Source organism: Platichthys flesus, chromosome 11 (assembly GCF_949316205.1).
Source record: "Platichthys flesus chromosome 11, fPlaFle2.1, whole genome shotgun sequence".
In the NCBI taxonomy this organism is placed as follows: Eukaryota; Metazoa; Chordata; class Actinopteri; order Pleuronectiformes; family Pleuronectidae; genus Platichthys; species Platichthys flesus.
In genome coordinates, this window is record NC_084955.1 from 24,079,817 (window position 1) to 24,223,995 (window position 144,179).

The 144,179-nt window shown below is 44.3% G+C and overlaps 4 protein-coding genes across 5 annotated transcripts; all 4 read right to left on the reverse strand.

The window, feature by feature from the left end:
* Positions 1-7,852: 7,852 nt before the first annotated feature.
* etv1 (ETS variant transcription factor 1) lies at positions 7,853-27,956 on the reverse strand. 2 transcript variants are annotated; one of them, XM_062398325.1, is made up of 13 exons: positions 27,852-27,956; positions 27,472-27,573; positions 26,864-26,954; positions 26,474-26,521; positions 22,300-22,353; positions 16,774-16,903; positions 15,618-15,806; positions 14,520-14,767; positions 11,864-11,935; positions 11,714-11,782; positions 11,457-11,626; positions 10,080-10,181; positions 7,853-8,847 (listed from the first exon to the last, which is right to left on the reverse strand). In XM_062398325.1, exons 2-13 carry the CDS (start codon positions 27,514-27,516, stop codon positions 8,626-8,628), a joined length of 1,440 nt encoding a protein of 479 aa, XP_062254309.1. In that variant the 5' UTR covers positions 27,517-27,573; positions 27,852-27,956; the 3' UTR covers positions 7,853-8,625. The 2 variants fall into 2 exon arrangements, with proteins under 2 accessions (XP_062254309.1, XP_062254310.1); XM_062398326.1 differs by lacking the exons at positions 26,474-26,521; positions 26,864-26,954; positions 27,472-27,573; positions 27,852-27,956 and adding an exon at positions 25,721-26,157.
* Positions 27,957-30,481: 2,525 nt separating this feature from the next.
* On the reverse strand, positions 30,482-84,713 carry dgkb (diacylglycerol kinase, beta). The gene is made up of 25 exons (XM_062400162.1): positions 84,447-84,713; positions 80,282-80,407; positions 75,476-75,552; positions 74,796-74,816; positions 74,230-74,377; positions 72,330-72,467; positions 69,937-69,986; positions 68,766-68,840; positions 68,107-68,226; positions 67,512-67,629; positions 66,873-66,961; positions 65,946-66,062; positions 65,654-65,752; positions 64,551-64,652; positions 62,879-62,952; positions 62,206-62,280; positions 59,632-59,717; positions 58,902-58,991; positions 57,979-58,139; positions 49,965-50,029; positions 39,749-39,839; positions 38,579-38,774; positions 33,857-33,977; positions 33,668-33,728; positions 30,482-32,192 (listed from the first exon to the last, which is right to left on the reverse strand). Exons 2-25 carry the CDS (start codon positions 80,349-80,351, stop codon positions 32,085-32,087), a joined length of 2,352 nt encoding a protein of 783 aa, XP_062256146.1. The 5' UTR covers positions 80,352-80,407; positions 84,447-84,713; the 3' UTR covers positions 30,482-32,084.
* Positions 84,714-93,642: 8,929 nt separating this feature from the next.
* agmo (alkylglycerol monooxygenase) lies at positions 93,643-131,623 on the reverse strand. The gene is made up of 13 exons (XM_062399586.1): positions 131,195-131,623; positions 127,036-127,166; positions 126,365-126,516; positions 116,429-116,532; positions 115,604-115,699; positions 113,441-113,507; positions 113,054-113,119; positions 111,821-111,900; positions 111,317-111,451; positions 109,494-109,610; positions 106,675-106,757; positions 105,456-105,561; positions 93,643-94,110 (listed from the first exon to the last, which is right to left on the reverse strand). The coding sequence occupies exons 1-13, from the start codon at positions 131,303-131,305 to the stop codon at positions 94,030-94,032; spliced, it is 1,329 nt and encodes a 442-aa protein (XP_062255570.1). The 5' UTR covers positions 131,306-131,623; the 3' UTR covers positions 93,643-94,029.
* A 988-nt stretch (positions 131,624-132,611) lies between these two features.
* Positions 132,612-142,190, reverse strand: meox2a (mesenchyme homeobox 2a). The gene is made up of 3 exons (XM_062398322.1): positions 141,256-142,190; positions 137,083-137,255; positions 132,612-134,428 (listed from the first exon to the last, which is right to left on the reverse strand). The coding sequence occupies exons 1-3, from the start codon at positions 141,827-141,829 to the stop codon at positions 134,210-134,212; spliced, it is 966 nt and encodes a 321-aa protein (XP_062254306.1). The 5' UTR covers positions 141,830-142,190; the 3' UTR covers positions 132,612-134,209.
* Positions 142,191-144,179: the final 1,989 nt, after the last annotated feature.

A 144,179-nucleotide genomic window follows, 5' to 3' on the forward strand; every position in this document is an offset into this window, starting at 1 on the left:
CTAACCTTCCTCATTTAGCCACGTAGAACTTCCACTGTCTCTCTGCACAATGTGAAATGTGAAATTAAAATACAGGATTTGTCCACATTAACCTGTCGGAGTTCTGGATGAGACGAAAATTAAAAAATTGTTTTATTTGCTTTGTACTGTTGTTTGTGTTCAAAGCAAAAACGATGCAACAAAACAACAAAAATAAATTTTTCTTTTACCACTGAAGCTTCTTGAAGGAGGTTTCTACAGCAGTGAATAGGAAATACTTAATGTCCCGGTGCATCATGGGATAAAAACATCTCGGGTCATTCTTTAAAATACAAGTGAGTAAACAAAAGGGTGACAATCCTCTGAACCAGCTCCCCCCCCCCCCCTCTCCAGGTCTCATCTCAAATTAAATGAACCTTTATGTCGAGCATTACAACTTGATCTCCTCCCCGTGCTCTTGGCCCCGGTCGCTCCTGTGACACCCGCGGCGGCAGAGAGGCTGAGCGGGCGGCGCCGCGAGGTGCGATGGGTGCCGGCTCTGGCACCGCCAGGCTCGGGCGGCCGTGCAACAGTATCTGCAGGCTGCCATTCCTTCTGTTCGCATCTGAAGAAACCAAACTGCACTGTTGCTCACACTCCCCGATCCCGTTGTTGTCATTGGCCGGCAGCCACCGATCGTGAGCCAACCGAGTTAACAGACACTTCCGCTCGGCACACAAGGAACCATCTGTTTTAAAAAGCCAGAAAGAAATAAATAAAGGGCCCCTCTCTCTCTCTTGCTCTTCCTCTCTCTCTCTCTCTCTCTCTCTCTTTGCCTCCTTTCTCCACACTTTCTCCTTCTTCCACGGTTTTGCAGAATGCAGACCTCGGCTGTTATCCCTCTTCGCCATCTACAAACTACAGATACTGTGAAAAACACTTCTCTGACTATTCTCAATCTCTCTCGCCCATTTCAAATGACCCAGAATGAGACATTCACCAGTTTCCTATTTGAGAAAAAACTGTTTTTATTCCACCTGCTCTGCTGCTAACTGTACGACTCCTCCTGAGGTCACATCAGCTGCAGTTCCCCCCCCCCCCCAACACAGAACTCATGAGTAATTCATTGGACATTAGCGAGGGTCAGCTTCACGTTGACGCCTGATGTTTGTAGCATCTTCAGAATGGCGGTTGCGCGCCCGTCTTGGCGGCTCCGAGCTCCTCAGACGTGCCAGCTTGTAACTAAATAAATATTGGCTGAGGGGCATTTGAAAAAACATATTGTCCTGGCTCGGCGCTCGGTCCCCCTGCCCTCTGTTGCCAAAACAAGACGACGGGGGTCCAGAGCAGAATCTCTTCTCACATGAGCGCCCCGGTAATGGTCAACCCGGCTCGGCTCGGCTCGGCCTGCAGCCTGTGTGTCTGCGCCTGCAGCCCCTCCAGCCGACTGTATTTCCTCATCTCTAGAAAGGTGGTGGTGGGGGGGGGGTACTGGAATGGTGCCATTTGCACTATCACACTACGCCTTTGTTTGTCGTGCGGCTCACGAGGAGAAGTGTGTGCTTGTCCCAGGTTCTTGTGCTAACCAGAGATATCTTTGTGGCTTCTATTTGTGTCGCGTGTTTTTGTCGAGACAGATTCTGAAACACGAGCGTCCGCCGCAGCGGGGTTTGTTTTTCTGACGTTTTTAAAGAGTCTGCGAAACTGTTTACAATTGTTTGCTTGTCTGTGTTTACCGTACATGTGATCTAATTTGAGACCAGGACATGATGCATGGAGCGGTTCAGAGTTACCTCATGCAATAACTCACAGGGAAACAGTCGTTAACCCTTTGGAGTCGTTGTTTGAATGCTTTTGATTTTGCTTTATATTTCACTTTTAATAAAATATACCTTGCTAATGTTTGGTACCTTTTTTCTCAGCACAAAATTGTCTATATGTCATGATAATTGATTTTCCACCTTGAAATATTATGTCAAAGTAAAGGACTTGAAAACAAAACACAGACACACTACGGAGGGTTGAACTATTTTATATTCATGATATTTATTAATTAAATCTGTTAAATGACAAATTCTTACTTTGTTTTCATTGTTAAATAAAGATTCCTCCTCTTCATCTTCTCTCCCTTTCCCCCAGTTCCCCCTCGTTCCCCCTAGCTCAACTCGGAAAAACTTAAAATAAAAAATATTAATATAACATCACCGCCTGCATTCGCTCTAATCGGCGAAAGCCCCATGAATTCCTCTCTCCGACAAATTAAGGTGTATCGTCACAAGTGCATTATTTAGTAGATTTGACGTGGCTGCCACGTATTCGCAGAGAAAAGAATTAATACGCCCGTGGAAACGAAAGCAAGAAGAAGAATCCAGAAAATAATTAACTATCGGGGGCCTATTTCCAGTCGTCCTCTTAAGCCTATTTAAAGTGCATTAGGTATTATGAATTTGAGGTGGTTCTAAATTTACCCCTGTGATATCTATCTTCATCTGACTACATTAGTAAACTCTGCAGACGCTATTTAAATCACATTGCATGACTTCCACTTCCAGCTTATTTCACACACACGCAGATATTTCTCTTCCCACCCAGATTAATCTGAGCGGATCGTTTACAGATCAGACCGACACACCTGAAAGATAAACCTGACACCAGTGTTTGCTAAACGGGTGAAAGGCGCCCGTAGTGACTTCAGGAAATTAATTATGTATACGCTAACGAGAACTCATTCGGGAATTAAGGAGGATAAGTAGCAGTCCATTTTGTGCCTGTTAGGGGCCCTCTCGGAGCTACGGTGGCTACATTAGGGAGAGCTAATGGGCCCGGGGAGGGGGTGAGGGTGGAGAGGCGGAGGGTGGGGGTTGGGCCCCAAGGTCTCCGGGCCCCGGTGACAGATGGTTAGCCCGCCTCGCTGGGTGGCTGAGGTCTGTCGTGAGGCTGATCCGCGGAGCTGACAGAGTCGCGGGGATCAAACGACATTGTGGAAGGTGAAGAGACGGGTGGCGTGCCAGGGCCGGAGCCAGGGAGACGGGGTCAGGGCACCACCTATCCTCAAGTTTGGGAGGAATTAGGGAGAACACGGATATTTGTTTTAAAGCCAAACTCACCCAGAGCTGTTTTATGAGGATGTTCCGGGTCTGGAAGCAGAAAGAAAATATTAAAAATCAAGTTTGGGCTCCAAATCTTTCCTAGAATAAGAAACTGAGGTAAACGGGAGGTAACATAAAAGCTGCGACTTCTGTTGAATCAATATATTCTGAGGTTTTGATTCATGAAACACCTGAGAGGGAGTTCTGATGCAGCTTCTTCACCCACAACTCATTCACTGTACATTGGAGTTATTCATAGATTATCTAAATAATGTGTAAGAAGACTTTTCACACGCAGACGATAAAGAATCCCAAGAAATTCAAATAAAAGTATTTTACATTGCGTCCTTAAACAAATTTAGAAACAAACATACGACAAACTGTCTTACACATAATCACTTGACGATATAAACAAAGCAATAATTATCACGAAACAGTGATTTAAGTTTTCTCCTGAGTGAAGTTTGAGGTTTTAATCTCGTCTTTATGAGCATTTTACAAATCTGAGGTTGATCATTCCAGTGCTGAACCTCCTCACTGTGACATTTACACAATGAATAAGCCTTATATTGATTTGTACACTGCTTTTGTTATATAACTATTGATACAAATTAACCAGTATAATGTGTTGTTTCCCATTTATTGTGTATCTAAAGCAAACTGTAGTCAGCAGGTAGTTTGCACCATGAGGATCCAGAACCTTTCATCAATGTAGTTTCATTATTTTATCGTCTCCTGTTTTATTGTCTCTTCGGACGTGAACGTGTTTTCACGAGTGTCTGTGAAACTGAACACTTGATAAATCCCCGTTCAAAACCAGCTCGGCATCAGTTCCCCGCCACCGCCGCCGCCGCCCCCGCTTCCCCCCCGCGGGCACAGGACACCGGGCCCGTTTGCCGATTAGCCCGTCTTACGTTGCCGGTGATCGGATTAGACGATCCCCACAGTCTAGTCTGAGACTACTCCCGACCCGCAGCTCCGGAGAAAGTCTCAATATCCAATTTCACAGCTTTCTAAACCTGGATCACGGAGGCTATTTATTACTGTCACAGGCTTTTGTGTTGGAGGCGGGGGGTGGGTCGGGAGTGTGTGTGTGTGGGGGGGGGGGGCTTTTTGTGTTTCATCTGCTCCGGAGCAGGATCAACAAGATAGTGAGAAGTGTAATGAGTGGGGAACCGGTGGCGTCGCCTGAAACCTGCTGGGGAAAAAAAGGAGAACCGTTAAATTGGACCACGACGACTCCGGGTTCAGCAAAAAGCTTCTCAGCGGAGACCTTTGATCCCGAGCAGCAGGGCATGCTGGGTAACGGGTATGACCGCGCTCTGTCCTACAGCACACCGCGGCACGCTCGGTAATTGACGAAGAAAGAAATGGAAAAACAACAAAGAGAAATGTGGACGTGAGAGGAAGGGGGTGGGGGGTGGGGGGGTAGTTTGGGGAACTTGTGAAGAAAATTGGGATGTTTTTGGAAGTTTTCTGATTTGGGCTCTGAGGTAAAAGTGATTTTTGTCAGATAGTGCCGGTTGGATGACCAGGATAGCGCCTCCTGGATAATAAAAGCATTTACGAGGCCGTCTTCAACCGGACCAGCCGCTGTAATAGGTGCCTCCATTATAGAGGCTTTATAATTTCCCTGCTTTTTCCTGCCGGAGCCTCTGTTGTTCCTCTGAATTACCCCTGAATGATTTATGCTCACTGCGCTGGCCCCTGTTAGACCCTGGCAACACAGATAGAAACACACTTAGGGCTTTTCGGTGTGTAAACACACTGTATTAAAAGCCAACTTGTTTCAAACAGCCAAACACATCTGCGGCGATTGGGGGGGGGCCCGCTCGGTGTCATCTCGCTCGTCAAACAGCGGCGTGTGGCAGCCAATCGGGGGCCTCCACGGGGCCACACGAGCCATTTAACCTGAGCAAACACGGCGTGTCACCGAGCCCGAGGACGACTTAAGAGCCTGGGCAAACACCGGCGAGGGCCATCGGGGCACGGGCCGCGGCGGCCGCGCTGAGGACAAGTCACTCTGGTAATGGGTTTGTGATGACTCAAGATCGAGCGGCCATCTGTTTGCTGCAGTGGGGGGGGAGGAACCGCGACTCACAGCTCAGATACTCGGAATATTAGTGCAGCGGAGGAGGGGAGGATTTGGCCGGTGGCACAGGATGTAAAGCATATGTCCATAAATGGTGAATATGCTGGTGGCTGAGGCCCTGACTCCCTGAGCCGGGGCCAGATAACAGGATTTGCATGGTGATTTTCAGCCCCAGTGACACGCCGCCTTGAGGAAAGGTGTAAGACGAGTAATCCTACCAGTGACCTGAAGACTCACCAGTGGCAGGCGTGGTCGTGAGGCGCTGCGGAGCTGTGGCCCCGTCGGCAGCTCACCACGGCCCTGAGAAGAAAAAAGAAAGACTCCCCACATATTTAAAGCACGGACGCATTTGCATGAGATTTCAATGACGGGAGTTTGAATGAAACCACAGTCACTTGTGTCCGGTCTGTAACCGTGAAGTTCATTTGAACTGCAAAAATCAAACCACAGCCACCAACTGGTTCCCATAGCAGAGGACTTTAGAAATATAGTGAAGCAGCTGCAACCACCGGCCCTTCACCCCCCCCCCCCAACCTAGACCATAGATCAGAAACCAGTGTTTAGATTCTTTATTTGACTAAAATCACAAATATGAGTTTAGAGTATAAAGGTCAAAGTGGCTCTGATGAAGCTAATTTAATCCATTTTACACTATTGTAGAAATGCATCATAATTTTTATGATAATTATCAAATGTTCAATTTGCAAATTCACTGCATCTGTAAACCAAAAGGTAAAAAGTACAATAACCTGAAATCTGGTGGACTTTAAATTTAAAGTAGCAACAAATTAATATTCTCTGTTTAAGTACAAGTCAGAATTGTACTTGAGTGCAGTACTTCATGTACTTAGTTACTTTTCTCCACTGCTTGAACGTCTTTAAAATGTTGGAATCATTTGTAGACTTGTTGTTATTCAATTTATTGTGATTTTATAATGATTTCAAAGTCTGTTTTTACACAGAATACACGTCTAGTATGTCTCTAGCCTAAAAGTACTCCCGTGTAAATTAAATTGTATTAACTGTAAATTAAATTCAGCCTGTAAAACATCCATATTTGAACTTGAAACGTCCAAAGCATCGAGGAGACGTGAACCAAATGTCACTGAGATAAGAGATGTGGTTTTAAAAATCCTCCTTCAGCTCATAAAGACGGATTTAATTACACTTAAACCAGGTTTTAAGTGCTTCACGGGCAGACTCATAGATAATGTGCAGTTCTTTGTGTCAGACGGGTTATTACTGCAGATTATTGCCATTTTAAAGAGAACCCCCCCCCCCCAGATGAGAAGTGCCATTCATCATATTAAAAGCCTTGCTGCTCTTGGTTTGTGTACATGTCGGATTAGATGCTGTTGAATATCCTCGGAGGAAACAATCAGGTGTTTAAAGTCAGCGGCTGCAGGAGATCGATACAGAAATGGCAGCGTGGGGACCGTAATGGGGTCGGATCACAACCTGCGCTGACAAATTAAGGCAAGTCGTGTTTTTTCATTACTTACACATCCGGCTTTCATTTTTTTTCCTATCACTGGAAGCAATTAAACACTGCTTCCTTAAATTAGTCATTGATTTTTAGCGATAGTGACACTTTGCAGAAGGAAATAATAACTTTAAGGGAGTGTTACCGTGTTGGTGTGTGTGTTTTTTTTTTTTTTTCATTACTGCCAGTGCTGTGAGAGAAGCAGAAACAAAAAGGACAGAGACAATTCACCTCCACGAACGAGGGGTGTCTTAAATTAGCCATTGATTTTTCCTCAGGTGTCACTTTGGTTAAATGCTTTGTGGTTGGGAGTATTCTCTCGAACCTGGAAATTGACAAGAGCCTTTAATCTATTAGGCGTGAGACACACACACACACACACTGACACACGCACACACACATTCGCTTCGGAGTTCACTTTCATATTGTACATTTATGACCCAGAGCTCAGAGACAAGTGATGAATGGTTCGTTTGAATTTGGAAATCAGCGCTTAATTGCATTTTTCTGTCGTATGCAAGCGATAGATAAAACAAATAAATACAAAATCTTTGTTACGTGAAACATCGTAAACAATCGTTTGTTTTTCAGGGATATTTTATTACAGAATTTCTGCTATTGCCAATCCCGCCCTCGAGAACAAAACTCATACAGACCAGACATTTTTTAATTTTTAAATGTTCAAATAAAAAAAAATTAAAATTAAAAATTCAGAAATGAAAGAATAGCAAGCCGATATCTGCCGCACTTCTTTTTCTTTTCATTTTTTTTTTATATCTTGAGACTAGAAAATACACAAACAATTTGAAGCAGCAAGAAAATGTGGATTTACCTGATTATACAATGGAACACTAATTTTGTTATAACATGAATGTTTGTCATCACATTATAAAACTCTAGATATTTCTTATACATTTTTATTTTTTTAAACCCCCAAAGAAAACCACCTTATCAATGGCGATGCAACATTTCAAACCAAAGTCTACACTTCATGTTCACCTGGAACCAAAAAGAGAAAAAGAAACCAGGGACATGTCGGATTGTGTGTTTGATTCTTCAGCCTTTTATCAGCTGCAAACCTCATGAGTGTGTAGCTTTGTACTGTACATACGCTTCCTTAAAAAAAAAACAACCAGCTGAATGACAAACGAGTGGCTCTCTGAGAAACAAGGGAAACTGCAGTTTACAGTTAATGAGTTATCTTACAGCGGCCTGCGGCTTTATTGATGATCCTAAACACCGGCTGCGATGCCCCCCCCCCCGTCTCGTCTCCGGGGGGGTTTGTGTCCTCACAGCAGGAACCCCTACATGAGATCTACAGTCTGATTGGACGAAGGGGGCCAGAGGTCGCTGTTCAAAATGGCGGCATCGCAGTTCCCACTGGGGGGTAGCTGAACGTCTCTTTCCTTTCTCTGTCAAGTCTGAAGTTGTGTCACTTCACCACAAAAGTATCGTTACACAAAACGTCGCCAGGATGACGGAGGAAAGGTCGAAGGAAAACGCTCGTCCTGCAGTTTGCTGCTCGAGTGAGGAGGAGGACGCTTCGTCTGGGGTCGTTGGGTCGCGTCCCAACACGCAGCCACATGCTCCCAACAAAGTAAATATCAGAATAATAAAAAAACAGAAGAAACAAACAGAACGATTCCCACGTTAATGTACAAACATAAACCACCACACAGCTCATAGCTAGCATCGCTCCTCCTGTCCATAAAGTGCACTCTCCATCCTGCTGTGGACGTCAGAAAGACAAGAGCAAAAAGAACCAGGGGACGGGTGTGTTTATGAGAGAGAGAGAGAGAGAGAGAGAGAGAGAGAGAGAGAGCTCCGATGCATGTGTGTGTTCAGTCTTATTCCTGCACCGACTGTGAATTAGAGGACACGACAGTCTCTGGAGTGACGGAGGATGGAAGAAGAGATGGAGAATGGAGGTGTGTGTTTGAAGGCATGAGTGTGTGAGGAGGAGGAGGAGGAGGAGGAGGAGGTGGAGAGAGGGGGGGTTGGCGTTAATAAACGTAGCCCTCGCTGTAGGGGTGTGGTTGGCAGTAGGGCGCCTCCTGCACGTAGGCCATGTTCTCGTCAAAGTGCGACAGCGGCACGGTGTCCTCCTCGTTGATCTGCCGCTCCATGTCCGTCTTCAGCACCGGACGCTGGTTGTCGGGGAACGCCATCGAGAACAAGGCCTCGGGGTCGCACACGAACTTGTAGACGTATCTCTCACCGGCCACCTGGACAAGGGAGGAAGAGGAGGAGAGAGTTGAGATTATGAATATGAGATTTAAATACCAGCTATGAAAAATATCATCCTTTCATCCAATTTTTAATGACAAATACATCAAAAATTTACATCAAAAATTTGATAATTGTGAATATTTTTGAGAAAATACTCAAGAAAACTTTTCCTCTTAAATGTCAATTGGTTAAAAATGGTGTAACATCCATTTTTACCAAATACCAAGTGTTTAAAACTATCATCATGTTTTAAGAAGTTAAATAAATATGCATGAAAAATTACCATAAATATAATTTATCCGTTAGGTCTAATATCTTTGTTTAATTCATGAAAACAAACAAATTTATCCTCAAATATCTTCCACCTCTTATATATAATATCCAAATCATGTCAGTGTCAATCTATAGAAACCACATTAAATCAATTGGAATTTGAATATATCCTGACTCCTGATGACTGTTTGCAACATGTTTCAAGTTTTCATAAAACATTTACCAGATGCAGATTTCCCTCAGAAGTTTGTCTGTTGTGTTAAACCTGCTAAACGCTGCAGCTCTTTTGTGTCTTTACTAACTTGTTTGAAAGCTGATGCACAAATTAAGTTTGACTGATTGAACACAAAGACCTGGAGGAGCTGCAGCAGCTTCACATCTGGATCAAAGATGTGGATGGTGATGACACACGATGAAACTTCATTCATCTGGTTTGATGCTCAGCGGAGGAGCAACAATATCTCCCACTGTTAAGTGTGTTGATGTTTACACAACTCAATCTATTTGGGGTTCAGTATCTTGGACACTTTGGCATCCGGACTTGAGGAGCCAGGGATCAAACTACCAACCTTCTGGTTAGTGGACAACCCGCTCTACCTTTCGATCTTAGCATGTAAACTGTAAAATATTTTATCCAACTGCACAGGATGGTTTGAGTCCTCTGTTGTTCAGCAGGTCCACCATCTTTAATAAGCTCCACCTCCTTCTATAAGTTACAGAGGAGGAGGAGGAGCTTAAAGACACAAAGTTAAAGAAAGGGGGAAGGACATCTGTTCTCATGTTATTTATATGAAAGGAGGCAGGTTAATAAAATATTTTCTTCTCCCTTCTGATTTTACATCCTTGAAATGTGTTTAGATATTATTGTAAATGTTTTTGTGATATTTTATAAATCTTATGAATCAAATCATAAATATGTATTGTGTTTATTGTTCTAAATCCTCGGTCCTGTTACCTTCTGCATGATCCCCTTCTCGTAGTAGTAGCGCAACGATCGGCTGAGCTTGTCGTAATTCATCGCCGGTCGATTCTTCTGAATCCCCCACCGACGTGCCACCTTCATAACAAACACACAAACACGCACACACAAACAGAAACAATGTCAGTAAACACAAACAACAGAGCAGGACGCCAGACGACAACCCTGCAGCACAGACGCTCGAGCCGACTTCCTGACAGGAGCTGAAATGTGGAGCAAACTTATTTATCCACATTCTCCTAATAAGCGTAATTACAGAGCGTCCGGCCGGAGCAGACCTGAGCAGGGACGTGTTCATTAGGAGCTCGTCACACACCCAGCGGAGGAGGCAGCAGATGTTACAGCACCTGTCTACCAGACCACCACCCACCACCACCCAAAACCACCCAACACCACCCACCACCACCCACCACCACCCAACACCACCCACCACCACCCGGCCTCGCAGTCCAAACCCACAGCCCCACGGCGCTCACTTCAGCTTCTCCTCTTTGCTTTCCCCTGAATCTCTCGTTCTGATGTTTTTTGATGATCTCAACCTGGGGGGGGGGGGGGGGTTGGTCACCTGATGGCATGAATGGGCCCCCCTGTTTGCCGCAGCTGGCACCCCCCCTCTCCAGACACCGTTGGTCTGAGTGGACGGCTGCAAGGTTACCCCTCCATCTCCTCCACTCTACACCCCCCCTCTCCCTCCATCTCCTCCACTCTACACCCCCCTCTCCCTCCATCTCCTCCACTCTACAGCCCCACCACCCCCGCCTGTGACCCTGCATCCTCCTCCATCCTCCTCCAACCGAGAGCAACAGTGACTGAGCCCCACTGTGTGCGATGGGGGTGCACACAGACCCGGCCTCTGTTTCCATTTCCAAAGGCCCAACCGTCGACATGGGGATATTATATTTAGGAATATGTCCTGTGAGATATTCAGCAGGAAGGGGGGGGGGGGGGGGGGGTTTGGTGTATGTGGTCGGTTTGATCAATAAAGATAAATGATGAATAGAAATAAACTGTTATGGCGAATCCGGGCCGGGTTCGACCACAGAGAGCCGAGCACGTTATTCAATCCTCTTCAAATGCTAATTTATGTTTGTTTCGAGCTTTTAGTGCAAAGTAAAGTGAATCCTCAATTCAGGCCCCAAACCAGAGATGGAACTGAGAGATTATTTTTTATCAATCATCATTTTACAATCACATCAACAACTCAAACCCTGAAGATTTGCACGTTTACGAGGATTTTAACTCGCACATTCCAGCTCCTGAAGCAAAGCTCTCACAGTTTGCTTTGTAATTGTCTCATTCTCTGAACTCTGAGTAACAGAAACTGTGTGAAATATATCAGGGAACAAAGGTCACCTCCTCCGGCTCGATGAGCTTGAACTCCATGCCGCGGCCGGTCCAGGCGATGAAGTGCGAGTTGGACGGGTCGTCCAGCAGAGCGACCAGGAACTGCCAGAGCTGCAGCGAGCCTCTGCGCTGGTAGGACGGGCCCTCGCGGTACAGGCCGGCCTCCTGCTTGATGTCGCCTTCAGGACACAGTGAGGATCATCAGTGCTCTGAGTACTTTTCATTGAAGTGTTTACAAGTATTTGACGCTGGTAATAAAAACTCACCTTCGGCCTTTTCTGGCACGACGCAGGTGTCATCGTAGAAATGCCTCGCCACCTTCTCAAACATGCACCCTGGAAGACAAGATGCAGGTAAAGTGAGATTCACGATCCACGCAGCAGCATCACAACGTTCACCGGTGTCATCCTCTGTACCTTCAGTCCTGGTGGTGTGAGCCAGATAGCCGTCTTGCCGTAAGTACACAGAATGGCAGCTCGGCACTTCAGCTGAAAGCCAGAAGGGGAGAGTGGGTGTTAAAGGGCCCGGAGGCAGCATTAAGAACTCTATCTCACTGATCTGAGAGCAGTGGAAGCCTGTTCGCTCAATGCACCACTGGCTCTGATTAAAAAAAGATGCCCTCAAGCGCCAGCACGGCAATGGCTCCCAGCCACGGGCGAACTCACTATATCAAACCATTAATAGATCCTGGGAGCGTCTTCACCCGCAGCAAGATTTACTACCGAACAAAACACCGGCGCTCGCGTGAAAACACAACCTGACAAAAGATGTAAGATAATTTTCATATCGCGGCGGCTCAATACTGTGCTTTTACTTTCTTTTTATTTAAGATAAAAACCACAGCCACCTGCAGGTGTTGGTTTCTTTTGACTTTCTCGTGGATATTGTGCCGAACTTGTGTTTCCTCACTCGAGCTGCTCCCGGAGGATCGGGGCTGCTCACTGGGTTGAGATGGGGCGGGACTTTTTTTTAAATGAAATATATAATAACAGCAGAAGGTTGTTTGTTTGAGTTGCCAGGCGACCGCCAATCAAATCCGATTAAAACCCACCCACACAGTCCTGATGATCAGCCGAGGGTCTGAACATCTTCAGAAATAAAAGGAAGATGGTTTTTCCTTTAGTTTATCAAATTATTGATGCTGCATTTTGAATATTGATGGTTCATTCACTCTTCTTTGCTCAATCTCCAAGTTTAGAGACATTTATATTGTTTATTGTTTTGTTTTTTTAAATGAATATTTGCAATTTAAACCAGAAAACACAATATTTCACTGCATAAATCACTTCACTTTCATGTCTCATCACAGTATTCTCAATAATCCTCTAAAGAAACCACTCTATAGCGTTGATGCCTGTGTCACTGGTTGATTTAACGTCCAGATTGAATTGTCCATTCACTGTATCTTTCAGATCCTCCCACGTACAGACATCACTGTCATGGCTTGTCATCAACAACAAAAAAGGAAAAGACCGAACAGGTTACAAAGTGAATGTTCAATAAACAGACCGAGGCCCTTCATTTAGGCCCATAAACATTTCTCTGAACTTCATCAAAGTAATGGGCTTGTAGAGGAAATTGCTGCTAATGAAATTACCAGCTCCCCTCCCATCCTTCCCAACAGGCCCGGTCAACATGCTCCACTGTGACGGATAATAAATCCACTGGGAGGCTGCGTCCTGGATCCACAGGACAGGACGGAGAGATTCTGACTCCTCTCTTTACCTACACTCATGTTACTGTTAACTATTTTTACTGTTAATAAAAATAATAAAAACAAGTTAGAACGATTTAAGACCATTTTGGTTTATATTTTAAATCTTCCCTGTTGGTTTTCAGTTCCACTTCGGTCTTATTTCTAGTTTCATTACAGCGTGTTAATATCTATGTAATTAAACTACAACACGTGAAGAAGTTACAAACTACGCATTCTCCCAAAACATCTGTCTCTGAAAACTGATTTTAAAACTTATCAGAAGAAGTGTTAAATGAATATTAAGATAACTAAAACCCATTTAAAAGTATTTAACGTAATATTTAAAAGGTGTTCAAGATTTGTTAAGGTGTAAAATTCAGATTATTTTCAAGAACCCAAAGAAACGCAGATTATTCAGTGTCGATAAACTAATAATTCACTTTTGTTCCTTTGTTTCTCTCATTATCAGACACAAAAAGAGTGTTGAAATGAATCTGAGCTCATTGTCAGGAAGATATATGATAACAACTTTGATCACTAATTAATTGTTAAGCCATTTATCAAGCAAACACACAAACTATTCACTACTTCTTAAAAGCTTGGAAAATGTTATCATATTGTCTCTACTTTTTAGATGTAATAATAAAGTATTTCAGTTTGTTCCTGATCTTGACTCCATCTGTCACAATCTGGGTTAAACCCTGTTTGTCAAAAGGAGGAAGTGTTTTTAATCAACGAGGCAGTTTTCTTCTGAAATGACCCAGTGGTGTTAGTTAGCATTTAGAAGCCCAACGTCTTTGTGAAACTCGACAAACACACAACTGGCAAAGTAAACCTGCCTCTGGAAAATGATGAAATCCCCCCCCCCCCCTCTTTTCTCCCTGACTGGTCTCACGCTCTCTCCCGGCTCGGCTCTGAGCGCCTGGTGAATGAACCCGGCCGTCCAGCCTGTGTTCATTCATGTCCTGCTGCAGCCTCGGGCTCCTCAGAGGCCTCGGGCGGAGGATCAGGTCCCTTGACTCTGACTAAAAGGAGCGAACAAGTGTGGGAGGGGTGGATGTTGGACTGTTAACAGGCCCAGCCCCCCTCCACCCCCACCCCCACCCCCACCCCCACCCCCCTCCTCTTTTTCTATTAGAGCGCCACAGGAAATGGCGACCGGTGCAGACACCCTGCAAAAACCAGATCCCCTGCTCTAATAATGGGCAAACTCAATAATCGCAGACCCCCTCCTCCCTTGTCTTCTCCCATTCCTGAGATGATAACGCTCCGGCAGAAGAAGAAGAAAGCTGCTTTCACTACGTCTCACAAACACACACACACACACACACACACACACAGACACACACACACACACACACACACAAACCTCTCACCTGAGTCGTAGGTGAAGTCCCGGGGCTCCTGCTTGATCATCATGGTGGTGGGGTACGTGTGGGGCAGCGGCGCGCCCACCATGGCCGGGTGTTCGAAGAGCGGGTCGGGGTACTCCTGCTTGAAGCCCTGAGGAGGGAAGGGGATGTTGGGCTCCGACATCTGCCGGTGGTAGATGGGCCGGCTGTCCCGGGCCATCGTGGGCGGGGAGGGGAACGAGTGGCACGGCTCCGAGAGCTGCCGTCGGAATCTGAGGAGCACGAACGCACCGGAGGAGACAAAGACAGAGACTTAATCATGTTTGGTTTGGATCTTGTTGTTTAAAATTAATTTTCAAACGAGCAGTTTAAGAGAGAATTTAAATCTTTGATCACAAGTTTTCTTAAAGACGGAGCTAATCAACTTAAAGGCCCAGTTACTCACTTTTTATTAAAGAAGTCAACGAGAGGCGACTGAAAGCCAAGTGGTTTGACATTAATAATAGAAATTTAATTTGACATGAACTGATTTTGTTGATAAACCTTTAGTCAATGAAACATGTGTCAGTTACTTTAATTCCATCATTTTCAAACGTCTTGTTTTGATCAACAGTTCAAAGTCTCCAGAAAAACAGCTGGAAATGACATTTTAATAAAAATCTAATAATCAATTAAATTAGTTAAAAGCTCCAAAAGCTTCTAAACTGTCTAAAACCAAAATTAATAATTTTCCATTGATGAAATTTCATTATCATACATTTATAATATACTGTACACTGTAAATATGTTGTTTACATTGTATATATGACTATTTTTTATAGCGTCTTATGTTTATATTGTATTTTTTATTATATTTGACTGAGTATTTCACACTTATCATTTTGTGACTTGCAGAGTTCTCACAGATCAAGAATGAACCTCGATGTTAAAATAAAGAAAAATCTAACTATTATAACTTAAATACATTTTAATGCGGACTGGTTTTAATCGTAGCTTCAGTAATTCTCAGTGAAATTACAGTTTAAACAACATCACTTTATTTGAATGGGTCACAAGCAGACACAGTAAATGTGTATCTGCTGCCGTGGGAGTCGAACCCGCAGCTCAAGGCCTCGGACCCACCTGTGGTCCATGGAGTAGGTGTTGTCAGCGAGCGGCTGGGAGGACGGGATGTGAGCGTAGGTCCTGTCTGGTTTGGGCGTCGGGGGGGCCGTGGGGGAGGCATGGTGGAGGGGGGACACAGGGGTGCTACAGGGGGGCGTCACGGGGCTGGAGGGCTTCATTCCTGCAGGCTGCTTCTGCTCATAGGCACTGGGGTAGAGAGACAACGGTCAATGAAGCTTCCAGGACAGGGGCAGGGTTTGGGGTTTGATTCCCTTCAGCTTTGATTTAAAGATTTAACCGTATAAGAAAACATGGATCTCATTTTCAGATTCGGTTTTAGGTGAGTTTCTCTTTGTGACAGATAAGACAAACTATATATATATATATAAAAATAGATTAAAATGGACTTGCTTCTTATTTATTTAAGTATATTTAGTCAAGAGGCCTTTATTTGATAGTTATAGTGGAAAGAGCCAATAAATGCTTTCAAACAAGGCAAATAAAAACTGATTTACAAGGTTATACATTTAAGGGAATAGTTGTTTTTACACCAATATTTTGCATTGTTTCCTTATTTTAATTAACACAACAATCTTTACAGTTTGGAGATTTCCACCTGAAGCAGAATGTCTCTGTGTGTTTCTGTTGCTCTGAGCCTCCAATCAGCAGGTGAGCAAATGAACCTCACATGTGATTCACCACCAAAGATAAAACACACAACGCCTCCCTGCACACGAGGCCATTACACTAACACGCAGGTGGAACGACTGCGATGTGTTACAAATCAAATCAGAGTGTAACCAAGCAACACAAGAGAAGTCACCCAGCACGACTGTACTTATGACAATGTGCGTCGGGTTCCAGAATGAGACACGTTCATGTTCATCTAATTTTAAATGTTCATCAGGTTCGTAAATGAAAAGATAAAAACAATAAATACAAAACAATTTGACAAAAATGATTTTACGAGTGAAAATGAATAGAAAACAGGTTCATCATTGAAGATGCAGAATAAGTGTGAAGTATAAATATGTGGAGGTGTTCTCCAGATGAGGAGATGACTTCTCGACTGTTTCTACATCTGTAACTTGTTTATAAATTAATAAACGTGGAAGCAAAGATCTTGTCTTTGTGCAGGAGGTGTCGCTCGGAGGTGTTTCTGAGAGCCGCTCACCTGACGTTGTACGGGCACTTCTCTCCATACTGGAGTTTGAAGGGCCGCTCTTGGGAACAGTTGGAGCTCAGCTCGGAACACGGGCTGTGCAGCTCTCTCTTAATCTTCAGCTGCAGTCCGTGGAACGCCACTGCAACAGGAGAAGAGAAGACTGTTCCAGACGCCGTATGACAATAAATCAAATAGAGATGGTATAAGTGTGGCTTTTGAGAACAGATGCAAATGTCAGGGTTCTGCATTTTCACGAGAGGATATTCTTTAGAGAATGGAAATTGAAAGACAGGTTAAATTCAGATTAACTAGGTTTAGCAGCAATTTATATAGATTTCTGTCCCTGTTTAGACACATTTCTACAGATTAATTTTCATCGCTGAGGTTTTCAACTGGTAACGTTTTCAGATAATAATAGATAGAAGATTTTTCTTTAGATTTCTTGGATATTTTATTTATAGAGAAGCATTTTCACCCGTTATAAAATAAATAAAATGTGGAAATTATTGTTACTGCCTTAAAAAGTGATGACATTAATCAATCATGTTAAAAAAACCTACAGCAGATTTTACACGTAGCTACATTGAATGATGTCTGCTCTTCTTCTGTGTCCCTGGATTTATAAACAACCAGATTACAGCACAGAGACAAGTGAGTCCATCATTGATCAGGATGAACATGTTGAAGTTAAAAGTCTCTTTCCGAGCATCCGTCCTCAGATCATCAGTTACACAAACAGCTCACTTCAAATCTCATTTGCGCGTCCTTTTCTCCTGACGGGGACTCGCTTAGTGAAATATGACAAAACATAAACCTGGGTGTGCGGCGAGCTCCTATAAAAGCTTTATCTGCTTTCAGCTGGCTGTCAATAGCTTCCAGACGACAGCCACCGGGCCCATTGATCTGGAGGAGGAGGAGGGGGGGGGGGGGGGGGGGGTGCTCCCTACCTATGGCTCCCGATGAGCCCGATGCATCTGAGCGGCTGTTAAGTGCCTGATCAGTCCTGATTAACATCCCATCATCCCGAGTCATGATCAGCACTAATCCAATTGGCTGCGCTTCTGACGGAAAAACAAAACAACCAGTCAGTCAGAATGAAGTCGGGCTCGGGGGTTGCCTTGCCAATCGGGGGGTCACCGCACACAAGCCAGCAGCGCGGGGGAGGGGGGGGGAGGGGGGGGGGGGGTCATCCCGCAGAGCTCTGTCGAACACTAGAGAGGGCCAGCCGCGGTCGGGGGGGTATTTCAAACTGATGTTTCAGGCTGAGGGAGTTCCAAACTGAAATGGAATGGATATCCATCAACTCCTGGACCAGCAAACATTCAGACATCCGATGAACCAAAACACCAAATCTGTGGTTTGGAGTATTTTTCTTTGGAACCCGGCCACAGGCAGGAAGGTCTCTGGGGCTGCGAGGGGCCGAGAGAGAGAGAGAGAGAGAGCGAGAGAGAGGATGTTCTGGTGGAGTTTCTTCTCATGGCTGACTGACAGCTGTCGTACAAGCAGGGGTCGATCTGCCAACACCCCACCCGACGCACAGCCGGGCCCCCGGGGGACGGGCCACACGGCCCCGGCAGGACAGAGCTCAGGGGTTGTTCGCAGCCCGCGCTGGGGGCCTGACCTTTCCCGGGTCATCGATCGCAGGTCAAAGAGACACTTCCTGAGGGGAGACCTTTTGACGACGCTGACATGGAAAAGTCTCACGGAGTCAAAACAATACTTGCGTTTTCCCTTGTTCACGTCACAATAACTGTCACTTTAATTACCCGCGACAATAAACATACAGGGAATATGTTTCCTTTGAGCTGAGCCGACTCCCTGGACGTCTGCCTCACAGCTCGATGCTGCGTTTAACCCTGAATCAACAGATACTGGGTTTTTATTTCTCTGAGCGTCACAGCAGCTATTAACAACAGCTTCACATGTGCTGCAGCTCGGGGCCTTAAATTAGAAATGGAAATGTCACAATAGATTTGGTCAGTGGGGTGCCGAGGTACACAAATCAATAGCGAGGGCATCGCCTCCGACTAAAACAGAGACTTCCTTTTTAGTCCAGAATGTCAGGCCCATCACTGCTTGATTGCTCTCATTATCTACATATTGATTAACTCCGATGGAGGGATGTTTAAAAGAAGAAGCAGTTAGAACAATTACTGGCTCTATTCTGAATGCAAAATGTGTTATTTTCTTTTTTTTCCTCCTGTGCCATTAACTCAAATAATCTGTAATTTTCTCCGGTCTTTGTTTGTTCAGACTCAACGGAAATCTTTGCCTCAAATGGAATAAACAAAGTGTTCGGCTCTTTCCTTTTTTCAAAGATCTGTTATACCTGTAAGGAAATATAATTTGTCCTCTAGATTATTATTTCACATTTTTCCTTATCTGACATTTTTCTTTCCTATCAAAGAACTGTTGGCGCCGGACTTTGTGTAAACACAGCCACAAATTGTGTGTTTTGGCAGAAGCCGTGGCCGACGTTTGGCAGATCCTTCTCCGGCCCATTCATGAGAAAGTACAGGTCTTTTGGCAGCAGCGTAAAAAACCCTCCGTTCCATTTTCACCTACTGTAGGTGCTCGCCACCGCTGCTAAATGATGGAGGCTCCGATCTGCCGCTGACGTGTGGCCTCATTTTACACCTCCTCTACTCCTGCGTGCCCCGCTAAGTTATGCTAATGCTAAGCATCTGTGTTGGAGTTGGAGACAAAGAGAAATTCTCCTTCAGCCCGAGGACACTTCTGCTCCGAGGCCACGCAGCTTCTCGAGAGACGTTAACTCCGAGACAATGTGAAGAAACACCGACGGGAGAAAGACGAATCTACGGTTAACGATACAGATTCCTTTCATTCTGTTTCTGTCCAGTTTCCATTTTCTGACACAAAATGCTGTGAGATACTGTGGTTCTACGTTAGCTGCTCATTTCATTTAAGCAAATTTGCAACTACCGATGTAAAATTCAAGTTATAGCAGAAAATTGGAGCTAACATTTTAACGCGTATCTTGTTTTCTTGGTATGTGAATTTAAAACACATATTTTTTAATAGTTAATTGTATTTGAATATAATCTTTTCCTAAACATACCACTGAATGGTTCTTTTATTAATGCTAATAAGCTTTTAGCTGATGCTAACTGTTCTACTAGTAAAGAAATTGTCCAGTATTTTTAACTTGCACTATAGATACCTACACACACAATGCTAATGAAAATATTGCAACATTTTTTAGCTAATGTTAAATTCAACTACCGAAGACATTTTCAAGCGCTTCCAACTCGCTAGCACAGAATGCTAAATGAATAGCTACCCAAATTATGCTAAAGGATCACTTAGGCTACTTTAGCCTAATGCTAACTATGCTACTGTCAAAGATGTTTTCCATCATTTATAATGTCAGTACAATCCAACAACACAATCCAACAACAGCATATTAACTCAAAGACGTAGCGTGAATCTTTAACGTCAGAAGTATAAACATTAATTTTAGTTTTTATAAGGTTGTTGTACAGTTGCCAGAACAGCCTGAGGAGTAAATGACACATTTCTCTAAGAATATATTTTTACCTGTGTATTTGGGATCGACTCAAAATAAAACTACAATGCTGCAGTTGTCTGTTTTTAAACAAACACAATTTAACGTGCACTATTTCAGTCACTGCAAAAATACAAACCAAGTGCAATAGTGAGTATTTGCGGCAGCAGGACGGGGGGGGGGGCAGTTTAGTGTTATTTAAGGACCTTGTCAAAGTGACTAATTTTAGTGTTTGTAATTGTTTTCGTGGATTCGGCTGTTTGTCTTTAATTCGCTGACATCAGGGGAATTGTAGGATATTTCCAGCTCGACAATCGCTAGTTGTCTGCTCCTCTCTATCCGTCTCCTCTCAGTGTCTTCTCTACACAACTTCTGTCCCTGTCTCTGTCCGTCTCTCCATCTCGCCGTCCACCGTTCACCATCCACCCCTCCATCTCTCGGCTCGGTGAAACCCATATGGGAGAGCTGCCGGCTGGGACGCCTGCTCGCGCGCCCAACCACGGTGCCCTCACCCTCCCGCCATCTGTCGGTGCCCCTCCAGTCGGCTGCAGGTTTGCCAACAGGACAATTCAGATGGTCAGCGGTCTCCTGCCACCGCGGCCACCCACCCTGGCTCTACCTCTGAAGGACAACGGGAAAGTCTCTGTGACCTCTGGTTCTCTACTGCACTAACGCATCGCTCCTCCATCTTGGATTTTTTTAAGGATAACTGGTAATTCACCACCTGATTTGTGAATCCAGCTGCTGGGTTCACTGGTGGATCACGAGCTAAAAAAAGCGAATCAAAGACAAATGAGTTTCTCCAAATAGGATCTAGTTTAATTTGGACAACCTGATTCAGGATCTGTAATCTGGCTCACGCCGGGTTTACAGGGTGTGTGATCTACTTCGGTGCCAGATCCAACCCCGCTCACCCAATTACCGTCTGTGACCTTTAGAAGTTTACAGTCCACGCTGACACTAAGGTGACCTTGTCGTTTTGTTCCAGAGAAGAATCCGTCCTCAACTCTCGTTTCCAGGTTAAAGGGCGAGGGGGGGGGGGGGGGGGGCACAGAGGGAAGACGCAGGCTGTGGACACACAGATCTGTGTCTTTTCTCACAGTTTCATGGGCGTTTTGGCTCATCAGGAAGACATGTGCTTGCTCCGGGTCCCACTGAGCTCCACTCAATCCATTTCTGTCCCCGTCTTGGCACCACGTCCTCCAGAAGTGCACGGTGCCAAGTCACCAGCCACCGTGTGCAGCCACCGTGCACGACCAGGTGAAGTGCAGCTAACTGCCTCATCACTGCAAGAGCAGATTCAGTCAAAGCTCGAGGAGTGAATCTATTCTTTTAGTTGTAAAAAAAATTGAGAATATGAGAAATAGCTTATTTTCCTATCTTTAAAATCCCCAGTGAAGGTTGGGCCGTGCACGAGGAGGCCAACAAACCTGCAGCTGAAAAGGATAAATGTGGTAATAGCTAATATTACGCCTCCTGATTTAGAAAATCTAACCACACTGGAGGGTTTTGCACAAACAGCACTTTGAGGAGAGGTCGTGCAGAAGCGTGTTTTTTTTATAGATTTTATTTAAAAAGAATTCAAAACAGCCATCGATTGACAGCAGTTTCTCCAACCTGGAATTAAAAATATCACTTCAACCCCCCTGAACAACATCAACCACAATATTTTGATGTTTTCTCTATGCAAATAAGTCACAGTGCGATAATCTCTCCGTGGTGTGAAGAGGTGCACGGGCGACAGAAGGGAGGGAGAGACAAACACAACAAGAGAGAGAGATAACCCCCGGCCCATGCACCTGTCGGCACAACCTGCAAGACTGCTGCAGCTCTCCAGAGAGCACTTGTGTAAGCAAAAGGTGAGGGCACGGAAAAACACACAGCGCCACGTGCACTCCCCCCCCCCCCCCCCCCCCCCCAACACAAACACACTAGTCGAGATAAGTGAAAGAAAAAAGAAAACACACACACACACAACAGAGAGGAAAACAACATGGTCTCTTACTCACAGTTTTCAGTCTGGAAGTCTGGAACGAACTGCTCGTCATTGTCGGGAACTTGAGCTGCAAACAGGAGCAGAGAAGAAGAAAGAGTGTGATTGTTTGTGATGTTGATGGACAACGCAGCATTGATCACAGCTCCCCCCCCCAACAGCCTCATCTGACAAACAGGCTCCTGGGACGCGAGCTCGGCCTATCCCAGCACCGCCTGCTGCCGCGGCCGCGGGGGAATGGAGTTCAGAGGAAACCAGGCCCAGGAACCGTTTGGTTTCTCTTTGGTGCTCGCGCTTTTATTTTTATTTCAATGTGCAACAAAATGTTAAATCCATTAAAAGTCTAAATTTTTCTGTATTTTAATATCTACTATTAGGTGGTATTTAAAAAAAAAGGGTGAAAAAATATCAGGATTATTTAATAAAAAATTGAAATCTCACAACAGGGTCCATTTAGTTGTAATTCTGGAGCTTTTTAAACATTTAAACATTTCACACTAAATTAACTCCATGTTGAAAATGTAACTTAATTAAATAAAATCTAAATATTGTTTTTATCCATTCTTTTGCCTTTTTTGTCTTTTTTTTTACTTGTCTTTTTATAGTTAAATTAATTTACCAAGTAAAGAAGATTTTGACATTTATTTTAATACAATTTGACCTTTGAGAATAAAACTGGCTCATGAGCAAACAGCGCTACACACATCAAACAACCTTGAAATGCTTTGAGCAATATGTTTTCAATGATTAACTAATTAACGAGGAATTAGGAAAGCCGGGCAGCGAGGGGACATGAAGTGTTTTTTTGCTTTAGGTCTCTGACTTCCTCCTAATTCCACTTCCTGCGGTCGCCTCGTCGAGCGAGAGCGCCGCGGCCCGGCTCTCGCTCCTCGCCAGCAGCCAAGCACCCATTGTTACCGGTGTCTAATTGGCTTCCTCCCTACTGTTGAATCCACCTGTACCTACCGAGTCGGGTCTGTTCCAAACTGCCCAACGCTTCACCTGAGCTGCAAACGCCCCTGCACTCGGGCTAATGCTAAAATAATGAAGCCCGCCCCGCTCCGGCTCCAATTAGGACACGTCTGCGTTCATGTGGCATGTATTTTACACTCAGCGACATTTCCCTTCGTGTCCCTCAAGTTTGACACTTCGCCGGCGAAAGGCAAAAGGAGATTTAAATGTGTCATTAGCACGTCTATTTATACGCACAATGAGGTGGATCCTCATTATCACAGGAGCAGCAACATGTCTCCACATGTCTGCAGATCTTCAGAGAGAAAAAAGAGAAATTACAGATTTTCCATCTCTGCCGCTCGTGATGTGACCGGGGATGTTTTGTTTTTTTTATCTCGGCAGAAGGTGTGAATTGAGGAGAGTAAACAATCAACAGATCAAGAGGAGACAATTGCTCCATGTTCTCAGGCGGGTGAAGAGAGCAGCGAGCAAGTCTCTCTAGAATCGGCTCTAATTAAACCTATTCAAACACTATTGTGGGCAATTCTTTCACATGCAATTTGGATTTTAGCCTGGTTGATTTACTGGTGAAGGATCTGAGACTGGTTTACTGCTTCTCCCTTTTTAAAGGGTAACGACATGAGACTTTAAAGAAAAAGTAAAAAAGATATAAAGGACAGTCTTTTATACTCAAAGCCTCTAAAAACCTCGTCCCTCTGAGTCTAATCACATCCTCCCCCCCCCTCTCCCGTTAGTGGTGAAAACCCTCAGCAGCCAGATCTGTGTCCAAACTGAGGGACAGGACGGATGCGTCAGCGGCCTCGCTCGGTGAATGAGACACAGCTGATCCCTGCAACTAACTCCTGGGGAGAAACCGGCCGAGCTGGAAGTCTGCCGCCATTCACAAAACAAAACAGATCCAGAGAGGGGGAGAAAAGAGGAGTGAGGATGAAAAGAGAGGAGTTGTAAAGGCTGTGAACACGAGGCCCGAGTCTGTCCGAGGCGTTCTCCTTAAAAACCTGCAGCAACGGGTTTTAACCTGATTTCACATTAAACTAAAACAGAAGCATTTTTAAAAGTGAGAATTTGGAGATTGAAACGATTTCCCTGGGATTGAATCAGACACTTAGATGAGTGGAGGAGCCTGAGTGGAGGAGGCGGGTCACTGTGGTGGAGGGGGTGGGGGGGGGGGGGGTGGGGGGGGGTCGAGCAGACGCCTGTCAGCTGCCGAGCTCCTCAAACCTCTTTACATTCGGTAATTCAGTCCGTCTCTCATAATTCCTCCTCTTGTTCCAATTACCTGAACTAATAAATCTTACAAATGGGAAGGTATTCCTTTTCATCTTAATGGACAGGAAGTCATTCATTAGATCCACAATCTGCGAGCGTTCATCATCACATTGATCCACGACAGGCAGAACTGTAATCCTTAACAGTAATACCTCTTATCGCCCGCCTGCCGCCTCTCCCCTCACTTTGGATACTGAAATATTAAAATCCTGTCTTATTCGTTTTTACACGCCCTGCGGTGGGCGCCACCTCACGGTCCGACCACTGCTCCGAGTCGTCATCGCCGCAGCTTCAATATCTGATTCCAGATCGGGTACTTTTCTTTTTTTTTTTAAAAGCTTTGGTTTTCAAACGTGTTAAAGAATAGATGGAGCCCGTAAATGATGGAGAGTCGTTTCCACCTGTGTGAAGAGTGAGAGCTGCGATTTCACTCGACTGTAGTACAACTCAATTCTTTTTACTTTAAAGTATCTGCACTTGATTCAGTTATATTTATGACAGGAGAGAAGAAAGAAGAATTACAGCTTTTCAACCTGAGCTCTGATATGTTCAAATATAAATTCTCTTTATTGCATTTGATGCTTTAATTAAAACATAAAAATAAAATTGCCCAAAAATCTGAAAAACATTTTAATTGACTTAAATAAATAAAACATATATTTAGTAAAAACTTATTTAAAAAACGTTGATATTTGTATTTTATTCAGATTGTTCTTGTAGTTTCTGTATTTAACTTTCACAACATCAATTTAACGCTTTCAAATCAAGAACATTTTTAAATTCTTTCCTTTTTACTTGAATATAAAACTTAACGCAAAGGTTTTGTTCTAAATATTTAGTTTTTCTTTTCATTTTTAACACAGCAGTATTACTATTGTACTAATGTGTCTTAGAAACGTAATTTTACTCAAATGATTAAGCAAATTTGTAGAGAAAATACTAAAACTTTGTTTGACGTCAGATTTAAATTCAAATCTCATCTTCTACATCATCATGAGCTTTACACGTTTGTCTTTTCATAGTAACGTCAAAATTATTTTCAGATTTTCACTGCAAATCTTCCAAACTCTAAAATGCTAAACTCAAACTTCCAGCTCCCAGGTCAGTTCTGAGTCAGATTCGAACACTAAAGTGAAGCCAACAGTGAAACATTCACACAAAACAACAACAGACGAGCAATATTCACCACGAACCAAAACTTCGGTGCTGCAGACACGGCGGGAACAGGACACTCGTACTTAAATCCTGAAGCATCACGTCTCACTCGGACCACAAGGAGCAAGTCTTTCCATGAGATGAAAAAGATTTGTGAATAAAAAAAATTAAGAAAAGGACGACTATATAAAAAAAAGAATCTCTCTCTAAGAGACCAGGGCTGGTGAGTTGGAAGTCTGCGATAAAAAAAGAGATAAATCCATTCTCTCTTTTCTTTTCTTTTTTTAGGGGGGCGCCAAGAAATGAAATTGAAGAAGACAAGGTGATGGTACAGCTGGAGAAGATAGAGAGGTGTGCTGAGAGGAAGCAGAGGGAGAGAGAGAGAGAGCAGGAGAGAGAGAGAGGGAGGGAGGGAGAGAGAGGCTGGAGTACAGCAGAGCTCTGGTGGAGGTGGAGGTGGCGGCTGCTGGCGTGCGGCGCGTTAGCTCCTGCCAAAAGCAGAAGAGACAGTGAGCGTCGGAGAGCCTTCTCCTGGTAATCTGTGATGACACTCTCTGGGTAGAGCCTCCTCTGTCTCCCTCAAGACCCCTCGCTCACAGTCTCTAATGTATGCATGACACACAAGGTGCCTCTTCCACACAGGCTTTTAATTGGACTGCGACGCGAGGCATGTAACTCCAGGCAGCTTCTTTCTTTCTTTTCTCTTTTTTTTTCCACCCCTCACAACCTCTCCGTTTTTTTTACCCATCTCCCCTCGTTCTCTTTTTACTTGGGAGGTTTAAAACACTCACCTTCTGCCAGCCAGGTCTCCTGCAGCTGACTGAGGTCCTGGAAGAGCTCTGCAGGAGGAGGAGAGGGCGGGAGAGAGAGAGAGAGAGAGGCAGCGAGTCAGGAGAAGGAGAAGGAGTCAAACCCCAGGAGAAGCATCAGAAACCACTGAGTCCACTGTGGCGCTGCTGATTTGCCATCAGTGCCACTGGAGCATTGTGGGCAAGTGTGCAGCTAATAACAAGTCAATTTGTGTCTCTGACCTCCGACAGAGGCTCGAGAGAATCATCACAGGCCGCCGTGTTGTAATTGAGATTGTGTAGTTAGCAGTGCAGGTGGACACAGACCAATTGAATTTTGCTAAATGTTTAGGAGCCGTGAAATTAACTTCTCCCTCTCTGCCCTGCGCCTACCTTCAGTGTCCTGAGCCAGGTCGGACTTAATGAATTTTCTCTTTCTGTCATTCGCTGGCCTCTCGCTGCTCCTCGTCTTCTCCTGCAGCCGCTGGAAAGAAGAAAGAGAGAGAGAGAGAGAGAGAGAGACACACACAAATCAATTGTTTTCTGTTCCTCACTGGAGCAGAGAGTGTGTTTTCTTGGCTGCACGTTCAGCGTTTAAATGAGAGAACGACTGGAGGAGCCTCAGTGAGCCACTCATTGATGCCGCACACACACACACACACACACACACACACACACACACACACTTCTAAAGTCTGGCACATGCACAGGGACCTGTGCTGCACTCATCAGACATAGCCTAATTAACAAGTGGTAACATGGTGCACAACCAGTACTACTGTGTAAAGTAGTGGGGCCCTTGTTTAGCTGCTTATCTCTGATGGTCTGATGGAACTGAAACGGTCCCTGAGGGGGAATGAGTCCTGGCAGCAGGAGGAAGACGAGAGATGAAGAGTCACAGGAGGAAATAGAGTTTAGATGAGGAGGGAGAGGATCTTGTCTTAGATTCAGAGAGAGAGACGATGAAGAGCAGCTTGGTTTTGAACTTTCTTTAGACTCACAGTGGAGTTACAGTGAGGCACTTGCTGGTCGTGAAATCCATCCATGTTGCTCCAGTGTGGCTCCAACCGACGATCAATCCGCTGCGTCTCAGGCGTAACACTCTGGAAGAAGGGAGAGAGAGAGAGAGGTAGAGAGATGGAGAAAGAGAGAGAGAGAGGAGTTGGATGAGAGGAAACATTCGAACAAAGATCAGAAAGCCTCCACGAGCAGAATTACCGACAGTCAGTTGCAAAGTTACGTGGAACCGTCTGAAAATCCGTGCGTAAAGCTGGAGCTCGTCGAGCCCAAAACAAAAAAAGCGCACGGAAATGTGTCCGTGTTATTTTTTTGCGCAAAGAGAAAAGAGTTCAGAGGAGGAATGAAAACCTGGAGCTCTTACCGGGCGACCGCGCGCCGCTTTCCCCCGAACAGGCACCGTGAGGCGGCTGCAGGATCTCCACGGTCCCGGTGCTGCCTGCGCTTCTCCCCCGGCTCAGTGAGTCGCCTCCGAGCGGCTTGGCACCTTCTCCCGGGGCCTCCCCTCGGAAACAAGCCGCGCTCCGCTTCCTATTGGTCCTCAGTGTCTTTCACTGGATCACTTCGCTGGCAGTCGATCGCGCACGGCTGCGGGCGGCGAGCGGCGAGCGCGGGAGAAGGTCGGAGGCAACGTGCGCGTAATGTGGTTCTTTCTTTTAAATGGTTTTGAATTTGCACCGAGCTTCAGTTTGTTTTATCAAGTTTTTCAGAAGTTGGTCTCACACTCATATGCAAAGTGCACTGAGCCTACACCCCTCACACACACACACACACACACACACACACACACACACACACACCACATGCCTCTATGTACACACACATTCACTCCTCCTCTCCTGGTGGAGCGTGTGTCCATGGTGACGGTGTTTTGGAAGCTCTGTCCTCTCCGGTGAGGGACACGTTTGTTGAGTCCTGCGCAAACACACCGACCTGGAAGTAGAGCTCAGGTCAACTGAGGTCAAACCCGAGGAGAGCGACCAAAGGGCCGTGAACACTGCGTCTGAACCCAGGGGTGAGAAGGTGAGAGGGTGATGGGGTCCGAGCCCGAAGCTGCTTCAGTTCGTGTCAGGCTGTTCAGCTGCAGATTCCTGCTTCGAAATAATAAACACATGACAACAAAAAATACACAATCAGAAAAATGAATCGATGGATTTGGTTCACTGGGAAAATTTACCTGAAGTCCAATCCAAATTCTGATTTGCTTTTGTTATCACTTAAACCAATGAACATAGTTTAACAATCAGCTCTTAAATTGAATCTGTTAATGTGAACTTTTTGTGAGGCACTTTTTAGCCAATACAGATGCTTTTTTGATTAATACGCTTGTTTTAAAATAATCCATCACAAATTTGCTCTTTCGTTATCATGTAAATATTGAAAGAGACAAGTCAAGGTGTGAGTCAAAGGCTCCAAACACACAAACACTACACTGTTTGTTTGCAGGGATTTGGTTTCTCTCGACACGTAGAAGCACACAAACACACTGAGGACAGAACAACTTCACAGCTCGGGAGGTGGGACCTTCCAAAGAGTGAACACACAAACAGTCAAGTCTCAGAGGCATAATTACATTCTCTACTAATCATTAAATGCAAAATTAGTATCTGCTCCTGATCCATCTTGTAAATTTTAAGCAATGTGCAACACATCTAACGATTCGATTTAGAGCAAATGTTCTCTAAATTGATTTAAAGTAACTTCATACTTTTGGTGATATTCAGTTTAGTAGTTTTTGTTAAATGCTTCTCAATAACAAACAATAAATAAATGCAGATCAGAACCATATGGTAAAGAAACGTTTCCTCTCCTGCTTGGAAGGCGTTAGACCTTAGTGGCCAAGTTCAAATTGTATCTCAACATTACAGCAATCAAAGTTTCCTGCTCGCTCACAGAAGATCGAACCCGAACCCCAGACAGAGAAACTTGTACCAGTGCATTAAACACCTGACTGAGAGACGGACGGATCGGAAGTCAGTGGTGGTCACACTGATGCCATCTTGGATCCAGGCAGGGGTCCATTACCAGGCCGGTGAAGTGGATGTGAAGTGAAGTACCGTGTCACTCCTGCTGAATCGCCCCCCCCTGCCCCCCCTCAAGGACGGAGAAACGCAGGTCAAGTGCAGGCGTCCACCCATCGGACACCGAGACACGGAGTAAGTGTCTCCTCCGGGTTCCAGGAGAGGGACATTCTCTGGTTTTACCGAAAATGATCTGAAGATTCTCCAGTTTTATCTGGTCCAACAGTACATGTTTTAACCACAAACGTTCTGTACACACACACACACACACACACACACAATGTAAAGATTGACGACACTACTGCCCCCACAAAAGTGAGGCCAAAACATCTTGATCGCCCCCTGGTGGCCGGCTGCAGCATAGGTCATACACCCCACCTCCTCCACGTTAGTAGATGGGACAAACTAAACAGACATTTTTCTTAAAAGGTTTGTCTGTATATTTTATATTATTTTCATTTTCCAGTAAATTTGATTTTAATTACTTATGTATTATACAAGCGGGCCAAGATGTCATGATTGACAGCGGAGACTGACTCGTGATTGGTCGGGGGCTGGTTTTGTTAGAGTCTCGATAACGTGGCTCCTTCTCCAGACACAGACTCTGGCTCCAAAACGTGTCTTCGGCAAGATGGCCGCATTGGTAGCCAGTAAATGTTGGCTTCACTTCTGGTTAATGAGAGGAATTGGAGACGTTTCATCCATCTTTACATCCAGATACTTTATATTTAGAAGACACGATTAGCATCAATACCGACACCACATATATGGGCTGGTTGAAAAATGTATTGTGAAGTTTATAGCTTGAAACTTAAATATGTTTTTGCCACAAATTTGTCACAAACTGTATTATTCTATTTACAACCAGGAAAAAACTTTGCACAATAGCTGCAGCATCGTTTAATAGATACTCAAAGATATCAATATACAAACAAAACCAGAACACAATGTCAAACAACAAAATCTTTTTTTTTATTATTACCATGATCACATTTCCCAGTCGACACTGGCAGGCATAATTTTTCTTTTAGGCAGAACAACATGGTGTGAGTTCCAGAGTGAAGCGTTAAGCAGAAAAATAAATAAAACTGTGTACAAAAATACAACCTCACTGTACAAACGCGGCATCGTACAAAGCAAACGAGACGAGCGGTCGGTCTCCACAGGTGTTTGGCACTTTTAAAAACTGAAAACAGTCGACTCTTAAAACATGCAGGTGTGTAAGTGTGTGTCTGAGTGTGAGTGTGAGGAATCAGCAATAATCTGAAAGTGGCGTGCGACTGAGTGAGATAAATATTACTGCAGAAATGTACTGAAAAACATCCAGTGTACTACAAAATACTTTACAGCTGGCATGTGCACTCATGAGCGGCTGTAAAATACCTCTTGAAAACTCTAATCACTGGATGGGATCGATTTTCAGTCGAGCTTTAATCTTATAAATATGTCAGTGGTGATTTTGCATTGAGACTTTAATCGGTAGATGTAGGTTTGTATGTGCAGTCGACTATAAACACCCAACAGACATCAGAACAAATCAATGACCAGAGGAGGTCCAACGGCTTCTTGGCAACGTCCAACTATACAGTCAAAGAACCAACTGAGTAAAGCACTGGACTCTTTTCTTTTTTTTATACGTTTTTCTATTTTAAAAGTACCTGAATATCGGCTCAGAAAACACAAACAATCTCAGAACACCGCGGCCTTCTCTTGGATAAAGTATGATATGACGATCAATTTCCACAAGTGTCAAAACAGATCTCGGTCCCTCATGCAGGAGAAAGTGTGACCACGACTGGTAAAACTGTCCGGAAATCTCCGGTGCGACATTTAAAAAAAAAACAACAAAGAGTGTCATGCATTTTTTATGAGCGATCAATAATCATTTCCTAATCGTCCCACTCACGGAGCAGCAACACGGCAGATCCACACATGACAGAGATGACTTGCAGGCGCCGGTAAAAAGAAACACAGCAAAACAAAATAAGAGATTCTGAAAACGCCGAAGAAACGCAGAGCAAAAGAAAAACTTCACTTCTCACTAAACACTCCAGATATGTCAGATCCAACGAGGGCAGGACGACTCGCTCACTGTCCATCATGCAGCGGGGGGAATGCTAATGCACCAACGGAAAAAAAAACAGTTTCAAAAACATCAATAGCAGCCAAAATATGAATAAATAAGATTTCATCATGAAACAAAAACACATTCAGCTGTGGACTGATCCCACTTGGCACAGATCACAACAGAAAACAAATAAAAAACAGGCTTTTAGAAAAAACTGGTAGAAGTGGACCCACAGAAATAGCCTCGGTATTTTCGGAGCTAAACTACACAACACACGGTAGATCGAAGCGTCCTAAAGACGCCTGGTCCCCCGGATGGAACGAGGACGTCTCTCTGAGGTCTCCATGCTGCAGGCAACACACACTGAACCGACAGTCTGCTACTGTACGCCGGGAAATCAAACAGGCATCAACGACCCTCCTGACCAACGGGCCGAGTGGAGGTCCACTTTGTGACCGCTGCTCCGCGTGGAGCTCGGGACGACTCAGAGGTCTCGGACCGCGGCGCGTCAGTCTTTGCTCTCGGCGTGCGTCCTCCTGATGACGGAGGAGAAGAAGCTCCGGCCCTGTGGCGCCCCGATCAGCATGGGGGCCTGGTTCTTGTGGACGATCTCAATCTGATGTGAGGAGGGATCAGAGTGGAGAGTTTAGTTCGGTGCTGACGGACACACGGTGAAGAATAAGGTCACACCCACAGAAAGTACATGAAGAAACCAGAAGACAAGAAATGTCCACAACCCAGTTGATGCTCCCATGAACTTTGATTCTAGAAGCATCACCTGGTTCACGGACAAGTCTTTACTTCTTGCTTTGTAAGGAAACAGATGATTTCCTGAATCTGAGCCGCCATCGACCGACTGCTTCACTCCAACAGATCGGGGGGGTGGAGCTCTCATCTCCTCCCAGCTGAGGCTTTGTCGCACTTCTTGTCGAGTTGCATTCACTGCTGCAGTGCTCATTGTAAACATGTGTGTTTGGACTGTGGTGATGCCAGTTGTTGAGCTACAGGATTTGAAGACCGGCTGCAGACCTGCTGAGGCCTCGGTCTCAACTGTAGAACCATCGTGATGATCGCAAGTCGCATCGCTTAAATTCTGATGCTCGTCTATTTGAAGTGTTACGGTACAGGACCCCCTAAAAGTTAATAACACTTCAGTGCCGCAATACCACAAATAGACAAGCATTAAATTCAAGTGATGACTGGTTTTCACAAACAGAAGCTCACTGGACTCATACATCCATGATTTGACTGCACCATGTTGTGGTTGTGGTGGTTGTTTTTCCCATGTGGCTTGTGTAGTTGTGTCTTCTGTTATTGTTCTTGTGTGAGACCTTAAAAAATGATCCTCACCAACAAACACGTGAGGTAATTACCTACTAGACTTTAACCTTCCAGCTGTTGCAGGTTCTGTTTCAGATCTGTTCATCAAAGAGACAGTTACGTGTCATATGTTTCTTCAAAAATGCAAATGAGTTGATGGTGTTAAATATGCATGTCGAGGAACCCAGACTGATTTGCATAGTTGTTGTTAATAATTAGTAAGATGACATCCCATTTAATCTCTAGTGTTTTTTATAAGCATTTCCCAGGTCAACTGATTCAGCTGCGTGGTACAGTATGAACCTCTCGCTGTGGAACTCACTGCAGCTCAGAGACGTGTTGTCAGATCCTAACTTTGCTCGGTGCAGATACAAGAGCACTTGGGCGGCCACTTGTTTTGTCATGCTCTCGGTTTCTTTAGCTTCCGTATGTAAATGTGTGCAGCACTTCATCTGCAGCGGTGTTGTAATTAAAGCTACACACGTCGGCAATCAACACAATCCGAGGAGTTTCATTTGGAAAACTTGGAGAGAGAGCAAACACTTGTGGAGGTTCACGAGTGAGACGTTGACGCTAAGCAAATTAGAAGAAGAGACGCATGCTTCATTAAGTGTTTGTGAATTATCTGTGGAGGAACAGAACTGTCTTATTTTGAAATCAGTCCTTTCAGACCCAAATGAACACTGAATCCTTCTGTTATGTTTCTCCACCAGCGAGGAGGTTATGTTTCCACCCCTGTGCACGTGTCTGGAAGTAGATTTGACAGCTTACTGTGCAGGGAGTCTGCATCCAGGGCTCCCCATCGATCTGCATCGGGAGAGATTTACTGGTTCTGCAAGTGACGAGAGGAAACATCATGTCAGTGGAAACGTATTAAACCACAATCTGTGTAAGAATGTAGCATATGTTGAACAGGAAGTGATGTCATGTGATGTGAAGTCATTTGTTCTATGCACCGACCTGATGGTCACGGAGGAGCACTGGGCCAGACGCCGTCCTGCGCTCTTCAGGCCCGTGTAGATCTGACCCATCTCCATGGCTCCTTCCAGCCCCACCACTTCCAGCAACTGGTCAGACAGGTCTGAAAAACACACATGCACATATTGCAAGCTCTGAAATGTATGCACGTTAAAGACATTAATATCTTCAAAGTAGGGTTTTACACAGATGTTGTAATGATTCAGAACGAAAAGAGGAAATCTGCTGTGTTACGGCTGCAAAGGAGATAATGAACCCAGATATATAACATCAACACAAGGAAATATTAAAAGAAAATGATATGTTCAAAGTAAACAGAATATGTACAGGGTAACAGGCTTTCACTCACAGTTTATTGACAGAAACAGAAAACGATTACAGGACAGTTGAATTTGTTAAAACCCCGGTGAGATATATTGCAATGTGGTTTACTGGGAGAAGACCTGATGATAAATATCAAATTAAAGCAACATGTATGTTCATGTATGTTAGAAAGAAAGGACGGGCAAGGAAAGAAGAAAGGGAAGGAGGATATAACACGACTTCAGAGACATTTAACATTTGCTGTTTAATAAAAGGGAGAAATGGCATCAAGAAAAAACAAGCTACAAACAGAACAGTTATTAATTAGATTGCACCGGCAAAGCAATCTTGTGATCATATAATTATTAATTTCTCTTGTTTTGCAGTTATGAGCATTGATTTCTCCCCTGCTGGAAGCCCCGTGTCACGCAGGGCCCATCTGCCTCCGACTCTCCATCGACTCGTCCCTCCACAGATTAAGAAGCTGTGGAGGAGGGGGGGGTGGGGGGGGGGGGGTGAACTCGCTCTAATTGAAACTCAGACCCAGTTGCAGGCGGCGGGTTGCGTGCGGGCGAGTTAGCTCTCTGTCCCCGGTGCTGCTCAGTCGCTGTCAGGTCTCCTGAGCGAGTGTCGTAGCTCATGTTGCTGTTGTCGTGTTGTTGTTGTCGTGATGTGTTGTTGTCACTGCCAAGCTGCGGTGTCCAGCTGTCTCCATGGTGATGGACACGCGTCCGTCCCTATCCCAGTGCTGGACTGTGAGTGCGCTGCTTTCCAGGGTCGGAGTGGAGCGGCGTGTGTACACACACAGCAGACCTCTTGACACTGGGCTTTAAAGCTGCCCCCCCCCCCCCTCCTCGGGACTTCTCACGTTAACGCAAACAGCTCACACAGACCCACACTGACACAGATGATGGACGGCGTCACTACGGCGTTAGAGCTGCCTCGTTGCCCCGGGGACACAAAGACACAATATTCCCAGTGCTCGGTGTGGGAACCAGCAGAGAGCTTCATGCTGGAGGAGCCACGAGGTCCAGAGGACGAGCTACAGCCTGTGAGATAAATCCAAACACAACTAGTTCTGGGTTTAATTATTAACTTTCAGATGAATCTTCACTGACAATATTTGACTATATCTCACCGTCTCAGATAACATCTACGTACTGGTTCCATGAAATCTGTCCTGTCTGCCGGAGCGTTCCTCTTATCAGCTTCACACTCTGCGTGTGTGTTGTTAACGGCTCAGGGAACAGCAGCATTGGATTAAGTGCGATTTAGACACACAACATAGGTTCACATGTAATAAACAGACGAGCGGCACTCAGCAGTTTTTCTACGTCCTCGGATAAACTAGAGCAGCGACCCGGCAGCCTGCAGCCAATCACATCTCATGATCCGATTATTTATATTTCACAACATTGCAATTTGTCTTCTAAATAAGAGCACAACATTTGATCTTTAGAAGCAGAATTACAGAGCTTTATTTTGAAATAAAGTTTTCTGTTTATAAAAATATCTTTGGTGAAAACCAGGGTCAGACATATAAAGAAATATATTTCATATCTGGAGCTCATGAATTAAAAACAAATAATGTTAAAATGATCTAGTATTTCCTAAAGTGCAGACACATGATTTCAAAACAAGTCAGATTTCAATAATTTCCATTTTTATCACCAGCAATTTGTATTATTCATATAAGTGGAGCAAATGAAACATCTGAAACAATAAAATTTAAAAAAAAAACAGACTCATCCAAATATAGAATCCCCGTGTTTACTGGGAGACATAAACTGGGAGAGAGACCGAGTCACCTGACTGTTTACACCAGGAGGGGGTTGAATTATTAACACACAAGATAAGCAGCTGGCGGCCAAACACACAAACACCCGACGCTTAACAATCACAATCATCTGCCTCGCCCGAGCGATGACAGCCATAAACACACACACACACACACAAGAGGCCGTGACGTGTCGTCCATATGGGACTCTAACCCACGAGGCCCTGTGGCTCTCCCGTCAGAGGGCGGGACGAGACCCGTCGAGGCCGGACGCATGTGGAGCGACGGGGCGAGAGCGGAGGAGTGAAAGGAGAGAGAGAGAGAGAGAGAGAGAGAGAGAGAGAGAGAGAGAGAGAGAGAGAGAGAGAGCAGATCAGCTGAAAGTTAACCTGAAGAGGGATGGCGGGAAGATGAGGGCAGGTGTGTGTGTGTGTGTCTGTGTGTGTGGAGGCCTGATCGTCCAATGGCAGCTTCACGAGGGCTTGTCAGGGGGCATCAGTCCCGAGAATCAACCCCCTCCACCCCCCCCCCCCCCCCCCTCCCACCCTGAAACCTCAGTCCCATTCTAAATAATTCACTCCTCAGCCAGTCCCTTCCACCTGAGGGGCTTGTCTCCTGGCGTCACCAGCGGGACGATTTAACAGCTCCCGAAAGGTCAGGGCTTTTTCTTTTTTTTCCTTCCTTCATGTCCCAGCCACCCACTCACCTACACACACAGACACACACACTCCACACACAGACACACACAATTCCTGCCAACAGTTTGATCCATGCAACGTGCTGCACGGTTCCCCCTCTGGACTAATGCACTCCCGTGTTTACCTCTAAATACGCCGTTCTTCTGCTCTGACAAGTTGGGCCGCTCACCTTGGGGGCACCTTCAACAAAGAACGTCCACACACACACACACAGACACACACACACATGCACTCAGTCACACGTCAATAAACGCACACAGATGGGTACCTACATACAAGGAGACACAGTGGCACACAAAGACACTTCCCACTAACACTAAGTGCCTTCCCAGGTTCGGACTGTCGCCTATTTTTTTTTTTAAACCGTAAACACCAAACTGATTGATTTTTGTTCAGGCATTAATGGAGCTTTGAATTGATCAGTGTCCCGCAGTGCGTCCTCATCTGTCCCACAATGCACCTGGCTGATGGACACATTATCCCATTAGAGAAGTTAGAAGCATCTAAATGTGCAGCTGTGTTTGTCAGGACCAGGATTCCTCAGTTTTAAAAGAGTTAATGCAACAAACTGGATAATATCAGGAAGCAGAAAAAGGAAAACCCTCGTGGACGGCTTCCCAGAGACGTGTTTTTCCAACCAGTCATGTTCTGACCAGTGAAGTCTCACCGGGGATCGACCGGCACGTCCGAGCATCACTGACTCGTCATGTTTGAATCCCGACACAGATCGTAACATCCACTTCAGCCCCGATCACAAACACAGCCTCGCAGCAGGAAACCTCCAAACAGACGGAACCGTGGAAATAAAGAAGATGAAACACCGAGACATCTAAATAACATAGAAGCAGTCCATTTGGGAGAAGAGGAACATTTATTAAAACACATTTATTTTATACTTGATCTCCTGATTTAGCTTTTAAATGTCAGGTTTATAGTTGTCATCCCGTGTTGTGTATATTGTGTGTCGTTTATGCTGATATCGGATGATCTTTGACATTTGGACCGACTCAACATATTGAGGCCCATATGCTTAACCCGAGTTCGACATATGGACATGCTGACATGTGCTAATTAGCACTAAACACAGAGCAGCTGAGGCTGATGGGTATTTTAATCATTTGGTCGTAAACCAAACAATGGGAGGAATCAAAGACTTTGACCTGCTGCTGGAGTCAGAGGCAAAATCAACGAAGTCTCTAACGTTCCGTCTTTTCATGCACGTGAGATTTTTCCACTGGTTAAAGGAACATTTTGAGTTGATGGTGGAGGAAGATTTGAAGTCAGGAGATCATCACAATGATCAGGATTTTATCTTCTGGGTGTAAATCCACAGTTTTCCTGATCCCTCCTTCACGAGGCTCCCACCATTTCACCTGCTCCGCTCATTCATGGGCTTCCTTTTGAAGCAAATGGATTCAGGGGTTTGCCCGACACCCCCCTGAAGTCCGCTCCTATTAGCTTAGCCCGTCCACTGGCGCCCACACACACACAAACACACACACACCAGTAACACACAGGTGATGGCTCCAAACACTGACGTGCCTCTTCTTTGCAAACAAAAAGCGGCTTCGCGATGAGTCACCTTGTCGTCGGTGAAATATTCATGTGCTCGAGAAAAGTTTCGCCCCAAAGTTTAGTCTGTGATGTGTCTCATCGGAGCAAGGACACACACGGGAGAGAGACGCTCACTGTCAGACCTGTTTAATCCACAATATTAATGTCCAACTGCACAAACCACGACCAAACACATCCAGGGCCTGGAAAGTGCTGCTGTCTCACCATGGGTCAGGATTTTAGACTTTTGGAAAAGAGGCTACAACCGTTCAAACAGCTCTCAGTGCAGAAATTGACTCTTTATAGCTAAATACTTCATATTAACGGGGGGGGGGGGGTCCTCTCTACAGCCTTTGATAATTTCAATGTTACCTTGAACTGCAAACATGAGCTCTTTGGGGTCGACCAGCGGCGTCCTCTTGTCCTGGCCCTTCTTCCCGCCCCTTCGGTGTCCCCGTCTCTTCTTGCTCTCGCCCCAAAGGTTGGACCCGCCGTGCATGCTGGGAATGTTGAGAATGGCGATGCCTTCCAGGGAGATGCTGGCGAGGTCCAGGGTTACACCGTCACACTGTGAGGAAGGAGAAGGACACAAAAGGTCAAAGACAGAGTTTGGTGGAGAAGACGCAGAGTTCAATAGGTCAGGTAATTTAACTTTTAAATTGTGTAATCTGAGCTGGTTTGAACCCGTCTCTCTGAAGCCTGGATCTAAACCATCTGATCTGGAGTCTGTAGCTGTTGTCACACAGGACTCAGGTGTGCACGTTGCCCTTTCACACCTACAGCACACGCCCACAGATCTCACCTTCTGAAAACACTCTTGTGTATGCTGGTGGAGTGGAGTCTGCTGAAGGTGCGGTCCGACTGTTTCGGACATTGCCGTTACAGCTCATCCTGGGTCGTGTTTAAGAGTGTGAAGACTTCCTCTGTGCAGGCCTGATCAGGTAATTTAACACCCATTCATGTTATCTCAGCTGAAAAGAGTCCAGCAGAACAACCCAGCCTTATAATACAAGGATAATATTTAAACTAGTGGCTTTTAAACCCACCTGGATCTGTCCTCACCTCGGCTCCGGCTCCAACACTAATTAATAAAGAGCTGTACACTGTGTGGACGGCTCTGAGAAGGGGGAAGATGAATTGTATAGACACCATCTTCATTATCACTCAATATCACACGCAGCGGGGTCATGTAGGGCTAATTACCTGTGTGTTGAACTGAGGTTCAGTGAGAAGCGGGTGGGGAGACGCACAGATAGCCTTCACCCATCAACACTTTGTCTGGGTGAATTGGAAACTAGTATACATTTTTGACTATTTATGGAACAATGGTTGACCAGAATAATTTCCAGAGGCACCATTATTCCTCTAAGGGCTTTTCACGTTCACTCGAAACCTTGTGATAAAACAATGAATGCTTCTCTGTGTCGGATTCCCGTGATAATAATAATAATAATAATAAAACCATACAAACACAAGCAGGGACTTGTTCTTTGTTCTGTTCCCGTGTCCACAAACAGAAAACACACAAACGGTTTGATTTACCTCCACCTCCAGAAAGTCGTGGAGCTTCTTACACGTGGCCGAGAAGGTCTCCGAAGTGCCGAACTCAAAGTACCACAGTTTGTTCTTTGTTCTGAAAAAGACAAGACAGCAGGAACTGCAATGGGACCAAGAAGAGAGCAACACGGGCGTTTCTTTGTTCCTCCCCCCCCACATCAAAATCTCAAAGTCTCCTCTTAGTGCTGAGTGAGAGGGAAAATGAAAGAAGCAGCAGCAGACTCTTCTGTACAAGGTGTATTTGTGTTTGAGAAGGAAAAACACAGGAAATACACCTCTAACGTCTAATGTCATTAATCTCCACAGAATATAATGTGCTTCATTAATCACATATTGAAGCCAGATGATGAATCTAGCGCCGGTGAAGGAGGGAACTGAGGGTGGTCACCGGGTACCGATGCCCGACATTAGGGCCCTGCGAGGGGGGTAAGAGGGTCATCTAGCTGCCCCTGCAATTAACAGAGGACTGGGGTGCTGCTCCCCGGGCTTCCTCCAGCACACGGTCCCATTACAGAGGCCGGTGATGGACGACCTTGCAGGGGCGAGTCGCCATCTGTCCGAGTCCTGCTCACGTCCTCTCACGGCTGAGAGAATCAAACACACATTGCTTTTTTCTTAGTCTGATTTTGTTTTTATTTTTATTAGTAAGTGCAGCAGTTTGTGTCTGAGGTCGTGCTAATCATGCAAAATCATCAAGGAATTTACAAGCCATTTTACCGATTTAGCAGTTTTCTCACTACATTTCCAGATTTCTCCTTCAGCAAGTTTTTTATTTTCTCCAAAAAGCACAGAGCTGCAAATCGTTTGTACAAACCACGGCTACATATATAAAAGACAGTCACTAGTATGGTTCCTCAAGTGGGACGCTGGTTTTCCCATCCACAACCACAACTCTTCAACTCACTCAAGCCACTTTTCCACTGGAGGATCTCTCCTTAAAAACATCCCTGCTCAGGGGATAGAACTAAACTTCAGGAACCTTTGTGGTCTACAGCACTGAACCTGCCTGATTGGTTGAGTAGTCTAGTGTTTAATTGCAGCGTCAATCTCCAACATAGTTTTTGCATATGTCAGATTTCTCACGATAAGGATTCATTAATGAATTTCAGGGAAATCTGTGAAAAAACACCTGATCCTGCAACGTTAAAGAGAAAAACTAAATTCCTGCATCAGCTCCTGGATCAGTTCCTTCACATCCTACATCCCATCATTCATAGCTTTTGTATAATCTGCTAATAAACAACCCAAATAACCAACAACCAAACAAAGGGGACAGGAGTGAACAAAACAATCTTCTTATGCTGACTGTTCTCTCCTTTAAATCTATCACTCATATCTGTTTCTCATAAGAGAGAAGAGAGTGCAGGTTAATTCTATACAGAGGCACAGGTCCCAGATGGATTTCTATCTTTCCAACAAGCAACAGACGATTTATCTCAAAGCTTCAAGGGCTAGAGAAAAAACAAACTGAGAACAGCAACAACAGTGCTGACATGCAGAAGTGAAAAGGGTAAAAAATGTCCCTCTGTTAGCTGGAATCAAAGCACTACAAGGAGGACGTATTAGTATAAGCAGAGTAACAATCACTGAATTATTGATTTCCTCATTAGGACTTTTGTCAGGACCATTTAGCCACTTTATAAATGAGCTTTCATTAGGGTACTTGCAAGGTAGCTCAACTCACAGTTGATTTATAATGTGCAACCTGGTCAATAGCAGAGGGAGGTGGGAAGAGGCAGGAGGGCGACAGGGCCGTGCAGCCGATGAGGCTTCTTCTTCTTCACAACAACACGTCCTCTGGTCTCCGCAGTGGGGACAAACCCAGGAGGACGAGCACGAGCACGGGAGGTCAGGGGCATTTTGCAAACAGGCAAATGAAGGCGGCTACTTTGAAAAGCGCATTCAAAACCTGTGGTTGGGGATTGATGGGGAGAGCTAAGCCGCATATTATGAAAAGGATTTGGATCCTCGCACTCTTTGTTGTTTTAGGTGCATACAAAATAAATGGAAAGACATGAGTACACGTGGAAAAGGGTTGAGTTGGTCCATGGGGGAAATTAACTGAAGCAAAGCTCCGCAGGAATTAAACTATTAAAATACAAGAAGTTTGTGCTTCAGACTCGAGAAACCTCTGATTCTCTTAAAAGTTTACAACCTCTTCTAGGAGATCTCCGGTTTTACAGTACAGCAAAGGAAACTGCACTTGGGTCAACCGGAGCCAAAAGCAGGAAAAGTGAAGCACCTTAAAAGAACCGATCGAGATGAAGAGACAACATCTGACCGTCCTGTCGATTCCCACCACTTAACCTAACAAGCGCTCCATGGCAACAAATCACCTCCTGTCCCTGTTCATTAGGTAATTAGGAGCATCTCATTGGCTGGATCAGATTCTCGTGTGTTATCTGCCGACTGATGCTGAACTCTGGGCTCATCCCACAGGCCGACTGTGAGCAGGGTCTTCAGCAGCGGCCCGCCCGTCCCAGGATTGATAGGGAGTCCATTTGAGTAACATGATACTTTTAAGGTGGATCAGGAGGAACCTTACTTTATGGTAAGTGCAATAAAAGTGAACATAAAGTGTCAATTTCCCTAAAATGTTGGCCGATGTCAAGCTCTGAAGTTTCATTCATCAAATCTGCTGTAAGCGATTTTGAGTTTTCATGAATAAAGCTGCTTCTCTTTGTAAAGTTCCCCAAGTGGCCACACGGCCTCGGTTGTGATTGTAGCTGCAGTGTATCGATGCAAAGTGCACTGCAATAATAACTATAGCGGTGTGCTGTGCATGTGAGATCGGCTGGAGAAGTGGCAGCTGCCGGGTTGAAAAGAACAACACTGGCTCGGGTTTCGTGAGCCACTGAGGAGTCATTTACCGGATTTGCACAAACAAATGATGATACGACACCGAGAGAAGAGCGCGGATACAAAGTGTGTGGCTGACAGGAAAAAAAAACACACAACAAGGTTAATAAAACCATCACAAACCAAAAGACCTCGACTTCGACAATATAAAAAAACAATGTGAAGCGGAGGAGGGAGTGCCTGAAACCTGTATTCTCTCAAATGACCACCAGAGGGCGACTACACCGGTTTTAACTACATTTCTCTACCTAATCTTACGTAAAGATGGAGGACAAGACAACTGCCCAGAAGTGAAGCTAAAGTGTCTTGATCGCCCCCTGCTGGCTAGCTGCGGTACAGGTCATAAATCCCGCCTCCTCCAGGTTAATGGTTGGGAGACGGACCAAAGTAAAAGACAGAGAAGATATGACATACAATTGAGGTGAAAGGTTATCATTGCAAGATGAGACTGACTCCCTATTGTTGAAGCATGTGTATCGGTGGGACCTCGATACTGTGGCTCCACCCCATGATGGAGCAAATGTGTCGGGGAGGGGGGGGGGGGGGGCTTGCTACCTCCAGCTCTAACCCCTGATCACTGCTGCACAGACTCTGGCTCCGACTGTACTAGATAATGTCTTTATCTGGGATATTTTATCTTCAGTTCTATTTTTCTTTACCCTCTCATTCTCTAGTTTCAGGTTTTAGATGTTTAGAGTCAAATATACCATAAAGCACTGGAGGAGTGGAGCATGGACGCCGTGGGATTGAAACACCATCCAATGGCTGCAGGTCCAGTCAGGCTCCACGTTTACTACTGCCGTCGGACAAAATACCGAAACCACAGCTTGAAAACAGCAGCTCACAAACCACTGGGTGATGTCACAGTTACCAGTAGGCTGAACATCAGGAAGACAGATGTGTCTCAAACAATGAGACACTGAACCATGTTCATCGAGCCTGCGCTGTCCGCTCAGTGTATTAAAAGGACGTCGGGGACGATAAGCTCCAGTGTAGCGTCACCGTCCTGAGGCAACAGCACCTTCAGCTGCTCTGGACAAACTGAGCGCCCGGCACAACGCCATTGATTTTTTTTTTCCTCCCCACTGACACTTAATCTAACCCACGATGATCTACGACCTTATTTTCACACTAATTCCTTCTTGATCAGAGGTGATAAATATCACATTGACATAACCAGCTCTGTGCATTGCATCAACGCACTGTTTTGTTTAACATGACACCGCCTGGAGCGCGCCGACTCCGCCTGGCACTTTGAGAAATGAGCCCGGTCGCGTCGTCTTGCCTTCAGAGACGCAGCGAGCAGGTTTGAAAAATGTATTTCAGTTTTTTCCTGTAGTGTTTTTTTTGTAGCTACCGATGCGGGAAATAAAACCTCCAACATCTTTAGGATGAAATCAAACGACTGAAGATCTGGTGCGGTTTCTGCCTGTTCTACACGAGAACAGAACTTCAGCCAAATATCACATGAAAACCTGAAACTATCTGAAGTAAATAACAAAACCAGAGCATCACAGAGTTGAAATGATAATTATTTCTGACACTGTACCATATATCGATTACAACTTTCCCTTTAGGGATTTGTTTGACACCTGACATGAAGATATCAAAGCAACGGTGCTAATTAACGATATTTATATTGTTTACGTGAGCTGAGGTGTTTAAGCGACGTGTTTATCTGAGGTCTGACACCTCCAGCAGCTCATCAGCGACAAGTTTCTTTAGCTTCGACAGTGAGACTCAGTTGATGGTGGCTCTTCACAGCCTTCTCAAGAGTTCTCAGTCGCTAGCGCTCTTTAGCGGGTCCCACACGTCATCTGTTACAAAAACATTGTTAAATCTTATTGTGAAGGCGCCCCCCAGTGGTCACAGTTCGTATGACAGAAGCAAAGGTGCAAGTCGGAGATGAGGTGGATGTAGAGGACGACAAGAGTCACATTCAAAGGAGTTGGTTCTGCCGATAGTTAAAGTTAAAGGTGACAATTTGACAAAGTTAAAGGTCGTAAATACACAAGATTTCAAATATCAAAATTGCAGTAAACTAATTGGAAATGACAACTTTCTTTGCTTTTCTTTTCGGAGGACACAAAGTTTACTTCTTCTGGTTGTGTGACTTATTTTCTTATATTCATGGATTTGCTGCATGGATAAAAAATGTGGATGTGCTGTAATTGATTCAGACTTAAACTGTAGGCATCACCTTGTTGAGAACACGAAGGCTGATGAAGCATCGATGCAATGGTTTAACTCATAATCTTAAATCATGTGTTTATCATTGTCAGTACTGATTTGAACCCAAACCAAGATCTTTATCTTTACCTAAGCAGTTAGACTTTGTCCCTATAAGCAGACATTCGGCTGTTCCACAACCTTAACAGTGTGTGTAAAGACAAACAACATTTTGTGCTTTTTGCCAACACAATTCTGCTCATTTTTCTAAACGTATTCATATTTCTTTCATAAGAAAGGTTTTGGAAAATGCTCCGTTAGCTTTTGCTCAGGCCAAATATCAGAGAGTCATGATCTCTATAAAAATGATGTAGTTGAATTTAAAAATGTTTATATTATATCATTCACATCGTTTTCTATTTTCGCTGAGTCCTACTACTGAACGTGCGGAGTCCTGTGTGTAGATGAGATTGTGTGTGTGTGTGTGTGTGTGTGTGTGTGTTCCCACTGTGCAGGGGACAGGGCCACAGGTGAGATCCCTCTAAATTACACACAAGTGATCATTAATTATAGATGACACTTTGGTCACATAAACGATTTCATCTTTAAATGAGGTCTGAGGGCGGCCGCTGCTGAGGTCCACCATGTGTGTGTGTTTGTGTGTGTGTGTAAATGAGTGCGAGTGCATGTGTAATTTAGAGCCACATCTCCTGTGGCCCCGTTGCCAGCTCGGCAGGGAAACACACACACACACACACTCACACACACACACACACACGTACATGCGAGCGCACACATTAGCCCGGCTGTGGTGATGGGTGCGTGTGTGTTGGTGAATCCGGCGGCCCCATCGCAGCTCTTTGATGAACACACTCATTATGCTAAAGAGTTGCTCCATGCCTGGGCTTCCCTGTGCCTTCAGGAAAGGTTAACTCGGGCTGGTTACACAGCACAGCGAGAGGCTGTGGGCGCACAGGGGCAGAGCGGCTCTGAAGGAGCACGCTGACAGTGTTAGATGTCTCAAGACCCAAAATAGATCTGGGTATGCAGAGCAAATATCATGGGAACATCAAGGTGCCACCACTGATGCGGCAGAATGAAAACATCGCACACGAGGCCACGGCAGCTTCTAATGTCCTAACACAGACGTCTCCCCACAGATGTCATCTAATGTGCATAGAAACTCTGAATTCAGTTTATCTGGTGAGGAATCATCTTTTATTTCTCTGTAACAATTGTAAAAATATATATATAACTTGATTTCAAAGATTTCCCCTTCCTCTAATCACGTAATAACACATTTTAATTGTGATTCATCGACCAATTACCAGACAAGAATGACACCGTTAATTAACCACCAGACCCGAATCATGGACGTTTCCAATGTGCCGAAGGGGGCAGGGCTTCCTCCACGAGTGGTGTCACTGCTCCGTGACATTAATTAACTCTGTGCTCACTCGCCGGCTCTCAGGGTCGACTGAGCCGCGACTGTACAAGCTGCTGAACCAGTCACTGATGTTCTGCAGGCACAGTTCACAACGGAAATGTAAATATTTCAACAAATTCCTTGTTTGAAACATTTTTTATTTCAATTTGGAACTTTGGAGATTGTCCAACATGTTTGTTTACAACAGCGTTAGGAGTTGTTTGTATTTTGCCTCTGCACCAGTGACATCTAGTGGCCGGAGGCATAATGTTTTCAGGTTTTCCGTCTGTTCCATTCTTGTGAACACGATATCTCAAGAACTCCGGAAGGGAATTTTCTCGAAGCTTGGTACAAATGTTCAGTCTGACACACAGGTGAACCGATTACATTTTGGTGGTTGAAGGTCAAAGGTCAAGGACGATGTGAGGTCACTGTGCAAATAAACTAAATGTGTTTTGAAGATTCAATAACAAATTTGGGTGTTTAACAAGGATCAGAAAACGTCCCTCTCCAGTTTCATTTTCATAATATGATCTGGGTGGAACAGAAACTACACATCAAGGATCCTGAGAAATTAAACCAAGATATAAACTAGCAATAGGAATATTTCTGATAACTCATCTGATCTGGAACATATATCCAGCCTGGTGTCTGAAGTCTTTGTGAGAGGGAGTTTGTTTTCATCCTGGATGATTCTACACCTCACCATTTATGTTCAGTGCCAACACTCACTGCCAATGCAGGAAGTAATGTGTCCTATATCTAGTGAGGTGGAAAGCAAGGTTGTGGAGAGTGGGTGTGCGACACACAGACACACACAAACACAAACTGAAAACTGGTTATCGGGATCACAGAGAAGTCGTGTGTGGCTCATGATTTAACAATCCGAAGGTCAAAGAAACAGAAATAAAGTAATATAAATATAAACGCAATACAACAAAAAGAAACTTCTTAATTTTCCCATCCCTCCGTCTTTCTATTCCTCTCCTTCCTCCCCCCCCCAGGTCAGAGATTAGTGTGTAATTACATGAGAGCTCAGCAAAAACACATAGTGTATTTTAACAAGGCGACCGAGGAGGAGTGGCGACGGGGGAGGAGGTGGCGCAGCCCTCGTCACGGGCCGACTGATTGTCTGCTTTTAATCCTCGACCTCATTATCACCTCCAGGTCCGGCAGTGGCAGTAAATGAATCTATCTGCCGAGTGTCAAATCTTCACACCTTCAGCCTGGTAATCACCCCAAGGTGCAAATACAGAAGACGGATAGAAAGACGGGGGACGGGAGACAGGGAGCGTGGCCGCTGCATTTCATCAGCAAAATCCTCTGCTCCCATAATTAACAAGAGCTACATGATGTTGTTTGGTTGGTAATTAAAGCTGATTAAATATTCAGTTTCTTTTAAGGTCAAACTTTGATAAAATGTAAAGATTAGGTTCATGGGAGACGTACGGAGCCGTTACTGCTGCCAGATTCAAATCTAATCGTTCAATATTTGACATTTGTACCTTTCTGATTGTGTCTTTAATGATAATTTGCAGATTTATTCTATTTAATGCATAATGTCTGAATGTATGATACTATATTTCATTATTTACCGACACTGCATTTCCTATTTCTAACGTTTTTTTTTATATCTATTGGGAATCAAATGAGATCAAATAAAACTCTATTGATCCCAAACTGAGGAAATTAATTTATTACAGCAGCAGATATTCAAAATAAGGTAAACAAGAGAATAAACAATAAAGCAAAAGAGTAAGAGATAAGAATGAAATAAAACTCAAGATGATATGAACATAATACACAATCATAATCGATTGTACTTGCAGCAGCACAGAATGATTGTTAGTTGTAAACTAGATTTGTGCGTTAGTATTGAAATACACATCGGTATAAATGTATATTCAATAGTAAGGCATGAAAATATATCCATGTGTATAAATTCACATAATATACTAAATAACAGTATATTATACATGTATAACCATCTCAAGCTGAAGTACATAATAATATACACTTTTTAATTTTCACAATAAGAGGTTTACATTTCGAATAAAACTATTGTATAACTAAGGCCAAGGATGTAGTCAGCTGTATATCTAAAGATGTTGAGAAGTAAAATACAGAATTATGATTCATAATGACTGAGTCTAAGAATCAGTACATTACTTATCCATTAATTGAAGTATCGAAAACCAAAATACACAGTAATTCCAGTGCTTTGCTGTAGTAAATGAGTTTTATGCAGTTTTTTAACAAATCCAAAATGTCCAGTTGCTCTTTATTCTCCTCATTCATTCCAGTGACAAAGACCTTTCGACCTGTTACTGTTGAAATATAAAATATCCCCCTGAGACGAGCGGCACTTTGCTTCCAGTGTCACCAGAGTTCCTGAGAGAGAAGCTTCCGGCTGCAGGAAAATGACTCGGTGATAAGTTGCGATAGAGACGACTTCCAATGGACACGAGCCCCTCGGACAAATCCAACAAAATCTGTGCTACCTTGAAAAACTATAATCATGCATTATTGAATTGGCAAGGAGAGTGTGTAATAGAGAGATCCTAAACCCATTCCCCCTCCTGAATTATTAACAGGATTCAAATAACAGACAGAATAATTTTCTTAAAATATCTCAATCATTTTTCACAGAGGCTTAAAAACGGGGGTAAAACAACAGAGTGTGTGTCCGGAGTGACCGGATCTGAGCCGAGAAGGAAAAGTGTTCATCAGGGAAACTGCGGCCATGTTGTAATTACTCAACACTCTATTTATTTGTTGAATGTGTATACATATGTATAAATATATGGCTGAGGTTTAAATTTGTTATTTAGTGATCGCAATTGACCTCAAAGACCAACTGGTGTTTGAACTCCAAACCGTGGCTCCAAACCACGACCACTACTCCTCTGGCCCCTGATAATAACAAAAGCACAAAATGGCGGCCCCCATGTGAGTTTCTCTGGCTTCATTTTGGCACAACAGGCGGCGGTGGAGTATATAAACAGTAAATGGAGGGATTGAGAAACACATTTTTTCTGTCTTGTGCTCTTTGGCGTTTCTCCACCGTCGTGACACTTCCATTGTAACCATCATATCACACGTTCGTCCCCATCTCATCACTTCAGACCGTCTCTCTGGTGCACACGCGTGTTCAAGCCGTGAGCAGCAGGAGGATAGTTGGCTAAACGCTGCACTGAGTCCGGGGATAAAATATGATAATGAGTACGAATGGGATCATGAGGACAACGTGTGTGTCATCACTCTGACTGATCCACGATGTCAAACTAGCCAAGCAAATTCAATTAGGCTCGCAATTACTCCCCGGCGCTAGTGGAGACATATCGGAGACGTTAAATATTGATGGAAACATAGATGCCACATTTGCTCTTCTCCAAAGGTGAACACATCTCCTCGAGGTAATCACCGATGCTAAATGTGACGCTCGTCAATTGGTCCTGCTGAGCTGCAGCTAGTGTCCACAGCAGCGTGTCCTGAGGACGCTGAGGTCCAGCACATGCAGGCAAGGTTTGTTCAGACTGATTTCATTTCTTTAAATCTTTATTTATAATTATTCTACAATTATTCCCCCCCAAAAAATGTAAATTACGGCAAACAAATTTTGGATCAAGTTCCTAGATTTTGGAAGGTTTTTTTGGCATAAATTTAAATATCTCAATATCTGCAAATACTTGGTTTATATATTATCATCTGTATATTAATGAAAAAGAAGCCGACACACAAACATACCTGCTGTTGAACTTCTCGGGATGTTTCTCCCTCATGACGTGGAAGCGATGTGCAATGGAGGCATCCTGAAAGACAAAACCTGATGTTTATCAAAAGGGACAATAACAACAATGCAAATATTCAAACAAAAAGTTTCTCACATATGAGGTCATCGTGACCTTTGACCCCTCAAATCTGAGCAGTTCATTTCCAAGAGGCCTGAAAGCAAGTTTCTTAAAGTCACCGTCACCTTGACCTCACAATTCTAAATCAATCAATCTACGAGTCTAAGGGAACATTTTGATCAAGTTTTAACGGATTTTGTCGAGGTGTTTTTAAGACACTGTGTTCATAAAGCAAAAGATTCTCCTGGAGGTTTTCCTGAGATGTTGTGTTCACAATGAACAACTGAGCGACCCTGATGTTTGATCACCAAAATCTAATCACGTCAAGGAAAAGTTCAACCGGGTGTTTGAATAAGATTTTAAGAAATTCCTACAAGGCGTTCTTAAGATATCACGTTCATAACTATAGGATGGACAACCGAAAATAAAGCCTCCATAACCAGTATGACCATTTTTATGATGTGCTATTCAGTTTCAAAAATATGTTATTACACAACTATAGTGTTTCACATCCAGGTGGAGCTCTTTCTAATCGACTCCCCTGACTTCAGCAGCCCCCCCCCCCAGTGTGTCCCCCTGAGAGTCTTTCTGTGAGATGGAGGGATCCGTGTGCAGGAGGTGGCAGCAGGTTGATCCCGGGCTGGAGAGGTATCGACAGAAGAGCCTGATGAACAGCACGCCGCCTCCACACGGGCTAATTAATTAAACACACTGCGAGTAATCACAGCTCCCGACTTACCTACAGGATGCTGCAGACGCCAAGGCAACCAAGTTGTTTTCTCCCTCCCTCTCTTTCCCTATATGTCACTCGACCTCTCTCACCCTGCCTCTCTCTGTGCAGGACCCGGGGGTAGAGCGTGCAGCCACGTCTGAGTCGTGGTGTTAAGACGATACAGCTCATGTTAGGTACGTTAGCGTGGTGTGACTGACGGAGACGCCGCACCAGTGTATCAACACCATCTCAGGCTGGTAAGACTGTGATGGAGTACTCGAGCGTGAACTCGTAGCATCAGGTGTATTTATAGGGATGTACAGACGCCGCACGGCTCCACTTAAACACAACCAGGACTTGGACAGTGTTGTGTGATGAGGGTAATTAGATCAAGAATTCAAGTTCAGGGAAAAACTGCTGAAATGGTTACAGCCAACAAAACCAGTTTTAATCTTAACAAAAGGTCCTTGAATAGTGTTTTAGGTCATAGAAGAACATTCTTAAATAGTTCCTGGATGAGTTTAGAAAATAAACCTTATCCTGAATCTAAATAAATCATTCAATAAAAGATTGAATTATATTAAAATACAATTGTCAAAGAACATAAGTCACTAAAATAAAATCAGCTCAGTAGTTATTGTGCAATCCTGAAGAGAAACGGACAAAAAGCTATGAAGTAAGATTATGAATACCAGGAGTAAACGTCCGTGATCGTATATCATCAGTTTATATCTTGATTCAGATCACATGACACCAGGTGGAGCGTTAATCATCAAGTACTAACGATGCATCCGTACGATTGGTTTTAAAGTATTTACATATAAATCTAATTCTCTGCAAAACAATGGGAGTTTTTGTTGTAAAAAATAATAACTTTAAGAACACAGCATGTGTGGATCTACATAAACTGTACATCAGCTTTGTCATAAAGAAGCACCGGATTTTTGTCAACAGATTTTCTCAAGGGGCAAAAGTGAAAAGATTTCCTTTAATTTCCACTTCTAAGTCGTTTCCAACAGGAAAACGTCGACAGGCTCTTTGTGAAAAAAGACAAACCTCTAAACAAACACATGAAAGTTGTGCAGCTCAAGAAAGAGTTGGGGAAAGTTGGTCCAAACTTTTCTTTTTGGTGGTGGGGGGGGGGGGGGGGCGCCTTGTTCCTCTCCTCCCTCCACTGAAGCAATCTGTTTTGACCCGCTCCGTTTTGAGTGGCACCGTTGAAACAGCACCTACAGGGAGGACCCCCTGCTAGCTCTCTGTTCAGAAATTTAGCAGAAGCCAAAAAGAGGAAAATCAATGGAGCTCCTCTTGATGTCTCTTCAAGACGCTGTAAGCAGAAGACCAAAAGAATCCTCCACGATCCCCGCAGACTCGCCTCACGCCTCCACTACGAGCCGGAGAGGTGAGATGATGGATGCATCTGAGAGGCGGCATCTTGATTTTTCTAACAAACAGGACAATAGCTGCAAACAAGAGAGCAGGAGCGAGGGAAGGTTGTCTCCCCTTTGGTTTGGGCTCTATTATCTGAGATCTGTACAAGTGCAGCTGCAGCTTTGCAACAGTGAACAGTGATTTCAAGCAACTCAGAGTGGATCCAGCAGCGTGTTGTTCTGCAGTGATGCTGCGCTGCAACACTTCAAGCTGCACAGACGCCCGAACGCTGCCTTCAGGTGGAAAACTACATTAAAAACATGTGATATGTAAAACTGATGAATCTCTGTTGAGATATAAAACACAAAGCTTCACTTATTATGTTCGTTTATAATCACAAAATGCTTGAAATCATTAATTTGAGGAAGTGCTTTATGAGATATGATGCTTTAAAAAACTAAATGCATATAATCAGGACCTCCATGTTGGAAATCTGATTTGCACAGTTTAATAAAACAATAACGAGGCAAGTGGATTTTTAAGAGATTACTGAAAGTTTTATCAGAATCAGAATCAGAAAGTATTTATTGCCAAGTAGGTTTACACCTACAAGGAATTTGCTCTGGTAGAAACATAAAAACATAAAAACACAATAAATACAACACACATAAGAAAAGCAATAAAAAGAAACAATATATATTTACTCACTGTTTAATTCTTATTTACTCCCTTTTCTAATGTTTATACAAAGTAGCATGTATTTAGACATAACCATATCTAAATAAAATGTATATAATAGATAAAAGATATAAAAAGTGAAGTAAAAAGTGAAATGCTAGATGCAAGACAGTGAACAGTGTCAGATTGCAAAATGCAATGTAATGCAGTATAATATGATATAATGTGTTCATTTAACACATCCTTGATGTGTGGGGGCGGAATAAAAGTCAGAGTCAGGTGGGGGTCCCGGGCCTTGTTGATGAGGCATACGTGTGTTAAGAAGTATTCTGTAAAAACATTAACACTCTGTTGTTGTTTTTGTTTTAATTACTGAATTTCCTTTAAAATCCTCAAGTATTTGGTTCCTCTCTCGGATCAAATGAACAAACTTTGCCACTCAAGCTTGTTTACAGCGTTTGAACTGAAAATCCTCCAGTGAGGAGATGTTTCCTCGTTTCAGCTCGAGAGGTTGCTGCTCAAGTCGAGCTCAAGAGTTCAGATTTCAACATCTGCAAATACATTTTAATGAGAATTCTGGAAAATGTGAAATCTGCTGTTTCTTAACACATGATAGACAAAATAACAGAGCCTGGTCTGGATCTTTCAACTGCATCACATGATCTTCTTCATCGGCAGATTGAGTTTGTCCAGATGTCAGAGTTACAGATGTTTGAATCCCAATCTTTCCTGAAAAGTGGATGTACATGTTTGTTTTGGAGAGAAACTCCATAGAGTGGGAGCCCAAGCCTGAGAACAGCTGCTTAAAGGACCTCATGGTCATTTTCAGTTTTAAAGTGAGATAATATTATAACCTTTAAAACCTCTGGAGGCTGGTTGTGTAATATTAAAAACAAAACCAGGAAACCTGAACGTTACAGCACGAGTCTTCCAGCCTTGACCTCCTCGCGGCAGTGGGACGTCTTCATCTCTCTCTCTCTCTCTCTCTCTCCCCCTAGCTGGCCTCAAATAATTACCAATGTAAAAATCTGGCACCCAAATTAATACAGGACATGTGTAATGTCCTCTCATAGCTCAAAGTTTAGTCCAATTATGAGTGGGCCCCAGCGGTTTGATGTGCCTTTCACCACAGGGGAGAGTAATGGCTTTGACAGGAGGGCCAGGGTCGTTAGGGCGACTGACTGCATTATGGTAGTGGAGCGTGCTCAGTGATTAGTTCTGTCTCTCACCCTGGGCCCTGATTGAGATCATTACACTTCACGTCACTTCCACATCCTCCCAAAGGGATGGCACCATTAATTCTCCGTCCGAAACGGGGATGGACAGATGCTGAGGTTAGAATCGCCCCTTTTTTGGGTGGGGGGGTGTGTGGGGGGGAGAATCACTTGATCTGTGGGATTTGAATCAATTAGAAATTTTAGGTTTTACTGTAAATATTTCAGTTTGTCAGCGAGGATTTGAGTCTGGTATCTGAGGAGTGAGACACAGATTGAAACTTGACTTCAGATTCGACTCTGCTGATCTTTCGCTTTCTCGACGGCGTCATTACAGAAACAATCTGCTGCACATCTGCATAATCTCTGAGGTAATTATTAGCTTGACTTGTCGCATAATCTTTATTGTAATTTTTTTACACAGAATTCGATGCCAACAAAATATTATATCGCACTTAAATCCATAGAGAGCTCAAAGTCTCCGTAATCCCCAACAAACAACTTCATTTGTCATCATCACGCCGGCTGGGCACTAATCCCACAGCAAACAGGGGATGTAACGACTTTATCAGCCCAACGGGACAAAGAGGTTTTATCTTTATATAAAAACACAAGTTTGGTTCAGCAACAAGGAATCAACTGGTCTCTTTAAAGCAGAGGTCTTCAACGTTTTTCAGGTCAAGGACCCCCCATCTGATGGAGCGATGGAGCAGGGACCCCCTACTATATATATTGCATAAAAATGTTGTTTTATATTAAACTGGGCATGTATAAACATAGCTACCCTGTTATTGTGCATTCAATACTAAGCTATTCAAATATTACACAGGTTCATATATTCATGTTTTTATTTTAAACATGCATGGTATAGGAGCTGAAGTGTGTGCATTGCTGACTGAACGATAACGTCTTCTGCCTCCATTTATCCATTCGCTACAATATGTTGGATTCATGTTAATGTCTACTTAAAGACATTTATATTAGAGGTGAAAAAATTGGTAGAAATAATTTGTCTAATCAACCAAAAATGTTGCGACCCCCCTGCAGTACCTCCGCTGACCCCCTAGGGGTCGCGGACCCCCTGTTGAAGATCTCTGCTTTAAAGGAAGGGTCGTAACCCGAGGGTCTGAGGTTCAAACACTGCATATCTGTTTTTCTTTTATATATTCATTAATGTTATTTTTCCTCGAGGCCCAAGAATTGTTCTGTGTATTTGCTTCCTCAATATAAAGCCTGTTAGTTTTAAATATACCAGTGCAGTGTCTGTTGTAAACCTCCCAGTTGGGAATTGGCCGTTTTCTTTGGCCTGTGCTGTTTGAAACTTTGAAAGTTCAGTGACTGGTCACAACATTATTGAACGGGTTATAAGTCCCAATCCACACTGCACTTCCTTGAGCTCGGAACAATCCACGTGTAATGTATGAAGTTGTTCAGAAGAACGGTTCTTAAGATATGACACATACAGACAGTTTCCACCAACCACATAAACTCCACAGCACTCCTAGTGGTCAAACAGCCTCTTTGGGATACCTGGATTTATAATAGTTCTACCATTTTTCCACAATGTGTATATGAATTTTAAGTTTTTCTATATTTTTTATAGTTATAAGTATTGTATGTTAACTTATTATTACAGATAATATTATAATACTAATACAGATTATATTTCCTCTTGCTGCTGTAACATGTCCTCGTTGGGGGACTAAGATGATCTGATCCTATCTGATCTGATCTGATCTGGATCCGATCACAACAACTGCCCTTATTCCTCTAGATCAGGGGTGTCCAAACTACGGCCCGCAGGACATCTGTGGCCCGCCATCCATTTAAAATTGGGCCGCCTAAAAAAAAAATTTGAATTAAAAAAAAGACAAAATTTAAATTAAAAAAACCCTTATCCCTTTTTTTGGGGGAACCAACAATTTATTAGCGCTTAAATGGCACTAAATTATAACACTTTGTAGTTTTGCTCTATTTTTGAAGAAATTGTACTGTCTTGATTCTTGTTATTCTGGGTTTGTACCCTTGAATGCACTTATTGGATAAAAGCTTCAGCTAAATGAAATGTAATGTGATGGACTATGGCCCACTTGCACCTGTCCCTCAGAACGCCAGTGGCGGCATGAGAGGGCCAGACCCCTCGTATTTTTTTCGATATATAAATGTGGCTCGGGATAAAAAGTTTGGACACCCCTACTCTAGATCCTCATTCAACATGTTGTTTGAATTAAACCATGAAGTAACTGGTACCTTGTGATAACTTTGACATGAACACAGTCCTCTCCATCTCCACAGACCATTGTTCTCCTCTATCACAATGTTAACAAGCGATGTCCTCTAATATCCTCCGACCTTGTGATTAGGGGCCGGGGGGGCTGGACGTGTTATTCAACTAACATTTGTGAGGCCATGCATCACTTACGTCCTCGCCACAGTCCGTACGACTCTCACAACAACCGAGTGGCTCCCTCCTCTGCCACCTGCAAATGTCAATTACCATATTTCCCCCCTGACATTTATCAGTAATGGCCAACATGAGCCATGTAAAATCAGTGTCATTACGCGGGAGATGGACAGGACCACGCACAACAAGTCTTGTTTATTGATCAGACGCTTGAGGCTTGAGCACATCTCAATAAAGGCCTAACCAGAATGTGATCACAACAAATAAATGGAGTCATTACCTCAAACTGCAGCTGCTACACACTGTTTTATTCTGGTTTTTTTTAATTCCACCTTAAACATCAGGTGCAGGAATTATTTACAGAGAGAATTTGATTTTCAGAATCATTCTTCTGTTCTGCTTTGATTGTCTGTCACTGAATCAACTTCTCTCTGGTGTGAAGAGTTTGAAAAGGCTTCATGTGCGTTTCATCCTTGCTCCTGGGAAACTACAGTGTAGTGTGGTTCCCATTATGTTGAGAGCAGTGTGGTTATCATAGTTCTTATTATAATGTTGATATATCTGATACCAGCCTGTTTTATACGGCTCAGAGGTTTTAAATAAATCTGGAATTAGATTCAATCCAGTTAGAAATGACAAAAGAATTTGTATGAAATAATAGAATTTAAAGAAATGCTATTCAGATATATTTTAGCTGTACCTTTTTGTTCCCTGATGTTACAACAATATATAAGATTAGGACCTAAAGTCAATAATAATCTTTGTGCTTTTAATACTCACTTTATATTGACATTTACTAGGAAAAAAAATGGTGTATTTTATCTGGTGAATTATTGTGAATTTAAAACGCAATATCAGAAGTACAAATCTTTTACTGTACTCAAACAAATGACAATTATTGTACGGTCTGTACTTACAAATAATGTAATCCCAACTACTTAAAACCAGTCTACGCTAGTACTTTTTTTTTAATAAATAATTAAATAGAATGATATACTGTTTTTAGGCCAATCGATGTTTAAATGTTGTTCTGTGATTTTAAAACAACGATTGGCCTAAAAACAGTATATAGTGGAACATTCTTGCAATAACTGCAACAAAGTTAAGATATTTTAAATATAACTGGAGTTTTTCAGTTTTGTCCTTCGAATTCATAAAAATAAAAAACAGAAGCAGAAAGTGAAACGTTTTTCTTCTACTTTGGAATTTGTCCCATTCAAAGTGAGAATCAGCAGAAAGTTTGAAGACGTGTTTTTGTTTCACAACAAGACAAAATGCTGTCAAAGGCTTGTGTGCAGGCAAAACGACATCAAATCAAACATGTGCATGCAATTTGTGAGTATTGTACTCACAAATTTATAAACCGTAATTAATGTTGACTCGTCTCTTTCCTGCAAGTTTGCATTTGTTAAAAGCCTCGACTGGAGAGAGTGGTGTTAAGAACCAAACTCTGTCTACGTTCATCCACCCACTGCTCATTCCCTCCCTGTCTGCTCCGTGCACACAGACCTGATCCACACGTGGGACTCACCACTCCGATGGAGAAGTAGTTGTTGATAATGCTGTAAGGCACCAGGTCCCCTCGCTCCTCTTTGTCCGTGGGCGTGACGTCGATCTTCCAGCGGTCCAGCCTCATCTCCGTGCTGTTCTCGATGTCCCGCAGGATCTTCAGGAGGCTCTCGCCCTCGTATCCTCGAGGAGAAGAGACACCACAAGCAGGTTGGACGTTTAGATGAAGACACAATGTGCAGCCTGAAATGATTTTTTTAATTGGTATTGGTACTTTGTTGAGATAAGACATAATTTTTTACTTTAAATGACCATTTCCTTTGGATTATCAACTCCTTTAAATCTAAAATGTGCTTTAGATGTGGTTCTCATAATGAATGAGTCCTAGTGTCTGATTTAAAAATAGGTTTTAGTTTCCATGATGGTTTGATTCTCCTATAGATGAGGAAGAGAATACAATTTACAATTTCTGACCTGAAAATCATTCTAGTTAGATAATAAATACAAATATGGGCCCTTCCATCTCCTGAGGTTGTGCAGCAAATGATTTATTTTTGATATCTTTAAATCTTAAACATTAGTGGTTTAGTTCAGTGCACTGCGAAAAATTGTAATTGACTTATTCAATAAGCAATTTTAGTAATGATGTACTGATGTGTTTTTAAGAAAAACGAGATGTAATATCAAAATTTTAAGATTTGCTGCTTTTCTATTTTCCAAAAATCTTTTTCTTTGGGTTTGACGATTAACGTAGAAACTCCTCACTAGATAAAACAAGTGATATGCAGCTCTATCTAGAGCAAGCTTCCTTCAAAGTGTTTCAATTACTGGTCTACAGAGCAGATCAGAGGTACAGACCTATATATATATATATACCCGTAAAAGCGATGAGGTTAATTGAGGACAATGTGTTTTCACAGTAAAGCGTCTATTTTCTGTCGGTACCTCCTCCCCAGCGCAGACATCTTGCCAGGTCGTTGCCGGTGCCAAGAGGAAGTATACACACGGGGGGGTTCCTGTCCAGGTTGGCCTTATCTGGAGCAGAGGGACAAATATCACAAAGCCAGAAAGAACAAAGTCGCTGCAAAGACTCGCGCAGGAAGCATCAAATCCATTTTGCGGCTCCACTTAGAAACACGACAAGTCAATATGAGCGTCCAGTCGCACAGTCTATTTCAAGAGACACATTTTGCCTGATGGTTATTACCTCTCTTGTTCTGATTGATAAAAAATTGAGGCAATTTATGAGAACCCAAACAAGTAACACGTCTTCAAGACCAGAGAGGATGCTGGGTGATACTTATTTTTTTCTCCTTCCCTCAAATGACGGCTAATATGTTGTTTTCCAACGCACGTAATCGTCCCATTTTACCTCCCCTGCACACGCAGGCTCCGACGTAATGAAAGTGTTTATACACAAACCATAAAGTACGCTTTACCATTTCAGGCTGAACAACAAGAGTGCAGACGGCTTTGAGATATAATCAAAAACAAACAAGTTTTTACCAAAACAAAAAGGAAATGGAGTGTTTAACTTGGAGCATGTTGTACATTATCAGAATCTGGAGGGGCCAGTAGGATACATGTACTGGGGCACAGTGGGAGGTTTGGGGAGTTTGATATTCTTAGTAAAATAACCAAAAACAGCATAAGTATTGGGATATAGGTTCTGTACCGATGAAGTCCAGGATCCAGCCGACGGTGCCGTCCCCCCCGCAGGCCAACACCCGGAAATCAGGAACGTCTCTGAAGAAGTTCAACCTGGAACAAAACACACAGAGGATGAGTTTTACTCTACTTTCTACTTTTTGAGTAGTATTTTGACTTCTCTGTTGCTCTGGTGAACATGTTTAATGTTGAACTGTTTGACGTTAAATAAAAACAAGTTTGTTTCTACAGCACAAAGAAGGACAACACATCAAATAACTGATATAACATATTTAAAAAACATAACATATGTTTAAAGGACTAAAAACAATAATCAACATGTCTGTAAATGTGTAATTTTCTACTGCATTGATGCTTTTGAATCATTACGATGATAAAATAATAAAGTTATTGTGTTTAAAAGAAAAAAATAAAGATTCAAGACACAATCTCACAAGAGGCCAAACAGAACTGGACGGTTAAGATGAACTTAGACTAAGTTAAAGAGCTAAAATAAGTAAACTAACTCCTTTAAACTCACTGTTGTCACATTATTACTTCAATACTCGATATATCAATACTTCATTTATAGTTAAGTATGTTATCATCATTATCTGGAGCCTCCACAGCCTTTTCATGTCTAATCCCTTTAGGTACGTTTACTTTTCTTCTCATTCCGAGGCAGTTTAAAAAACAGTCACTCCGGTGAATCACGTTTAATTAAAACATCTCACCATACTTGTGTTTCACAGATCACGAGCAAGTTTCAAACCCCCGTGAAACATCCACAACTCGCTCTGATCCCACAAAGTAACACATGTGGCATCGACAATCACTCACCCAGGGGCCGCGCTGCCTGTTGGAGGGTTAATCGGATCACCACGGGCAATGTTCAGTCCAACTTCTTCCGTTCCTTCACAATAACAAAGCGCTAACCGAATGAGCCGGCCTCCGAGCCTCGTATGGCCCGGCTAAATGATTCGCTCAATTACTCTGCGACTGGGACCGCAAACCACGTTAGCCTCAAAACAGACAACCGCTGACATGAAAGGCAACTTTGGGGATATTTAAATACCAAGAAACAAACACTTCATTTGCAGTAATTGCGTTAGCGAGGCAGCTAATTGACAGCAGTGCGTGCGGCGGCCCTCATCCGACGGTGACCGCTCACCTCGCTCTCCACTAAATATTAACAAGGTTACAGCGGGGTGAGGTCACAGGGAGGAGCTCCGGGTTCCAGCAGGTGATGTTTCCGGCCACGTGCACGGAGGCCGAAACAGAACAGAGGTCAGAAGGTCATTCCCCCAAAAACTTGTAGCTCGTGGAGGATTTTCTGTTTCCTTCCTTCTTTTCTTCCTCCTTTGTAAAGTCTTGTTTTTGCAGAGCATGGATACAAATTTTAAATCTAAAACTAAAACTCACTGCACTTGGAACGTTTCGAGGTTTATTGAGAAAACGTTTTTGGGAAATTAAACATTTACGTTTGTGATAAAAACAGCAAATGCATATTAGTATTTATCAGCCTTCTAAGAATTATACTTAACAATGCTTTAAACAGCATTAAAACGACTCCTCACTCTCCACTAGATATGAACAAGGTTGCAGTGGGGTGAGGTCACAGGCAGGAGCTCCGGGTCCAGCAGGTGATGTTTCAGGCCACGTGCACAGAGGCCGAAACAGAACAGAGGTCACAAGGTCATTTCCCCCAAAAAAACTTGGAGCTCATGGAGGTTTTTTCTGTTTCTTGTGTGTGCTGCTGTGTTTTTATTGTTTATAAAGGCAGAACGATTCTGCTTCTCAGGTCTAATCAAAGCCAAACAACGAGGCAGCACGCGGGCGAGGCATTCCTGTGCATTGGCAAAGTGAAGGAGCCTTATGCATGTAGATGATCCATTCATCTTCTTAATCACAGATGTGAACCATAGGAAACCAGACGCCGGCTGTAGGTGCGGCCGGCAGAGAGCTGCTCGTCTGTATGCGTGGTCACATGTGGTATAGCAGGAGGTTCACCCCTCATCCTTCACGTACGGACTCATGCATAAGGAGAACTCAGCTCATTTGTGTGTGTGTGGAGGTCGAGGGAACGGAGAGGAGGCTCTAATACCGAGGGCCTCCTCTCCTGCATGAGATGCTGCTTATTATACCGAGCAGCAGAAAACAGCCGCGTGTTTGTAAACACATCATTAGTCAGTAAGGTTTGTTAAATATAAGGAAGACTCAAGACCGTCTGTCTTCTTTACTTCTTTTGTTCCCTTGTTCCTTCCTCCTTTCCTTCCTACCCTTTATCTTTCCTTCCTTTATCCTTTGTTTGTTTTTGAGGTGCATGGATAAAAAATGTAAACCTAAAACAACATTTTTTGAGTATTTATCAATCTTCTTAGAATTATACTTAAACATGTTCTTAACAGCATTAAGAAGACTGAAGGTTTTACCCTAAAGCTTCCATATCGTCTATTATTTAAAAAAATATATTATTTCTTCTATGGAAACGTGTTTTGGGATTTTTTACTTTAATATTTCACTTGAATTCAAAGCTTTTCCTTCAGCAGTTTGTTAAAAAGGGTGAATATGTAAACTTGTTTCTGTACAGTGAGCTACGTACCCCGGCATGGGTCCGTTCTTGGCCAGGTTGTAAACTTGTCTCGGGTTCAGAAGATACTGGAACTTTCTGTAAATCCTTCAGGAGAGAAGATGCACAGAGATCAACATGAGAAAACATCAGAGAAATACACAACAACAACAAAAGCATGTGACTGCAAAACGTGGATTCAGTGTGAGGAGTGTCAGCGACAGGCGGCGTCCAATCAGAGCGTCACGCCGCGGTGGACTGGGCAGCGGGGAGGGACATCGGCAAAGTCCCCTCGAGGAGAAACCATTAGAAAGACTAATTCATTTTAATTTCAATTTCATTATATCAACTGGCTGAAGTCATATTTTGATCTCATAATTTAAACGAATGAGGGCCGGCGTAATAAGAAGTGAATGAATATGTTTCAGTAATAACCCAATTAGCCCTGGGTTAAAGAAGGGGGACCAGCCAGGGCCGTGACAGTGAGGGGTGTGTGTCTCTGTGTGTGTCTGTGGGTGTGTGAGTGTGTGAAGGTGGAGGCGGCCAGCGTTAGGTAAATGTTATTGTGTTTTTATTTGACTGAGAGAGCCTGAAGCGCTCGGCAGCCAGAGGCCACGCGGCTGCCGGGGCCGCTTGGCGGTGGCGGTGGAGGATCCGGGCTGGAGAGGCCTCTCGCTGCGTGTCGAGACAGATCGTGTGCGCTCACCTCTCTCCCTGCTTCCCCCCGCTCTTCGGATTCACAAACACCAGCAGAGGATGAGTTCCCTCTATTGTTGTGATCTGAATGGGAGATGTCAAAACAAACCGTCGGTGTTGGGAGACCCGCAGGATGCTTCACAGGAATTCACTTTCAAGCCGTGTCCCCTCAGACGGCGTTATCGAGCAACACGCGTTTCGTGAAACCCTGGGTTTCCTGGTACCTGCTCGTGGAGGTGAGGGGGGGGGCTGCACCTTTCAGAACCAGTTTAATCTGTTAATCCTGAGATCTAATCACAGGAAATGAATTCTTAACAACAACATCACTGTTCCTCTTCTGCTGTGGGTTTATTTCAGTGATTTGGTCGTTATGCTTGATTTCCACTGGTCAGAAAACCCAATAACAGCCTCTAACGTCTGGTTTGTGTCTGCAGCAGGAAACATCACCATCACACTTCACTCTCAGGTCGAGTGATTCTGCAGGAGACAGGTTTCTGATCAGGTCAAAGAGCTTATTTAAGCAAAACCTGCGACTGTACGTTGTCGTGCGTTTGTGACGTAGAAGTTGATAAACTGAGGGAAACACGGAAACTTCTCTGCAACGGGAAACAAGTTAATCGACTTTGGTTTGTGCGATTAAAGAAATCCACAAAAAAAGTCGGCAGTGCATCAATCTACAGCCGCTTTCAGATTAGTGTATTTAATATCAATAAAAGAAATACAGAATAAATGTATCGCACCAAAATAAATGATGCGTCAATCATCACGAAATTGAGCAGATATTAAAGTTGATGAAGAATATTGATGTTGCTGTAGAAGATGTGAACGATTGCTCAGCAGATGCACTTTCAGTAAACCTCGTCGACCTCACTCCTCTCAACTGAAAAACTCATGACTCATGATTTGGTCGTCGGTCTCATTCGTCAGCGCTTCCTAATTGAGTGGGGGGGGGGGGGGGGGTTGTCTTGCGTTGTCCCTGTTTGTCTCGTGTTGTCCCTGTTTCTCCGGTGAAGCCCGGTGGACAGACCGAGGCCCGGCCCCACACAGCACCACGTCCTTCCTGCAGTTAGTCTGCAACAACTCGCCCCCTGACACAGATGAAGCGCTTAACTCCCCCCTGTCTGCTATCCCAGCAGGCCGAGGGTGAATTAACGAGCTCCCTGTCCAGTCTGGAGTGATCCATTACTTCCTGTAATTATAAATAATAATCTTGATTATTACGCTGGTTAGCCGGCGAGAGGCAGAGATGGATGTGCCTGGGATATGATTCATCATATTTCTCTCTGAGCCGCGTGCAGACGAGCAGTCGCCACAGAGGACGGCAGGTTTCCATCGCTGACAGATACTAGAGAGGATCAGGCCGGAATCGAACCTACGAATGAGCGGCCGCAGATCCGCTCGGACCACACGACGCCAGGCACAGGCTCAAAACGTGACATTCAACCATGAGAAAATGTTTGATTCACAAATTAAACAATAAAACAATATCAAATCTGTGCTGGCAAATACGAGATGGAGGAAATCTCCCTGCGTCTGAAAACCACGAGTTAAAAGATCCACAGTTCAGACTTAAAATCAAATTCAGTGTTTTCTCGTTTCCATTCATTTAAAAAAGCTGTAAACAATAGACTGATTAAACAGTTACTACATATTTTACTTCAGTTTACTGTGTTTTCTCCTACCTGCAGCCCTTGTCCGTCCACTGTGACCGAGTTCGCTCTCTGCATCTTCCCCCGACTCGACTGACTGCACCTGGAGTCTTTCCTCAGCGTGGTCTGTCGCTCCTGGGGTCAAAGGTCAAGCTGTGATGTTGACGTTACATTTCAAAGCACTGATAAATTCATAAATCATTTGTACTTTTAGAAAAGATACGAGTTCTGATCTTTAAAAACAATTTTTCCTTTTCATTCACTTGGATAAATACCTTTGTTGTTATTGTATTGCAAAGCAAGTTTCTTTGTGGATTTCTGCTGTAAACAGGCGAAGATTTAAGAAACATTGGTTTCCCTACAATCCATGAATCTAGAAAGTGACTTATTGGAGCTTGTTCTAATTATAGGGACGGTTCTGAGAAAGCTATTTCAGTTCTGAATATTTAGATTTGCAGAGTTACTCCTTTTGAAGACCTGCTTTTTATTAACCATAGAGAAATGTATGTTATTTAATGGACAAATAAATCAAACGAATAAATAGGTTTAAATAACCAGTGTGTAGGATTTAGATCTATCACCAAAATCAAATACATAATTCATCTTTATTTTTCCCTCTAATGATACAAATTTATAGATAACCAAACGATTCTATGAATAATCATATTTTTGTATTAACTCTTTAAATTCTTGAGTCTTTTCTCAGACAAACCAAATCAGTCCTGTTTTCTCTAACATTACCTGAAGGAGGGTGAAGCTAAGTATATTCAATTCGCTGCAATATGCAACTTCACCACTAGGTTTGACTAAATCCTTCACACTGAACCTTTAAAAGATTAAACACGTCAATAATTCATATTTTAACGAGCAGTTTATTCCGTCTTTTTTCCTGAACTTGTGTAGTTTTGGAAATAATCTCTAGGGATGAGAACAATAACTGATTTCAGAGATGAATGTGCAGCTCGACGCCTGGATCCTCACTCTCTCTCTCTTTCTCTCTCTCTCTCTCTCTCCCACTTGTGAATTTCCCCCGAGCCGATCGATGAAGCCTCATCACGTCCTCTCAGATTGACGCGGTGTCAAACCGGGTCGGCCACGTGACGGCGGCCCTGACCTGGAGAGGAGCGAGCTCTTACCAGAACCACGGGGCAGATGGAGCTGGGGGGCAGGATGTGATCCTTCAGGGGGCCGCAGTCACACTCAGGCTTCACGTGGGAGGCACACTTGTTATGGAGCTGCAGGGAAAACTTGTGTTATTAACCAGAAAAGGTTTTATGTACATGTTCAGGAGTTTGTGTGCGTTTCATGTGTCAACTTTCAGCCACAGACACGTGTTTCCTGGGTGTAAATTGGTGAGATGACTTCCAGAAAAACAAGATAAACAACAATAAGAAGTGGGAGTATAATGAGGAGGTGGCTGCCTCTCACCGAGATTTGACACCACACACAGTGGAGCCCAGTCAGGCCCTGGTAACACTTAATGGTTTTGTGACACTTGTCGCACTTGGTGGGGCAGTTCCCCTCCACCCAGAAATGATGCATCACCTGCAGAGAGACACAGAGACAACACACGGGAGAGAAGTGAGAAGAGGAACGTGCTGAAGACAAAAACAAGAAGAACACACAACCAGAGAGCGAGAGAGAGAGAGGGGGAGAGGGAAGGGAGAGAGAGAGAGGGAGAGAGAGAGAGACAGAGAGACAACACACAGGAGAGAAGAGAAACGTGCTGCAGGAAAAAACAAGAAGGAGACACAATACAAAGAGAGCAAGAGAGAGAGAGGGAGAGCGAGAGAGCGAGAGAGCAAGAGAGGTGAGCTGCAGGAAAAAACAAGAAGTACACAAAATGCACAGAGAGAGAGGGAGAGAGTGAGCGAGAAAGAGTGGGATAGATGGAGAGAGACAGAGAGAGTGAGAGTGAGAGATAACACACATGAGAGAAGTGAGAAGAGAAACGTGCTGCAGGAAAAAAAGAGAGAGGTACACACAATGCACAGAGAGAGAGAGGGATATATGGAGAGAGAGAGAGAGCGAGAGACAACACACAACAGACAGAGACAAAGAGTGTGAGAAAGAAATATGAGATAGATAGAGAGAGATAAACAGAAATATGGGTACACAGATATAGAGAATGAGAGACACATTTAGAGATAGAGTTATAGACATAGAAAGATGGACACTTTGATCCCAAAGGAAATGCAGGCGAAGGACAGAAGGACAGAAGAGAGAGAGAGAAGCGTTGCTCTCTGTATCTGTGTCTTCAGCTCGCTCTCAGTCACTGTTTTAATTCCATTAGAGGAAGAGAAACTCTCGAGCTGATCCACGCGTGCCACCTGCCAAACACTCCAATCAACACACCTCCGTGTTCTTCTTGGACTTGACGTAGGTCTTGATGCAGGAGGGCGGAGCTCGAGCCACGCAGCGCTCGTGAACCGTGTACTTGCAGACTGGGAAAAGAACAAGAGAAGAGTTTTTAACACTCACAGAGGAAAGAGAGAAACAGACTTTTCACAGAGTTATAAGTGACAACGGTTTGTGTGTCTGTAGGTGAAGAGGCTGAATCTGTCGAACCCTTCAAAGTAAAGCTACTTTCAGACACGAAACTGAACTCCGGAGAATCTCCTGACTTTCTCCAGAGGGGCCGTGGACACAGATGTCTGAGTGAGAGCCTCCAGACTTTCTGTGGAGTTTCTCCTGAAAGCCTGAAGTCCACAGAAAGTCCGACACAGCAGGAGATCCTCTGCAGGATTCAGTGAGCGAGTGGGTGTGTGTAGGTGACGCTTCTAACTCGAATTGAGCAAATATCTCAGGGTGAAGATGTTGTGTCACAAATGTAATAAGTCACGTCCTGCTGAGATTTCTGTGAACAAGTCTGAGCGGAGAGTCTGACAAAGACAGACTCCAGAGAACCCAACCCGGTTAACCCTAGCCCGACACGGTTCTGGGGACATCCTCCAGAGTTGGGGTTGTGAAAACCAGCAGAGGTGAATCACTCACAGGAGCAGCAGAGTCCCTGCTTCCCCAGGCCGACCAGCATGTTGAGACACAGGTTGCAGTACGCTGGTTTGTTGAAATGCTTCAGTCTCCACACGTGTTGACCGTCGTCTTTCACGTTCTGCAGCGAGAGGAACAGATGATCCGTTAATTAACTGAATCTTTATCAATTATCTGACTCTCTTCATCTTCTCATGGTCTCTGAGGATCATCCGCTTTTCTTTTCACCAATTTATTTGTCATTTAGCTTGTTGATCATCTCCTGACGAGGATTTTAAATTAAGAATTAGTGTTTTCTATCATATTGTACTTTTTAAACAAAGGTGCAGCACAGACAGAGATCAGGTCTTAGCAGAGACACTCATTCATAAAATATGAGCTCTGGTGGGGATTTCTGTTGGAGGTGGTCAAATGCTGCTCTCTAGTGGGTAAACAATGAACTGCAGACAGAACTGGTGATGGTTTGCGGGAGTAGACCAGCAGGGATCAAAATGATCCAGTATAAATGAGAAAAATAACTCTCAAAGCAATTAGAGATGTTTGAGTGACCAACCAGGTCTTTATCTTGCAGGATGTGAGAGAAGATGTGTGGACTCACCGTCTCCAGGCCCAGCAGCACCAGCAGAGGGATGGTGGTCATCCCGCCCTGGATCCACTCCTCCAGGGACACGGTGCCGTCGTGGTCGTAGTCGATCTCCTGCATCATCTCCTGGAGGATCTGGAGACAGACACTATCATGATGAACGAAGTCACCACAAGGCAAATCACAGGATTACATTCTTTGTGTAGAAGTTTTATCTACATGGGAAATTGTGTTTTATTAGAATTTTTATTAATTTCCCTTATTTTTTCAGGAATTAATATTTGGATCTGGATTAAAACACGATCAGTCATATTTAAAGTGTTGAGATTACAAGTTTGTACAATTCGCTGATTTACATTATGATCCAGATCAGGTGGAAGGAGATGTTTGGCCCGTGCAGAGGTATGAACTCACTTTAAGAACCCATGACCGACCAAAATAAAAATAAAAAACAAAAACAGACACATTATAGAGACACACACCAGAGCTCTGAGCAGTCAAAATAGAGGAGATACATAAATACATAAAGCAAACAGCCAAGACAAAAACAAATACGATTAAACTGCACAGGGATGGTCTTTGTCTGAAAAAATAAAAATAAATAAAGCTTTAAATAAGATTGAATAGCGAGCTGGAGTTTTTGTGTGTTAATTCCCGGGCTGTGTTTTTCTTACTGGTTTCAGCTCGGTCACGTCCCACTCCAGGTACTCTGCCACGTGCATCATCTGGGAGATAATGTGCTCCAGCTCCTGCGGCGAGACCACAGACGCTCATTAGAGCCACACAAACACTGTGTTTACCTTTCCGTATATTGCAGCCTTACAAACCCGTGTCACTAAACGTCTGCGGCCTGAATAGCCTGATCCGCAGTGTGTAATAACAGGGGGGGGGGGGACGTCACACAGACGAGCTGCACGCAGGAAAACAAAGGGCAGCGTGGGAAGAGCTGCGGAGCTGAGCGGCTAATTACAATGGTTGGGTTTCTTGGGGGGGGCAGAGGGGGTGACATTATTATCTGGAGGCAAGTGAGTCCATGTGATGCTGAGGATCAGTCACAGTAGATCAAGAGGTCACACGTTTTTAAATGTAACCACGTACTTCAGTGTTTTCACCAAAGTCCTACAAATATGTCACTGAATTAAAAAACACGTTATATTAATAATGTTTATTTGTACAGAACTTTTCTAAACAAGGTGATCTTCATTCCTCTTTCAGGAAGTAATGGTTGGACTTGACTAATACCTGGATACATTACAGACCCTCCACCCACCACACCCCGATATTCCACTCGTTCTCTCCTTTACACTTTCTATACATCTACATATCTACACATGTGAACACTGATGCTCTCATTCATAAATATAATCACACTACACCTCCATTACTTTCATCCATTCGATATAGAGATGGAATGATAAAGAGATATAAAGAGAGAGAGATAGAGAGACAAGATAGAAAGACAGAGAAATAAAGGGATGGGTAGGGATAGAGAGATGGAAAGAGATGGACGGACAGAGAGAGGAATGATTGAGAGAGAGAACAGAGGTAATTAAGTTGAGAAAGAGCGAGACAGACAGATAGAGAGATGGAGTGATGGAGAAAGATAGAGAAACAGACAGCGAAAGAAAGATATATCTGTTTATAAAATCATTTACTAATGAGGAATAATCAGAATGATAGATCCTTTCCATAATTGTTATTTAATCTTCCCAATATGTCGTGCTTTACTTGGTGTTGAATGTTCTTATTTCAATTTGAGCGTTTTGTCCAAAAACATTTGTGAACAGGATCAGTTCAAATCTAAATCTAATTCAAAAGAGAGATTTGAAGAGGAGCGATATTTACCGAGCTGTCTAAGGACCCGTTTCCATCGGTGTCGTAGAGACGGAACATGACTGAGGAAGAAACAAAAGAAACAATCAGGTCACAGCATCAACACCCTGGACCCCCTCCTCTTCCTCACCCTCACAGGGGAAGTTACTGGAGAAGCCTCATCACCCGGTGCTCCTTCTCACCTTGTTCACCCAATACTAGAAAAAACCTGCGACCCCTACAACTTCATGTGTTTCACCATGGAAACCAGTCACACCCAATATCCCAGCTGTGACTGGACGGTCCTGAACGTCATGGCGAGCCCCCCCCCCCCCCCACACACACACACCCTGTAAAGTCTAAACGCAGCCGAGTTGTAATAACAACAACACAACCTGTGTGCTGATCATTTTCTTCAGTGACTGTTAGAATTGGCTGCTGACATGACGAGTGGACGTCACATGGCGGCTGGTCAGGGCCACTCACCAGGAGATAATTGGCAGTTTCCTGTGAGAAGGAGACTTTTTGAGGCACAGGGGGAGGAGTTGGGGGGGGGGGGGGTGTACGTGGTGTAACAAGAAGGCAACTGTGTTGACGCAAAGACGCACCAGGCGGCAACAGAGTGCAAAACATGGTCCTGATGATTGTTGTTGACTTCTGTGTCAAGTCGTAATGAGAAAAACACTAGAAATATATTTATAAATGCTCCTCCAGCAGTGATTTGGGATAATACAGTTTTATTAATTCAAACGAGATGTGTTATGTGTTGAGTTCCTGCATTTGACTCATTTTTTACTCACAAAATGCTGTTATGTAATTAAAATGTATTAAATAACGACAGATGAATGTATTGAAAACAGATTTTACCAAATGTCTGAGAGTCATTCAGTCTCCGCTGGATTTTGAGTTGTTTTAAAGAAGCTTCCAAGTCAAACTCTATTTATTATTTACATTTAATAACTTGATATTTAAACAATAGATTTGTTGTTTTTCTGTGACCTTCTGGTTTTAATCTCTATAGAAAATTTAAGTCACTATATGTTGACTTATTCTGTTTTAGCTGTTTTTTTTATTCTGTAACGTTTTTACCTTAATTACTGACTGTAGTTGTTTTTAATCTCATTTACCTTTATGTCATCTCACTTAATATTTAATGTGTCTTCATAACGTCTTTGTGTTTTCAGTGTGTTGAGCTCTCTCGGCCTCCGTACTATTTTCTTCATCTCATAACACTGTTGAGTAAAGTGGAGTATAAATAAAGTTGGTGCATTTCTCAACCAAACCAGTAGAGGGACCCCTCCACTACAGAGTGAGGACCACCGAGAAGGAGGGAGGGAGAGGGGGATGAAAGAGAGGGAGGGAGGGAGTTAATGTTTGAAGAGACTTTATCCACAGTTAAATCCGTGATGTGCTCACACACATGCCAGCTGAATAATTTAGTCTTTCCTGATCTTAATGCACGCCTGCTCAATAATTCAGCAGCTGGATGAGAATTACAGCAACACAGGAAAAAAAAGGAATCACACTGATGTCCAATTACGCAGCGTAACCCTGTGAATAAATGATGTGATGAACACAATTAGGAGACGTGGGAGTTTGTGTCAATAAACTGCAAAGATGCAAACGTCTCTTCCTAGAATCAGAGCTGCAGAGGGAAGAAACTGAGTAACCTGGATTTCAAATGTAAATAAATAAAGAGGACGAGCTCCAGAGCAGAAAATATGAAAACATGAGGGATAGAAACCTTGGTTGTGAGCTACTTATTTGAATTATGGGAAAACAAGAAAGAAAAGGTTTGATTAAATGTTCTTGTCATCATGTTGTGTTAACCTCACAGAAAGGGTTTTGTAGTTGAACACAAACAATCCGACAAAAGTGTGAAATAACAAATAAAGTAAATTTGATTTAGTGACTTTCTCTGATACTGTCCTTCGTTCTTTTTGAATTGAGGATTCACATTTTTGGGGAAATTGTTTCATGGACTTCAGGACAAAACTAAACTACTCTCTGGTCCATCAGACGACTTTCTGATTGGCTGACGTCCGTTTGGTTTAAACTTCAGAATAAGACTCAGGATTTCCATCCACCTGTTTTTATATCTGCTGCTCTCGGGAACCTGATGCTGCGTTTTTCCACAGAGCAGCAGAGGAAGAATTTGTGGCATTAGCTCCGTCCTCACTCGCCCTTTGCCTTTTTCTCCGGGCTTCACTCCTTCCACCCGCTGAGGTTTGACTCGACCAGTCACATTACATCTGCTCCCTTTAACTCAGTCGTCTGGCTTTTGCACTTCACCTTTTTTATTTGTGTTTTCTCTGAAATCCAGGAATCGAGCGGTGGCACCGTGGTCACACCGCTGCGCCTCTGTTGCTTGCTGTTCAATAACAGGATAATAAAAACCCAGTTGTGCGACACCGGGAGACACTCACACTCCAGCTTGTCCTCGGGACGTCCTCCCTCCAGCAACGACAGGTAACACACAATGTCCTTGAGCTGCACCGCCTCCAGAGGCTGCGGCAGAGCGGCCATCTTCAGGGGGGTGGAGCTCCCTTTGATCAGCCTCAACCCTGCGGGGGGGGGACAAAAGGTCAAAGCATCCTACGCATCGCGGCTAATGTTAGCCCAACAACCTGCTGCGCTAGGAAGCCTGGCATTACTCAACCGATCAATCGTGTCCAGTTCCACCAAAGGTCCGGTTGTGTTTGGCTTTGTATTTGGATGCAGGGAGGTTTTCTCACTGAGGATTTGTTTGAATTCTACACGAGAACGTCTCCATCTTATCTCACTGAGTTCAACAGTTAACGATGAGGAGCGATACATGATGTTGAGTCATTAACACCACTGGTTCTTCATGTCAAAGTAGAGTGTCCATACAGGATTCTCTGTGGTGCTGCAGACTCTACTTTTCTTTCTCTGTTCCATGAAATATTTAGTTTGCTAACCTTTAACCTTTGCTGCCGAGCTTTGGGTACTGACCATAGTAAAACATATGGACACAAGCTTCCTCTATGAGTTTCCCTGGCAGGCGGAGACGACGGGTTTGGAGAACCACTCCTTGGCTGTGAAGCGTCAGCCAGCCGAAGAGGCTCAGGGAGCTGATCGAGAGGCTTCTCCAGAGCTTCCCTGTGGAGGTGAACACGAGTGCGTGAGCCCGAAAGGGAGGAGACGCTTGGCTGACCCAGAACAGAAGCTGGAGGGATTATATATCCAACCTGGCTGAGACGCACCTCCAGGTCCCTGAAGAGGGGGGAGACGTGGCTAAGGAGAAGTCCTTCATTCTTGTATAAGCAGTGGAGAGTGGATGGATGGTGGATGACGTGACAGCTCCAAAACACGAAGCCAAAAAGTGTCAATTACATACAGAGAGAAAGAGCCAAAGGTGAAACTGTTCTCAGTGGATATGCTGCTTGTAAGAGGGAAGAGATTTGACAAACGAAGGAAACGTGTCGACAAGAGCAAAGGTGCTGCAACAACTTCCAAGACACAACTCAGCCTGAATCAGAAGGACAAGGAGGCCGTAGCCCATCAGGTCTGAGCCACTGTGAATGGAGCATGTGTGTTTTTAAATCACAGGTGACGGGTCGCGGCTCCAGATTTCACTTGGTCCGATTCACTGGTTTGCATAAAAGAACCAGTGCAGGACTCTGCCCTCGCCTCACCCTCCCACTCTAAGCATTAATGAGGCCTCTATGGTGGCCTGCAGCTCACAATGAAACAAAAGAATTGTTAGAGGTTGAATATAATGGAATTGCAAATAGAAAATATTCCTTTTCTGCAAATAGAGCCTCGTAAATCATGCAGACTTTAACCTTTAACTTAACTTTGAAGACTCTTTGTTTGAATTAACATTACAAACCGATGTGTGGGAGGTTGGTTGGACTTTGCAGTTTCATTAAACTCTACACAAGCAGTCAGTGAACAGCTGTATTTCAGACAGGATTCCTCCTGATTGTCCTGTTCCATGCATTGGTTAGTCATCACCACATAAGAATGAGACATTTAGTGTAACATCTTGTAAACAAACAAGACTCTTGCCAAGACCGCTGGCAGCGTCCACACTACGATTTACATTGTTCTCCCTCCGGCTGGACTTGGCAGCCGCTCTATTAGTCTGAAGGCTCAAAACAGAAAGAGGCTATTTTACATCTCAATGAGGTGAAGCTCAGTTTTCTTTGTTATTTTAAAACTCTGTTAAAATGCTGCGAGGACAGAGAATAACTGACACACTGTCTCTGGAACAGATTCAAATATGAATAACAGACACGGGGACAGTGTCGTGTTTACACTCCGAGCGTTCGTTGGGAGTAAATATTTCATTTGTACACATACCAGGGACTTTGGGTTTGTCAGAACATGAGGGAGTGGGTTTGGTTCCCTTGTTGCTAAACGACATGAAGAGGTGTTGACAGAAGTCTTCGGGCAGCTCGCTCTCCAGGAACGTCTGCATGAAGACCTTAAAACCCTCAAAGTCGATCTCCTGCAAAACGGGAAGAGGAGACGCTGGGTGTCATGTTGAGCTGCAGAGATGATTCACAGAGGGTTTCAGAAGCAAAGCTGCAGCCGGAGAAAGTGGTGAGATCCGTCTAAAAGGAGTTCACGTGTTTCTGGAGCTCATTCCTTTGCTAACAATGCATGTAATGTGTTTTTATGTTTCTGACAACTTCATCCGTCCTGTTGATTGCCTGCCTACCTGCTTTCCTGACTGGATCTATAAGTCGTGTGCAGACGACACACATTAGAGGACCTGCATGTTGCATTTCGCTGTATTGTGCTGTGGAAACTGACTTATTACCTGTGTAAGTGATTGTTCAGCTTGACACTTGAGTTACTCAGTGAGGAACTTCATGAACATTTAGCAAAATCACACACAGAGAGGAGGAGGAGACTTCAGTTACCTGACAGAGGATTTCCTGCTTCTGGAGCATTGAAGAGGGAAAGAAACTCAACAAGTTCACGGATGCATTGTGCAAATATTGCATTAAAAAAGAGTCACAATAAAATGCCACTAAATGATGGATGTTTTAACTATGACGCAGCGATTATGAATGTATAAACTGGATTAAAAGTCGTGTATTAGATTAGACTGAGGCTGCAGTTTATCTCCGCACCCAAGAACACAGAGATTCCCTCGAGGTATTCACGCTCTATATTATTTACATTCATTTAGATACGCAGAAAATAAAATAAAATCGATGAGTGAAAAATGGTTTTATTCTCCACACCTCATTATTCTCACACAAAATAGTAAATTCCAGCCTTGAAATGCTTTTATTATGGTGACATCCCTGGATAAGCCATTCAGCTGCAGGGACGTAAACCCAATTATTTTATCTGCTAGCCGGCAGCTTACAGCTCAGACTGGGTGTCACAATTTTTCCAGAAAATGAGAATATGCAGAGAAACCAATCGTCTAAAAAAATTAAGACTTCTGAATCATTGTGTTTAATAATCTGTGAGAAAAGCAACAAGTGCATGTGAAGAAACAGCCTCTGTTGTTTGTGTGTATGACGACGATACGCACATCTGGATTGAATAGAGCCTAAAGCATCTGTTGTATAATGTAAACGGAACATACCTCCTCTGGATTGTATTTAGCCAACACACCATCTCCATGGAACTCCTGCAGAACATCCTTCAGCTTCTTGGTCGAGTCTGAACGATTACACGCAGGATAAGTTAGTTCGTTTGTGTTCTTCTGTTAATCTTCAAACACACAAACACACACTTGATTCCCCGACTAGCGAGGATCTTAAAACTTTCACTTACACTGTACTCAGCAAGCAAAGGCGTGTGTGTGTGTGTGTGGGCAACAAATGAAGCTTGTTACTGCAAATGACTTTCTACTTTAAAATGTGCAGCATCTCTAGGTCATGTCAGTACACAAAGTGTGAGTGAGATCTACACTATCCTGCACACAAACCTGTAAACTCTTTGTGTTCTTACTGGTGTCAGATGTTATTGGAGCTTCTAAAAGTGGTGTAACTCAAATGAATGCAGCTACAACCACATCTTTTAGCCGAACAATAAATGTACAAAGGTAAATTCAAGGCAACAACATGTATAAAAGAAGCAAGAGGATGATTGGTGGTCAGAAAATGAGCCAGGGTTCAGTTAGGAAGGGGAAAGAGTTACGACATGACAGCTATGACATGAAAAGCCAAAAGTGAAGCCAGAACATCATGATCACCCCCTAGTGGCGGGAAAATGTCGTCACCAGAGAAAGATGTCAGCGTCTGTATTTGTAAAATCTTGGATTGTAGAATTTGAAAAAGCGTTATCCACGTTTAGTGTATCGTTTTGTATTATTGTGACTTTTTGGAAGTAGAAACCAAATCCATGTTTTAGAATACATATTGTTTGTGATCAGGTGAAATGAATGAGATCTGGTTGGTTGGCATATAATCACTGTGAGATTGTGTCATATTACATTTTGTTCAAATCGTCTAGAGTTTGAATTCTGATGATTAGAATCCCTTAAATCTGTCATAATCTTTGTTTTCTCCGAGAGTTTAAATTTACACATTTACCGGATTTGTTTAAGCTCAGGCTGATGTGTCCCCACTTGTGTGAAGCTCAGAGCGACTCGGCTACAGACGGAAATAACTTGAGCAGAGTCGCTGTGATAATTACCGCGTGCTGCCGAGCGTTTATGAGCCCTACTGCTAAATCAATTCCCCGCGCCACAGACACCAGCTTCTAATGTTACTGAAGTTAATAAGAAGGAGCATCTTGTCACAGGCGCCGGACGGCCTGGTTCATCTCCACGATCAAGCCGATCCCTGCTCACAGCTACTTTACACTAAAGGTGTTTGTTTAAGTTCTCGTATCAGTTTCTTCTTCTTTAACGAGGCCCACGGAGCAGCCGGAAGCCGGGTAGCGTTGATCATGAGATCGAGACCCTCAGGTAACGATCAGGAGACCACACAGCGTGTCACTGATGGATAAGCAGCAGGTGAGTTCAGCAGGTAACGCTTATTTCTCTCATCAATAACTGAAGCTGGGTTTATAATGAACGTTACAGTAAAAGTCCTCACACATGAAGAGAAAAGCTAATTTAATAATTCATAAGCTTTTTTATTTCATTAGAATTCAAGCTTATAAAGATCCAGCCTCTTTTAGAACAGATCATTTTCTGTTTTGAGATCCCAGCAAATCCTGGTTTTACTGGTGGATCGATGCCGGCCGGCTACACGATGAATCACGACCATAAAACATTTTATTCCGAGCAAATAAATGTTGGGAAATGGAAGAAAAAGGCAAAGAAAAATTATTTAGAGAGAGGGAAGGAACTACACTTCCCATAAACCATTTCAAATGATCGCTTCTTGAATTAAATCTTGTTTTACAGATTTTCAGCCATGTGGGTTATTTTTCCCATATTTTAAAAACTCATCCGTCCATCCCATCATAGCAGATGTGAATTTCATGATTGTGGTCAACATTTCCATGGAAACAACAAGCTCGACCAATCAGGGACATCACTATAACCGCAAAGGATTGTGGGTAGTGTAGTCCTTCTGTTTTTTTCCTAAAATGCAGTGGATATCATGGACTTGTTGCTTTTGTTTAACATTTTTTTACAATCTCAAAGGTTAAAATATTATGGCAGATAAAAGTAATGGGGTTTGTGCCTCTGGAGCAACACTGTTAATCTGTGAGTTACAGTAATACTTTGTTTACATTCTGTAGATGCTGTGGAATAAATGAGAGAGAAACCTCCGTCTATTAATAAGATGCTTTTCAGTTTCTCTTTCTCGCTCTAATGGATTCGTCTCTTCTCTTTTCTCGGGGGTGAATTTCACCATCAGTGTCGAGATCTTAACGAGCGCGTGTCATCATTATTGACCATCTTTTATTAGCACGCCATCTCCACACACGGCCATTACCGCGCACACTGATTAGGTGTCCGCTGATTGCCTGTCACATTCACCAGCGCTAAATTACAATTCATCTTCTCCATCAGGCTGATGATTTCACCGGGTTTTTTTCGGGATCATAAACACGCTGAAGATGTTTTTCAACCTTGAGGGATCAGAAATCTCCTAAGTGTCTCTCTGCTGCACTTTGCACACGAGCAAATACATCACATAAAGAGAAACTCTAATTGTTGTGAGTCAGAGCTTAAGGTGCGAGACTGGGCGCACAGCTATTAAATGTTATGAAAGTGTGCATGGCTCACTTTAATGAGAGAGACAGCAGGAGGGGGTGGGGGGAGCAGGGAGAGAGGAGGAGGTGAGGTGATGTGATGTCTATTGTTGCTGCTCAGACAACAGGATATTTTATGACCTGTAGCAGGGCAGCGCACAAAGAGTCGCCCGGAGCTCGTTGAAACATGATTATCCAAATCTGTCTCGCATGCACACAATGCCTGCACGCACAAACACGCACAGACACACACACTCTGAGACACTTTAGTTCTCTCTTGATGCTTTGTGTTCCTCCTCGTTCTGCTCTTTGCTTATTATTCCCACACAATTTTTTCATAACTAATCTACATTGTGAAGCCTCGTGTCACTGAAACGTTCATTCAACCAACTCCTGAGCCGCCCATAAAACAAATATTTGATAAACATGAAAACAACGGCCAGAAGCTGATTGGCTGTTGTGTGCAGCAGAGAGAGAGAGAGAGAGAGAGAGAGAGAGAGAGAGAGAGAGAGAGAGAGAGAGAGAGAGAGAGCTCCCTTACACCGGGAACGGAGCAATTAAAGGGAGAAATGTCTTTATCAATTAAAAGAGATCCTGCGTGAAGAGCATTCATTATTAAGAATCTCTCAAGAGCAGATACAACACACAATGTTTGACACGGCTTGAGGACGTTGTGTTAAAAATAGCCGAGATGCTGCTGAACCACTCACTTCAGGCTGCAGTCACACAGCGAGCTGTCACAGAAGCACTCAGCATCGAAACACCTTGGACGTCTAAAGACTTTCTTTGTAGTTTGTCCTCCCACAAACGATTTACTGTGACCGATGTTGTGTTGTTGCACTTTTCAAAGCCGCCCGACACCTCGGCGTGCGTGGGGGGGGCGCACAACATCCTGCGGTGCGCCTGCCAGGTGGCGTCATACTTTCCATCCCTGGTACCATTTCAAATGATGAAGTGTGTCAACATCTCGGAGCGTAACATAAACTCCAGGCATCCAGAGCACAGTCTGCTGAGCCGGGCAGCCATTGGTCGGGGCGGAGGATGAATCATTCAGAGCTCTAACGGCACCGCGCGGATTAAATGCCCGAGCAGCTCGAGCATCAGCGGGAGGAACACGGGGCCGACGATTAAAACATCAAAAATTCATCATTAGATGTTGGAGATTAACGGCAGTGAACTGGATTGTAGCAGTGTTTACACGTCTGTGAAGGAGGAACACTGACGCTTTAGAGGCTTAAATCTTTTCTCATGATAAAATGAGAATGTACCTCATGTCATAACAATGACGACTTTCTTGAACGGGAAGAAACGGCCCAGATGCAAAACAGACACGAAGAAAGAGGTGAGAGGCAGATTGTACGTCGTACCAGGATTCACTTGAAGAGGATCAGTTCTTTAGAGACACTGGTTCAAGACATTAGCTTAGCACAAACAGCTAAACCTCACCAAGAGGTAAGAATACACCTTCAAAACAAGATGGCTACTCAAATCCAAACATTTAAAAAGGTGGTAACTTCAGGTTCTCATCAAAAGAAACCATGTAAAAAAGTTAAATATTGAATCCTCTCATATTCCCTTTACAAAATGATCTTTGCTGGTTAAAAGTTAAAAGTTATAAATGACTTCCCTCCTCATCCGACACACAAAGATGGTGACCAAAACATTTCCAGCAAATTATCAGACTAAATGTGCCGGAGACATTTCTAACTTGGGATTCTTCAGATTCCTGATGTCAAGTGTTTTTCCCCCCGTGGAAAAATGTGAGCTCATCTGCAAATGACCCCGACTGACGCGTGACTTCTATTTGTACCTGGAAAACTAAAATGTGTGATGCAGTCTGTTGAATCAGGAGTGCGTGCAGCTGATGACCCAGGAGTGGTTTGGGGAACAACTGGCTGCTATTGGCCGAGTTTCTTAATCAGCTGTAGTTTAATTTAGCTTCACCTGTCGGACGTGTATTTATCAGGTCTGATGAGAACAGTGAGTGTGAATCAAATCCATAAATGGGCTGTAAAGACCAAAACCTGTTAAAAAGACACTTCAGGTTTTTCACTGCAGGACAAAATGTTCCTCTCCCAGTCTCACACATCCCTGAACTGAACCACAAGCTTTTATTTGAAAGTGCAAAAGTGACTTTTCACACAGAGACAGCAATGACAACAAAATGATTACATCATCTCCTCGACATCACACACAGACACACAGACACACACACATACAGAGTAGCTCTACTCACACTGAGTGTATTCTTGTAGCAAGGCAAACTCAGCCGGGGTCAGGGTGACCCACTTGTCCTGGCAGCTCATGGTGTTCAGGCCTCGTCTCCTCGTGTGCCGAGCATCGGGCGCAGCGGGGCGTCGCACTGGGGAACAGCAGCACAGGTCAGATCACCTGTCCCATTAACACACGTCAGATCACCCGTCCCATTAACACACATCAGATCACCTGTCCCATTAACACACATCAGATCACCTGTCCCATTAACACACGTCAGATCACCTGTCCCATTAACACACGTCAGATCACCTGTCCCATTAACACACGTCTGATCACCTGTCCCATTAACACAAGTCAGATCACCTGTCCCATTAACACACGTCAGATCACCTGTACCATTAACACACGTCTGATCACCTGTCCCATTAACACAAGTCAGATCACCTGTCCCATTAACACACATCAGATCACCTGTCCCATTAACACACGTCAAATCACCTGTCCCATTAACACACGTCTGATCACCTGTCCCATTAACACAAGTCAGATCACCTGTCCCATTAACACACGTCAGATCACCTGTACCATTAACACACGTCAGATCACCTGTCCCATTAACACACGTCAGATCAGCCGTCCCAGTAACACACGTCAGATCACCTGTCCCATTAACACACGTCAGATCACCCGTCCCATTAACACACGTCAGATCACCTGTACCATTAACACACGTCAGATCACCTGTCCCATTAACACACGTCAGATCAGCCGTCCCAGTAACACACGTCAGATCACCTGTCCCATTAACACACGTCAGATCACCCGTCCCATTAACACACGTCAGATCACCTGTCCCATTAACACACGTCAGATCACCTGTCCCATTAACACACGTCAGATCACCTGTCCCATTAACACACGTCAGATCACCTGTACCATTAACACACGTCAGATCACCTGTACCATTAACACAAGTCAGATCACCCGTCCCATTAACACATATCAGATCACCTGTCCCAGTAACACACGTCAGATCACCTGTCCCATTAACACACGTCAGATCACCTGTACCATTAACACAAGTCAGATCACCCGTCCCATTAACACACATTAGATCACCTGTCCCAGTAACACACGTCAGATCACCTGTCCCAGTAACATACATCAGATCACCTGTCCCATTAACACACATCAGATCACCCGTCCCATTAACACACATTAGATCACCTGTCCCAGTAACACACGTCAGATCACCTGTCCCATTAACACACATCAGATCACCCGTCCCATTAACACACATTAGATCACCTGTCCCAGTAACACACGTCAGATCACCCGTCCCATTAACACACGTCAGATCACCTGTCCCATTAACACACATCAGATCACCTGTCCCATTAACACACATCAGATCACCTGTCCCAGTAACACACGTCAGATCACCTGTCCCATTAACACACGTCAGATCACCTGTCCCATTAACACACGTCAGATCACCTGTCTCATTAACATACATCAGATCACCCGTCCCATTAACACACATCAGATCACCCGTCCCATTAACACACATCAGATCACCTGTCCCATTAACACACATCAGATCACCTGTCCCATTAACACACGTCTGATCACCTGTCCCATTAACACACATCAGATCACCTGTCCCAGTAACACACATCAGATCACCTGTCCCATTAACACACGTCAGATCACCTGTCCCATTAACACACGTCAGATCAACTGTCCCATTAACACACATCAGATCACCTGTCCCATTAACACACATCAGATCACCTGTCCCATTAACACACGTCAGATCACCTGTCCCATTAACACACATCAGATCACCTGTCCCAGTAACACACGTCAGATCACCTGTCCCATTAACACACGTCAGATCACCTGTCCCATTAACACACGTCAGATCACCTGTCCCATTAACACAAGTCAGAACCTGTCCCATTAACACACGTCAGATCACCTGTCCCATTAACACACATCAGATCACCTGTCCCATTAACACACATCAGATCACCTGTCCCATTAACACACGTCAGATCACCTGTCCCATTAACACAAGTCAGATCACCTGTACCATTAACACAAGTCAGATCACCCGTCCCATTAACACACATCAGATCACCTGTCCCATTAACACACATCAGATCACCTGTCCCATTAACACACGTCAGATCACCTGTCCCATTACCACAGGTCAGATCACCTGTCCCATTAACACACATCAGATCACCCGTCCCATTAACACACATCAGATCACCTGTCCCATTAACACACATCAGATCACCTGTCCCATTAACACACATCAGATCACCTGTCCCAGTAACACACGTCAGATCACCTGTCCCATTAACACACGTCAGATCACCCGTCCCATTAACACACGTCAGATCACCTGTCCCAGTGACACACATCAGATCACCTGTCCCATTAACAGCTCCTCACTTAACGATGGGGTATTTAGAAGGAATCAATTTAGATATTGATATATCAAAGAATAGTATTGGTGCAGCTGTGCATCATGCTGATACTCATCTTATTTCTTTAGGTCTAGATTTTGACCCAACTTTCTAAATTGGTACTTAAAAAAACATTTTTAACTGAAAAGCTTACAGATTGATTCAAGAAACCTCATTAAGATCAATTAGCAACATCTGGACTGCAGAATGCACAAGGATGTTTCTGACCAATAAGAAATATCACAGAAAACTGCAGCGACACAAAAAAAACTTCTAACACCAACTGTTCACTCATTAAATGATTTTGTGCTGATTTGGGCATAAAACACTTCAGGAGCTGGAGCTGGTTGTGGAAACGACCTTGCATCAGCTCGGCTGGCTGCTATGATGATGATGACAACATGATGGAGATCAGGCTGAAATGGGATTTCACAGGCTGGTGCTCAGATTCTGGAACCGAGTCCAGAATCCAGCGTTTCATTGGCGGTAAACGAGTGTTTCTGCCTTTCACACGATGTGTGAGTGTTACGTCAGATACAGTGAGTCCAGGTTTCCAGCTGCTTCAAGGGAGAACGATGCTCAACACAGAGCAACAACCACAGGAATCAAAAAACTTGCAAAGAGTCGATTGAGTTTGAGGTTTAGCAGGTTTGTGCTCTGAGGCTGAGATCCTCCATCATGTCAGCGTGTGGATCACTTCCCTCATGAATATTCACCGCGTCACTGAAGCAAAGTGTCGACCTGATATTTGTGCGTGAACCAGCTGATTTATCAGTTTGACACACATCAGTCCCGGTTCGCTGTATCGATCAGAACAACATCACGGCTCCGCTGTCGAGTCGGACATGACCTCGCTTCCCCTCCGGTTTGTGTAATGAGCGTGCATGTTAGTGTGGGTGTCACTCAGGCATCTGTGTGGGTCTGCGGATGTGCATTTGTACAATTGTGTGTGTGTGTGTATCATTCCTCCAGCTCCTTATGATGAGCTCAACAAGTTGACGTGTTCATTCATGTGAAGGATGTGTGCGTTTCTGTGTGCATGTGTGTAGCAAACAAACACCACCATGCTTTTAATTAGGCATCAATGTTGTGAGGACTGTTATGCAAGTGTGTGTGTACGGTGTGTGCATGTGCAGAAAATGTTTACCATCCACAACGCTGCAGGAAAAGGCTGTGACATAAACATAAACTGTATAAATTATGAGCAGAGAATTGTTATGACTCTGTAGATACACATAAAAAGCAGGAGTCAGAACAGTGACAATCCACCGGAGTTGTGCGTTAACACACTGGGTGCGTGGGAATCTGCCTCCCTCGCACAAACTTTGATCTGCCCCTGGAGCTCAGGCGAGAAAATGATCTGCAGCGTCTTCATTTCATGTTTCTGCACCTGACGGCACAAAAAGGAGCTGATGGAGAATCTTCTCATTCATCTCCTCGCTCTCCTGTGAGTCTTTATTTCCAGCAGCTTCATACACTGTAGTAGCGGAGCGTGCAGTGTGCACACCTCACAACACACAGGGCTGCCACCCTCTGAATCCAGCTCCATCACATCAGCTCCTCTGTGCTGCAGTGCTGCAGTGAGGAGGCTCCATGTGCAGCGATGCTCAAAGATCTGAGCTGATGACAGGAGATGTAGAGCAGCCGTGGCCACACTGCGACAGAGCAGCACAGAGGCGAGAGAGGAGAGATCAACACGCTGCTCACCTGCTGCAGAGAGGAGGAGGAGGAGGAGGAGGAGGAGAGGGAGGTGTCCTCCAGTCCAGCCAGATGTTTTCAGATGAAGCTCCTCATCGCCTCCTCTGGCTCTTCTCTCTCTCCGCTGCGAGGCTGAAGTGGGTGAGTGTAATAAGACGAGGAGGAGAGGAGGGAGGAGATAGAGCAGCAGCAGCAGCTCCTCTCTGGTGCATGCGAGCGGGAGGATGACGGGGGGTGGTGTTTGTTTTTCTCCGGCGGTGTCTGGTCTGTGGTCAGAGCAGCATCACTTTGGATGTGAGGGAGAGAGAGAGAGGAGGAGAGAGGAGGGAGAGAGAGAGAGAGAGGAGGGAGAGAGAGAGAGGAGGAGAGAGGAGGGAGAGAGAGAGAGAGAGAGGAGAGAGGAGGGAGAGAGAGAGAGAGAGAGGAGAGAGAGAGAGAGCACAGTTACCCAACGCTGCGCTGCCTGTAATGATCAGTTTCCATACTCCCGCTCCCTCGTGCCACATCCCTCCGTCGCTCCCCCCCTCCATCCCTCTGCTCCCCCCCCCCGCCCCCTCCTTCACTGAAACACCCTGAGGTCCAATGCTCTCCTGTTATTTTTCTCCCTCCCTCTCCCTCTCTCTTCTTTCTACTCCCCACCTCTGTGCTTCTTTCAGTCCATCTCTCCGCTCCGGTCACCGTGGCTCACATCACTCATCCGGCCACATTACAGCTTCCAGCACGACGGGCGGTAAATGCAGCAACTGGTGGGATCTCTCCTCCAGAGGACTGAGGAGAAAGGAGAGAGAAAGAGAGGTGGTGGTGGTTGGGGGGGGGTGAAGCATACAAAGAGATGAAAAGATGAGAAATGAGGACAAACAGAGGGAGAGAGAGAGAGAGAGAGAGAGGATGAAGATGAGGCAGGAGGAGGAGGGTGGATTCTTTGACCAATTTGTTTCCTAAAAAGGAGATTTGAAAGCTCTCATCCAGGAATTCATTTCAGAATAAAAAAAAAAACATTTCAAGCAGAAACAAAATGTGGAGATAAAATAAAGAAATGCAAAAGCTTGTATTTGCTATTTAGAGCAAATAAAATCCAAAGAAATTCTGAAAGAAATGTGGATTTTATTCTGCAGTCATAAATTCTGATTGGACACAGTCCCACAGCGTTAAAAAACCATTAAAACCATAAAGAAGACAAAATAATAAATTAGATCTAAGATGTGAAAGAGTATTATCTTGTTACATCTTCAATATAAACACGTAAGAGAAGCATATGTAACTTGTTTTGCTCTGGATAACAAACATCATAATAATAATGGAATAATAACCACTACGACCCCGACCTCCACACCTTCGTTGTCTTTACACACATAAAAGAATGAAAGACATGAATCATCAATAGTCCGACATCCGTACAAAAGGTTGATAGAAAAAAAAGACAATCAACAAAAGGTTACGTCACATCTCTGAGGGTTAAATAAACTGTTTTTCAGATAATTTTATTCATAAGTGAAGATTCTGCAGCTTCGTGTTTATGCATCATAAATATTTAGAGGCGTTTAGTCGACTCACTCGTCCAGAGAGATGCACGACGAGGGCGCACGTCGGAATGAACTCCGTGTCTTCACTGGAGGGGATCGATAGCAATGAGCCCCGGGGGTCGGAGCCTCGTCAATAACACACACAATGTAAGAAAGTCTTCAAGTCGGCACAGAAAGGACACACACAATGCTAGAACAAAGAAAATTGGGGGGGGACTCATAATATTGTGTTTTTTTAAAAAGGTGCAAACTCTCTCTCAGCACGGCTCACATTAACAAGAGGTCTGTCAATGAACACTAAACAAATCAATAGAATCAATAAATATTCACATTGTTTGTGTTTACGGCTTCTATAACTCTAAATGGATGCACATGCATGTTTATACGACATTACAACAGACGTATAATGGAATTGACCCCGAACAGAAAAAGGTCAGTCAACCTTATAATAAAAGGAAGTAAATCTTAGAGGATTTACCAGATATTTATATAAGATAAATATATAGGATTCAAAATTCAAATCCTGGATCTGCCCCTGATATCTACAGCAAAATGTATTGGTTCCTTCCTCGAGTCCTATACCACGTCTACCTCCGTGATGGAGGTGATGAGATAACAAATGCAGTGGAGCAAGTACTGAGCCTGGTGGCACTCCAAACATTACAGAAGTATTTTTTAAGTATTTGTATCATTTGGTTTTGGGATTATTCTTACATCCAATTTAATTTTTCACTGCGTTGGCTACTTTTATGATCCGCTCTGTTTGGATAGGAGGTTCAGTGACCTTTTAATTAATGTGAAGAGGCATCATTTGAAGAATATGAAAAAAAAAAAACACCAATATTCTCAAAGCATTCTCCTTTTCTCAACTACCTGACTCTTCTCTGAGGGAGGGATCACATTCCAGTTCCCCCTCGTACGTCTAGTTAGGTTGTAAAGCGTCTTGAGGCAAAGGTGAGAAATTTGGGCAAAGCACCAACTCTAAAAGCAGCTATTTTCTAAAAGACTAGAAGATCACGGGCCAGACATTTACCCTCCAGCTCCTCCAGGGCAACCGCTGTGGTACAAATCTCCACCTTTACGGAGACGGCAAACCTTTCGGCAGGAGGCACAGAGGTTACTCCACAGAAGCTTCTGCCCCCGTCGTTCGGAGGAGAAAAGACTTGAGCTGCTTCCTGGAACAAACCTCAAAAAGTGAAACATTTCATTCATCAGCTCACCGACGACCTTTAAGTCCCTCGCTCATGTAGCCTCCCACCTGCAGGAGCCCCCGACCCAGCGGCGTCAGCATGGATCGACTTTCCTCAAAGATCGCGGAACAATGACCCAAATATGGGCGGTGTGTGGGTGGATGTGTGTGTGTGTGTGTGTGTGTGTTTGTGTGTGGCTGAGCAGTGTGCCAATAACATTTGTGTTTCAGCGCTGCCTCCAGGCCGTCTGTGTAGGTCATGTGGGTGTTTACGTTTGTGTCAGAGGCAGAAGCTGCTGAAGTATCGACACGTCCTTCACATGTGACGCTCAGTGGGACACAGGACATCTGCTCCTCAGGGACGAGCAGGACGCATCCGCTCCACGAGGGACATTGAGTCTGTTGCACAGTATTTAGATCATACGTCTTTAAAGGTAATATTGTAGTGCCGGTACATAAAGGAGGCAGTTTGTTGCTCACTCTATTGCACAGTAGCTTTCACTCATGCCTCAGCTCTGAAACACAAGGACCAGCAGGTAAACGGAACAGCCAGAGACGACTTCCTCCTGGCTGCCGTACCTTGACCAATCAGCAGCCTGTATATGCTGATTATGCAGGTTAAGTTTAGTGCTGGTGGTAACGGTGGAAGTCGTAATATTTTACAACCAAGATTCTACACTGAGAATAAATCTGCATCTTTATTCCTCAACAGAAGTTCCTGATGATAACATCAGCTAATAAAAGATAAGCAAAATATCACTGAGACAGGGGGCAGGTTGTTGGTTCAATCTCTTCCCCTTGTACATGCCGAAGTTTCCTTTGGCAACCTGGGAATGTGTGTGATGGCAAAAACAGTCCTGCAAAGACTAGAAAACCTTGATCTAAATAGACCATTTAGCATTTGAACCACATACTAATGTTTATCTGTAAACTTCCAAAAATTAAAAATGTATTCCCAAGATTTTCTCAGAAGATATTTTATTCTCTGCAGTTAAATTCAACTTAATTTTATTCTAGGCCGCTACTGGACACTGATTCACAGACCCCCGGCTCAGTGGTCTACATTCAGCCAATAAGAGATGATCTGATGTCATAGACGTCCTTCTGTGTGTCTAAGGGTTGTGTTGTAGATGAATCTAGTTCCTGACATGCACCTGCCTGAGCGTCATCGCACAAACAACCACCTCCTCCCTCTGTGATGCTTCCCTCTTTGCACAGGATGTGTTAAAACTGCAGATGATGCACGTCAGACGAGGCCCGTCAGCGCTGACAGCATCGAACCTGCATCATCGTGGGATCTCATGAAGTCATCGAACATGTGGGTCACCCACCCCGGCAGCTGACTGCGTCCCACTCCGGATCAATGATAATTAGAATGTAATCCCTTTGTCTCCGGGGGGGAAGTGAAAGTGACGCGTTATCGTCCTCGTGGACAGAAACACACGTAAACTCGGAGTGAAACCAGTTCAGCTTTAATTTGCTTTGTGACTCAGCAGCGTTGGACGCACGCACGGAAACAAACAGTGAGGAAGTAGAGATCGTTCAAACCATAAAGCTTTGCATACGCACTCTGTTGATATGATGACATCAATACACAGAATCAAGTCTCTCCTACTTTCTTTCTGGTTATATTAAATTCATTAACCTGCTCACTTCTTAAACAGGATTTGTATCAGAGTGTCTGAGTCTTTACCAAAGTTCAGTAATAAACCAAACAACACATCTCTTTCATTTGACTTGTACACAAACATCTACTTTATAAACATGTGGGTTTGTTTTACATATAAAGGCTCAATGATCGAGGGGTGGAGCAGCCGTATCTAGGATCTGCCAATAAATGTGCTCGACCAATCGTAAGTCAGTCTCAGCTGTCAATCATGACCTCCCGTCTACAAACATGGAGGAGGCTGTGTCTTGGAAATCTAAATATGCGTCTTCATCTTTGATAAACTGTCATATCATCCATTTTTCTATAGTTTGTATGAAGTCTACGGGGTAAACAATATGGTTCGTCTTTTATTTTCTTTGCAAAAATAAAAATCAAACAATATTAATGTATAATTTGGTGGATTTTCTTTCTCTGTTCAGCTTATAGCGACCAAACCAAGACCAGGAACATGAACAGTAGATCTAGAAGCTTTAGAACCTCGGTGATGAGGTGAGTCCCTCGTGCAGAGGATGTGATGTGCGTCTCTGGTTGTGTCGCCTCTATCTTGACACACGGTTATAAACTGATGATTATCACACATTCCTGAACATCACATATTGAATCTCGATCCATCTGCTGGGAGCAGATTGCTCTTGGAATAAACATCACATTCCCACTTCAACGTTACAGCATCACACAGCCAATCAAATCGTTGCGTTACCGAGACGGGGGGGGGGGGGGGGGGGGGGCATCACCGCCTATGCCTGTGACAGCAGCACGTACAGTTTATCAATTCCACCCCCCACTTCTGTCCCCGTGCACTATAAATAGCCTCGCGTCTGGTTGCGGAACACCATGTATCATAATGGGACCATTACATAAGAGCCTGTCTTGAGCGAGCACACAGGCCGACCCCGGGTCCTTCTTCCCAGGAGGCCGAGGCCAAATGGATTGTGGCTGGGTGACAGACAGCTGGGTCTCCCTCGCTGAGTGTACGTCCCCGGGCGCGAGTGCAGGAGCATTAGGAGCTGGGAGAGAGTGACGTTAATGTATGAACACTTAATATGAGCCCGGAGGCGTCTGCCATTTCCAGCTAATCTCCCAGTATGTGAGAGGAGGTCATTAGTGGAAGAGTTTCATTCGAGGCCGCGTGTGCACAACATGTTGTGTGTCCGCGTGGCGTCGGGATGATCGACAGAGAGTCGAGTGGTTGACGTCTTCTGTGAAGGGAGGAGGAGACTGTTTAATGTTGTAAATGATAAATGTTATTTGGGAGTTCTGGTGAACGATTAATGGATAAACACAAACTGATTATCACAGTAACTCACCTCACTCATCACTTCAATTAACTGGATTTTACATCAAGCTCTAAATCGTAGCTTTTTATGTCAACTTATGAAAGTGTGTTGATGTCTCACAAGCACCTTACTTTACACTTTCTAGCTTGTAGAGAATAATGTGATTACAAATTAAATGTATTAATCAGCCTCTCTTCCATTTTCTTTTCTATTAATCATCATGCAGTCTCTGTCATTACTGGAAAGAAGCGTCATTGTGTTGTTTAAATGCTCCAGACACACACATACAATGCATTTTGTTTACAGCCTCCATGTTTTTCTACATTGTGACTTGAAAACATGCTGACGAGAGAAGATGGAGAAGATTCGGTCTCACATGAATGAGGACAGTCAAAATAAAAAGCTTCAGGTCCAATAGAAGCATTTCAATCTAATATCACACAGGAGGAAACAGAGCAGCAGCAGTGAGGTCAGTAAGGTCACAATTAAGATGTACATCACACAGATGTTCGAGTCTTCATGTTCCTGAGGATTTTGGTTTCAGTTTTTTTGATGAGATAGAATCAGTGGAAATTGCATGATGACAGCTGAGACTGACCCATGATTGGTTGAGCGGGACCTCTCTACCGTGGCTCCACCCCTTCGATCGCTACAGCACAGAATTCAAAATGGCAGCATTTGTATCTGGAACATTTTTGCATTATATTCCTGGAGAGTGGGAGAAAGTAGAAACACAACGTCCATCTTTATTTGCAGTTTGTGGTCGTAACATGGGTTCAGTGTGTGTAACGATTCAGAAAAATAAAAAAGCAATAAACACAGACAGACTCACATTCAGAGGATAAATATGCACTAAGAGATTGAAGTGTATTATAACCACAGCAGCACAGGATTCTGTTTAAACCGATCAGCTGATATTTATGACTTCATTTAACGGGTCTGGGAATCTACTGGCGTCAGTTGGGTTATTCAGAGGTTGGTTTTTAAACAAGCTGCCGTTAACCTGCCGAGGACGAGATGACTGCCGGTTTGCTCCTGCTCCTTTTTTTTCCTTCTTCTTCTAAATCACAACCAGATCCAATTGTTATTGACGGCTTCATCGATCGTCTGTCTTGAGCGACATTTCCTTCGTTCCCATTAAGCGAGACCCCGGACGGCGTTGTCTCACCACTTAATAGAAGGATTCATGTACAGGTAAAGGCCACATCCTTCTCCAGCGCGATCAATACGTCAGATTCTCATCTCGTTACATCGGTGGGAAACTTCAATAACACAACAGATCATTAAACCTGCAGAGGAGCCGAGGGAGCCGATGCTTTCTGAAGAATATTCTCAGACTTTAACAGGGTCACTGTTATATTCATCATCTTCTTGTTTTTAATGTCTGAAGTCAATAGAGTTAAAAGGCTTTACGGTTAAAATCGGCTTTTATTTCTGCACTTAATCTTTTTTTTAAAGACATTAAAAACTAGAATGGCCACGAGTAGAGCTTGTTAATCTGCCAAGGCCCCGATTTTAAAGAAAGGGATGAAGTTGAATGGATCCTCGCTTTCGTCCTGATCCTAAAGCAGCTGAAGATAACCCCCAATTCACGAGATCCAGGTTTTTAGAAGGATTCCTACACTCATACGTAAATATGCCAGATTTGTATTTGTTATTTTGTCAGAAACGTCCTTTCTCTCAATGTTGAAGAAAGTGAGAATCTGATCTACACCCTGATATTGATCTGCACAAAAATGAATTGGGTTCTTTCTTGACCCATCTTACATTCTTCCACCAAGTTTGGCAGAAATCCATCTAATAGTTTTTACGTAATCCTTCAAAAAACAAACAAAAATCCACCAACCAAACAAGCAAACAAGCAAACAGAGGTGAAAACATAACCTCCTCGGTGCAGCTCATAAGGAACCAGATGAAACCCCACAGGGCCTCGTAAAAACAAGTCCCACTGCTCCTCTTCCCCTCTCTCTCCTCATCTACAAATGCTTTATAGAAATAGATTGAACATTAACGAGCCCGAAACCGTGTTAACAGTCTAATCACTGTCACGTTAATCAGTGGAAGCACCGCGTTCCGGCAGAAGCACAATTTCAAACAGGCACATACAGCAGAGACACCGAGAAAAGTAATAGAGCACAATAATAAAGATCAAAGACACACAACATCGGGCGTCCACACTCGTTTCCTCTCGTAGATTCTCTGAACGTGATTCCTCCATCGTCCGCTCCCAGTCTGCTACTGGTGAACACATGATGGTCAAACAGCTCACACCAGTCACTGAAGAATCTGTGTTCGTTAAAACTGAACACAGGTTATAAAACATTTTTATCAACTGAACCCCGACGCCACAGTGGAACAGCGGCGTTGCCTCACAGCACAATTCCAGGTTTGAACCTGCAGTCCTGTTCAAATGCTTTTCCCCAAGGACCCAGCGCCTCTCTAAGTTTCTCTAAAGAGTTTCTTTAAAAACAAAGAGTTTCATCATCACCAGCTTAAATACGAAGAAGAAGAACCACGTTATTTATGTTTGTAGCATCAGTAAGAAACGATGAACTTCACGCTGAGTTGTGGAAATTTGAATATTATATATCTTTATATCTTGTACTGTTTATCCAGATGAGACAGTTGTTATCAGCATCTGTTCGATCCTCTCTCACGTGGTTGTTCCTCTAAACCACCGTGAACGCTCCTGCACACAACGCCATCTGTGGAACCTGCTAATCTGACGCATCATTAACATTCACACCTGCTTCTGCTCCTACACCCCTTTTCCACACACACACACACAACAGATGTGAGCGGATATCATCATAATTAACGTTACACAATGTCACACTGATTCATATTATTAATCTCACGATGTCACACACAAACAGATTTACACTGAATGTTGTGTAACTGTACATTATTAGGGGTTTTCACCATTTACATATCTTAGAATGTGATCGTTGTTGGTATTGAAATACATCTATATAGATACACATGTACATATGTGTGTATGTATGAGATGTATTATTGTAGCATATATTGATTAATATCATACTCTTATACATTTACAGTGTGTGCATATATATATATATTAAATACACACTTGTATATATGTTAGGATATATTTTTATTGATATTGCATTCAGCTTGTCAAACTTTACAGTAATGTTATAGTGGAAGAAAAAAACACACAATTTACTTTCTACATAAAATACTTTGTTAAAACACTTAAAAGTTACAATCAGTTCATTCTTTCACCTGTGCAAGTTTTCTATAGATGTGAGAAGCTCAAGTCTTTGGTCTCCATGTACAGTGATGTGCAGACCTGCAGATTGACAGGAAGATGCTGATTTAAATGACAGTGTTGCGGGGGGGGGGGGGGGGGGGGGGGAGGGGGGGGCAGCCACAGAGGGAATCACAACAGCACCATCTGCTGAGGACAGGTCGCTGCTCCCACACAAGATCTGGAAGCTGCAGGACGAAAACATCTCACAGCTTCATATTTGAAAATCTTCGGTCTGCCCCTGAGTTTTAAGGAAACTCAAAGTATGGAGACTGATGAAGCTGGAAATGACGACGGTATGATTGCATTGAGACGTGGACAAATATAAACTGTACAGTGTTGTGCAATATTGCAGGTGAACAGTGAAATTAAAAGGCAGAGGTATAATGTCTGTTTTATAGATAAAGCTGAAAGTGATTCTTTACACAGTCGCTCAGAGTAAACAGCTTAATATATTAGTTCTCATTATTAATATAACTATTTAATTCTAAACAAGAAAAGACAATTATTTAGTTATTTGTTTACTATATCATATGGTTTAATTTTATGTTAGTTCTTTAGTGATAATTAAACATAAACTAAATAATGAATGAATTCTCCATTAGAAAGTTGATGGACGCCACTGATTGGAAACACGTGACTAATCCGTCAGTGACATAGAGTTCAGTTGGTTTTCCTCCTGAGGCTGTGCAGCTGCGAGACGCTCTGCAGTACCCAGTACAGCAGAGAGAGGGAGACAAAGGCCTGGACAACACAGAGCGAGAGTGAGAGAGAGAGGGAGACAGAGAGAGAGAGAGAGAGAGAGAGAGGGAGACAGAGAGAGAGAGAGAGAGAGAGAGAGAGAGAGAGAGAGAGAGAATTAATATCAGATTCAATATAAAGTGAAACTTAATAGAGACTCAGAATTAGGACCCTAACTGAATAGAGAGCATCATCAGCATATACATGTGCATATTGCCTGTATTATTATATATAACCTAACAGTCGTAACACATGATCTGCCCTGAGTCAAAGAAAGCTGCGATGTGACATACAAAATTATTAATTAAAAAAATGAATTATGATTATCGAACACTAAAGGAAAAGCAGAGAGTGAATCGGTGATGTAAAGAAAACAGTGCGACTCCTCAGAGGATGTAGAATTGGAGGTTACAGAGCGGGTCTTCTCCCCAGATGCTCTGGAGGGGGGGGGGGGGGGGGGTCAGGGAGGTCGCCGCCATAGGGGACCCGGCTATTCAGAGAGAGTAACAGAAACAGCAACCCCCCACCCCCCCACCCCCCTGCTGTGTTCTGGCCCATAAACTGCATCCTACATCGCAACTCCAGCCAAAACCAGCCCGCTGTCCATCACAAGCAGAGAGGCCTGATGGGAAAAAAAAGTTATGTTTCCTCCTGGACACGGCAGCTGTTTTCCTCCGAGAGAAGGAGAGGGAGAGAGAGGGAGAGAGAGAGATAGAGAGAGGAGGGGGAGAGAGAGAGACAGGGGGAGAGAGAGAGAGAGGGAGACAGAGAGAGAACAGCACACACCACCTCTCTCCTCTCCTCTACCGCTCACCTGCTCCGACACCGACACACGGAACAAAGGCGGCGAGGGGATTTATCAGCCGTGTGAAGACTCTGGAAACATGTCAGAGGTCCTGATCCTTTAATGAACTGCTGAACATTTCTCTTTTCTCTCTCTTGGCTCAGACTTTACCAAACATGCCCCGTATGATTCACATGGTTTCTAACTCCAAATCATAAATCTGTATTCAGTCCAGTGCGCAGTGTAAATAAGTATTACTTAAGTATAGGTTATCAGTACTTGTACTGATATTTCATTCTTCTGTATACTTTTACTCCACTACATTTATTTTTTCAGGTGTAGTTATTGTGGTAGTGTCCTCAGTTATTTATACATCCTATACATGAAAAACTTCATTCATTAGGAATTCAAATTGATTAAGATGATCAGAAAACAGTACAATATTTAAAATGTTGACAAGTAAGTGGTTCAGCGACTGCTCCAGTTAAGTATCCGAGTACTTCTTCTACCACATATTTCGAGAAAGTAAAGATAAAAGTAAAGATAAAAAGATTTAAAATATTTATATATTAAGATATGTCAAAAAATAATGAACAGCATAATACTGGAAGATGCAATTATTAAAACATTTATTAAGGATTTTCAGTGATTTAGTTCCTTTGACTCTTTCTATATTTTCAATGAACATCAATAATAATGTTTGGAGGAAAAAGATTGTACTTGACAATTTTTATAAAATCAAATATAGGCTGCATATATAGTGTTAAGCAAAAGGATAATTTCTTTAAGAGAATAACTTTCTGATTGATTTGCAACAAACGTGGAACTTCTTTTGAATATTTCCACTCTCAAATAACTGTGAGGAGAATAAAGGTGAATTACACAGCTTGACAAAACAGTAAAGGGATAAAGAAACTTATAAAATATGAGATAAACTGACAGATAAACTGTATATATGGATCCAGCAGGTACCGAGGCCACGCGATGACTTATTCAGAACCTCTAAATGTTTTTTATTCTAACTTTTCCAGCAGGTTCAGCAGATCCTGTGGGCAGTGCCGTGTCTCTCCGGGGAATCACACATAAAACCCCCAAATTAAAATTGTATTGACGTTTGAATTCCAGCAAAAGGTTCCGGATGAAGTCGCTTCACAACCCTCTTGTCTCGCTTAAGTCCACTTAATACAATTTAAACATGACGGCTTACAAGTCTAAATTCCCTGGAGGAAAAACAGATGGAGGATCGGAGGACAACATGGCGCTACGTCCTCCTCGGAGACGGATTGGGATCGAGAGCCGAGCGCCGGCTTGGCAGAGCCTCACAAATCACATTTCACTGGAGCACGATGGAGGTTTCTATCGAAGCCGCATGTTGAGGGCACCTAGTTTTTCTCGCCCGTTTCCATTTCTCCTCGTTTGCCCCTCTGCGTTCCCATTTAACGGAGTCGGCAGGAAATCCATGTGGGACAGATTACACAGTGGAAGGAAGCGGGTTTGATCGTCTACAAATAAGCAGCGCGTCCAGACGGCAGCGGCTCCCAAAGTGGAGATCTCAGCAGATCAGCTCACACTCACTTTGTTTTGGGCAGAAAGTACTCTGTTAAGGGTAGTAATACAAAAAGCCACAAAGCTGCGGTTTCTCCACATTTTCTCTGTTTCTTGGTCGAGTTTTATTTACTCGAAGACGCTGAGGCTCGTTTTTTGTTTTTCTCCAGCTCCACTGAAGCAGATGAGGTGAACAGCTAGTGCCTTGCTCAACAGCTAGTGCCTTGCTCAAGAGATAGTGCCTTGCTCAACAACTAGTGCCTTGCTCAAGAGATTTTCAGAATTACAGAATCTGGGCTGTTTCTAGTCTGGTGGAGGCTTCTCTAGAATTCACTACACAAAGTGAATCAATTTGCTATATCGGCACGTTTGTCCAGAATTGTTTACATACCTAAAAATAAATTGGATCATGTGCCAGCTCCTCAGAGGATGAACTATAAAGATCTTGTGATTGTTATTTACAACTTGCGATTGGTCGGAGACTCTGACTTCACATGACACCATCAGAATGAGTTGGTAGTGTTCGTAAAGGGGTTGTTTTGGTTTCTTCTCTGGATAGTAGGAGGAAGTGGAGACAACTCGTCCATCTGGATTTACAGTCCAGGGCTGAGTCAGACAAGCCGAGTCAATAATGTCTTAAAGTGGTGATTCAGGACAGTACATTAAAATGAAATATACAGAGGATAAACTTGTTCTGTGTTTTCATCCAACCATACTTTTTGTGATAAGTCAGTAATAAGGATGTAAAACTAAAATGTCCTTAATAGAGGTTAACAGAGGTTCACAATGTTAAAGCTGATCTATATGGACAAACATGTCCTTCCTGCACCACCAATAACAAACGGTGCAACAAACCAGATTATGGATAAAGACAGTTCCAGGTTTTATATCCAGTTACATATCAAATGTGATTGGAATTCCCCAAATTAATCAACATTTAAAAGCCAATCTTTGACCCAAGATGATGATTTCACGTTGATTATCAAGAGTCACATGGGTCATGACATGCAGACATAAGACAGGTGGCATCAAACCCCCCCCCCCCCCACACACACACACACACACACCGGCTCCTATAATGAGCAGATACCTGCAGCTTCATGATGTTTCCCGATCGAGGAAACATCATGTTAATCGCAGCCTGACATCAATTAGCTTAATTTGTAAAATCAAAAGTAAAACATGAAAATATGGTCTATCTGCAGCTCGTGTGCAAAAGAACGATCTGCGCCGACCTTCAGAGCCACGGTGATCAAACTCTACATGAACCAGAGTCGAGTCAGGTGTCGCTGATGGAGCTCCGGGCTCGAACCCCCCCGGTGACTGTCCTCCAGCGTCCAGCGGGTTAACATGGCCGAGCCTCGCCGCTCCAGCTGCACTCGTGATTGAAACGAAAACACGGCAGAGCGGCTGCTGTCGGACCTGTGATATATGACCTGTAATGGGATGTTTCCAGACCCCCCCCCCCCTCCATATGGCTGCCTACAGTCCACCGGACCTGGCCTGAGCTGTGTAGGAAAAATAACTCGGAGCTTCTCAGTCCTAACCTGGCTGCAGTGTGGAGACGAGTGGGTGGAGGCTGCTGCATCTGGACGTTTAGAACCTGGTGGAAACAAAACCGCAGGAAGTATCTGTAGATTCTGTTCGATCCTGAGCTCCACTCTTTATACGCAGCCTGAACTCTCACTCTTTGGATTTGGTTTTATTCTGTTAAAGAATCAGACTCACTTCCGACAGAGGAGCAAAGAGGACAATGTGAAATACACAACTTATACACGATGAGTCAATAAGACAAATGTGCACGTACACTGACCCACATGCAAAGTCTAGATATTACAATTTAGATCTTTTTGTAGAAACAAATGAAATCCTTATCTGAACACATGTGCAGCAGTGTTCGCCTCCGCCTGCACATGTGGGTAGAAATATGTACCCTCCACACAAACACACAAACACACACACACACACACACACACCAGAGAGGACTTCCTGTCCGTTCATTACGAGCAGATATACAGTCTCTGTGCTCGGGCAGTCTGAGCCGACTCAGGAAGGATACGCTGAGCAGGTTAACGTCCCACAAGAGAGTCGGTTTAATGACTGCTCTGTAGCACAGCCATGAGAAATATCACCATCACACTCCCACACACACACACACAGACACACACACACACACACACAGACACACACACACACACATAGAGACACAGTTGCTGCAGAACTCAAAGTGATAAAATGCAAATTTAGAAAAATACAGGTGTTTAGAAGTTTCACATCTGGGATCTGTTCTCGTTTACAATGCGTCTGCTCGAGGGTCAAGTGAAAGGTCAACGACGACTCATCCAGACTCTTACACCTCATTGAAAACACGAGCCGCACGCCTGAGAGGAACTATTTTCGTATCTGTTCGATTCCACGTCAGACCCCAGCAGCTTGGCTCCGCCTCGGCCTGAGTAAGAATCATTAACCCCACGTCTCTGGGTGGCTGCACCGGCGGACCTCTGGGTTAAGAGCGCACTAGTTGGCGGACATTTGGGACGGAGGAGAGGACAGGAAGTTACATTTACTGCCGTTTAATCAAGTCCTTTGGAGCAAAGAGAAATGTCTGGTTCCGTGGTGGATTAGATCAGTGGGACTTCTCAGAGCAGATGAACGAGTCTCCGAGGGCCCGTGAGGAGAGTATCTTTACCCAGACTCCTTTCATCCATCCCGGGATATTTATAAAAACATTCCGACTGCAGTTTGAAGCCAACGGCTCTTGAAGCCATTCCGCGTTCTTGCCACATGTGTGGCATTCTGGGTAGGAAGGCCCAAAGAGGCAAGTAATCAACGTGGTCAATTTGGGCTAATGCAACACAAATGGCGCAGCTGTAATCAGCTAAACAAACAGAAACATGTCTCATCTCTGCCAGCTTGGTTCAAGGTGTCGGAAGAGCTGGCAGCTCATTCAAGTTCATTTGTCCGAGACGCTTAAATGTAAAAATCTGGTCGACTCACGAACATTCGCCACAAAGATAATGAGTCAACCTGCGAAGCTCCAAACGGTTTCTAAAAATAAAATTCATCAGATCAACTTGCTGCGTCAGAAAAGAAAAACATCTCTGTTCCAACTGTCGGGTCAGGACCTGAGCAGGGAGGGGGTCTGTCCCTGTAAAGAGCAGCTCCGGGGGGGGGGGGGGGGGGGGGGGGGGTGCTTGAAGCTTCACAGCAGGTAACTCACAACGACAAGCTGGAGACCACTTGAGGATCAGTTCAAGGCCTTTGAGAGGTTCAGGATGTTTTTGGGCGATGCTTGTATACCTGAAGTCAAAATGTGGGACGGTCAGGACAGAGTCTTCATGGAGTCACACGGACTCGTGGTCAACGAACTGACCTTGAGGACATCTCCTCTGCAGCTGCAACTATTTGTTTTGTACACAAGCGGATTTGCAGGAGTTTCACTGAAAGGAGACACGTGCAGCTTTTCAGCGTTTCCTTCCTCTAATGTGCTCCATAGCTTTTTGTCTTCATCAAGTAAATTATGGTTGTCAGTGAGATTAAGCTGAAACTACTAGGGGGGGGGGGGGGGGGGGCTGTAGGCGGAGAATTCCATTTTAAACTACATTCAATTTAAGGGGGCCGATCGTGGGATTATTGATGCCTTGATGGAGATAAACCGTCTCTGAGTGAAATCCTAGTTTGTGTCAGTAAAAGATCTGCAAAGTTAAAAAGCCCAAAGATGGGGGATGTGTGGGGGGGGGGGGGGGGGGGGGTTATTAAAGAGACAGGAGCTAAAACCAAGTGTTTGAGACGGAGGCTGAACAGAGGAGCTGCAGCGATGGACAGGATGAGGACAGTAATGTGTTTTCTTGACATTAGGATCATTTAAAATTCTTTTCAATTCAAAAACATCTGAGGTTGAATCTGAGCAGAATGTGTCTTCTTTACATAACATGGAGTAGACAGGGTTAAGGCTCATCTTTTAAGTTTAGGTATCAGGGGCTAGAAAGTTGGACCGATGCATCTCCTGAAAAAAAGCATGCAACCATCGACCTCCTCATTAAACGTAGTTGGACATTGGGAAATAATATTATTGTCGTTCAGTCTTTGTGTGACCGTGTCAATTCCCAACTCTGCAACGTTAGATCTGAAGTGCGTCCAGAGCTGTAACCTCCTGTGGCTCATGGATCCTGGCAGCACCAGACATTTTCCAGCTCACTTTTGGCAGGAAACTGGGGCTATTGTGAAAAAGGGGGCCATGAAGAATGTCCTTTTTACTACAATATGAGACGTGCGGTGGTGGGCCAGTGTGCCGGAGAGCGCCGTGAAGAGAAGGAGATTAATAAACCCAGAGCCGAGTGATGAAAGCTCGCGATGGAAGAAGGATCGCTGAATTAATATGCTGCGGCTCCGCTGATAGATTCTGCATTAAAAAATCATTGACTTATTTATACTTGAATTTGCGAGCAGACGTCTTTGGAAATCGGCTTTACAGTTTTTACAGTTCTGTGAAATCAGGAGGAGGAGGAGGAGGAGGAGGAGGAGGAGGAGGAAATCCTCAGGTTCAATCAGGTTCACATGTTGGCTCCGAAGCCGCATCATAAACTGGTCGACTGTTGTGTTTCACCCATGAATTAAAGCACAAATAGGAAGAGAAATTCAAAAGAAAGTCGACGCCGGCCACAGAGACTCACCCCGGGGAGGCCAAACTAAACACAGTGAGAAAATCCCCCAAAGGGCCAATTGGCTGCTGGGTTTCCATCGCTTTACCTGGCAAGTGGTCTGACAACATAAACCAAGCGGTTACTCTTTGACGGGCACGATCCCCTGCACATGGAGTGATAATATTTCACACTGTGTACGCTCTACCGCCCCGCTGTTTACTCCAACGGAACAGTCCTACCCAGCGCTTCTCTTTCAAATCCCTCCATTTTCTCCATGGGAGGAGAGATTTCCCCTTTTTTCTTTTTCCATTCCCGCGAGCTCTCGGGTGATGTCATGCTCACAGAGTTTCCACAGCTCCACACGGTCCCGTTAACCTCAGCCCTGCCGCTGGCTACCACACATTCCTGCTCCACAGAGAGAGAGAGAAGCAAGAAGAGAGAGAGGTCCGCTAACCTCCCGCACCTGAGACCTGGCGAGTGGAAGCGACACCTTCAGATAACGGCCTCTCAGGGCGGCGAGGGCGGGGGGCGGGGGGGAGAAACCACTTTGTGGCGACCCGGGGCCTTTTGTTTTTGACATGAACTTCATAATATTGTTCTGACCTCCTCTTTCTGGCCGAGCAGCATTTGTCTTTCCCTTTAAAGTCTGGCAGACCAGGGCAGTCTTGGGAGATTGGAAAACACAATCAGCTGAGGGAGATGAAAAGATGGAAAATCCAACGAGGCTCTGAAAACTATTTAAATGGCTTCGTTTTAGATTTTTTGATTCAAGCAGATTACGTAGATTTAGATGTGCTGCTCTGGTTTTAGACTCAGTCTTCTGGTAGCTGCTGACATCTAAACGTGGAGGGCATCTTTTTATTATTCTATTTTTGTGATTTTTGATTTACAGCTAAATCCTAAATCCAAAATCCTGATAGCTACACTCTTTAAAAACAACAGAATTTTAACCCAAACACTTCCTTCAAAAGCCCAAATGGCTCCCAGCAAAGACAGGTGTATTTTTATGAGCTCTCCTCGGAAATTACTGGAACCTCAGCGACTTTTTAAAAAAGGATCACGGCTCAATTACTCTCAGAAATCCAGCGTCTACGTTCAGTGCTGCATGTTTCCCTTTTTGCCTTCGGGCAAAACCAGGGGCCCGAACACTTATACAACCATGTTACATCACTGCAGCCCAAACTTCACGAGTGGCCCCCCCGACGCTCCCTCAGTGAAACACTGTGCGTGTGGACACACAAATAGAAAAGAGGGTGGAACACCAGACATTATAAAACAATCAGGTGCAACAGACGTGGGACTGAGATTAAACTCTGTTGGCAGGTTTTCAGAAAGGTGCTGATTTCACATTAATGCTGTGATGGTAGATTCTATCATTCTGTCAACTCCACATAGAGAAAAGGGAATATTTAAATTGGCAATGATTCCCAACATGTTATATTTCACAGTTTATCCATCGACTTATATTAAAAAGAAAATGCAAATCAATATATAGAAGTGGAATTAAGAAAACAAACATTAGTCCACAGATATCTTGAATTTCTTATTCTTTAAAATCAAAGTTTTCATATCCGAAAACATAGACTTTATTATTATTATGTGAAAATTGCATATCGTTGTCAAAGTCATAAAATAAAATTTAAATTAAAGAGGAAAATCGACCTTTTCCAAGCAGAGATGTCTTATCTGCTTTATATATAATCTGATATTCAATTCAATTGAATTTGTACAGTGACAAATCAAAATATACATTCTCTCAAGGCCCTTTTCATCCAAGAAGTCACTTTGAGCAAAACTCAGAAAACTGCAAAACTGCTATCCAACTGCCCAAACAATTTATCTAGAAAATGATAACCAGAATATTCAGGAGTGAAAATAAATAAATAAACATCTCCCTAATTATGTCTGCTACAGCCCCATCGTGTGAAAGACATTTATTATATTAAATCATTAAATAAAAACTGACCTGAGGCCAAAGGGTCCTGAACAGAAGAGCAACTTAATGTGACACATCCACGGTATCAATAAAACTATCAATAAAAGGAATTGCTCATCAAAAGTTAAAAAGAAGGTTGAGACTCGACTCCCGAGCTTCATGACAGATAAAGATCTTCATATTGACCGGGAGCAAACACACACAAACACGTCTCCTCAGCCACACACACAGACACACACACACTGTTGCCGGCCTCGTACCGTCTGCCGCGGCGAGGCCTTCATGCGAGCCGAGCAGACGTGGGGTTTGGGGCGAGCGAGTGGGCGGCTGGGGGAGAGAGAGAGGCGGCCCTGGTTTACAGGTCAAGCCTGCAGCTTTACAAGGGAAATCTCCAGAGCCACTATAAATACCACTGTGAGCTTTAAGGGTGCAGTATATCACACCACTGGGTTTCAAGGACCACAAACCGACCTAGTTTTTGTAGTTTTCTTTTTTGTAGTCCCCCCCCCCCCCCCCCCCCCACCACCACCACTCCCCCTTTTCCCAACTGTACGGCCACATGAGCCTGAATACAATTAAATGGGAGTTTCCCCTCCTCCATTTCAAGGGACTGTTAATTGATTGGCCCGACTTCAAAACACGCCCGCTCACCTCACGCGTCGGAGCCGTATATCATTAAAGTACCTTGAAGGGTTTAGGGCGGGGGGGTTCTGAACAAAGGGTACAAACATGTCAGGAACCATTTCAAGTCCATCGTGAGGCTTTTTCAACGAGCGCCACCTGCGAGCAGCGACTTTTATTCAGCTCAGTCTGATGGACTGCGACTTGAAATGAGACCTAATGATCCGCTTTAAGGAAACGGCTTCGTAAAACCTGCAGAGCTGTCAAGGTGACACGGCCGCGCAGCATGTGCAGCATAAATCAAGACCCCCCCCCCCCGTGCACTTCACTCCAGACGGGCTTTTTAAAATATTGTAATTCATTCAGTTTTTTTTTCCGTTTTTAACGGTGAGAAAAAGGGGAAAAGGAGGGAAACCCTTCAATTGTCTTCTGAGCACCTGAGAGAACAGATGTGGAGGCAGAGCGATAAAAAGCGGCGACTCAGCGTTCACATGCAAATCTCATCAGCCAGCGCCAGTTAGCAGCAGACGGAGCTAATTGGTTCCAGAGGTGTTGCTCTCGTTCACACTGGTGGAGATGGCGAGCAGCGGCGGCGGGCTCACAGAGGGGGGGCGTGGCGTGGGGGGGGGGGGGGGGGGGTTAAAGTAGGGACCGTAATGAGAGGTCAGCCGCCATCTACAGTCGGGCTGCCAGAGACAGAAAGGAACGCCAGTTTTATGGTCAATTGGGCAACGCATCTGGACTCGTAGATCACAGGGCTGCAGCGCTGGACTTAACACCCGGCTCGCACATACTTACACGCACACACAAACCAGACCACACAACACACAACCACACACACACTCTACATGCTACATGAACAACTTGCAGGCTAACAAGGTCTTAGACTAGATATATTAAGATCAAGAACTGAAGACAAAGTATTGGAGACGAATGCTGCCATCTTCTCAATTTAGACCCATGGTCCAAACCAAACCACATTTCATTGCATGTCTGAGATCAGCTTTACTCCTCAGTGTGATAAGAACACCGCCTAAAGTAAAGGTTATCATATCAAGATCTATTAGCTATGTCCATGTCTCATGTGCTAACATGGAGGAGGCGTGGTTTTCACTTCCCAGGAGCTGCTGCCATGTCGTCCACCCCGACACACAGTTTGTGGTTTGACGTGTTTTCTGGACACAAACAGTTTTTCCCTCTTTCTCGGTGAGCAGGACGCTGATGGAGGCCGACAGGCACGAGGCCAAACTCCAGCGTAAAACCAAATGAACGAGCAGTTTCCACATTATGTCACTAAGCTGCAGCAGAAACTATTAAACCGCTTCAGGAACTGATCTAGAGACAGTGAGAACGGACGTGAACGGACCCGGATTGTTTTTGGTTCTGACCTCTGGACCTCAACTGTTCGGCCACGAGGGACAGGAAGTGGTCAGAGAAAGAAAAACATGGAATTTGAACTTTGTACGATTTCTGTGTCATTGGAGCAAAGTGCTGATGATGAGGTGCTGGGATCATTATTACGGGTTTGAAGACGTCTCATGACCGCGAGTTATGTCCATTTCAACTGTGGGACAACCAACTTCACATTTATGTCTGGACGTTATGAGTCCATCAGGAATATTTCAAAACTTTACCACTTATCATTTTAGGGTTGTTCGGGGGGAGGAGGGGGGGGGAGCTGGAGCCAATTGGACGAGAGGAGGAGAAGTTAAAAAGGTCTGTTTACTCGAAGATAAACGACTGCATATGTGAAAATAGATATTTAAAATGGTGTAACACCGATGGTGTAACCCCCCCCCCCCCCCCCCGGTGGTCTTACCTCTGTGGGCACAGCCAATGAGGGCAGCAGCGGAGCCAGATACCCACACCTCTGCATCGCCACCATGAGGACACAGCGCAGCATCTCCAGGACAGCTGCCTTCGGCCTGAGAGAGAGGACGCAGCGATGAGAGACATGTCCCAGAGGCTCGGGGACAATTCACATCCGACCCATCTTGACCTTTAGTGACCTTCACCTCGGATTTGTAACACGATTAATCACGTTTTTCTTAAATGGGTGACGCCTCAACGTCCAGAGCTGATTGAGTTCGAATGGATTCAAGGTCTATTTATCAGGAGGTCGACATCAGTGATGATATGTTGAGGTGAACAAACTTATAAAGTTGTTATTAGATGTTTAGTTTAGAATTTCATCAGCTCGGCTTGGAGACGAGGAGGAGACAGACTCCAGCTCATTAACGTCCAACATTCAATCCAAGCTGGGAACTCAAGTGATGAAGGAAAATAAAGAAACGTCTCTGAAAGAGTTCAGTCAAACTTCTGTTGTAATTCCAGCTGTGTGTGTTTTTTTTTTCTTTTTGTGAAAGTTGATTTAACGATAGTCACGTCACAGAAATCCGACTCCGTCCTCATGGACTTTCCACCTGTCTGATGAAATAATCTGATATTAAATGAATCTTATGCTTTTCAAAAACTGTAATAATACTAATATTAACGTTATATAATGTGATGAATTTGCCTGCGTCAAAGATCCGTGTCTGGACTTGGACTTCCTGGACTTCCGAATTGGCTCATGAGGTTGCATTTGTCTGAGTTGCATGAAAGTTCAACTGATCAATAAAATAAAAAAGGGAAATAGTTAGATTACGTGCTTTTCATAAACTATCAGCTGTTTTTTAATTCTGTAAAGGACAAGAATTAAAATATCTAATAAAGTTTCTATAGTCAAAATCAATTTAAATTTAAAATGTGATGTTGAAGAAAATCCTCACTGAGGCTGGTGCAGGTCAATATTTGACATTTTTGCTTCAATCCAGTTTTAAAGCTGTAATTTTCCATTGATGGAATAATTTCCTAATCACTATTAGCAGAGGTATGGTTTTGTTAATTTCTGTCTTTACAGCCTCATTGAAACCTCCAGATTTATCTTTACTCCTAATTCCAAATCCAGACTCTTCCTTCCTCATCATTTCCCACTGAAATGTCCAGAATGTGTCCCATGCTTCTGTCCCAGTCGACCCCTGAAGAAGTGTCCGTACCTCTGGTCCATGAGGAAGCCCAGGGCGGTGAGCGTGAGCAGGATGTAGCTGGTCATCCCCAGAACGCTCAGCTGGGACAGCATCTAGAGCCGAGGTGCAGTCGGACGCCATGAGAAATGTGGACGGGGGGAAAAAACACATTAGAATCTAAACCTTAAATCAATATGGTGGCTGGTTGGGTTTCGCTCACAGGAGACCTGACTGGGAGAGCGCTCGTAAACCGCTGCTTGACTGTTTACCTGACGCTGCCAACCCAAACACGTCTGACCTTCAGAGTAAGTGTCCTGGCAGTTGCAGGATCCTGCAGCAGAATGCACACACACACACACACACACACACACACACCGCCTCCTGCTTTACGCTGCCTGGTTCACGCAGACGCTCTAATCATCCCAGATGGGCCTCGACACTTGACCACAGCGGAGGAGACAGCAGTTTGAATCCCGATAGCTCGAGAGCGGAGCCAAAACAACCAGCAGAAATCCCATGCAGATTCTCACCGAGCTGTCTCACGCACACACACACAAACAGACACGCACAAACACGCAAAGTACACAACGTGATGTACGGTCTAATTGGTGTTCTCTAACCTACGGCCTTGGCTGAGGGCAGCAGCTGGATTCCCTGTGTCTCCTGAGGATGCCGTGGGCTGTCAGCTTGGGTTTATATTTCCCCGACACTCAATACGGAACCTAACAGCCAAACTCCCCCGGCGGCCCCCCCCCACGGACCCGGACGGCCCGATATAGAAAACACAAAATCAACCCATCAACAGGATGCAGTACAACAATAATAAGTGTTTATCCAAGAGTCGTAATCCATAAACCCCCATAAGGGGCGTATTATCTGAGGCCTCACAGGGGAAAGATGATATGATTATGTTTTCCGTGATTCAAACGGGGGGGGGGGGGGGGGGGTTGGGGCTCCATCCATTTATCGGGCTGAAGGAAAAAGAGACGCTCCAGACTGTCAGAGTTTGTTAAAGCTGAGCCGTCATTCCATCCGAGTTTGAAGGCTACGGATACAGTTATTTTTGGCGCGAGGTGCAATAAGCAGAGAATTTGGTATCAAAGGTTATGTGAACTTATCTGTGGTTAATAAGAGCAGAGGCTCAGCAGAACACACAGGATCGGCCCTATACTCGGTATTTATTTTTATTTATTTGTATAATGAATCACCCTGGGGTTCACGAGCCCCGGAAGAGAATCCTCCTCAGATCCGTCCGTGTGGTCACGTTGACAGGACCAAGTGGACGGGATGTGATTTGTGCTTTTTGTAACCGTGTTAATTTTGAATGTGATCGAGTGTCGAGCTGCAGCGACGCCAGTGAAAGTGAAACATCTGGAGGCAGCTCTGATTGTGTTGTTCTATTTGTCCCCAGAGACGAAAGCAGATTAACTCATTACTCAGGTCGGTGCTGCAGACGGTGACGTGCAGGACGTTACCACAAAGCTTTATCATACAGATTATACTTTTGATTACTAAAAATTGTTATTATAACTAATAATAAGTGGACACATCCTTCCATTTTGAAGTCTGAGTCCTTCAATCCCCGAGAAACAAGGCTGCAACAAGTGGTTCCTTCTAAGGTCAACCTCTAGAGGATTCAGGGACAGACACGTGTCAACTAAACTGAGCAGCTATAAACATGTTCAAAATTGTGTGGGCGGAACATAATCTTCTTTATTATGTTAATATTGGAACGAAGCTCTTTGTGCCTTTAAATTACATCTTATATCTTAAAGTCCTTCTATTACATTTAGGTGAAGTCGCTCTGAGAGGAGCAGTCATCACTTGGTCGATTTCCCTCTCTGCCTCTAATAGTAACTGTTCAACCTATAATAAAACGTACACGTTGGCCCCGGCTGGTGATGTAATTGAAGAGCAGCCTCACTTGTTTTGAAATAACCATGTTTTCACGAATTAACGCAAAGCCCATAAACTGTCCGGCAGCGTATCATCAATTGTCAAGCTAAATAAGTGGCTAGCAAACGTGTGGGTATAAATATAAAACGGCAACGTGATTTATTGTCGGGGCCGGACAGCTCACTTTGTTATTTTCCCTCCAAGTCCTGATTGCTGCATCCTGAAGGCTATTTGGGTTGGGAAACGGTTGACTCGACAATTAAGGCGTTTGTGTTCCCTGCTGGACCACCAGCTGGCGTTCCATTCGCCAGGAGGGAGGGGAGCCCTCGACCCTGGGAGAGAGGTGCGTGTGAATGTGTGTGTGTGTGAGGGGGGGGGGGGGGGACCACAACTGAAGGAGCACCACGAAGGTAGTGATCACAAAAAGACAGGCCGTTTTTTTTATTTGGGAGTTTGAAGGGGCTGGGCGTGACGGCACTTTTTTGGCTAACCAAAACTATGCCTGGGGAACAACGCCTTCCAAAGATAACTGCCGAGGAGACCTGCTTCTCTCTTTCTTTTTCTGTCCGGAGGAGGAGGGACGGGGGTCCTTTGGCTCGGGGAGTGGAAAATAATAGACAAAGGTTGTTCTAAAGGGGAACGCCGATCAGTCATTCTGTCATGATGGGAGTCAGAACCGGTCGTTTTTCTGCCGGCTAAGTAGAGGACTCTGCCCGAGCGTGGAGCCACCACAACAAACTGCATAATTGGGTGAAATAATGTTGGCAAACAAACACGCAGCACTCAGCCTTAAATCAAGAGCCCCCGGACCACCTTGTCATACTTTATATGAGGGATTACAGAAGCCTTAGCATGGAGGCAGCGTGTGAGCAGACTCAAGTCACCAGCTACTTCACTTCATTCGGAATTAGAGACGTCAACACGATCACATTTTTCAGTTTCATTACACGCACCTCCTTGTTTTCAAACAGGTCGTGGTAGCTCCGCAGCACCAGCAGGAAATGAACGACCACGTAACCTTGTAGAAGCAGCGGCCAGCTGGGGCTGTAGGGAACTTCCTTTCCAGTTACCTGCACGAGGAAAAATAAATAAAGTTTAATTCCACTAATCCTTTATTTTCTGGCCAGATTCTCGCTGCGGATGACGTGTAGTGAAACTTTGTGTTTAAGGACTTTACAGAACTGTGCAGTGAGAAGAGGAACAATGTGTTCCCTGCATAGACTGTGAATAAAGATGGACGACGCCCTGTTTTATAGCATCAAATAACTCATTAAAATCAAACTTGTCATAAAACATCTAAGTGAAAAGTCTTTTTAAGTTTGACCCCGGTCCTGTTAACAGACATGGAGGAGGCAGGGTTAATGACCTACACCACAGCCTTCCACTAGGGGGCAACCAAGAGGCTTTGGCTTAAACTTTAAGCAGACATCAATCTTTATATTTAAAGAATTAAACTTATAATCAAAAGACCTCATAAGATGGAGGTGTGAAGCAGCGTGGGATCATGGGAGTTGTTGTCTTCTCTGTATTTGAACATTTTATATAATGTAAATACAAAACAGAATATATAACACAAGTCTTGTGGTTATTAGACATTTAACAAGGAGGCAGATAAGAGGAAAAAAAAACACAAAACCACTTGAAACCAACACTGAGTCACTGTGAGTGTCTGGACCTTTTAAAAAAGAGGAAAATATAAACTAATAAAAATCACGGGCAGAAACTTTGTCGGCCAAGTGCTGAAGCCAAAACAGCCTCAAATTTGTCTTACGACCTTTTCCCACTTCTAAAAACCCTGGTGCAAATTATCTTGTTGTGTTCCATCTACAAAGTCGTCCAGGATTTATTGTGTGTAGCGGTTTCCCCCCCGAACACGGAGGAACATATGAGTCTCTCTGTTCGAGCTCCCTGACTCATTTGTCCTCCTTCGTTTCTGCGTTTGCATCCAAACGATAACTGATTAGGCCTCGGGGCTCCGTGTTGAAACTGGCCAATCAACAGATTCCTGTGTGTCGTTCTGGGGGTTTCCCAGGATTCTGAGGATCCAAACCACCACATGTGCCCCCCCCCCTTCCCATCCCCAGCCCTGTAGGTATTCCAGCCGGCTGCTCTGCTTAATCTCACGGAGCTGAAACACGTTCAACCCTCTCTCCTCCTCTCACTCCCCTCGCTTTCCCTCCTCTCACTCCCTCACCGGCAGAAGTCAACGAGCAGACGTCTACATGAAGCCCTTTCAAGATATTTCAGTTCAGATCCCAGCTCGGGGGCCGTGTTTAGAATCACCCCCACTGGGTTTGAGGGGCCAATTTAATCACAAAGGCAAAAAGGTTTAGAGTTGGCTTTTCCTTTTTCTTTTTTCTAAGTGTGAAGCCCGAATGAGCAAAATATGTGACACCATCAGCGTTATTTCAAAGCTAACCACCGGAGAGTTCAACTGGAGCCTGTGTTCCTCTCTGCACACACACACAGACACACACACACACACACACACACACACACACTGCATGCGGTTTTAATCCCGCAGACTGCTTTAAAGATGGAGAAAATTATCTTTTTGTGTTCCCCCTACAAAGGCTTTTTACAGCTTCATATTTGATGTGGCCGTTCCTTGTAAAACGTGCGGAATATGCGAATCCTTGGAGGAGGAATGCTCTGCGTCATCGAGTCCCGTGTTTACAGTGCGTCACGTGACGGGTAATGACGCCTGACGTCTTTATTATGAAAGGGTGCCACCTTCAGGAGCGACCACGTCAGATCAAAGGAAGGTTTCACCGACCTTGGGATTGTCCTCGTAGTCTCCCAGACGAGATTTCCCAGGTTTCCAGCTCGGGCCCTTGATGAAGGTGGACAGCTTGTGGCTGAGGGTTCGGTACGTTTTGGACGTGTTCCACAAATACGAGTAGTAGTGCAACTACAAGGGAGGGAAAGAAGAAGAAAAGTCCAACGTCAACTCACAATCAAGTTCTACGTGGACCTGATCAGTGCTAATGAAGCCATAAGTGTGACAATCAATCCTGAGTGGAAATGTTTCTGCTTTCATTGGACAGGACGTCGTTCACGCTGCGCTTCGCCAGCAGCCGGGGCAGCGAACACAATCACAACATCCAGCTCCTCGCCGGTTGGTTTCACTGGCGTCCTCCACCTCAGCCGGGCAGCGTGTGTTTGGAGTGGAGTGATAATGTTATGGTTACAACACGGCCACTCAGCCAACGAGGGAAACATGAGCTCACGTCTCATCGACTGGAAGTGTTTACTCGCCCACGGCCAACGACTGACTAACCTGAACGTAGAGGATCTCAAATGTTTTGATGGGGTAGACCAGGCCGTACACCACCTTCTCCTCCTCTGGAGCAAAGGTACCTGCAGCAAACACGTAGAGATTTACATGTTAAAAACTAAATCACATGAAAAAATACATTAAAAAGTAAACCAGTTGACTTTCGAACCAGTAGCTGTGATATTATAAGTTTACATCTACTTTATATCTATAATTGTTCAGGGTACACATCCAGTTATATAGTCGGTGCACTGTCCCTATTTTTAGAGAACTACAGAGCAAATTCATAGGTTTTACAATAAAAGCCAAAGGTTTAAGCCCTTGGGTTATTTTTATTTTATGTCTCTTATCTGCTTCAGAGGCAGAGAAATAAAGGTTGTGGAGTTTTGTGGTTTTTCAGAACAACGCTTATAGGTTTTATCAGGCACTTTAGATTTTAATGGAGATCTACCAAACTTCTGTGAAGGCAACAAAACCTCAAACTTATGAAAACTATCTATCTATCTAAAACTTTCAATTAAAAACCCTTTGAGATCACAGGATCAAACTCTTAAAGCAGTTTGTAGCTACTGAGCTAAAATAAATGTCTCAGGGAACTTTAGGTTAAAGTTAACCTCAAAATTCAGTCTGTTACCTCTCACAGGCGAAAATAGCTGAGTCGAGTAAAAACAAGCTGCAGGCAAACCTGCAGTTGACAGAGTCACTGTTTCCCTTCATGTCCATGTAATAAATGGTGATACCACAACTTTTGGTTTCCGTTAAATAGCGAGTAATGAGAGGGCCGTCCTCACAGACACCAGAGCCGATTCTATATGAACCTATAACTTCTCACAGCCTGAAATGTTCTGCACTCACCAGTTCAAGGGCTGAATCTAATGTGACAGTAAATCAAGTTGTCAATTCTCATGACAACAAATAAAAGTAAATCAAAGTTTAATTTGACTATGGAAGTTCTTGGACTTTTTATTCCCATTCACTAACATGGAGGAGGCCAGGTTTCTGACCAGTACTCCAGCCAGCCACCAGGGGACAGTCATTTATATACAGTCTATCTTAAACAAAGGAAATTTAAGAGATTGTATTTTAGAATTGTTTGTATTTAGTATTGACTGACTCCTACTGTCTGGTGCAGGTATTGCGGTTTCAATAATTCCGTTGCTGATCCAACTGTCACTACCAAACATAGTAATTCTCGCAAAAAACATTTTACAGTCATAATAACAGAATCTATCTCACCGAACAATCGGTCCCACACGATCAGTATTCCTCCGTAGTTCTTGTCAATACAGTAAAGGTTCCTCCCTGTTGAGAGACATGTTAGTGAGGTTAAACCACCAGACGTTATAATAAACATAGAAATCCTTGGACCCAAATGCTCCGGTTCATTCCAGTCGCTCCTGTTTTCCCACGACCAAGCGCTCGACCTGCCAACAACGATACCGACCGGACCAAATTAAACACGACCACAAATAACCAGGTTCCGACGCGGCCAGATATCGAGCTCCCGGGCCCCGTCATGGTCGTGATACATAAAAGCTTAGTCCGAGAAATCCTGGCAGTAAAACATGATAAAATGAGAGGAATGGTTTGTCACGATCATTTATGAAACATGAGGTATCTCACCGTGATGAACTCGGTGGTGTTTCGGTGTGTTGAAGATCCACTCCAGAGGCCCAAGGTCACTGATGAGCTGAAGGACATGATGCACAGAACATGCACATTAAATATAAGAGCAATAATCTGATTCATTTCTGGTATTAAAGTAAATAAAAGCGATTCAATAAACATTAAACATCACAAAATGAAGTGTCAAAACATAGTTGATATACAACAAACAACTGGATATTATAATAATAATCTGATCGATGCACTGCTCCGTGTCAGACCCATAACAGAACAGTTTCATCCACTGGGAGCATGAACATCACCAGTAAATACCAGGGCAGTCTGTGGTCATTTAACCCCTGATGTGCATGGAAAGAAAAATTCTGCACTTCTCATTTATATTGGAATTATATTTTGGGGGAGGATGAAACTTTTTTCGGGTAAATAACCCAATTCTAAAACGTTTTTTCATGAAACAAAGCTGAAGAAAGACCTAAAGTAAGTGGGAATTAACTTTTTGCATATTTTGCTTAGTTCGTGCTAATGAGTAAATAAACAAACAAACAAACAAACACACAGACACTAAGGAAATCATACCTTCATTGGTTATTACGGGAATAACTTTAGGAAAGATGCATTATGGGATACTAATCCTGTATAACTGTGGTGAGCTGTTTAATTATTTTACTGATTTAATAAAGAACAAGTTGTTTATTTGATCACAACATGACAGTGGTGGGAATGATGAGAACTTGTGGGAGTGGACATGTGAACACTGTGGATAACAGTTAACCCTATAAACACACACAGAGGAGAATTGCACAAGGACGAAACCCACATGAATCATTTACTGCTCATCCACCAGATGCAGCTTTAGAGGTCACAGGGGTCACGCTGAGCATATTTCACACACTTCCAAGTTTCTCTCTCGGTCGCGTCGCAGATATCCTGACGTTTCCCATCGATACCAGTGACCCCAGTAATCTGGAGAAACGTGCGCGGCTGCACAGGATTTCTCTGTGATTCATTATTTCCATGTAATGGCTGCGTCTGGCAGTGGAGCCTGAGAGTTGTTATATTGAAGGAGAAGGGGTCTGCACCACTTCACTACGGCTGCAGAGAATAGTGCGCCAATAAATTACATGACATCAAAAAAAAAAAGAGAGAGAAAAAGAAAACGTAAAGCCCATAAAGGAGAGGCATAAATTACATCCCCTCAGAAAACCGTGAGTATTATGACTGGTCTCACTAATAGTGCACTAAAAGATGGAGGGCGGTTCCAAATCCATTCATTCCCTCTAACGATCCCTGGGATTGTAAAAGTGATTCTCCCAGTCACTTTAAAGGCAGACAGGGCGCTCATGCTTCTGTTTGGAATATTTCATAAAATCTCATTATTTTTTATTGAATACAGGTTCCACTGAAGCACTGGAGTCTACAAAGGCTCGGCCCAGCAGACGGATTAGTATTGGCACTGGTGGGGGGGGGGGGGGGTAACTTTACAGACTTTTCTCTCTGGCCAGACAAACGAATGGGAGAGTGAGTTCACACTGGAGCTGGAGGCTGATTCTGATCTTTCGTGTTCTTCCACTTCTACAAACCTGTTTGTTAAAGATCCTGAAAATAGATCAAGATTGGTTGTTTTATAAATTTTATCATTTATCTGTTAAATTACAAAAACACTTTTTGGTTTGGATGTATTTATTAGTTTGTAATGATTTATCTCTGAATCAGTAATTGTTCATCTTTTATTATTAGATAATATGCAGGGCTTTAACACAATATTCATCCAGTCATCTTTGAACGTTTCCAGAAGTTTTTCCCTCATATTTCTTTTACCACATAACTTTTATTTTACCCACACCACTGAGTGAACTGGTATAGTTGTATGTTGTTCATCATTATTTTATATAAACACTATTTATCGAGGCTCATGAATTGTAACATTATTTAATAGGATCATGATATGAATCCACATGTTTTTCAGAGAACTAAAATTAACAATAAAAGCTAAAAAAAAGCATTAAACATCTACTATTAACATATCAAATGTAAAACAACCTAAAAGAGGACATGAGGTCTGAGCCTGAACACTCCTTCACCTTCTCTCATCAGGAGCTACTGTGTGTTAGTGTGTTGAACCCAGTAACACACACACAGACACACTAAAGGGATGTTTACCTCCGTGTGGATCCAGTACTGGTAGAGCAGGTTTAACTGGATGTGAACAGCGAAGATTGACGGAGGAACAGCCAGAGCCATGGGCATGTAGAAGATCTGAGGAGAGGAGATGGGAGGGGGGGGGGGGTAAGTTAATTTAATACACAACAGACATAAATAAGACGTCTTCACAGCAACCTCTGTTATCCTCTTTTGATCACATACTGTTTAATATAAGGACAGTTTTCAGCCCAGTGTTTTCTTTGATACGATTATTAGAATAAAGTTGTACTTGTAGGTTCATCTTTGTTGTAATATTACAACTTTATTCTTGAAATCTCAAAACTTTTTTTCCTGTGTGATAATAAACAAACTTTGATGTTCAAACTTTTCCTAAACAATCAAGTATTAGAACTGAAACAAACATTGTGAGTCATCTCATATCTACTGCAGATGTAAATCTTAATAATATTTAGTTTTATATATCTGAGGCCAAATAGTTTCATAAAGAGTTGGGCGATTAACATTTTAGAAACAATATCTAACACAGGATTGAGGTTCGTTTGTTAGAGACTATGTTCAGTAGTGGATGAAGGAACGTGGATCTGTAGTGACTGTTTAAGATTTAAGTGAGAGGTGCTATGTCTGGGATTGTTTCCAAATTTAGTTCCCAACTTTATTTTTTAATCAAGGAACTCAGTGACTTATTAATAATGATTGTTTTATAGTTTTGGGCAACCACGGTTCTCTGGCACTGTGGAATAAAAAATGTCATCTAGTCGGATAAATGAGTTTTGATTAATAAATGTGATTCCTTATCCCTGAACATAGAGAGTGAGACGTTACCCATGATGCCAGCTGCTGGGTGAGGGACTGCCTGAGGGCCGTGGTGAGGTTGTAGTGCTCTGAGCTGTGGTGAACCTGGTGAGCAGCCCACAGGATGGCCACCTCTGCACAAACACAAACACAAGCAGCATTAGAAAAGTCCAGATCTGATAAGAAGGTTATCACTTCATCCACCTTCTCACGACTGCAGCAGGCGTGAAGCCGTGCACGCACACATCCAGCGAACGCCTTGAAACGCTCACACACATTTCAGCTGCTTCCACATCACAACCACCATCGGTGATTTATCTCGACAATCAACCCGGCTTCGCCCCGAGATCAGTAACCAGACACCTTCACGCCCCCAGAAGGAGACATTTTGCTCCTGCTCTTGGCCGTCATGAAAACCCGAGGCTGGAGTTTAGCTGGTCACAGGGGGGGGTGTGTGTGTTGGGGGGGGGGGAGGTGTTGGAGCTATTATGACGGCGGGTATTCGGGTGCAGCTGGTTAACGTCCAGCCCGGTGTCCCAGAGCTCCAGTTTACATTCCTCCACTGTGTTGTGATACTTGCTACATTAATATCTGTGTTACACTTCATTTTAACATCCAAGGGGAACATGCTTGTTAAGTTTCACTGGATCTGTGGAACCGTTTCCGGACCACCCCGCCCGGCCTGTGCTTCTTGGCACCTGGCGTCCGCTCTGGCTCCCGCAGTCGAACAAGAACCGACTGTATCCCCTCGAACATTACAGGACCACAGAAGCCCAGAGAGTTGTGTTCTTTGTAATAAAAGCAGCACAAGTTATGACACGAAGGTGAAGTTTCGACTTGATGCGTGATGGGATTTGTCATTAAAAAGATCAATTATCCAACAATTAAACCTGAAATTGAAAAAGAAGATTTGTGAGGTATGTCAGCTCGGAGTTTTTATTTCTTGCCGCAAAGAGTTTTTATACTAAGTCAAGAAACAAGATGTTAAGTAACATGTTTCCCTGGATCCAGTTTTGTGCTCAGCTAAACTTGCCGTCTCCTGGTTCTCTTGGTTTTAGCTTATTCTCCTCAATAACAGCCTTGGACCAGTATGATCAGAACCTGAACGTGGTTTTAAAGTTTCTGTCCTGGTCATGAATCCACACTCTCCCCAGTGTTGGATTCCTCCCGTCCTTTTTTTTAAGAAATCATCGGAAAAAAACACATCTCCGTAAAGACCCAGGGGTCGAAGGTCAGCCGCACCTGAACAAACACTCAGCTGAGAAGAGAAGGTGAGCGCTGCGATCTGTCCAAATGTTTTTCCAATAGGCGACACTGAGGTGGAATTCCTTCTCTATTCGGGGGAAACCCGGAGGAGCTGAGGAGTGAGATCACGGCTGCACACACCTCACTTATCTAACAGGGTTATTGCTGGATTTCAGAAGGTGTGAGAGAGTAAACGTCACGGGTGTGGGGGGGTTTGGACGTGTTGCACACAGCGGTAAACAGTTTGATTTCATACTCCATTTGCCCTCTCAACCCCACTCACAGTCAGTAAGGAGAGGAAACAAGGAGACAAGAGAGGAGAGGTTATGAAGCTCCTCCCGCTTTGCACCGCGGGGGATTCGGAGATGAACTGAGGATATTCTGAGGATAATCCAGCCTTTGTTTGATTCCAACTGCCTGAGTCCTTCAGCTTCTCTCTCCGCTCGCTGCAGTGGAGCTTGGCAGCGTCCAGGACTAGAGGGGCGGTGAAGATTGATGCTGCTTGTCACTGATAGGAAGTAGGAACTGCTAGGCTTCACTGCAAGCCCATGTCCTCATCTCGAGACTCGGCGGGGCGCTGCATAGTTTGGCAGGGCCTATTCAGGAGGGAAGCCTCGTTAATGGTGAGAACCAGTGCCACAGAGTCTCCGTGTTCCCAGCAAGAGCAGGAGAGGAACGCTGAGGACGGCTCCTCCATCTGGCCTCCAGCAGGAGACTCCACTGCGCCGGAGCAACAAGGAGCTGACGGACAGTTTGGACACTTAGTGCAAGTGTCAGGGTCACAGCACTGATGCTCCTGAGGTGTCTGAGGAGAGGTCGCTCCTTCCTGCTTCTGTGCCACTGAACAAACAAGCTGGTGTGTTTCATCTAAATCGTACGAATCGTTGTTTTCTTTACTCCAGAACGAGCCCTTTATATTTAAATACTTTCTATTTTAACTCATCATATTTAAATCGGGAGCTGGTCCCTTCTCTGTTGTTTGCGGTAGCCCAAATGAAACCCACCATCAGGTATCAAACCCCCGAGCAGCTGCAGTGTTCAGTTCCTTACAGAGAAGAAAATGGCAGCACGGTGATGTAATCGTCTACATTTCTCTAAATGGAGTTGTTGAATTATATCATGACACGTAATCAGGGCCTATATGTCATAATCAGTCAGAGGTGGATGTTAACAACGTGCACCCCCCCCCCCCCCCCCCCATCGGCAGCGGCACTTACATAAGTCACATAAACGCAAAAGAGCCGAGGTCCTGTTGAGCCTCGTAAATCCAGCTCCGCTCTGAGCGCCAATAATTATCAAACTGCACTTTGAATGATGTGAAAGAGAACGTGTGACTGGACAAGAGGAAAAATAAGCAGCGTGCGGAGAAGGAGATTCAAATCAACTGGTGCACCACTCAGACCTTGTGAAAAGCTTTTACAGTTCCATCAATCAGCCGCCTCCATCATCACCCTCAGCGACAGAGTCCTGGCACCAACAGGCCGCGTCCTTCATGTGCAGCCCTCCCAGTGGTGGGCTGCCCCGTCACTCACATGGCTAATGGGCTGTGAACGGCCCTCCAGTTGTTTGGACTGGTGGGCCCTTGGATGGGATGCCAACCCAAACAGAGAGCGCTGGACTCGGCGGGACGGCCGGGCCAACTCCCCTCCACCGCTGCCATGCTTCATGCTGTCCACACGGCTCAGTCACACACACTAAACTAAACACACTAACGCCGGTCAGGGCCACTTACAGCTGCCACACGGAAGGGGGGGGGGGGGGGCGGACACCGGAGAGGAGAAAGTGACGGGCGAGGTAAGATCTCGGATTGTTTACAGGACATTTCCATTTGCTAGTTGGTCGGTGTGTTTGTTTTGTTTGATTGTGAGAATGATTACACAAAAACATCGGAATGGATTTCCATAAAACCTGGAAAAGGGGGGGGGGGGGGGGTACGGGTCCTAGAAGAACTCGTTCACATTTGGTTCTGATTCACAAATATTGTTGTTTGAAATGACTCAAATCTAAATAAGTTTACTTTTCCCACCAAACAGATGACGTTATATTTAAGATATCACTCTCACTGAGCACTTTATTAGGAACGCCTGCTTCCTTTTATAAGATCCTGCAGGTGAAGGGAGATTCAGTCGATGTTCACGTCAAACATCTTATTTCATAGAGGTGTTCAAACAGACAAAATACAGAAACTCAAAATCCAGGAGGAAGCTAAAGGAACTAAATTAGGCCAAAGACCCAAAATGAAATATATACAACTCTTTCAGTTCGTTTCTTTCATTCCTCGAAATCATTTAAAATACCCACCAGAATCCTGGATTTCTCACATTTACACAAAAAAAAAATTAAGGGAGTAAAATCTAATACACGCTTCTTTTATGGTCATAAGGGCAAAATATGAGTAAATATGGGGATTTTCTTTCGCAGCCAGTCTGGTGCATCTACGAGATCACACAGATTGAAACCCTGAACAAAAAGCTTTCTCCCTAAAACCTCCAACGCTCCTCATGTGCTTCTCCTTCATCCGTCACGTTCACGCGTCCTCAGCAGCGTCAGCAGTCGTCTGTCCCCACTGTGGACAGAGGGAAGTCTGTCCCCACTGTGGACAGAGGGACGTCTGTCCTCACTGTGGACAGAGGGACGTCTGTCCGTCCAGCCAGCGGAGCACCGGAGGGCAGCAGACAGCCGGGGCCTCTGCTGAGCTCAGCGTCCTCCTCCACCATCATAACACACACTCTTCTTCTCTACACTTTCTTTAAGTGCTCCACACTCAGGCCCTGTGGACATTCTCCCTCTGAGTTCAATCGGACCAGACGCTCTCTCAGCAGACACCCCCCCCCCACCCCTCCCTTTGTCTCTTTCATCGCACACAGTCGATGGAGAGTGTGAGCTCAGTGACCTATACATCACTGTTGATGTTATCTCTGCCTCCCGTGAGGCCTTTCACTCTGCTGCCTGCTGCCGTGTGTGAGACCCCCCCCCCCCCACCCCACCCCACATCCTGACCAGACCGACCCGGCACAACCAGCGCACTGAGCGGGGGGGGGGGCCCGGGTTCCTTTGTCAACCCTGCAAAAAGACCTGCAACCGCGCCAGGAACTCGCCGTCATAACGAAGATTTATGGAGCCCCCCCCCCCCCCGCACCACACGGCCAGGAGAAGCTCCTCTTTAAAACAATAACATCCACATCAGCTGAGTCTGCTCGGGATTGGAGGACACGCCGAGGAGTGCTGAGCACATCTGTTTGACTCAACAACTGCTGCTGTGTGCAGGAGGGAAGGGGGGGGGGGGGGGGGGGGGGCAGGAGGTGCAAGCTGCAGAGGATGTAGGGAGGTGGCAGCTGATCAGGAAGAGACAGACAGTAGAGGTGGACGCTGCAGGGGACAAGAAGACACTAGAGGACATATCTGCAACGTTACACTGTTAATTACTTGTTTAAGGAGAGAGGTTGAGAACTTTCTAATTTTGCATTTCAGGAAGTTACTCGAAACTTCCAGAGTCAACTTGAAATTTAGAGTTTTGGTTTAAAAGTGAATAACAACGCAGACCTTCAGTCAGACAATGACGTCTTTCTCCGTCTCCAACCACATCCAATTGCCTTAATCTCCAACACCAACAGCTGACTGACTTTCCACTCATATCAATACCTCAGTGTTCTGCCTCGACACTTCACATTAAAGGAGCAGTGACGGAATATGACGAGTGGACCCTCTCCTGAGCTATAAGCAGGGCTCACCAATGGATTTCCAGGACTTTTCCAGGACTTTTTAATAACTTTAAACCAAATTTCCATGACCAAACATTTTGGGAAATCTCGGTGTATACCCGAAAAGGTACATTTACTAAAAATGTAGTGTTTAAACCTTAAATGAGATAAACTCAAGTATACCTGCTTATATTTTTAGCCTATTTCTTTAAAAATATATACATTATTTAAAACTCAGCGTAAATGAACAACATGAAACTATTAATATAATAAATTCCATTGACTTTTCCAAAACTTTTGGGATTTTCTTTTTTTCCATGACTTTTCCACTTTTTTCATGACCGTAGGAACTCTGTAAAAGTGAAACTCAGCAGCAGCAGCCCCCGGGGGGGTGAGGCGACGGCAGCGTCACTCCATTACCTCACATATAATCAGGGCACGGACAGCTGACTGGCTGATTAATGGCTGCAGCCTGGCTGGCGTGCCCGGATATAGATGCTGCCCGAGACTAGAGCTGCCATTAGTGGTGCTGGCTGATATGAGGTTAGGATAAACAGAATCAACAGGCCTGTCAACAACATGGCCGCATCTGAACCGACTCGGCCCTCCTGCTCACCCAAAACCATCTGCTGCAGAACAGAGGAGCGCTGAATATATTTAGTCTGTCTGACGGTGGGAGGGCGGGTGGGCGGGGGGGCAGCAGGGGAAAGAACACGTGGGGTTTTTAGGAATTTGTTTTCGATTCCTGTTGGTCAGCAGGTTGTTGAACCAGTGTGTTTAACGATGGCCTTGATGCCCTTGAATTCAACAACCTGTGGTCAATGTTTACCCAGGGTTGTGTTATCTGAGGAGTTAGAGCAGCTACACATTGCAGCACATTAAAAACTGACATGTAAGAGCAGAGAGGACTCACTGGAGCTTCAGGAGATCAGCCGTGGGACATCGAGGATGTTTACAGGTAAACAAACACTTTGCTTGAGTCTGTGTGCACAAAGGTAATTCAAGTCGAGATTGCACATTTTCCCTAAAGATTAACCACGGCCGGTGTTTGTCTTCAGTCCACAAGTTCAGTGAAAGGTCACAAACTGAGACCGGGTCACTGGGTTTGGCCACGAAACCAATCAGAGACCTGTTCCCAGGCAGCCTCATGTCGGTGCCTGACCCATCTACTGACACGGCTGACCAGCTCACAGACCAGTTAACATTACACTACCGGAAACATTAATCAACACAATAACAAAAATGCCTAAAGCTAAAGCCGAGAGCTGGGAGTCGAGAGCAGGGACCTGACTGACCTGTCCAGCTTGGTGGTGGTTAAGTTGTCTGTGATCCGCCAGAAGCCCGAGAGAATAAGAAAGAGGAGGACGGCAGTACAGACTAAAAGGTTCAGTGTGTAGAATATAGTGACATCTAGTGGTGAAGTGTCATGTTGCAGCTTCCAAACACGTCATAAAAAACTCAAAAGGAAAAGTTTGTCGGGTCTGGGCTACTGTAAAAAAAACATGGCGGCCTCCGTGGAGAGGACCAACTGATGTAAACATAAAGTATTTAAATATAAAGAATCCCATTCTGGGGTAAAGAAAAAACAATTTGTACAATTTAGATGATTAAACACCAGTGAAAACATCACTGGGATTATTTTATATTCAACCATGTGCCTAGACATACATGGTTCCGTTCTGGCACTGGTACCGTTCTAAAAGTATGGGTTTAGCAGTAGTATCAGACAAAACTCCACCGATACCAAACCCTGAGAGTCTCAGTCTTTTTTCCAACACTGAACGGAGATGCTTGAATAAGATCCAGACCTAAACCAGCCTGGAGCAGCTCGCTTTCCTTCCAATCTGCTCATATCTCCAGGATCCCAGTGTCTGGAGCGAGCAGAGCCGAGCAGTCACGTCTCCTCAGACGACCGGCCGCCCCTCAGAGAACTTTCCACTTAATTATCTTCTAGCTGTTCTCTCATGTTGAAGTCACGAGAGGAAATAAAAAACAGGGGGCCGTATAACTGGTCAAAGGGAAATTGATATTTTACACTCGGGCTAATAAGGGCTCGTCTTTCCCAGCAGACGATGTCACTCGTGCCTCTTTCTGACGTTTTCTGCAATATTTATAATATTTATGGCTCAAACGTCTTGACAACACGATTATAGATGCAGTATTTTCACTGGTCAGGGTGTAAAAGTACACGATGATATGAGCAATAAAACATGACCCAGCGAAGCACTTCTACATGATAATCTGACACCCATCAAACTGCTGAGAGCTACTGTCCGACCGCTTCCTGCACACGTCTCAGTCTCCAGAGCTTTATTGTGAAAAACGTCTCTTCCCACAAATTGGAAAACATTGAGCTTGAACTTTGCTGTGGAACAAGCCCGAAGGTCAAACTGTGGTTGACCGAGACGACCTCGGCTGACCGGCGTGAGGAGTGAGGAGTGAGGAGTGAGGAGTGAGGAGTGAGGAGTGAGGAGTGAGGAGTGAGGAGTGAGGAGTGAGGAGTGAGGAGTGAGGAGTGAGGAGTGAGGAGTGAGGAGTGAGGAGTGAGGAGTGAGGAGTGAGGAGTGAGGACGTCCCGGGGCTGCGGTCGGAGCGAGCCACGTTCCTCTGGTAACGAGGAGAGAAAAAGAAAAAGGCTTCTGCATCCAGAGCGAGCGCAGCAGCCACAGAGCGGCCGACAATTATCTGTGACGCCACGATATTCCATGATAACAACCCCAACGAGCTGGAAGAGGAGGAAATGAAAGTGGAAACTTTCTTTTATTAACTGAGACATAAAAATGATTCTGCAGCTTAAAGCATAAAAAGAAATAAAGCAGCATATGTACGAGTGTGAGAGTCACTGCTGTGATATGCATCGTCAGACAATGAGGGAAGGAACACGTCATTAAATCACAACTCACTCCATCTCACACGTGAACATAATAATTCAAAGAAATAGTCCCACACAGGGATCATCAGTGATTATCATCAGCTCCTTTATCAACGTGATTCAGTTTCAGGGTTTAACTAAGATGTGACTTTGCATGAGACCCGTGACAGATCCCCAAAAACTGACTGACCCATTTTCTCAGAAAAGAGAATAGATTAAGTTATTGATTTGGTTTTCTTACAAAACAATGCTATGAATGTAATCTATAGTAAAACATGGATGTAGGGAAACACAACAAATATTTCTTGTTACTAAGAAAGGGCTAAGTCAATTGTTTAATTGATGCAGTTAACATAACATATTGTGTATCGATATTAATTAATTCGTTTTTTGCAGAATCCTGCAAACTAACAAACCCCTATAAAAACACTAGATCTGGTTTTTCATGTTGATGAAACTCACAAATTCCAAGAGCCTAAATATTCAAAAAAAATCCTCTGAGGAATCAACGACATGTGGAAATAAGATGCACAATGTTAAAGAAAGAACATCCTGGATATGCACCAAAGTTTAATAAATTCTTCCCTCAGCAATAAAACATCCTTCCACTAAATTTTGCGGAAACACGTCCAGTACTATTTGCGATTTTCATTATTTGTAGATGCTTTATTGACTAAACACTTTATCAAATTGAGAAAATATTCAGTAGATTAATTGATAATAAAAATAATAATCAGTTATCTCTCAAACGATGTCTCTGGCTTTTAAGATACTTTACATGTTGATAATATTTCTGAGACTTTAACTTCCTTTATCCAGTAAAAACCTGTTAAGTTATTGTGTTCCACAGAAAAAGGCCTCACACAGATACACAAACTGCACAACGACAACACAACATCCAGACCCGTGCTCTGTCACGGTGGCAGGAGATAAAAGCAGAGCGGTAAAGTAGAAGCTTCCTGAGGTGATGTTCTCGCTCACCTCAGAATCATGTCGGGAACATCTTGGCGAGCGGGCGGCGCACATTTTGTAAAACACAGCTTCTGTTTTGCCAAAATTCTAACGTCAACACCGCGGCACTGGACTTTTCATTCCAGAGTTGTGTGGACGCGACGTCGGGCAGCTTGATGTGCCGCTGACACAAATACACATCAGTGCTGGGCCACAGATAAATACCACTTTAAATCCCGTGAGCGCCGTGTGGCAGCTGAGCATCTGGCTCGTGCATCAGCCAACACACACGGAAAGAGACTTTTCTAAAGATGTCCGGCCACTACTTAAGAAATACTGCATCCGGGACAGATTTTTTTATTTTTCAGCGTAGAGATGCTGCTGCAGGAGGCTGCTGCTTCAGAGCCGGGGACTATATATACGGCCAGTGGCTGTGACAGCTCCGGGTTCAGACCGCAGTCCTCTGGAGACCACGGCCTCTCACATCTGCACAGCTCCACACCAGCTGGATGTAACTCAAAAATAATTGCTTCCTCTGCAGCGTCCAGGAGAGCATGATGTGTGCGCTATCTCCACGACTCCTCCCTGCAGGGACGGAGACTAAATCAACCTTTAACTGCCATTTATCATCAACTGGCTTTGTACTTTACTGTCTCTATTGTCTCAGGGGGCAGACGTTCGATTCGACCCCAAATACAAGCTCCTCCGTTCAGAGGTCCATGTTTCAGGCATCCTCGTTATCCAGATCTTGAATTAGGTGTAACTGCTCGAAACACACTAAGCATGTGTCTGGTCGGTGGAGACGAGGATCATGCAGCAGGAGCGGCTTGAAAAAAAAAGTTTCTACTGACATTTTAATACTTTTTCCACCAGGGAAAGTGGTCACCATTCAAATCCTTCATGGTAACCACCATGAGTCCAGGCTGACCACAGCCGCCATGCTCCGCGTTGGAGCAAACTTCAAAAGCCGTCACGTGCACCTTTTTGAGCCTAAAGACGAGAGTGTTCCTCCACATGATGACCATGATGGACGAGGCCGAGAATCACTTTTGTCATCTACGGTCGATTTTCTGTCAATTTCACTTCTTAAACGCTCGAGTTGACGCTGGCTTGTTTCTGGGTAAAAACACAGATCTGAAACCACACGGCATCGAAAACACGAGAAAACAAACTGCTCCAGGATCAGTGTGTCGGTACCGTGAGCACAGCGGTGGACCCAGTAGTAGCAGAAGTCCACCCCCAGGAAGGTGAGCCACCAGGTCCAGGCGGAGTCCCAGGGCAGCTCCACCAGGCGGAACCGCTCCCACACGAACATGTAGGCGGTCAGCTCACAGCCTCGAACCAGCAACCTGAGGAGAGGGAGGGACAATCAGAGCTACGCGACCGAATCACAAGATCTGATGCACCAAGTGGTTTAACGTCAGGACCAGTTTGCTTCATCTGCTACCAACACCACCCGACTCCAGATAAGTGGAGGGTGGGTGTTAGGCTGGATGGATGGAAAGATGGATAGATCGGTGGATGGATGGATGGATGGATGGATGGATGGAAAGATGGATAGATCGGTGGATGAATGGATGGATGGATGGGTAAGTGGATGAATGGATGTATTAAAGTGAGATATGATCCTCCTCATGCATATGGTGGAGGCCCACACTCCTGAACACCACCATGCTCTCTGTCTCACACCACGTTAGCCTCGGTGATGATGTTCCTTTAAATAGAATTCATCCATCTACCTGAATCATGTCGGTTTCCCTTTCCATAAACACTCCTATGAGAAACAGGAAGGAACTCCGGCCATGAAGCACGTGACTGATTCAGCTCCTCCATCTTTACACATCACCACCACCTGCCTGAACACTCACATTGGGAGTCTGGAGATCATTCCAGAAGATATGGAGGTGAGGCCGTCGCTGATGGTGACCACCGTGGCGCCGGTCTTCAGCATGCCCACCACCATCTCCAGAACCATCAGCCCGATGAAGTAAGGAGTGGCCTACACACACACACACACACACACACAAACACACAAAGTCATGAATCAGCTGTTACAGACTGTGAAAACAAGACAGTTTCAACCTCAGTGTTTGTTTTGGCGGAGGAGCTCAAAGCTTGCAGGACTTCCACGTCTTATGATCCGTGATGCTTGCTCTGCTGTCCGAGGCTCGAGGGTCTGAAGCCGACAGCGTGTTTGGCAGATCGAGGATCACAAACATTTGTCTTAGCGGAGCCGCTCTGGAGGAAGACCTGATCTCAGGGGGTTTGAGTCAAACCACAGAGCGAACACAACAACACACATCTTCACTTTCACTGACGTCAGGTGGAAACACAACTAAACTAAACGAGGGGTGAAAGGTTTCACAACTTAGAGATCAAATAAATAAAACACATTCATCTAAGTAAGGTTAACATATATAAACAATGTCAAAAGGTGCTGTAACTGTAACTTTAACCAGTAATGTGCCAAAGTTAGAAATTACGTCATGCAAATTTTAATCTAAATGTTTAGTTTTGCCAACATTTAGCCAGAATCTAAATAAAAATCTTGCCGGAAAACAACAGAATCTGTAATATATATTTTCTAGAAAATGTGAGGATTAAAAGTTTCAAATTTAGTCATTGGATAAAAGCAGGTAAATACAAATGTATTGTTTCGTAAGACACTGTCCTTATGATCGGTGGGAGAATGTCCAGAGTTAAAAAGTTAAAAATAAACTCAAACATACATTAGATGTCTTTTTTTGTTTGTTTTTTATTAGAAGCTAACTAACAATGATTCAAATGCAACATTCTACTTTTTCCCAAAGTAGCAGAGAATGGATGACGTCCAGTAACCGGCTCTGACAAAACAAATGGCGAGCACCAAGCTAACAGTCAGCGAGCGGCCTGCACCTCTAACTGCTCTGGAAACGTGTAATAACCTCTTAATGGGTCTGTCAAACATGGAGCGAATTAGCGAGGGACGAGGTCACGACTGTGACTTCAGCTGCTCTGCTGGTGTGCTGCAGCTCAAAGGCGCTCGAGGACCAGAAGCCCCCCCCACCCCCCACCCCCACCCCCAGAGAGCCGGGGTGTGCCGGGATCCTAGAGGAACACATCTGCAGGTGGGTCGGGAGGAAGTTTGTGTGTTGTGTGTGTGTGTTCACATGTGAAGGCTTCCACTTGAGCATGCAGGTGTGCGACGTTGATGTGTGTGTGTGTGTGTGTGTGTGTGTGTGTGTGTGTGGATGCGTGTGCACGTGCAGAGGCGAGAGAGCAACTGCAGGGACGTGCGATCACACGCAACACTCCAACATCTGGCAGCAGCCGGCCGAGCTGCGGAGAACAAATGGGCCTCGCAGCGCAGACCTCCTCCGAACCCGCTGAGAGAGACATTCTCTGTCTGGACGCTGGCCTACACCCCCCCCCCACCCCCACCCCCACCCCCTCTCCTGGCTAGAAAATAGTTTTACCTCTGCAGCTCCGACTTCTTGACGACAGTATTCAGCAGCTCATTCTCATGTGAAAGGAAGAAGTGGAGAAGAGAACGAAGCTTGCACCTTGTTGTCTGATTGTTTCATAAGAACTTCTCTGTCCTTGTTCTGAACTTGCAGCAATGAAAACATCTTTCCCTTTGTTTTTTTTTATCTTTTTACAAATAAACCAAAAATCAAAAAGCCTCCTTCACGCTGCAGCATGTGTTTGACTGCGTGTTGTGGTTTCTAATAATCGTATTTAATTTTTGAAACTTATATAAAACACGATGTTTGTGCACCAGATGTCTGCTTGTTCCCCAAACAGCCTTCTTATTTAATAAGGTCACGGAGGTCGGCTGCAAACATGTCGGCTGCCAAGAAACTTTTATTGTTGCTGTCTCAGAAATATTTAGTTTGCTTTCAAATCAGCAGAAGAGACCTGGCAACACAAGCTGAGGATTCAGAACAAACACAAAATTAGCAGATTGTGTTTTGTTTTCTCTAATTAATTTGGCCTTTGGGATCCAAGAGCAACAAATGTGGAGAGTAATTAATGACACGGGGGAAAGCTGTAAACAGTGCTGAGTCACAAACGCCGAACACACACACCCACACACACACACACACACACTTTTATAACGACTGAGCCCCGCGGCAGTAACACGTTTGTTTCATCGTGGTCGGTCGTGGATTCCGAGGCCTCCTGCTGTGAGGGTAATTGTTCTCCTCCCCTGATGTGCCCTTTAAAAAACCTCAGAACAAACACGTGCTGCTGAAACCTGCACCAGAACCTCGCCACAATAAAACAATGAGACACAGTGAAGTGACAGAAGCAAGTCGGAGAAACCTCGACTGCAGATTGACTGAAGTTCTGTGACGCCCAAGATCCACTTCTCTTTAGTTAGAGTACAAACATGAGAACTGCAGTATATCTGTGTTTTTATATTTCAGTTGAGCCGGGTGATGAAACTATGATCAAATTTAGGGCTGTAAGTATAATTGTCATTATTTATCAATATCCTCAATTAATTAATAAACTATTTGGTCTATAAAACTGCAGAAAATAGAATAAATTAAGAGTCTCTTGGTACTCAGAAAAATATAAAATACAGCATGATACAATAAACACAATTAAATAATTAAACAAGAAAATAGAACAAATTTAATAAATTCAATTTTAAAAGGAAAATGTTTGATGATTTGATAAGAATCAGATTATAAAATATCTATAAAAATATTCTTTATATAATTAACTTTTGCAGCTCTTAACAACTTAATTTAACTTTGTCTCAGTTTTTGTACAGATGTTTTTTTCAATTTTAACATGTATGTTGAAATTCATCAGAACAGGTAATAAAAAAATAATTTCATATCTGTTCAGGAAGTATCATGAATTGACAGATAAGCCAGTCATGTGTTTACAGCTGTAATGACTCTTGAACAAAGGAATTAAAAGGTTTAATTAGTCATAAATAATTGTATGAATCTCACTGTGACCTTTGGACTATGACTGTGACACAATAGGACTAAATTTTAAGAAATTCCCTCGAAGCATCCCGAGGTTTCCTGCGTCATGAGATGAACAACGTGATGATGTCACTGTGATCTCGACCTTTGATGACCTCATCTTATCAATTAAACGTTTGGACTCATTCGTTCCTCCACAGTGTTCTTGAGATAACACATTCATAAGACTGGACTGGACGGACAAATGGACAAATGGACAAAAGGACAAACAGACAAACAAGCCACAGTAATGTCTTTAAACTTATGATGTTTAAACCTTTTAGAGAAGAATCCCTGGATCCACACAAACAATGACTCATTGACCTACAATGAGTCTGTTGTCCTGTGGGAGGCAGAGACACCTCGCAAAATGCATTTGTGAAACATGCATGATGTTTTTTGACTTCTTCATCACACTGATCATAAGACATCATATGATGGGGGAACATTTGAATGGTCAATTAAGCTTTAGACTGTCTCTCCTGTACATACATACATTTATATATACAAAAACCTAACTCTAAAAGCAAATCTCACAAAGATATAAGTATAAGTACACACAAACACACACAAACACAAACACACACAGGTTTGTGCAGCTTTTCCAATTAGCACGATGGGTCTACTCCCATTCATTGTGGAAAACCAAACCAAAACCCTGTCCATCCCATTAACCGTGACCAATTCATGCCTAACCTCCATCTTTACCTAACCACAGCTCCCATCTCACCACTAACTTCAACCAGAGCCTCGGACATTATGATGAGCCTCATTAGAACTGGGATTTGGAAACTAAAACCAGTATAGACATGCAGGATGTTCCCCCAGTTGAGGGTATGTCTGCATGCACAGTAATAAAGTAACACATATTTAATATTGGCTGCATCACGTGCAGGTGCAGCATCTCTAACTGAGTCTGCAGCTTCCGATCACTGAAGTGTCTCATCACCTGAACACACACTTTACAATTAAATGACTTCCTCTACTTCAGTGGATCACCTGAGGACACACACACACACACGCGCACGTACCCACACGCACACGCACCTGTCGTTGAACCCACCTGCTGCACATAGTTCGGGACGTCCTCCAGCCTCTGGAACGAGGACTCTCCGGGTGTGAGCAGGGAGAACATGGCCCGGATCCCCGTGGACATGTTGCCAGTGTCGGCCATGAGCAGCGTCCTCACCGCGGCGCTGCTGCAGGTGAGTCCCCGGTACCTGCGCTGAGCCCCTGAGTGTGTGTGTCTGCGTGTGTGTCAGTGTGTGTGTGTGTGAGTCCCAGCAGTCTGCAGCTCGCTGTGACAGAGTGTGTGTCTGTGTGTGTGTGAGTGTGTGTGTGTGTGAGTCCCAGCAGTCTGCAGCTCGATGTGACAGAGTGTGTGTTTGTGTGTGTGTTTGTGTGTAGTGAAGTGGGACAGCTGTGAAACTCCCCCCCTGAGAAAAGTTCTCCTCACAAACAGGAAGTGTTGTTCTCTTAAAGTGGCCGCAGGTTTCTGATCGGTCCCCAGAGACTCCCACTTCAACCTTTGCTCCTGATCCTGGGTCAGTGACTTACATAATGATCCCGGGTTTATTATTAGAGATAAAGATTTTATATGAAGTGTTATAATAAATGATAGATATAAAAGAAAGAAATTAATAAATAACAGAGAGAGAGAGAAAGATAATATATGAAATACAAGTATTAATCAATAGATAAATGGATAGTATATGAAGTATAATGATAGATAGTTAGTAAATAACGTATAAGTACTAATTTAATTGATAGATAGATAGTATATGAATATAATAGTTAAATATACTCTATAGATATTATAAGAACTGATTCAACCTCTTTGCACAAGTAAAAACACAAAAGTACTGGCTCTGAAGTTTACTTTAAGTATCAAGGTTAAAAGGTTCCCACTGCTTAATCACAGTAACTAAGTATTTGTACTTCAGTACTTCTCACCTCTGCCATCATGGTTATAAACTACAGATAGTTGAGTTCTGCTCAGTTTAAACAGGATTAAGATGTTAAACATGTTTGAGTATAGAAACCTTTAGTTCTCATTCTAAGCAGATGTACAGTGGTTTGACAGTGGATCAAACCAACAGAGGACTCTTCTATGTACTGGTCATATCTGATTGTCATTATGTAGTAAAGGTCATTATTATATTGTAGAGCTGTGGGTTTATGTAAAAAGTGGGTTTATGACCCAAATAATCAAGGGTTGATGAGAATGTGTGACGGCTTCTGGAAAATTGCAATTTACACAGTCTGTCATGCTTTGAGGCTCATTAGAGCACGAGCCACCTCAGAGCTTTTAGTTTTTATAAATAATTTCTTTATTACAAAAGTCGCAAGTAAAACAATCCAAATTTCTGATTCACGAGGGATTTTAATATTTGTTATGCATCTATTGTCTTAGATGAGAAAATCACTGACCTGATAAACAATAGTCGTTTTATAAAAAAAGAGCAGTTTTTAATCAGTAATGAACAAAATATGAACTTTTATTAATGTTACAACCTCTTCTCACAAACCTCCCTATCCAAACCAAGAGGAGACACAACTTGAGGGTTTTTACAGAGAATATGATGAAAATCCAAGGTATTTGTTATAATCTTTTGATTTGAAAGGAAATTATTAAATTGTTTTATATTTATAGAACCCAGAAGTGTGTACACTCGAATCCAACCTGTGTATGATTTTTTTCCCAACAATATTTAGATGTCAATCTCCACTGCTCATGTTTATCTCGTGGTGAGATGAAAATGGAGCAGAAGAATTTAAGCGTATTTCCACGGGTTTCTTAAATTGAGCTTTAAGGGCCACCGTACATCCTGAAAGGTCAAAACCTGACTTAATCTTAGTTTTGTGCTTCGATGGTAACGGTCATAAGACTGTGACTTTCCATCAGAGGATGATGCCTCATGATCAGGCAATTAAGTGACCATACAATCATGAGACATTTAAAAAAGGTCAATTAAAACGCACAAATTAACAGTTTCAGGCCAGATTTACTATTTGAAAATGAGCGTTTAACAACATATAGTTTATAATCTGTGGTGTTTCAGGAACCAGTGTGAGAGCTGAGTGTCCTCAACACTTGTGAATACTTTAACAGTTGCAACGTAGAAAAAGAAAGGATCACATTCATCCCACGGATTTGCTTCAGGGGAAAGAACGATGAAAAAAGACAAGCCGCACAATCACAAAGTGGTGAAAGACGAGATCCACTGGTGAAATTATCTTCCACTGGATTCTGTAATGGAACACGATCCTTTTGCGGGTTCGCTCCCCGAGTCTTGGCAGGAGTCGTGACCTTACCCCGAGGCAAAGGTGAATTTTAACACGCGACGCCATCACCGGCTTTCTGCCGTGATGTTTAATTCATTTCACACACGTCCATCAGCCCGGCTTCCCACGGATGTGCACACGCAAGGAAACTCATAAGAAATATTCCATTTTCCACTGGTTAAATTTTATTCAATTTGCAGCTGTCACTGAAAAGGTTTGATAAGTTTTTCAGGTTTTCAGGTTTTGTTTACAAAAAGGTCCTCACCAGGTAGAAACGTGTCGACTAGAGAAGCGTCAGTGTTTCTTCCTGCGTGGCTATAAGACAATACTGAGAAGTATTTACAGATCACTTATATTAGCTCGGCAAATTTCATCTCCCGCTACTTGATTTGATCAATCACATGGTACTTTACATTTTTACACAGTAGGAACTGATGGAGGTGCAGCCTGCCCCTCTGACAGCACGCAACATGGAATGTTTACAACAGTTTGACTAAATATACGTTTTCCAAAAAGTCCCGTATAGTAAATCATGTTTTTTTATATTTCTTATCAAGGAAACTTATAACCAATGTGTTTTTTTTATATTTCACCATCTTGCTTTGACGTGCTCAGCTCTTGAAATATACATCTAGCCTGCACGATGCCACATGTCATCCATTTGTCCACCGGTACACTTGTTTAGCATCGTTGTATGACGATGGCCGATCAGCAAACAGCAGTCCTGAGGCAGGGGGCGGGGCCTGTACTTGTAGGGTTAGAGGGGGAGGGGTCAGAGGGGGGGGAGGCTGCATCACAAGTGGGCGTGCTCGGAGCTCTGGTCGCTGTCGTGACTGTCCTCATTGGCTAAGGAGTCCGTCGAGTGGTGGAGCGCGGCGATGCCGGAGAACTCGGACGGCAGCAAAGTTCCCTTTTTCACGTTCCCCAGTTCTTTCTCTCGGGCTGCTGCCCCCTGCTGGCCGCCCTTCACCCGTTTCCACTTCATCCTCCTGTTCTGGAACCACACCTTCACCTGCGGGTCAGAGGGCACAGAAGGAAAGTCAGATTCACGGTCGTGCACAGAAATAATCAAGGAGCAGCGACGAGGCTTCAGTGCTCGACCCGGAGTTTGGCAGCTCTCTCTCTCTCTCTCTCTCTCTCTCTCTCTCTCTCTCTCTCTCTCTCTCTCCTGTGAACTTGTTCCGTCCCATCTGCCACTTGGCCTCTACCTGAGTTTCCCTGACTCAACAGCCTCGGCCGTATTTGCGTCTCTCAGACTGATGATGAAGCTGTTGCTTAAAACAGTTTGCACGTCAAGAAGCAGCAGAGGCTCTCAGAGTGTTGACACGTGCCCCTGGGGGGGGGGGGGGAGCTCACCCGCTGTCACGCGGGGCGAGGTGGGTTTATTTTTGGGGGGTAGCGTCGGTGCGAGGGGGGGGGGCCCAAGTGGTCACATAGCACAGGAAGTCAGTTGACAGCACAAACGTTTGTGTTGCGCCGAGTGTCACCTCGGATTCCTCACAAGCCTCCGGGCCTTTTCTGGGAGCAGCACATGGGCAGGGTTGGGGGTTGGGGTTGGGGGGGGGGGGTTTGATGTGGAACCGAACATGTGATCCTCCCGTTAAAACACAACAACGCACCCTGAGACTCCTGACCTCTGACAGGCGAGCGGGACTGGTGCTCTGATTTGAAACGGGTCGTTTCACCATCAGGGGGCGGGACACACCGAGCAGCTGATTGACGCCGGGTCACATCAGGTGAAAAGTCGATGTCATGGGTCATTTCTTTTTAAATCTGAAGTTATATGTCATTTAAAGGTTTAACCGAATTTAACCTGGTTTTGATTGAAGTATTTATTAATCTGAAAACGTGGGTTTACTGGGGAGACTTCAATCATAAACTTCAATTCCCTTTTCTCTTTCCTACGCTCATGGCCCCCGGCTCCACCTCTGCCATCTTTGAATCGGCTCCAGTTCGTCACGGCCTGTGGTTCCATAAAACATCCGTCAGGCGCACGCTGATTGGAATGCCAATTTTTTACCTCACTATCTCCCGCTGTGGATTTTCCGCGACACAAAAGCCGAGGTCACACACGAGTTGCGTTCCCTGAGCCGGAGACGCTTCACGCCGCTTTGTGCCGCTCGGGGCCACAGACGGATTTATGGCCGCGGCCTGGGAGCCGGTCGAGGTGGAACCGACTGGAGTTCTGTGGACGGGGTCTTTTTTTTTGTGACGCTAAGCGAAAGCAGAAGTTTCCCTGACACACTCGATGTGTTTCTCACTCTTCATGTCAGTTTCTTGCTTCTCGCAGACTGATGAGTTCGCTCCTAAATGTGACCGAGCAGGTTACGGCTCAATTTAGTTTGAGAGGCCGTTAAAAACGCACCTGCAGATGGTTTCACTCACTGGGAAAACTCGGCATCGAACCACCGGTGGACGTCCTGTGCAGTTCTATCACTAGTTCTAACACTGGAGCCCCATCAATAAAGCAGATGGATGGTAATATTGTTTGATATATGGGTTTCACGGACTCACAGATCAGTATGAACTTTCACTTTACCTAAGCACTGCAGAAACTTTATTTATATTTTGCCTAAAAATGTATATATTCAATATATTTGGATTTATTTGGGTTTATTTTTATTTATGTTTATTGCAATAGTTTATTGTTAAAATTTAAAATATAAAATCTGGGATTTACATTTTTATAGAGAGTCAGCGAGCTGGTGAAAATGTTCTGATATCGTGCGATACCTAATTTTCATAAACTCAAGGTCCATAAACCTGAGTTCATTTAATCTATTAGATGAAATTTGAGACAATTTGTATTTTTCGCTGTATTATATCGCACTTTCACTTCTTTATATTGTTTAATTTGTCATTCTAGCTCTTTTCATTTGGTCTTGGACCTTCCCGACGTTTAACGAGGCATTACAGGAGAAGCAGGTAGAAGGAACAGCCGGCTCTGTTCCATTCTGCTGTTCCGGTCAATGCACAATAAAAAAGTCTGGGGCCCCGGAGCTAAATGGAATGGTGCCACCGGTCGTGTCATTAGCTGCACAGATCAGAGGATTCACGTGAGTTCATCAGCTTCTATTTTGTGAGTTTTTTATGGGAACTCGATTTTTACGAAAAGCAGAACACGACCCCGACACTCATCTGAAGTCGTGGTTTGAATCCGAGGCTTCACCTGAACCGCTCGTGTGTCCGATCTGTTCTCTTCATCCACTCTTCACTGTGTCACGCTGCAGAGCATCAGAGGTGTCTGCTGCGTGTGACTTACAGCTTCCACTCGGGTGTCAGGGAACAACAGGGAACAACAAGCGCTTCCTTCCCCCCCGACCACCGCTCTCCTGTTATTTATGTGTCTGTGTTTTACAGCAACCGACCCGACTCTATTTTCCCTCTGCTCGCAGGGTACAGTGGGCGAGAGGAAGTGACTTGCTAGACAGCACTTCCCTTCAGGCCCCTCTCTCCCTGTTTTGACTGTGGCCCCCGGCTGAAAGAATATAGACACGAACATCTGGAACGCCCTAGTCCCGTCACACGGCCACATCTGGAGCCCAACGGCCCCTCTGCGCCAAACTTCAGGAAAAACACAGGAGCCACCTCTGTTTTCACAACATGGCCTCAGTGTGCTAACGTGAGGGCCGGACCGGGTCAGAACCTGGGGGGGGGGGGACCTACTTGTCTCTCGGTGAGGTCGAGGTTGACGGCGATCTCGTAGCGCCGGAGCCGGGTCAGGTAGTTGTGGTGGGCGAACTCGGCCTCCAGCTCTCGGATCTGCTCCTTGGTGAACGCCGTCCTCTCCTTCCTGGGCTTGCTGCTCACGTCTGACTTGTAATTCCCGTCCTGGGACTCTGAAACCAAACACCACACAGGGTTCTGTTCCACTCAGACGCAGATTTATGTGCAACTCACACTCTCACAAAAAAATAAAACTTAATGCAAATGTTATGTGGCAGGTGCGAGTCAGCAGGGGAAGAAAGGAGCGAGGTAAGAGAACCAATGGGAGCTGTCACTCACACTTTATTGTTCAGTCATTGTTTATGAACACTTTAAGTGGCTGGAAGGACTCGCGAGTGGCTGCACATGTGTGAGTGTGTGTGTGTGTGTGTGTGTGTGTGTGTGTGTGTGTGTGTGTGTGTGTGTGTGTGTGTGACTGTGGCAGCTGTGCTCTCACAATAAGCCGACTTTTACAACATGGATTTAATTTGTCTTCGTCTTTAAGGAATCTGCTGCTGCAACTTGATTTCTTAAGATTTGAACCAAAACTGGTGCAGGATCAGTTTTTTACTCTCAAACCTGCAAGAAAATATCACGACTAGAAAGTATTTTCTGTTATTTCCTTTATGCACCTTTTAAATTCTCCTTTTCTCTAAAGTTTCCAGAAAGACAGGAAAACAATAACTCCTGTTATTGTAATCGCGATTGGGAAATTGCAGGAACAGGCTTTAAAAACGTATATAAATACAATTTGACTACGTAATATTAAACAAAGCATGATGGGGAAATGTAGTGATCTTTTTGATTAAAATAAGAACATCTGTAATAAAGCAAAAAAGACTTTTCTTTTATTCTAATATTTTATCTAAAAGAAAATGTGAGTGTGAATAAAAACTAAATAAAAGTGTCATCTCCACTTTATCTCATTGCCCCAGAAAATACTTCTTCTTTTGGTATTTCCCCTCAACCCCCTGGAGAAACCCCGTGAGGTTCATTTACCCTCAGAAACGTTCCCATTGTGTTCAGACTCTGAGCTCTTCCTCTCGTTTGCATGTGAACTCATCAGCAGCTCTGATCTGCAGCAGCGTGTGTTAACCCAGCATCAAGCCAAACTGTGAATAGTCCTGCAGCTCGCGGCCAGACGCCACGTCACAGGAGAAACCGTCACCCAAGACCCCCCCCACCCCCCCCTGGACCGGAGGGACCCCGGTTTGTTCTGCTTCTCTGCCAGAGAGTGGATCTTCCTTCTAATTAACTGTGTTTTGTTTTCCAGGGTGAAATTACTCCCTCGGGACGCCGAGGAGAAGACGAGAGGGGAAACTGAAACTGCTCTACAAAAGTTATATTTGTAAAAGCACCGTTTTTAGAGCCGAGGACAAACACACAAACAGATTTATAAACTCCCAAATCAGCTTGATGAAATGAAACAGGTCTTTGCTTGACCCGCAGCCTGTGTCCTGCCCCCCCCCCTCGACCTGGCCTCTCCCTCCCTGTAATTTCGAACCCGGGCGCTGTGAACACTGTGTGGCTGACTGATGCCGGGCCTCAGACGTCTTTACCCGCTCGCTCTCTGGTAAACACAGACGTCGTGTAAAGAGAAATAAAAGAATAACACAACCAGCTGCTTCAGACCAGCAGGCCTGGAGTTAAAAACCCAGCGGCGGGCTTTTATGACACGGCCGCGACACCGCAGCAATTAGGGCCCCGCCGAAACTTTCATCTCGCCACAAGAAAGGGACAAAACAATATGAGAAAGCTACGTGCACGCAGACAGTGCACGTGGGTTAGGAGCCGGGCTCGGTGCGAGAAGGACCCTCACGATCCTTTTGTGTCTACGTTGACTGGCCGATTGTGTTGTGTGGACCAATTAGCCAGTGGTTTTGTTTCCTTCTGTGTTTTGGGTAAAATAACATCACAGCAGCTCATTAAGAACCAAGTGAACTGCTTCAACACAGAACCTCAGAAGCCCACGCCTCCTTCTCTGCAACAACGCCTCGACAAAATGAGACGTCAAGCTCCTTTTATTGTTCCAGAGAATCCAGTGACTTGTTAAAGAGCGACCACTCCCTCCAGACACTCCACAGGCTCCTGCTGCTCGGCCACAAAAACAAAAAATCAACAGGTTCCCCAGAAACCGGACTCCCAGAATCCCGAGGAGGCGGCTCGTGTCATGAACCGACCCCGTGGCCTTCCTCGAGGAAACAATCACAACCGAGTGTTAGAGGCAGAAATCTGAGACGCTTCATATCGGAGCAAAAAAAAAACGAGGGGTGAACCCAGCATGGAAATGAGCTCTCGGGTTTTCTGTTATTATTCCTGTATCTAAATTCAGGTTTCGCTCAAGTTCCTGGTCCAGATGGTGAAACCTGATCGGGGCTGTATCTCATGCGAGTGGCAGCGGTGTGATATTTAGACAGCTGATGGAGTCAGCAGCCTCGTTAGCCCGATAATCAGCGTGATTGGTGTCAGCGTGCAGCGGAGGAGGCAGCGCACATGTAATGAGTGTGCACCAACTATTGTTGCAGGGGAAGTGGGATCTGTAGGCCGAGGCTCGGTTTCCAAGGGATTTGACGAAGCAGGACAGGAAATAGGAGGTGGTGTGTTTAAATCTGTGGATTTAATGTGTTGTTGCAACAATTTGCATGTGGAAGAAACGACACTGAGCACAAAGTGAGTCAGTAGATTCAAAATCTATGTGTTTCGATGATTTCTACATTCTCTTTCTAATATTTGACACTTTCTTTTAAATTATAACCTAAATAATTACAAACACACACACTCCCTGCGATGACCACAACCCCCCGGTGAGTCGTAGGTGACACTCGAGGCCTTTATAAGGCGACAGGATCACGAGTGGCGGCCCCGCGGTCCTCAAATGGACAGAGGGAGAGCGGTGAGCCCACTTTCCATGGAAAACTAAGAACTCGCACTAATATCACGTTCCCTGTGAGATCTCCGGTGACCCGAGCCCAGCGGTTTGTCACGTTGTGATTGATTAATGTGGTGACGGCCGCGTTGTAAATGTGCTGCGGGTCAACAGGTTGTGTTACCTGTTTGAGTGCAGTCCTGAAGAAGAGGGATTCATCTTATTCTGTGTGTATTATTAATAATATACAGGTTATACAATTCTGTGTGTGTTCCTCTGTTGAGACTTTAAAGCAGCTGCTCTATTTATGGATTATCTTTGAAAACGATCCAGATGTTATAAAAGATTATTGTCAAAACATCTTCAGTTGTAAAGACACTAATTTACTAACAAGTGGTTTTAACTTTGTCCAACACACAGTTTGTCTTTAGATAATATCTGTGAAAGTTAGACTGTGTATTAAATACCTCTTACATATAAATGTAAATCCATTTTAGACAAATGTGCCGGAATATTAATTTGGAAAAATTAAATAATTTATATTTAATGAAAAAAGTATTATAAGCCCCATATTACAGTTTATTGTAAAATGAGTTAAGCACATTTTGAACTATGTTATTTTTTATATACTTGAACTAAACCCTGATTTCTTAAAATGTGACAAACTGATTCATTATTTTTTCTCATTCTTTCATTTTAGTTTTTAAACCTGACGTGACTTATTTTAACCGCAGAGATTTAGACAAGTTAAAAAGTTGCTGCGTCAGTCGTGGGGTGGGGGGGGTGGGGGGGGGGGGTTAGTCTTTTACGATCCGTGACATTAATTCTTTTCTGTGCTTCTCGTTTTCTGCTCCGTGAAGAGAGTCTCATCAAACCAGATGTGATCCTCTTCAGCCGGGCCGAGCCCACACGGCCTCGGCCCGGCGGCTTCACTCTTCCTCCGCCGCGGCCAACACCTACAAACGGCCTTTCAGACGGTTCTGTGTTTATCTGTCGCAGCTGCAGGAACTCGCCACAGTTTACGTGCTGCTGAGAGATTCTGAATGACACGTACAGATGTGTGTGTTGTTCTTGAGCTCTGCTCGGAATTTCTTCTCACGCTGATATTTACGTGATGATGTTTATCTAGCAGCCTGAACAGAGACACGCTGGACATGGTGTTGATAATATTTGCATGAAGAAATGTCAGAGGATTAAAACCTCTGGCTTCAGGATCGTTCCAGTTTTAAACCCTGAAGGAGAAAAGCGCCGGCCTCACTCGGTCTTACCTGAACTGTCACTTTTCCTCTTGCTGTTCCTCTTCTCGGCCTCAGCAGGTGACAGAGTCTGTCTGCCAAAGTCTGCCGGCACACAGGAGGCCCCTGTGGGGGTGCTGCCACTGCCCAGACTGGGGGTGCTGGCACACATGCTGGGCCCACCGGGGTGGCCCAGGTCCGGGGGGGTGGGCCCGCTGTCGTGGGACGAGAGGGAGTGTGGGTGGCACAGGTTGTGGCGCGTGGTGGCGCCAGGTGAAGGCATCTGTGGGATGTGCCAGGACGCATGGTGCTGAGGCTGGTGGTGATGCTGATGGGAGGGCAGGTGGCCGCGGTGTGAGTGTGGGTGGGGGTGGTGGTGGTGGTGGTGGTGCTGCCCGGGGAACAGGCCGTCGTCCACCGGGTAGCTGGAGATGATGCAGGGCGCCGGTGAGGAGGTGGAGGAGGAGGAGGACGAGGAGGCCAGGTCGGGGTAGGAGACGTGGTCCGAGCGGCCGTGCAGAGTCAGGGGCGACTGGGTGAAGGCGGGGTGGAGGGCCTGTGCCGGGGCGTGGGGGCTCCGCAGGCAGCCGAACAGCGTGTGATCCATCGCATGCAAACACACCGACCCTCCGGCAAAGGTGAGAGGGGCGAGTGAGAAAAGGGTGAAGCTACAAAAGCAACCAAACCAAACCAAAAAAAAAGAAACCAAGAAAGATCACCAGCACATATCCAAGATGCTTCACAAGTCTCCTCTCCGCAAAACCCAGAAAACCTTTGTCCGTGGAAATTGAAATAGTCAAAGTAGAAAAGTATTTAGGAAGCGGGGGTCCTGTGGTAATCCGGAGCGTGCGGCCGCTTGCCAGGCCGTGCAGGATAAACACCGGGACAGAGCGGCAGCGGCAGAGCCTCTCGGAGGTCGGGAGGAACAGGGCACTGCAGCTCGAGGCTGGGAGCAGGAGGAGGTTCCTAGGAACTGCAGAACGAGGGGAGCCGGCGGAGGGGATGTTATAAATAGGGTGTAACGTGAGAGGGAGGCTGGGTCACAGACTGCATACGCGCTACTGACCACATACATATGATCACCCTCCAAAAAGCACAGCACAATAAATCTGCACTATTAAAATGGCTGAGCCTCAGGAAAGAAGGCAATTTATTTTGGACTTGGATGTGACCTCCGGTGGCCATCTCCCCCCCCCCCCCCCCCCTACTAGAGGAAAACAGCCTTAATGGATCATGGGTGTGGCTGAGGGTGGGGGGGGGGGGGGGGAGCGAGGGCACGAGGTGTCAGAGGTTAACTCAGCATGCCCCCCCCCCCCCCGACTGTCAGTTCTGACCCCGTTTAACACAGTAAGTCTTGTGAACACTCGCTGGTTTGAGTCCCGGGACGTTAGAAGCTCCAGTGAATCACTGCTCCTCCGGGTCTGCAGCTTTAAAGAGAACACGAAACGTTTTATTACAAAAATAATAACGAGGAACTTTAAAGTATTTATCTCAAAGTATAAAGCTGGGAAGTCTCTCGGTCGACCACACAGTCACCTGAAGTTCCTCATCTCAAGTGAAAGTGAGGAAATAAAAAATCCTGGCTTCGCCTCTTTGTCCCGGATCCAAACTTCAGGAGATCTTTCTCAACCCATTTTTCAACCTTCCACCGAGTTGTGTGCAAATCCATTGTGTTTATTTTTTGCTTAATCCTTCCAACACAGGGTGAAAACAACACAACCAGAGAAAGTTAATAAAAGCACTTTAAGTAAATAAGTAAACCAACCACAGTCCAAATGAATCAGTCAATCGTTGTGTGAGAATGTTCTTTATTCCTGTAAAACATTATTTAATGCATATTTTATTTAAAAAGCCTGAATCCGTTTATACGATAGTTTTAAATTAGGAACAGACCGGTGGCCAGAAGACAAATCCTGGAAATCATTAGGAAAGACAAAATATTTCCTCCACAACACATGAAACACTCGAGAGACGACTCGTCCGTCCTCACGGCAGCGTCTCACTGGATCATAAAAAACATTTTATAGAAGTGAAGAGGGAATAAAAACAGGGAACAGGAACCTCTCAAAGATTCTTCTATCGTCTGTGCAGCTTCAGGGAACTTCAAATAAGAATAAAAGGATTCACCCTCAAACTTATTTACATAATATTAATGCAAAAGGACAATAAAAAAATGATAAAGTCGTGGTTTAGTTTAGGAACTTAGAATCTGTGTGTTGGAATTTAGACACTTAAAAGCTTTTATTTGAAGTTGACCCACGTTTTTCCTCCTCTTGTCAATCTCTGGAATTCAAAACAACAACAACAACAACAACACGCTAACACAACCTCTTCATTCTGTCGCTGAGTCCGAAGAGTTGTCGTCACAAACACAAAACAAAGTGAGAATTTACGGCCGAGCCTCCGAGGCCCCGACAGGTTTCCCAGATGGACGGTCACAATAAGTCGGCGCTCTGGGGAAGTGGCTGGACGCCGCGGGCTGTGCCACAGGCCCCGCGAGCCGCCTGGGAAAGGAAATTAATTCCTCTTTGAGGGGAAAATGACTTTAGCAGATATAGCACCGGCCTGTTGCCCCCCCCCCCCGCCTCCTCCACCACCAGTTCCTCCAAAACGTCCGAGGCAGCCGAGGAAAAGCACCTCAGGTGAGCGAGTGTCAAACTCTTCTACTGTTTATTTTACAGATTAAGGCTATTAGCAGGTTAGCAGAGCTTTTATTTGCTCAGGGCCTCGAGCAGGTATTAACACACACGTGTTTCCAATCCGGGCGCAGCAGCGTTTTCTGGGAATCTTCAGCCCTGGTGGGGAACTTGAGACAGAAACTCCCACTGGGTGAAAACGTGTTAGTTTGTGTTTGAAATGGGATTAAACTAAATACAGTATCAGGTATATCCTGGTGCTTTTACTGTGAAAATATCACCTTGTCTAGGTCTGATTTTTATTTTCTTGAAACTTGAAGA

What these genes read in the sequence shown, in the direction of transcription:
- meox2a (XM_062398322.1), bottom strand. Translation starts at nt 141,829, where the DNA reads ATGGATCACACGCTGTTCGGCTGCCTGCGGAGCCCCCACGCCCCGGCA. An exon ending in GAGGAAAAGTGACAGTTCAG is followed by an intron (nt 137,256 to 141,255) that starts GTAAGACCGAGT and finishes GTTTGGTTTCAG; the next exon opens with AGTCCCAGGACGGGAATTAC. An exon ending in TCGACCTCACCGAGAGACAA is followed by an intron (nt 134,429 to 137,082) that starts GTAGGTCCCCCC and finishes TCTGACCCGCAG; the next exon opens with GTGAAGGTGTGGTTCCAGAA.
- dgkb (XM_062400162.1), bottom strand. Translation starts at nt 80,351, where the DNA reads ATGAGCTGCCAGGACAAGTGGGTCACCCTGACCCCGGCTGAGTTTGCC. An exon ending in TGACAAACCCAAAGTCCCTG is followed by an intron (nt 72,468 to 74,229) that starts GTATGTGTACAA and finishes CCCCCCCCGCAG; the next exon opens with GGTTGAGGCTGATCAAAGGG. An exon ending in ACGGGTCCTTAGACAGCTCG is followed by an intron (nt 68,841 to 69,936) that starts GTAAATATCGCT and finishes GTCTCGCCGCAG; the next exon opens with GAGCTGGAGCACATTATCTC.
- etv1 (XM_062398325.1), bottom strand. Translation starts at nt 27,516, where the DNA reads ATGGATGGATTTCACGACCAGCAAGTGCCTCACTGTAACTCCACT. An exon ending in AAGTGCCCGTACAACGTCAG is followed by an intron (nt 15,807 to 16,773) that starts GTGAGCGGCTCT and finishes TCTCTACCCCAG; the next exon opens with TGCCTATGAGCAGAAGCAGC. An exon ending in TCACACCACCAGGACTGAAG is followed by an intron (nt 11,783 to 11,863) that starts GTACAGAGGATG and finishes CTTGTCTTCCAG; the next exon opens with GGTGCATGTTTGAGAAGGTG.
- agmo (XM_062399586.1), bottom strand. Translation starts at nt 131,305, where the DNA reads ATGGCCGACACTGGCAACATGTCCACGGGGATCCGGGCCATGTTCTCC. An exon ending in TTGAGATCCTCTACGTTCAG is followed by an intron (nt 111,452 to 111,820) that starts GTTAGTCAGTCG and finishes CCTCCCTTGTAG; the next exon opens with TTGCACTACTACTCGTATTT. An exon ending in ACTACGAGGACAATCCCAAG is followed by an intron (nt 109,611 to 111,316) that starts GTCGGTGAAACC and finishes TTCCTCGTGCAG; the next exon opens with GTAACTGGAAAGGAAGTTCC.